Source organism: Lycium ferocissimum, chromosome 5, assembly GCF_029784015.1.
Source record: "Lycium ferocissimum isolate CSIRO_LF1 chromosome 5, AGI_CSIRO_Lferr_CH_V1, whole genome shotgun sequence".
Lineage (NCBI taxonomy): Eukaryota > Viridiplantae > Streptophyta > Magnoliopsida > Solanales > Solanaceae > Lycium > Lycium ferocissimum.
Window position 1 is genome coordinate 73,886,558 of NC_081346.1, and position 144,179 is coordinate 74,030,736.

The window sequence follows — 144,179 nt, forward strand, 5'->3', positions numbered from 1 at the left end:
TTAGAATCAAGAACCCACAAAATTTAAATCCTAAATCGCCTCTAGATTGACCCTGTACAACCTAAGCCCGCGACATGTATGACATATCATCCGTTTTGGTCAAACAAGTCTCCTGGATCTGTCACTCGGGCTACACAATTATCGACCCCAAGAGCGTGTGTATAGTACCACGCATGTGAACTTGTATTATGCTTTATAAAGTTCTTCACTTTCCTTTTTATTCCAATGTGATATCCGCCTAAAAAATCATGTGTGCCTCTTTTTCATCATTAGCTTGTCAGTGAAAAAGTTTGCAAATCCTTTTTCTTACTCGCCCTTTAGCACAGGCGTCACAAACTCACTAAGGGGTCATTTGGTTTGAAGAGAAGTTACGATGGAATAAGTTATGTTGGGATTAATTATACTGAGATTAGTGATGTTAGGATAAGTTAATCTGGTATTATTTCTTATTGATTGTTTGATTTATTGTATAAAAAGTAACAGGCATTGCATAATTTTTGAGAAAAAGTTATTTGTTTACAAAAATATCCTCCACCTTATGTAGTAGAAAAAAGGTTTAAAAGACCTCAGGGGTATTTTTGTCATTTTTGTTATTTTATTCTGGGATAAGCAATCCTGGGATTGTTATTCCACCCTCTACCAGGGATAACTTATCCCAAAATTAGTAACCAAACAAGGGATATAGTAATACAAATTCTTTCCTATCCATCATATCAAACGATCCCTAAGAGTTAAAGAATTTTTCATTAAAAATATTTAACTACAATATTTTAAATTCGAGACTTTTGATTACGGAAAAAAGTATTTCAAACTATTCCACGTGGTGAGATATATGAAAGAAAGGAAAGAAAAGAAAAGAACTTAAAACCACTCATGTTACTCATTAGTTATTAGTTGCCATCTGTATTACTTCAACTTGGATACAGGATACGTATTCACCCTGAATTTATACGTGCCAATATCTGCCACGTGTATATACACCTTTTGGTATCTTGTAGAGTTTTTATGAAATAATCCCATTCCATAATAAGTAATTTTATAACCTTTTAAATTCGATTTAAAATAAGAGACTTTGTTAAAAACGTAGGAAGTTTTAATTTCTTATTTCAGAATTGTCCTTGTCTAACAATTGATTTACTATGAACAAATTTCCAAAAGTCTTTTTATATATACTATATTCCTGTGAGTAAATTAGGATAATGTAATTAAATAAGTCTTTTAATTAATATTATTAAGTAATTTTTATTGAGTCTACCAAAATCTTAAAAATCACTTACTGTGGACCAGAAGTAATATAATATTTCAGACTTGTTTAGGACACTTTTACACTCTGGTTGGATGGTTGTTATATATTGTTTCATATAATCTCGTATTATATTGTATTGTGTTGTATTGTATCATGTTGTAATGTTTTAATAAATATAATATTTGGTTATATTGTATCGTTTCCCATCGTTACATAATGTCATACATTAGCAAATTGAAGGATAAATCTACAAGAAAAGTAGATTATGCTACGCGGCGGAGCTATTTTAAAAAGATAGGGTAAATGATAAAATAGAAACATTAGATAATAAGTAAAGATAAAATGAGAAAAAAAATAAGATAACAACACGATCACACCAAATTAGTCGTTACATAAAATGAGACTTTTCGTCGTTACATAATGATGGATTTAACGATACGATAATAAATTTACTAACAACAATACAATATGTAATCAACAACCATCCAACAAGCTGTTAAGGTAAATATTCCTCAACCAATATTATACTACGCGCACTCTAATATTAAAAAGTTTTCTTCTATTCCAAAATTCCATTTAAAAGAAGTGTTCCAACCAAACTCTTTTTGTTTTTGGTTCCACCCAAACACATGAAGAAGATTTGCAAATTTTTTATAAGGCCAAACAAACAGCACCGTCATTCTTGTTTGATAGTAATAAGAGAATCTTTAGGATTTTGACGACATGGGGTCTTTTTTTACAAGAAAAATATGATTTTGACCTCATATTTTTTTTTTTTTGTACAAATAATAAAGAAAAAAAAATCATTTTGCACAAAAGTAAATTATATAAATATAAAATAATTAATTAAAAAGTGGTCCAAAAAAATAAAAATCCGCATTTAATTTTAATTCAAACAAACAAAATATATTGGGTCAATAAATAATACACCTTGCCAAAAATATTTCAACACCACTCTCTAGTAAAAAAAAATTTACCTTACAAAATATGGTCAAAATTTTCACTGTGGTGATTAAAGAAAGTGTTTTGCAACTTTTCATTATTATTAGTTGCATTACTTTGGACTTGTAGTTTAATTAGAAGATTTTTTAACATTATTGATTGTTCAATGTTTGTTTCGGTATTAGATGATTTAGATAATATTTCTTGTTTTTTTGGTAAAAAAACCAATCCCATTTTTGTTTGGAAATGAAATGGGTTCAAATAGAGATACAAATTCAAATCATTTTAAGTTTATGTGCATTTTGTTTTTTTGAACTTTTATCAACAAGGAACTTATTAAGTTTGTCTCAAGTTATCGCTACATAATATTGTAGGTCCATCCTATTGCATCTTGCAAACTGGACAGATGCAACGTGTAGGCATCGGATTTGTTCGAACTTAGGATTATCGACATCATAAATTTAGTGTAAAAATCAATTAAAATTTAATCACTGTTAAATAAATAGCCATTTGTAACTCAAAATTTATAAAAATAAGTTTTTATTTAAAAGTGTAAAAAATATTAAAGATTAAAATCTCTATATAGATTTGATGATTTTGAATGGGAGAATAATTTTGAATTGTAGCGGGAGATCCGTGCGCACTATGAGATCCGATAAGGTGTTTTCCGTTTTAGCACTTTTTGTAAGTTTTCAATCGCAATATATTCTCTTTGAATATGACTATATTCAGCTCCCTTATCATATATCTTTTTCTTTATGCATTGATTTTTTTTAATTTTCCACATTCAGATTGAGTCTTGCTGGTTCCAAGGTCATCGTAATGGTCGAAAAAAAATATATATATATATATATATATAAAACACACAGTGTCACGTGTCTTCAATTTTCCCAGTCCTTGTTTTCATATTAATATATATATTTTTTTTTAACACAAGAATATAATATATATTGTATAACTCTACACTCCTTTCTCTTAGTTAAAAACCATCATATTTTTATATGTATTGATTTACTGAGTTTGTTTAACTCCAACCCCCCATTTGTTTCTTTGTTTTGGTTTTTATTACTTAACTCATCTTGAGAAGTATAGACTATATCCAAACCATATAAAAATATTTTTGTTCCCATCGGAGGTATTCACTACCCCTCATTTGATTTTCTAACCACTAGCATGCCAGAATGTTAAATATCTAAAACCAGGAGTATAGATTCTATGCAAATGAGAATGCTTTGGGCATACTAAATAAGTTTACATTGAAAAGTAAAAAAAAATATATATATATATATATATATATAGGAGTTTAGATTCTATGCATTAAAAGTATAAAATATTTATACAATTAAATCTCTTTATTATTATAAAATACTTACAAGTAATTTTTTATGATAGTGTCACCTAGTGACATGATAAAATAGTAGCAAACATGTTAAAAAATTCAGCGAAAATTATCGACACATAAAGAGAAAGGAAAAACAGTAGGTGATCTTTTTTTCCTTTGATACTTTCTATAAAGAAAATTAATGATAAGTGATACATGATATTAATATTTACCAATTGGCGCTTTTTTATAATCTATTCTATGTAAGTGTTTTAGTATCTATTTTAGGTTCTGAGGTATCGAAAGGTCAATTTTTCTTTGAAGTAGACAAGTGCTGTAATGTTAGAGTGGATCAAAATATCAAGATGCAATCCACCAGCTTCAAGTATTTGTTCCCATCATGTTTGTGCATTTATAAAAGAAATTTCTTATGAATATAAGTGATATTTCTTTTAGCATCAAACTTTGTTTAATAAAAAGGCTTCTTTTAATGTTTAGGAGTAATATTTATGGTTGTTTAATCTGTTACACTAATGTATTTACCACTTTAAATTGAAATCAAATGAGGAATTGTGAGTTTGAGAGTACACAAGTGTCAGTACCTCTATACTAGTATAATGGAACATTTAAGTGGCTAAAATTTTTGCTATCTTTTAAATAATATTTGCGTAAAATAATATTTTCGAATATCATTTTTATCTGTATAAAACTACACCAGTAATAGTTCCAAATCGGCAAAACACCATGTAATAAGAGAATCATGTGAACACTTGCAGGGGCCATAGTAACAGTGGTCCATATTATGGGTTTAATTTTAATAAACAAACAAAATATATTGGGTCTTTCTGCAACAAAAATGAAACACCACAAGTAGTAAAAGTAATTACAAAATAATGGTCAAATTTTCACTGTGGTAATTACAGAAAGTGAGTCAACTATTCAAACCTTTGGACTAAAGGCCATGGCCGGCCAACGTTGTTTTCAACAAAACCAACTCAATCTTGTTCAGGCAAATTCAAGATTTTAAGTTTATGATATTTGAACTTATAACAGAATTTAAAGTTTGTCTCAAGTCGTACATAATATATATATAGATTTACTCAATGTTTAATGCAACGTGTAGGCATTTGTGTGTTCGAACTTATGGTTATGTCATCTTTGTTTGTAAAAATCATTAAAATTTCTTAAATAATAGACTATATTTATAAAAATATATAAAAATATTAAAGATTAAAATTATAAAATTTAAATTGCTTGCTGACTTTCTTTGAATATGACCATATTCAGCATCCCATCATTATTTTTCTTTATGCATTGATTTTTTTTAATTTTCCACATTCAGATTGAGTCTTGCTGGTTCCAAGGTCATCGTAATGGTCGAATGATCATAGTTCAAAACACACAGTGTCACGTGTCTTCGAATTTTCCCAGTCCTTGTTTTCATATTAACTACACAAGAATATAATATATATTGTATAACTTACACTCCTTTCTCTTAGTTAAAAACCATCATATTTTATATATAGTGATTTATTAACTCCAATACCATCTTTGTTTTGGTTTTTATTACTTAACTCATCTTGAGAAGTATAGACTATATCCAAACCATATAAAAATATTTGGGAGGTATGCTTGCTGACTTTCTAACCACTAGCATGCCAGAATGTTAAAATATTCTATTTTTCATGAACAAGTAATTTTGCATTAAAAGTATAAAGTATTTATACAATATCTCTTTATTATTATAAAATAATTACAAGTAATTTTTTATGATTAGTGTCATTTAGTAACCTGATAAAAAAGTAACAAACATGTTAAAAAATTCAGCGGCGGGAAAAACAGTAGGTGATCTTTTTATTTGTCAAGCCATAAAACAATAGTTACCTATAGCGGATTAGTCGGTTCGTAGCCGTAATACTAGTGTCGAATTAGTCAAAGTGCACAAAAACTGATGCTGACACCACATTTATAAAAGAAACGGTAACAAGCATATTATGAAAAATAAATTACATTAATAGGAGTAATATAAGAATCTTTACACTAATGTATTTACCACTTAAATCAAATGAGGAATTGTGAGTTTGAGAGTACACAAGTGTCAGTACCTCTATACTAGTATAATGGAACATTTAAGTGGCTAAAATTGGTGCTATCTGCGTCATTTCCACTCTCTGTATAAAACTACACTAGTAATAGTTCCATCTGCAAAACACTATGTTAAGTTAAAACTTGAACACGTTAGCCTGCAGCTAATGGCATATACAATGTCATCCATTTTCATCAAAATTGTAAAGACCTTTAGAAGGATATAATGATAAATTACCCCAAGATATTTGTGTGTAATGAGTGTGTGCATGTCTAAATATAAAATCCTAGTAGAAAAAAAAATAAAAAAATTTTGGATATCCAAAAAAAAAAAAAATAAAAAATTATTTGATCTTCGATAATGCAGAACCATGCTCACCTCAAAAGTGGTTCAGTAGCTTTAGGGTGTCATGTGTCACATGTAAGAGCCTTGAATGGCAATTTGCCAAACTTAAAAGTTGCAAGATGTAATAAAGTTCATTTTTTGTTTGTTAGGTCAACGTACATAAAAATAGTAATGGGAGAAGAAACAGTTCTAATCCCAAGTTGGTATTACTAGTACTTGTCCATTGTTGAAGCTAGTGCCTAAATTTGTGTAAACTTCATTACACTGTAGGTGAACTTCAAGCTTTGACTTTCTTGAGAAGAGCTACCCCATTTTTAAAAACGTAATTGTAATATCGAGAAACACATAATTAAACAGAAGAAGTACTAGTATATAAAACAAACAAGTCCTTGGTATTGTCATAAATCAATAAGACCAAAGGTATATACATATATATCCTTCAGACAAATTAAAAGAACACGAACCTTTTTAAAAGTACTTGCCCAAAGTCCAACGTAGGACCATGCATGAATAATTTAGAAGAGCCGTACGAACTCTATCTTCTAACTTAAGATAAGAAACACCACTAATTTTCGGCATCTAGCCGGTTAAAATTAAAATATCGGATACAAATAAATTTTTATCACTGGAGATAATTCGTGTACAAAAAATAATAGAATCACGCATCAATTCAAAATAAGTCAGATTGTTTAAAAGACATAATTGTAATATCGAGAAACACATAGTTAAAAAGTAGTATTGCAGTATATGAATAAAGTATAACTTGTGTCTTATATAAATCGTGTCATTTTGACAATGTTATATACAATGATATATATCCTTCAGATCAAATTAAAAGAACACGAACCGTTTTTCAATTATATTACACTATATATATATATCAAACATTTCAGCATTAAAAAAAATATCTAGACAAACGGTTGACTGTATAATCCTTGTGTAATTTAAATATTTAATTCGTTTGATTCGTTTTCATTATGGAAATTGAATTGGCCGGCCTTCATCTCCATCAATGGAGAAAACATGATCTTCCCTGCTTTCACTTTCATGCAGTACATTCAACCGTGTTTATGACTCAGCAAATTTAATTAAACTTTTATAGGACAATGTGAAAGGACCTCTTGAAGCTCCCATATATTCCAAATAAATTTGTATTTGAATTATAATGCTTCATTGTGCACGTGATAATGAGTGATCTAACTCACAGCAGAAGCTAAGGCAAGCACATAATAGCAAGGTTTTCCTCTTTTATTAGTACAACTTTTAAATTCTCCTTAATTTTGATTAATTATGCTTAAACTTTAATGGCAATTTAATTAACTTACTACCATATTAGCTATCTTATTGTGTAATAAAAATAGAGTTTATGTTTTATATATGTACTAACTATACTAATAGTGTAAAACAGTGACGAACAAGGATTTTCACTAAGGGTCAAAGTTAAAAGATAAAGATGTAAACACATAAAGAAATCAAGGGAATTCAACATATAGTGCTATATATATACATAATTTGTTTTATATTTATCTAAATAATGTAATTTTTAAGAGAGGCACCCCTTAGCTTGGATAAAAGTGGTTCAGCCACTAGTGTAAAGAATTTTACGCTATATATAAGGTTAAGTTGACTTACAAAAACATGTAATTTTTCATATCAAGCCTGACACGATAACCTAAAAAATGTATATATGAACGTGATTATATATTTCTATCAGAGTTTTATCTTATAGGAAATAGGGAAGTCTCAAATTGGTAAATTAATTTTTACTCCACGAGATTTGACTGCAAACATTTTGCTTGTGGGTTTGGTTGTTAGATTGTAACTATTTGCTTGGAAGTGTTTCATTTGTCAAGGAAAGGAAAGGAATTTGCAAAAAAAGTATCAACATGACTAGGCGCGGAAATTAGGAATTACTAGTACCTATATAACAATAGCATGATGGATTCTTTTTGTTTGTTGAATTTAAGTCATATACACATGGAAATTGTAATCTCTGCCTGTGGGTTTGTTTAACAATAGCGGTTTTAAAGGATGGATTTTTTTTTTTTATTGTTGAATTTAAGTTATATATGCAAAAATTAGGATGTGGCCACTAGTGTGAGTTTGTTGAACTTAAATGGAATAGCGAAAATTTATATATCCGACTCCAATTTATTCGGAACTGAGACTTAATTGTTATTGACTAAAAATATATAAATAATTTTTTGTATCATCACTACAATTTAAACACTATTTTTCTAGTTACTATAGCAAGTTTGCAATGAAAATTTACATATTATTGCAAATAAGTGTCGTATAATAAGTTCAAAGTTAAAAAAAATTGTCCATGTGTTTGTTATTACTGAAAAAATATATATATATAAAAACCAAATAGTGATTTGGTATTTTTCGTATCACTACGATTTAACCACTATTTTTTTTATTATATAGGAATTTAGCAAAAAAATTTTGAGTTTTTTAATATTTTTTTTGCAAATAGTATTATGGGACATATTATAAAAAAGTCTAAGCACTATCAGTGCAAATAATTTAAATTCTATGTTTTATTTAATTTAATACTACTAATTACTAGATTATATGAATTGAGTTTAGTGTCATCAAATCAACGGTTACCTCATCAACTTTAGAAATATTTTCCAAAGTCAAAAAGTAAGACCCCTTTATTCATGCGAAAATTACAAAACAATACAATACTGATAGGTCTTCCTGTTAATTTTTTATGTGGACAGTGTGACTGGTCTTTTCTAAAACCTTATTTATCATATGGAGTCGACATATATAACGCTAATGTGCTAAGGACAAGAAAATAACTGTTCTAAAGTTTGAAAATAAGAAATGCTTTTGAAGATTAAGAGACAAGACAAAGGGTGTCCCATTCTTTTCACACCACAAATGCCTTATCAAACGATACGTACATTAATTTAGTTCCCTTTTATATTAAGAAGAAAACATAGAAAATACATTCTGTTCCTAATGGAAAAGAAGATAAAATTCAAGTGGCGTAGTCAAAGTGTACTACTATTTCAAAGGATATATTCTCATTGACCATAGCCTTTAAAACCAATGGTTTTTGAGTACTGTTCTAAAATTATCTCAACTTTGTGCCTGAAAGTTTGTGTCCAGAAATATTTAGGAATGTGACGACCCAATTCAACGACACGTATTATTTGCCTAACAAGACTTTATAAATTTTACTGTTCCTTGGTCTATAAGATTATATATCGGCTCAAAAGCATGTACACCATACGAATTTGTGTTCGCTGTCTTACGTAACATTTCAATTTAATTTTTTGATGTATATTTGCTGAAGTTATCATATATGTCCCTTCTTCAGAAGTTTGCTACGTTAGAAGCATGTAAGTCCTAATTCTCTTTGACCCATCTTAAACAATCCGTCCTCTGTCATGGGCGTCATAAACACCAATCCTTAGGAATTCAGCGTGACCATTAAGGTTTGCCCACCATCGTACTACGAGAGTCTGGCTATGATATCATTATTTGTGACTGCCCATTAATGTTACGGCACGTATTGTCCGCTTTGGCCCAACAAACCTTATAGAATTGTCCCTAGGGCCACCAACATCGAGTTCAAAATTATGTTTATTGTGTGAACTTGTGTCTTATATAATACTTTATTCTAGCCTTCATTAATATATATGTTGGATTGTGCACCCTAATATTTCGGAAGGCATGTCATTTTCTGCCCTAGAAACATCCGATACGCCATGACCATCATCAGCCCACCCTTCTTCATGGGCATCTCAGAGAACTCATGACATATTTAGATAATACAAATATCATATATATTCCTAGATTTTGGAATATATATAGCAACTCATAGTTGAAGTAGATTTTTCATATCTCCCTTATATTTACATACTATATAGATTGATCTATATGTAAATCCTTTTTTATTGTCATTTTACTTTGCATAATGCTAGCCTAAGATGAATCTTAATTGAAGAAATATGGTCAGCGAGAAAGTCACAATCTTTTATGTTGGATCACAATTTGAACATCTTAACACGTTAATTTTTTTCCCTGAATCGCAATTTGAACATCTTAACACGTCATAATCTTTTATCCTGAATTGCAATTTGAACATCTTAACGAGTCGTAATCTCTTGTCCTGAATCACAATTTGGACATCTTAAATCTTTCAACTTCTAAATAATTACTCAATTCTACACCATGGAAAATTAGAGTTTAATCAATATTCTATTTACTTCAAAATGCCTATATAGAGACAATACAAGAATGATCCTTAAAATTAGAGCCACAACAAGGAAAGACTATAGAAGAGGGCAAGGGTAACCAAGGTTGCCTCCATTATCGAAAAGGATGTTACATATACAAAATCTTTTATAAATAGAAATCTTTAATTAAATAGATCTTTTCAAAGAGTTATTGTCTGAATTATTTGACCATATACAGAAGTATGTGAAACACATTAGTGACATGTGTTGTAACGTCCACATGCATGAAAATGAAAGGCAATATAGGAACTTTGGAGCTTCATTTATAATTCAAGGAAATCACTTTCATGCCATGGGAAGAAATATTTTATGAATTAATGAGTATTTACAAATACCAGGATTGATGAAATTTGAGAATTTATTAAGATTCTGGTCGGGTAATTGCTGCCAGAAAGGTTTCCCCTGTCCCATACAATCTCTCTTTGTAGGATTCATAGAGTCGAGTTTATCCTTAAGGTTCGATATATGAATTAATTAAGGGGGTGTTATATGTGACATAGAGTATTCTAAATAATATAAAAATGAGGAAAATATTTTGAAATGGTGATTAAAAATTCGATATACTTAATATTCATGTAAATATATATCGTCACCAAAAATTCGACCACCTTTGGATCTGTAATTGTAGCAATACAAGTCAAGAATGGAAATACATAAACAAAGAAAATACTTACTCATATAATGTTTTTGCTTAACCAGTGAATACATGACACTTTAATTTTACAAATTACACAGACCTAGCTTTATTGCCTAACCTTATTCGATTAATATACAATTTCATATCAATTTATCTTATTGTAATAAATTTATATAATTTGATATAAACTCAAAACATGAGTAAGTTATTCTCTTTATATAATGCGTGAAACTTATAAACAACAAAAATGTTGGTTCTGTATTATCCTTGAAAATTTCAAATGAAAGACCAATATTATTGATGCAATCTTATCTAACAATGAGGTCATATATATGTCACACGAGCCCAAGAATTTGTTAACTATTTCAAGAAATTTGTAAGTTCAACATGTTCTCTATGAATTTCATTTTCATTTCTAGTTTCATCTAGTTTTATACAACTACTTCTGATGTTGACTACATCATTACGTATAGGACTTTGATCAGAGTTCAACTAGTAGCACTAAAATCATATATTATGGTCCATATGGTAAACATTTTAGAATATCTTGAATTATTTATACATACAATAAATACAATTATTTTTCTTTATGGTTTGAGAGAAATTCAGTGGTAATTAGCCTAACTCCTGTGAATTTAGCTTTATAGATAAGAGAAAATGATGATGACTCCAAAATGGAGATTTGGCTTTCTCATGATTAACTTCCATATGCAGTGGAGTGGTCAATGCTGGCACAATTAGGAGGTATTCCAAGTTTTTTATGTATCATCATTACACAAATTGGAGAAATCCCCCCCACCACACACACACACACAAAAAAAAAAAAAAAGAAGAAGAAGAAGAAGAAGAAGAAACTCCTTGTATACCAACTTTGATGAAGTGTCATTGTTCTTATCAATCTTTGGTGCTTCTGGATAAGCTTTAAATAGTCGTTGATTCTGTTAGTGTCTCTCATGGTTGATGCTGAAATTGAATAATTTAATTACCAAAAAGTTACATAAAAATAATAGGGATTATCAACTAATTTCATTGTTCATCTGTCACTACATAGCTTGTAATCAATATTTTTTTTTTAGAATTCGCCGCTAATTCATTATTAATAGGATTAACAACAATTTTTTACTATTTAGCGATAATATTGTCAGTCACTATTTTTTTTGTAGTGCTTGTACTAAGAATTTAATGATTATAACCTACGCTTCTAGATTTAATTTTTCTATATCTTCATACTATGCTTATTTATGTTATGAAAGAAAGATATGCATACGTGACATTAAATATTGACTAGTACTGCTTGATAGTTGATTTATATAAAAATAACTAAAGATATGTATTATGTGCCTCGCTATGTGATTACATTTAAATGAGAATTCTAATCGGCTTAAAGTCCTTTTGAGTCATTATGATTGTGATTGGAATGGATAGATGAAATAGTAATAATTCAAGCCCCTCTCAACTAAATTTTACCAATAAGAATTCTGTCGGAATCGTTAGTACTCTTTCATCCTTAATCGTAAGTAAGTCTTTCATCCTTAATCGGAAGTTTACCTTCAATGTGGTTCACCCCTGAACTCTCGTATGGATTTCCTTTTGTTAAGGAACGCTTTACCTTCAACGTGGTACTTTACGGCGTGAATCCAAACTTAATCAGGGCCCGAAAAGGATATCGTACATCGGGTGGAAAATTATTTCACTTTAGTATGTATAAGGAAACCTTATTCAGGAGAGCAACCAACAGGTTGAGATGGCCGAGTTGGTCTAAGGCGCCAGATTAAGGTTCTGGTCCGAAAGGGCGTGGGTTCAAATCCCACTCTCAACATACTTTTTATGTTTCTTTTGCAATTTCCAATTTTCTAAGTCCAAGTTTGGACCCATTCTGCAAAGTGATTGGCTTACCCTTTAGGCCCATAAATTCTGCCACGTAACCCAGTTCTACTTGAGTGGAGGCCCATTCACCAACTTGCTCTCAATTTCATTTTTTTTGGGCCGATTGTTCTTCATTTGGGGTGGTCTTTAATTTTTGTCCCTCAAATTGGTGGTCTTTAACTTTTGTCCTTCACTTAATATCCAAAATTTAAAGATCTCTCATTTTGAGGGGTAAAAATTAAAAAATTTCACAAGGCAGAAGGACAATTTGGAAATTGCCTAGTTCAAAATTCTGCCTTAAGGTCCATTCACCAACTTGCTCTCAATTTCATTTTTTTCTTTTGAGGTAGAGTTTGAAACTCTACCTGAAGCATGCAAAATTCTGCCTTGCCTTCAAAACTCTGCCTTAAGGCAGGATTTTGCCTTAAAATTTTACCTTAAGGTAGAGTTTGAAACTCTGCTTGAAGCATGCAAAACTATGCCTTGCGATTTTTGTTTAATTTTTGACTGAGTGGGGGTTCGAACCTGAAATTAAGGGGTTCTAACGAAGGGCAAATATTAAAGACCACCCAAAAATAAGGGCATTCCTGCGAATTGCCCTCTCAATTTCAGCTATTAAGCCATTCTCGATTTCCAAACTACAAATTTCTTTCGTTTAAATATTTAGGGCCTGTTTGGCCATGAAAATTTTTCACTTTTTTTCCGGAAAACGTTTTCACTTTATGAAAATCAACATTTGGCCATGGAAATTCCAAATGGAATTTGAAAAATACCAAAAAAACTTGTTTTCACTTTTTTCACTTTCAATATATTCAAACCACCAAATATTATTTGCAAAAGCTATAACCAAACACAACTCTATCTTCAACTCCAACTTCAACTCTAACTCCAAAATACCAAATAAAGTGAAAAATATTTGATTTTCATGGCCAAACGCTTACTTAGAGAATGTTTGAACTTTTTTTTTATTTTAAAAGATGTTTATTTTTCAAGAAGTAATAATATCACATAAAATGGATAGGGAGTATTCTTCAGACACGCCTACTCTCTCTATCTCTCTCTTGCATTTTAAATTAACCGCCTAATGTAAAGGATATTGCTTTAAAGCCTCAAATTAACAATTGAGAAGAAATCACCTAGTGTTTTCTATTTGCTGGGAAATGAACCTGAGATCTCATGATACTCAATCATTTCATTGACCACTAGACCACATCCTTGGTACATGGATGGAACCACATACAACCTAGAACTTATATATTTAATTGTTTCATTAAAAGTCTTCCTTCTCTGAAAGAAATGATTCATAGACTTATTTAGGTTTAGTTTGCTGCAAGTTCAGATATATAGTACGAAGTACAAACATATTCTTGTACCAGAACGAATCATCCATTCTTTCTGTTAGAAGTTGACAGATATTGCTTATATGTTTACATAAAAGAGATAAAACTAAAAAAATGTCCATTTCAACAAAAGCCATGGCAAATGAAGCAGCACACATCTTCTAATCACTAACACAGTACAAGCAATTGAAAAACGAAAAGCTGATTGGTTGGTCAATTTTTACCAATTGACGAACAAACACTATATTACAGATATACAAGCTTCAGGCCGCTTACTAATAGCAGCGAAAAAGAGCAAAAATAAATAAACAAATTGAACCCCCAAACAGACCTACAATGTCGCATGATGTTTAGTAACATCAATATACCCGTCTCCTCAATCAAGAATGCACCAACCAACACCCGTGTTGGAAAAGTGACGTAAACGGACAATGGAGAGAATTTGATGTGGAAAAACTATCGGGAAAATCCAAATGATGCGAGGAGATATAATGCCTAAAGCCAAACAATGACATCCAAACTCCTAAGGCCTGGGTTAGAGTGGCCAACAAGCGGTCTTCATCGTGTGCAAGGTGATGAAACATCTGTGATAGATGCTGGGTCGCAACTTCCTCCCTATAACTGTATGCAGGTGATGAAAGAGCAACTGCGAATTTGACTGCAAGTCAGAAAGTGTAACAGACCTGACGCTAGAAAAGCTTCCCTCTTGTAATTGGCTGTAACTGACTATAGAACTCAGTGAAGTTGAGCCTAAACATGAGAAACTTCAAATCAATGTGCTGCTGCACGGGCAACTGTGAAATGAACCCCTCAAAGATGGTTGCATAATCCTTTCCAATCGCGTCTATATCATTTCCCATATTTCTGAGAAATTCTCCAGCCCGTTGAGTTAAAGCCTTTCTGCCTTCACCAAGCCATGACCCTGGTTCTGAAGATTTATCATTTGATTTTCCCCGTGATTTGACTTTATCACGAGAGTTAATTGATGTTTCTGCAGTTGTCCTGTAATTTATGAGGAGATACAAGCTGTCACAAACATTAAACAAGAAAAAAAATCCAAATTTATAATACTCCCTCTGTTTCAATTTGTTTGTTTTAGTTTGACTCGACAAGGAGTTTAAAAAAATAAAGACAGACTTTTGAACCTTGTGGTCCTAAGCTAAAGATGTGCAATGTACCAAGACGCCCTTTGAATCTTCTGGTCTTAAATATGCCATGTAGGAAGTTGGGTGTAAAGAGTTACTAAATATAGAAAGTGGCATTCTTTTTAAACAGACTAGAAAGGTAACTAGGACATACAAATTGCAACAGGAGTATTAGAGATGGAGGGAAAAGATCAATACCTTGATTGCAGCTCATTAATGCCTTCATAGAGTCGATCTGCAAGACTTCGGTAGCGCAGTATTAGGTCAAATAAAACAAAGAGTGTCTTGTTAAGATCCTGAGAACGTTCTCCAAGCAAAGACTTCTCTAAAATTGAAAACAAATACTTTTCATGCGCTGCAAGAAGATCATCAAGGTCTTTAGATAATTCCATTTCTTTCACAAGATTAGACCATGAGACCTCCAAAACTTCAAACATGATGTAGTACTGCAAATTAGAAACAAAGTGATTCATCTCATCCCAAAGAACTTGACACTTTCTTGATGTCAAAATCAACTGCAACTTAACAGCTTGTGGCAACTTGGAGAAGAAATGGGAAGTGATACAATTTGGTTTCATTGTCTTCCAAGTACCAGTTAGCGCGTGTTCTACTCTTCTGAGCTTCCACAAAAAATTGAAAACTCTTATATATCTTGTCATTACGGACTCCGTAAAAACTGTATTCAAAGGAACACCTGCATCATATTCCAAAGAAAATACATCCCACCCTCTATCTCCAGTGTTATGTGGCATCATCTTAACCCTTAATCTAGCTCGTATATCACAACCATCATACTGAGCATTAGACGATGTGATAGCACTCTCCAATAAAGTTGCAAGCTTAAATGAGCTGATAGTATTAGCTGGCTCGGAAAGCTCGGGACCCACAATATCCATTAGATATTGTACAAAATCACCTTGACCAAGAAGTAAATAACGCTTAATGGCAAGACAATGTTCCTTGAGTTTGTACCTTTTGTGCATGAGTTCAAGTAAATGCTTATCAATTCTTTTTGCTGCTTCCGTTACCAAAGATCCAAGTGCATCAGTTTCGCCATAACCAAGACTTCCTCTTGTGGTCGTAGTTCCAACAGCTGTTGCTGCTTCTGTTGCAGCATCAGCCCAACCGCGATCATCACAACAAACTCTGAGAAAGTTGATTGACTTACCGGTTCTCAAAATCTGTTTGGCAAGAGATTGGGAAATAAAAGCAGGGAGCATGGCAGCATGAAGGCGGTAACCTTCTCTCCAAAGCGACTCGTCTTTTACAGGTTGACTCACAACGAAAAACTCAGAAAATATATCTTCGAGCTCTCCTTCAAGAACCCATCTCCTCACCATTTCAAAAAGAGGAGAACACACCCGACGCAATAACCTTTTCATGAAATCATTAACAAGTGGATCGCCATGCTGAGCATGCATGTGAATTGCACCAGCCATTGCTCCACCTTTTAAGCTCTTACAGTTATCAACTAAAACAGCCATCAATCTCATCTTCACAATTGGCTCAGCAAACCAAACCGACAATCTCCTTAAAGACATATAATTTCCTGAACATGAATCCGAACCCAACGGTATCGGATTCATCGCCTGCCCTTCGAGCACAGCCAACAGTTTATAGTATTCCGAAAGCTCATCTTGCAATGCAGCACAAAACGCTTGACCAACTGTGCCTACATCTTGAGCAGGGAACTGATTCATACTCTCTGAAATATACCCTTTAACTTTCCTAAACAACCATCCAAGCTCACAAAGCTTACTCACAACACTCCTCGTAGCCCTTGGAACTTTCATCCAATCAGGCAACACATATCCATCCGCTTTCTCATCATACTTTACATACTTCCCATCGATCCCTTGACAAGCATACAACACATCCCTCACTAAAACATCCTCCGATACCTCATTTTCTTCCTTCGACAAGTTCACAAACTCCTTATATGCCATATCACGCAAGTTCTCGGGATCCTTCGAAACCATCAAAACCCCTCCACTCCATCCCTTTCCTACTTCACTTTTACCCTTCAAAACCCTTGAATTATCGCTCACACTATTCAAATTCCGAAATTCATCACTCAAACTACCATCACTATAACCCTTATCCATTTTACCCAATTTACCCATTAAGCCCCTAGAATCCTTACTATTATCATTTTCGAGCCCCAAATTACGATTTTTCTGAAATTCATCACTAGACCCCTTCTCCATTTTACCAAATTTACCCATTAAGCCCCTAGAAACCTCACTATTATCATTTCTAACCCCCAAATCATCACTCAAATTACCCAATTTACCCACCAAACCCCTAAAATCCCTACTATTATCATTTCTGAACCCCAAATTACCCAATTCGGGCAAACCACCAGACAATGCAGACCCTAAAAACCCATTAGACTGATTTTTTTGTACTATTTTCCTATCTTCAGATACAGTTTTAAGCAAATAAAGCACAGCCCATTTGTTCCTAACACAACCCGGCCCGGTTTTCGATGAGAATTTCGTGTACACGTCAGCAAAAGTTAGGGCATCAGATGATTTACCTTGTGTAGCCAATTTGCGCTTAATTGACTCAACCATTGCGGATTCATCGACTGTAATTGAAGGTGTCATGTGACTTGAGAGTATTCGAATTGCGTAACGTAAGGATTGGTGAAATTGTTGATCTGAAATAGGGTTAGAGTTAGGGTTTAAGGAAGGGTTTAAGGAAAGTAAACGGTGGACTAATTCTTTGACTAGATCTAAGGCTCGTTGATCGCCGCCGTCCATGGTGGTTCTACGGCGGAGATGGAAGGGAAGTGAAGTGAGGATTTGGTGGAATATGCTGCCTAAACTAAAAGGAACTATTTTGGGGGAGGCTTTTTTTAGTTTTGATTTAATATGGGCGCGGGAAAATGAGGTTTCTTTTGTGTTTTTTGGGAAATTTTAATAATCAATTAGCATATAAAATTATATTTACGTAGTTATATTTTTAAACTACACCGCTGTATTATCAAAATGACTCATCTTTATTTCATTAAAAATGATTTTACAATACCATATATGACTTATGGCCTCCATTAGATTATGGTTGTGGGTGGGTAAGGTGTATGGATCGGGTTTTTTATTAATTTGGTATTTAAAATTGGGGTTTTTAATTGAACGACGTAGACCTCTAATTGGAGCCACGTGTCATAGTATTATAAAATTGACGTTAATGAAAAATGGCGTGAATGAGCCATTTTGTGATAAAATAAGTGATTGATGAGTGATATTTTTTACTATAGTTCGATGGCATAAATGAGCATTTCTTATAAGTCGATTGTTTTCAAATATAGAAAGTTAAATGGAGCATTTTCGATAGTTAGATGGCATATTTGAGCCTTTTCCGAAATTTCAATAATATACAATCTAGCATATACAATTATGTTTACGTAGTTATATTTTTAAATTATATCCCGTATAGTCACTTTTTTATAATACGGAGTATATAACTTTATAAATCTGGAGTAGTTAATGTATCAACCTTGTATAGAGTGTATATTAATGTATAAAAGGTGTTTATATCCAAGAAATTTCAATTGTATACAACACAATATACAAAAAAAATTCAATTATAGTGAGGGTACAAATATATAACAGGATTTTGAAGTGAGGGGTACAAACATGGGCTATTTCGGGTAATTTTACAAAAATAGGCTATTTCGGGTAATTTTACAAACATGGGCTAGTTCGGGTAATTATTTTTCCTAAATAGTCATAGAGGGTTATTTTCCCTAATATAAATCTTTTTGAAATCATGTAGCTCAATATACAATATTATATCTGGGAAAAAGCATTATGCACAATATATCAACCTTGTATATAGTGTATAAGAGGTGCTTATAGACAAATATGGGTTCAATCGGGTGTTTATACACAAAGTATGAGCTACGTGGCGTAAATAGTTTCAAAAAATAGACATAGAGAATAATTTTCCCTTTTTCTTCTAAAGGCATTGTTATTTTATTTGAAAAAATTATGCTCTATGTCTACTGGGAGAAAATTTACGCCACGTAGCCTATATTTTGAGTTTGTTACATGATTTAGCGCATATTTGTGTATAAACACCTTTTATACTGGGTTGATACATTATGTATAATGCTTTCCTCCAAATATAATGTTATATAATATCGTATAATGTTGTATAATATTGTATATGGAGCATGGTGTAATATTTTATGTTGGGATGTATATTTTTTAAAATTCCCCTTGTTATTTTGGAAATAAAGGAAATTTTTGGAAAACATGTATTTGGATTAGGGTGAAAATCATTTTCAACCCCAACTCTACTTTAAAAACTACCCACCCACCCACCCCCCTCCCCTTAAACTTTGAACAATAATCATTCTCCCCCTATATCCTAATTGACTTTTTAAAATTCTTATTTTACCCTTACATTATCAACTTGTCTTTTTTACTTTTACTTCTTTAAAATCATGATTTTTTTTTTTAATCTCTTTAATCTATGTAACAAATTTTATATAAAAAAAATAAATATTACTTTCGAGTTGGTGGACTAGATGTAGGGCTCATCGACGCCGTAGTCCCTGGTGGTTGTACGGTGGCCGGCGGCGGAGATGGTGAAGTGAAGTGAAGTCAGAAGTTGGTGAATATGCCTAAAAGAAATGCTTTTGGGAGTTCTTTTTGGTTTTTTTAATTTTGATTTAATATGGGCGCGGAATTGAGATTTTTTTTCTCGTTTTCTGTTGTTGCACTTTTTTGTGAAAAATATTGATTTTTCTAAAGACGTTGATTTTCAAAGGGGGTATATCGAAAACAGTCTCTCTACCCCCACACAAAAATAGGATTAAGGTCAGCCTACATCACTCTCCGCAAACCCTATTTGTAAAATATATTGAGTATGTTGTTGTTGTTGTTGTTGTTGTTGCGGCTAAAGGCATTTTTATTTGGGATAAAATAATTTTTTTGGGATATTTTTCTTTTGATTTATTGAATGAAAATCCTATTTTGATCTTAATGTTAAAAAAATAATTGAAATAGTTGTGGAACTTTTGCATAGATTAAGCTAACATTATTTCGAACTTCAAGATTTTATTTTTGTACAATAAGAAGTTACATTTATGATTCCATTCATTTCAATTTATATATCGATGTCTGTATGGAAAGAAACAAGCATTCGATACAAAAAGGATTATGTTAAGTCTATCCGTTCGAAACTCAATCCTAAAATTCGAGTTAAGATTCGATTTGAAGCAACATAACATGATTCAATATTGCACCATCTTCTATTCTTATCGGATAACATGTTCTTACTTTGTCTTTCCCTTAATAAGTTATGAAAATTGGTACCTTTTTATCTACAACTGCTGTGGGGAAAAAACAAAATATAATGTACAAAGTTTAAGATAAAAAAAAAATGGAAATTAATGATCTAAACCAAGTCATAGATATTTGTGTCGCTTTAAATTATCCCATAAAGAATACAATTGAAAAATTAAAATTAAATATTTTTAAAGATGAAAGTATGAATTTTATTTTTTGGACAACCTAAAAATAAAAATGTATTACATAAATAGGAATGAAGAAAGTAGCATAAATTCAAATTCTAAGTTTTTTCCTCTTAGCCGTCCATTGAATTGCAATTCTCTTTTGCTAAGACTTTTTTTCATGCTCAAGACTTAAAATTGTTAATGTAATTTGATCTTTCATTAATAGGTTGTTGCTTGTTAAGTTCAATTATAGAACTTTTGTACTTTGATCTAGCAATTATATATGAATCTAATCAAAGATAAATTTCCATAATAAGGATAAAATCTTAAATTTAATTGAACTTGCTCCATAATGGTGGTAGAAGTGCAACACTATGTAGAACGGCGTTGCACTTGCTAAGTAAATTCTTAAAGTATGTATATATATATATATATATAGAGTCTGCAGAAGCTCGTGTTGAGTCCAGGCCCAAGATCAAGGTAAAAAAACTCCATAATAGTTTAAATTAGAAAATAAATAATTTGATATTTTGTAAACCAACATAGCTTGAAGTATTTAAAATAATTTCAAACTGACTATAACAGTAGTCGACTTCTATTTTGCTTCTTCTCTGAGGTGATTCAAGAATTTTTCTATTATTTTTTTAACTAAGATTTCGATATAAAAGAATTCCTTTATTTCTTCACCATGAATTGTTGCATCGTTTTCTGAAAATATATCATATCAGCCTTTAGCTAAACTAAAAAAGTTCGAGAGTAGAAAAGATAAATAACAAAATTAACTTTAAAAGTTACAAAAATATTTAAAAAGTTAAATGTTATTAAAAACAAATGTAAAGGTGAGATTGAGAAGCTGATTACTTAGTAAGCACAGTATTGTCCGTTTCTCTTTGCTCCCCCCCCCCCCCCCCCCCCCCCCCCCCAAAAAAAAAAAAAAAAAAAAACCCAACACACACACACAGAGTCTTAATTAAACAGATTGAATAAAATTTAAAAGTTCTTTTTCTTTTATTTCCAAAGATCTTAATATATTAATTCTTAAAAAGTGTTAATACCATAATGTACTAAAAGTTAGTGCACCCAAAAAACTTAAGATTCAACGTAAAATCTAAAAAAAAAAAAGTTTTTAGAAATACTTGTGGTTTCATATGCTCGATTAATAAAAACCATGTTTTATGAATTATAAATTACTGTTTTCAAAATAATTATATAATTTGGTTCAAGTAAAAAACATCAAACTACATTTTACATTTATTCTTGTTGAGAAATTAGTGAATTTACTTATAAATAAAATAAAATAAAATAAAATAAAAAATTTGACACTTTAAACTAATATTAATATATGCTAATTCTAGTTAATCATACAAAATATAAAAAATAAATATAAAAAATAACTACTTTTCTTATTTTCGACTTTCTTTTTCCTTTCAAAAAATGCATGTAATATATTTTTTCCTTTTGTTTAGTCTAAGTGGAATATTATTTTGTAAAATTTACATCATAATAATATTATAACTATGCTATAAGTCCCAAGTAGTTAGAGTCTACTAAATTAAAAAATTAAATCATGTCTCAATGCAACGACATACCTAATAATTTTGTTCCTTCCCGCTTTTTTAAGGATCGATTTTGGAATTTGTTTTCTATTAGACAAAATTATGTTAAAATATTGTACTTAAATTTATATTTTTAATAAAATGATTATCAAGATATAAGATCAGGAGAATTTTAACTATAATCTTAGAATGTACAAAATGAAAGTACTTCTAATACCAAATGAGTTCTTCAAAGTTATTATTTTCTTACCTTTGTGCATAATTATTTTTATTAGATGACATTATCACCATTCACTACTTTTTAAGCATTTTAAAGGGTCTCAAACTTTGCTAAATTTGCCAAATTGAATGTGACAAACTAAGTAATAAAGGAATAAAGTAGGGCTAAATATATGACATAGAAAAAAGTTATGGTACATTCAAAAAGTTGAACTAAGGGCCATGTATTACCAAAAAATGGTTTGGAAATTTTTTTATTCATTGGAAAAATACTTGGTACTTGTTGCAATAAATATCAAATATAAGGGTAGTTTTGCAAAAACAAATCCTTTTGGTTAACAAACTCCACAACCAAATAGTTCAAATGAAACCAAGGACGACAAAATCTTTTCATTGCTACTTATTACTTATAGTAACATTCACCACTTTTTAAGTATTTTAAAGGGTCTCAAACTTTGCTAAATTTACCAAATTGAATGTGACAAACTAAGTAATAAAGGAATAAAGTAGGGCTAAATATATGACGTAGAAAAAAGTTATGGTACATTCAAAAAGTTGAACTAAGTGGCCATGTATTACCAAAAAAGGTTTGAAATTTTTGTTGATTCATTGGAAACATACTTGGTACATGTTGCAATAAATATCAAATATAAGGGTAGTTTTGTAAAAGCAAACCTTTTGGCTAACAAACTCCATAACCAAATAGTTCAAATGAAACCAAGGACGACAAAATCTTTTCATTGCCGCTTATTACATATATATATATATATACCCACACACACTCAAATTTTATATAGATTGGGTTGTCCACTTAAGATTGATTGCCCATTGGTCGAGGGAAGTAAATATCTCATAATCAATTTTAGACATGCACTTTGGAAATTGAAATCGCAGATCTGAACTTAACTTCTGAGCTGGCTTTATGTCTGAAGTTGAATTAAGTTTAGTTGCAGTTTAACTTCAGACATGAGGTCTGAAGCTCAAAGTGTCCTAGCTTTGATGTTAGGCTCTTCTATTTATAAAGAAGATAATTGAAATCAAACTTTCTTTTAGCTTTATCATATACATTCTAACTGAAATTCAAAGCATGGAAATCAAAGTTCCTTTTAGATTGTGCACCGATAATTAAAGAATCTATACGTGTAAACTCTACAAGAGTTTGTGTGAAGTGCAAAGCAGAAGAAGAAGCGAAGAAGCAGGCAACAATAATGTATATTCGATGTGTTTGTCAACACTGATTAAATTCTAAACAATTATTAAAATCAAACAATGTTTTAATGGTGTCATCACAAGCGACTACACGGTGTTATTTCTACGTTTTAGTCTCATCTGTTCTAGTCTTGGTGGGACGAGTTACTTCCGATACATTCTTTGGTAGAAGGTGACAAGTATCCTAGAATTAATCGAGGTACGCGCAAGTTGTCTTGGACACCACGGTTATTAAAAAAAAATAAAAGAATGTAGTTACATCCTTGTTTAAAAGCAAGCAAAGAGGGGGACTAGGGTTGGGTTTGTCAAACAAATTTTCATCAAAGAAGATATAAATTGTGGATGCAAAATAATTATAAATTGTTTGTGCTTTCTAAAACAAACAAGTTGAGATGGCCGAGTTGGTCTAAGGCGCCAGATTAAGGTTCTGGTCCGAAAGGGCGTGGGTTCAAATCCCACTCTCAACATTCTCTTTTTCTTTCCTTTTGCAATTTCCAATTTTAGTTCTACTTGATTGGACGACTCATTTTTGAGATATAAGGCCCAAATGTAAGCCCATTGACCACTTGCTGTCGGTTTAAACAGATTTTTGCACGGATTGTCTTTCATACGGACTGTTCTTTAATTTGCCCCGCATGTATGTGATCTTTAATTTTTGAAATGCCTTTTCTTGAGCTGGGGTTTTATCAGAAACAACCGCTCTACCTCTCAAGTTAGGGGTAAGGCCTGCATACACTCTACCCTGCCCAGACCTTATTTATGAGATTATTGGGTATGTTGTTGTTGTTATATGTATGTGGTCTTTGATTTTTCCCTTTGCTGCTTATTTAATAAAAATATTCAGATATGCTTCACTCGGCATAAGTTATGTAACATTTTCATCAAACAAGATATAAATTGTGGATGCAAAATAATTATAAATTTTTTGTGCTTTCTAAAACAACAAGTTGAGATGGCCGAGTTGGTCTAAGGCGCCAGATTAAGGTTCGGTCCGAAAGGCGGTTCAAATCCCACTCTCAACATTCTCTTTTCCTTTCCTTTTGCAATTTCCAATTTTAGTTCTACTTGATTGGACGACTCATTTTTGAGATATAAGGCCCAAATGTAAGCCCATTGACCACTTGCTGTCGGTTTAAACAGATTTTTGCGCGGATTGTATTTCATACGGACTGTTCTTTAATTTGCCCAGCATATATGTGATCTTTAATTTTGAAATGCCTTTTCTTGAGCCGGAGGTCTATCAAAAACAACCGCTCTACCTCTCAAGGTAGGGATAAGGTCTGCATACACTCTACCCTGCCCAGATCTCATTTATGGGATTATTGGGTATGTTGTTGTTGTTGTTATATGTATGTGGTCTTTGATTTTTCCTCCTGCTGCTTATTTAATAAAAATATTCAGATATGCTTCGTTCGGCATAAGTTTTGTAACATTTTTATCTTTGGAAATTGATTTTTTGCCTCGTTCGTAAGACAAGTTCTGTAGGAATTAAGTTATGCAGCATAAGTTGTGTGGTATTTTTCAGATTGTGTTGAGTGTTAAAAGTTTCGCCTTTTCCAAAGATAACTTGTGTGGATGTGCTGATACATATGCCAAAGCTAAACACTAACTATGTCGAACGAAATCTAAACTTATGTTTTTTTTCAAATTATGCTGAATGTTGAAAGTTTTGTATTGTCCGGCATAACTCGTGAGATGTTATGATACAACGCTAACTATACTGGACGAAATTTAGTTTATGCCGCGCCAAAAGTGCTGAAAGGCAAAAATTAAAGATCACAAATTTGAGAGACAAAAATTACAGACCACTCGAAACAGGAGCATTTGTTGGAATAACCCGGTTTAAACTTTTAAGCTACTTTTTGTTCAGAAAACTTAACCGAGTATTCCGTTGAACCGAGTATTCCGTTGAATGATTGGTGTTTAATTTTGTCCCTATTCTTAAAAATTATGCATAAAAAAATTCTTTTGATTTTATATACGTTGCAATTGACATTTTTACTCTTCCGGTTATAGACACTGGACAAGAAGTGAAGAAACTAACAATCCACAACACAATTCATTGGGCATTATAAACAAGGTTTACATATCCAAAAAAAAAAAAACTATTTAAATAGACAATAACTAACTGTTAATTGTTAAATACTCCCTCCGTTCACTTTTACTTACTATGGACTTTGCACTTTCTTTAAGAAACTAAAACTGCATTGTGCATTTTATCATGATATTCATATTAATTGGTGATTAAGTCTTGAAAGATGATTTGGAGAATAAATAATTAATGTTAGAGTAAACATAATTTTTTTTTCTTGATATGTTAAAATAGACAAGTAAAAATTAAAAATTATTTTATTATAGTAAAAAGTAAAAGTTAACAGAGGAGTAGTTCCAAGAAACAAATAGTTCGAAACTACAAGTAATTAGACATTGGGAAGCGGAGTTTATCGAAGAGATTGATGGATTTTGGAAACCCTTTCTGTTACTCCCCCGTTTCATTTTACTTGGCTCATGTTGATTTGACACGCCCGTTAAGAATGTATTTATTACTGTTTACTTTACTAAATTAACATTATTAATTATGCTGTGAAAGTCTAAATTTGACTACTAGTACCTTATGTTGTTGTTTAATGATAAGGGCAGTATTGAAAGAAAAAAATAAATTATTCTTAATTTTCTAAAATGGACAAGTAAAAAAATTTATTTTGTCAAGGGAGTACTTCTTATGTGACAAACTTTTAATTTAATATAGTTTGTTAAAAAAAGAACAATATTTTGTTTATTTAATATTTTATCCTTAATAGAGGTGGAGCTAGGATTTGAACTTTATGAGTTTAAATTCAAGGACAGCGACATCAGGTATTAGTCATTGAGTTTTGAATTTAATTTTTGTACATATTTAGTGAGTTTAATTTCTTAATAAAAATACATAATTTGAACTAATTAAAAACTACCAAATTTGGCTGAACCCTATGTTACATTTTAGCTCAGCCCTAATCCTTTGTGATGGCTTCCTTGGACCTGCTGGATATGAAAGTTCATTATTTTACTAGACGAGATAAAATGAAAAGATATATGCAACTCTCACTTACACTCGATAATTAGTAGTGGTAAGGATAATCTTAATGCTTTGCAAAACCAAAATTCCTTAATTTTTGAAATCATGTGTCTAATCAAATTATTGCAAAAAATAATATTCCTGTTGTGAAATATGTCAATTATTGTGGATGTCCACTACTCTAGTAATTAACTCCCACACCTTCCTTAATTTCCCACACCTCCACAACCTCATCCACAATGTTTTTGAATAACTTCAATGATTAATGTCTTGTTTAAGATATCCCTTTTGTAATCCTACCTCTATGTAACAGTATGAATAGAGACATGGAATGTGAACACACTTGCTTACTTGGAAGAGAATAAGAAAAGCTCTCATCGCTTGTCTTCTATACATTTCTTGTCTACAATGTATTTCAATATTGTTACTCTTTTAACTTCATTTTATAACAATCTTATATATATATATATAAAAGCAGGCCAAAGGCCCGCTGACGTGGCGCAACACAAATGCAGAGTTTTCATTTATCTTTTTTCTCATAATTTTGGCCTTTTAATCCATTTTAACTCCTATTAGTTAATTAGTCAAAAAAAAAAAAAAACAAACGGGGGGGGGGGGGGGTGGGGGGGGGACGTGTCCTTTCGGCAGATTTTTTTGATGTTTCCAAACGCTACCTTTTTAAAAGTCAAAAGTTGTCCCGAGTCTCTCACTTCATTACTACCAACAAAACCCACAAAATATTTATACATCTCTTCCTTATCGCCTTTCTCCGATTAATATCATTGGTATTACTTACTTCAATAATGATCTGTTTCAATATATGTACAGTTCCTTTCCTTTATGGTTTTATACTGTCATTTCTTTTTGCATTATTGAGATATTAATATAGAGTTTCTTCCCTTTTAAAATTTTCTCTGTTGTGCATATATGATTTCACTCAATGTTTTTGCTTTTTAGTCCTTTTATTTGAACCCACTAATTCCCTATAATCAGCATTAACTTCCCCATAATTAGCATTGTTGAAGATGATACATACCTTCACATAATTCCCCAAAAAATCACCCAAACTCTTTAATTAAAGAGATAATGTATTCATTCAAAATTCTCTTTAAATCCATCTAATTTCCTTATTCTATTTTACTTTATCATTAATTATTTATATTTTATCTCACTTTCTTTTAATTTCATGAATAAATGATATATAATTGTCGGCAATGAAAAGTGATGTGGCAACCTTAAGACATTTAAAGCAAGCTTATGTGTGACAACCTTGACTTATAATTCAAAAGAAATGTTGGAATCTCCTCACATATATGTATTCCTTAGAAGGTTTTTTTTCCCATTCAATTGATTTGAAAATTGGTGCTTAGGTTTCATTATTTTCTCTGAATTTTATTTTTGTTATGCTTATGGGCACGGAGGCTTAGAAGATGAAAGTGAATGAGAAATGGTTGAATGTATTTTGAAGGAGGGTGGAGATAAGAAAATAAATGGAAGATTTAAGGAGAATTTAAGGAAAGATATATATTGAATGTTGTTGTAGTATTACAACTTATTTAAAGATAGATTTAATTTTCATTGTTATATGTTCGTCTCAATTGAAAGTGTTTATCAAACAAAGGTGTAGACAAATTTTTTTGTGCTTATTTCTCTTTTATTGCTCGCTTTTAATGTAGTTCTTTTTTGGCCTTCTGTTAATCTAAGGCTTATGCTTTTACCACATTAGTTCAATTTTTCATGCATATTATAATTGTATTATGCATTTTTTTTTATTGAGAAAAATTATTTGAGCTAAATGTAGGGATCAATTTCAAAAATTTAATAAGATTTTAATTACCGCGCGAAGCGCGGGTCAATTTACTAGTTCCTTTATAGTTTCAAGTATTGTCTATTAATTGTATACGACGGATCGTGAAATGCATTAGTTAATGCTTTTATTTCAGAAATAAAGAAGTGAATATAACAAACATTAGAATGAGAGAATTAGATAGCTCTCCATTAATGCTAGTTGAATAATTTAAATACGTTCTCACAATTTAATGAAGTGTTAATAAACTAACGCAATAGCAAATGCGTCGCTACCATCTGGAAAGAAAAAACTATTTACAAAAATTATTAATTCACGTGAATCCATAATCAACCCTCCAATCCCACGAAATATTTGTAGTTAATATATGTAACTCAGATAAAATCTTAATAATTAAATGTGTATTCAGTTTAATCGTCTTAATATTAATAATAATATAAGCCTAAAACTAGTTAGTGTCAACCTCATTATAAATTAGCTTATCACAAAGAAGAATTTAATATGTGAGGCAAATTCAAGATATAAAATTTATGAATTTTTATAGCGACCTTAACTTTTTTTTGATAGAAATGATAGAAAATATTATTAAAATAATATTATGCATCATACAAAGGATCATGATCACTACAGACTAGTGAGTTTGTTGAGAGGGCCATTAGTTACAATGTACTATTAGAAATTTTCCTAACAAAAGTAGCTCCTAATATGTCTATCATATAGGCTTATAAGCAAACGCACGAGGAACTGCTAGATATATTATGATATCATATAAAGCTACCTCACAATTAAATATTTATGAATTTCTTAATACATATACAGAAATCTTGACAAAAACTGTATACGTTCATGTTAACTATAAATGACAAGTTAGATTCGTCCTTGCCTAACATATTGTATGACATTTCTAGTAAAGCTCTGGTTTGAAGGAAGTTTACGCGCCACAAAAATATGTGATTGTTTTGCAATGCGGAATACCATCATGCAGAGGCGGAGCCACATGCAAAGAAGACGTAATTATACTTCGTATATAGAGTAAAATAAATTTTTACATATGTATAAAATTTGAAATCTCCTATACTAGAGAAATACAAGTTAAAATTTAAGATGTGACATTTTTGGATCTCCTTAAAATAAAAACAAAATGTGTGACTTTGAAAATAAGCAATTGCCGATTGTAACAAGTAAAAGTGGCTTGTTGTGTAAAAAATATTTACACCAGCAAATTTTGGTGGATATTTAAGTTCTATACACTTAGTGTAAAATATTAATTAAATTATCAAATCACCCAAAGGATATTTAAATTTGTGATTTAAAAAATAAGACAAGTTACCTACTGCAACAGGTAAAGAAGACCGGGTGGTATAAAAATTTATTAAACTGATGATGTATATAATTTAAAATCATTAGTTAGCCTCTAAATAAAAAGCTTGGTTTCGAAAATTGGCCTTCTACTTTGAAAATTTCATAGAGGCGAAGGCGTTAGTAAAATCTTCCTAATAAAAGAAGGTGCAAGAGATTTTAATAAACTTACCTATATAGGTTGATTAGGTTAGATTTGCAAGAATACATTCCAAAAAAATATATCAAAAGAATCTCTGATAAAAGGAAAGAAAAGAGATTAGATCATAGGCAAGTCATTAAATTTTGTCACAATAATTGTCATTATTTTTGCTATAAAAACCCCTCTCCATTAACACTTTTCTTCATCAACCATTGAATATTTTGCCTTCATAGACAGAAGAAGAGTTGATAGAAGTAATCAAGTAAGATATCATTATGCTGATTATCTTTTTTTACGTTTCTTAACGTTGATTTATGGGCTTAAATCTTAACATTGATTTATGAAATTTGTAGTGCAGCGAGGAAGTCAATGACAAGAAACCATAAATCCATTGTATCATCATTTTATCTTCATTGAATCAATGAAGCACCAAGTTATCATGGAGCCTTTGTGCTTAAACAAGGGCTTCAGGAAAATTATTTGTTTGGTGTGCAGCAGAATGGATCGGGAAAATCACCCATAGTGCTAGGAGAGAAGTAAGCATTATGTTCAGGAATATGATGATTTCATTCCAGACCATGGTGTTATAGAGTACTTCTGGATACAAGAAGTTTTTTGTGGGAAAGTCCACTGGACTGCATACAAGAGAACCAGGGAGAGAAGGGTGGAGATAATGGTGTTTGATGAATGAAGAGATTTGTCATATGCTTTCTCTAGTCTCATCCCAATTATATGCTTTCTCTAGTCTCATCCCAATTTCATTTATCATAGCTATATGTTGTTTGATATCTTCTTATTTATTGTTATCAATGTAAAATTTAGCCTTGGTATATTGTAATGATACTGATCAATATATACCTTAACTTTGTTCACCATAGTCAGAATACTTGAATGTTTTTGAAGGTATTATCTGCTAAAATGCTTTACGAACTGCAAAAATTTGATTATTGATGAGCGCAAAAACATAAAACATTATTCATATTGACGTCAAAGTTAGTATAAAAAAATATTGATCTCACGAGATACTATTCCAATCTTCTAGTTCTTGCTTAATATTTGAGAATTCAAAATAATATTAAGAAATTTATTTAAAAAGCACACATATATAAACTATATATGGATTGACTTTTAAGAAATAAAAAAAAAGTTTGACTCTAGATTTTTCATATACAATGATATGATTTCTAGATGATGAGGAACATACTTAGGGCCCGTTTGGCCTAGCTTAAAAAAAGCAACTTATAAAGTTATGAAACACATAAGCCAATTGTTAAAAATAAATTGGGCTACTTAATAACTTTTTTTTTATTGGCTTATTTTAAGCACAAAATGAGCCATATATCTCTCGTTGGCCACAAACACTGTTAAAAGTAAAACAGCTTATAAGTTGTTTTCAGCAACTTATAAGCTAAGAAAAGCGGGCTCTTAATTAACTCATTGGCTTAATTTTAATATGAAAGATTTGTCTCAAGTCGTACATACAATTTAATGATTGGACGAGCTTCAGAAAAAATGTTTGACAACTGAGAACTCGCTTGACAACTGAGAACTCTCCTTCTTAGTAAAATTACTTCTAATAACATTATCCTCGATAGGGTTCCATGTACACTTTTTCTGCAAACAAATATATATGTAACAAACATCAGAGGAACAGACGTTCCGAAGTGCCTACACTAAGAAGACATCTTCCATGGAATTTGAACTGCCAAAATCAATATACATGCTCTCTTTGAGTAAAGTTAGAGGCGGATCCAGGATTTAAATTTTATGGGTTCAATCTTAAGATTTTTAGCATTGAACCCATTATGTTTTTAAAATTAGGCGTTCATATCTACTATTTATTGCAATTTTAATAATTTTTTACACATAAATTTAGGCTCTACGTCGAAAGTTTTGGGTTCAGTTGAACCCCTACCTTGTAGGCTAGATACGCCCTGAGTAAAGTGAGTTCATCACAAAGTTTAAGCTAGGTAACGTTTTAGAGCAACCAGTTGGATGAATAAAATGGAGTCAGGTTCATGCTTTCCTTTTAACTATAAATAATTTTATCACTTTTCAGTTTTATCTTGACAAGCAATAAAATTTCCTTAAAACTATCCGGAGTATGAAAAATAAAAAATGCAGTAGTACTTCACATGGTTACAAGCATTTGGCTAACCTGTTTAGTCACAGGGATATTTTTTAATTAGAAGGATAGTCACAGGGATATTTTTCGACGAGACTATTTCCTTGCCAACCAAACACCGGAAAAAAAGATCTTAGAGGGACAAAAAGAGTCAACATGCCAAGAATAACAGCAGAAATTAGCAGGAAAACAGCTTTTGACAGTATTGTATGATGTTTCACTATATTGTATTATCCATAAGGCAATTATATTAATAATTACAGAATTCTTTACCAAAAAATCAAACACTGTGTAAGCAATAATGCCAAATTTGACTCATGAACTGTTCATTTTTCTCGTGGCACTTGCTTGAATTTTTATTATTTTTGTCAATCACCTGATTGGGATTCTTTCGTTCTTAATTGGAGGTTTGAATTCAAGCCGGAACTCAAAAGCTTTGAACCTCTAATTAAGACGGAACTTAAACATCATTCCTATAAACCAATCCCCCCTCCCCCCACGAGTCATTCTCAAAGCTGTATTCTTTCTGTAATCTCTATTCTCTAATGCCAAAAAATATTGCTCCTTTCTGCAAAATCCCTACAACCCCATAAACCAAAACACATGCAACTTTGCTTATATTTACCAACCCCACTTCCTCATTTCGACTAAACTTTCTTCTATTTTCTCAACTTCGTTAACCTTCCTTGTATGTTTACTTGATTTAGGTATTTCAAGAACTTAGTAAAGATGATAACTATAGCTGATTTTTATCATGTTATGACTGATGTTGTACCACTTTATGTGGCTATGATATTAGCTTATGGTTCTGTTAAATGGTGGCAAATTTTCTCACCAGACCAGTGTTCTGGAAATAACAGATTTGTTGCACTTTTTGCTGTACCACTTTTGTCCTTCCATTTTATTGCTGCTAATAATCCATACAAAATGAACTTAAGGTTCATTGTTGCTGACACTTTGCAGAAACTTATTGTTCTTGGTGCTCTTGCTGTTTGGGCTAATTTAAGCAAAAGGGGTAGTTTGGAATGGAGTATAACACATTTTTCTTTATCAACTCTATAAATACATACCATAAACTCATTAAGAATCGCCTGCTGCGTATGACATGGCACTTCACCCCACGTTGTGAAGGCACCACTATAAAGTTTCTGGATTGCTGCTGAGATTGCATTTGCAGCTGGCCTAGAAGGATAAAACCTGCAAGAAGCAACAAGAACAATCTAATTTTGCTCTAACATCTCAAAAATAATTTACTAATTACCACCACTTGGTGGCATCTTAAAAAAGAAAAAGAACAATATATATCTCATACCAAAACAAATAACTGGCATTGAAAAAGAAGTTGAAGCTGCTGCTACTGGAAAAAACATCCATTTTATCACAAGCACAAACAAAAACAAGAACCCGAACCCGCAAACGAATCCACATCAATACTTTAAGATGCATAGAATAATTCTACATCTAATACACAGCTTTAGTTATCTAGTAAATAAACCAAATTCGATATACAATTTCATGCATAGTTAATATTTAAAAGATTACACAATGAACAGTTGACATACTGTTTTTAAAATAGATGATCCTTCGTTTCTAAATAAATGGTGTTTTATGCTTTTCATTTTGTTTAAAGACAAGTGGTGCTTTAGGATTTCAAAGATGAAATTGATCTTATTCTTCCAAAATTATCCTTATTTACATAATAAAAAATGATTAAGTAGCTTTTCTAGGAAATAAGTAACTTAGAAAGACGTAAAATTTTATTGGGGATAAATTAATAAAAAGCACTTCTAATTTTCTAGGACCATGAGCAATTTCCCTGTATGTATTATGATATTTTTACAAAAACACCACTTATTATGAAACAAAAAGAGTAAAATGCAAGTCCCTATAACTAAGTAAAGGTTCCCTTGAACAACCAATATAATTCGAAATTTCAGACCCCAAAATTAAAGGCCTAATCACTAAATAGTTACGTAAACACCACCAATCAATTTAGGTATCCAGTTCCTCATAGTCTACAAATAAAAGGCTTAATCACATAAAAAGAAGGGAACACCCGGAAAAGGAATCGTTCAATCAACAACAAAACAAAAAACACAAAGATTTCAGGAATTAGAAAACAAACGCCTAAACAGAGAAACGAGGGTGAATAGAATCTCAAAAAACAAAACCAGTTCATTATGAAGAAACCAGACCAGTTCAATGATAGATTTCAAGAGAGAGAAGGGAACCACGTATTAGCTTCCCTCTGTTCGTAGCCTTATCTTAGCTTCTAAAGCTGCAACTTCAATCTTAGCTTCCCTCTGTTAGTAGCCTTGTCTTTTTTTTCAGTTGTTTTCGGGACCCGAAACCTTTTTAACCCAAAAAATAACTTTTGGAATCAAACTAACCCTTTAAAAAAAAAAAAATCAAACTAGGCTTCACGCACAGAATCTATGCGTGAAAGAGGGTACCTTTTTTTTTTCTTTTTTCTTTTTTTAGGCTATCAAAATCACATTTTTTTCATACAGCAAAATTAGTCATGTTTCAAAATCAGCTTTTATCAATATTTTATATAGAACTTAATATATTTTTTTCCATACAATAACGTTAATAATTACATCAACTATACCTAAAATCAATTCTCCAAGTGCCCCGAATGCCAAGTTTTGTTTGCTTGGAAACTTGTCATCTTTTTCTTTGGAAATCAAACTCAAAATTGTTTTTTTCGTATTTTTGACCGAAGATTAGTTACTTTTTGGAAACACCGGAATATAAATATTTTATATAGAACTTCATATTTTTTTTAGACGGAAAATAATGTCATCATTATATCAAGTATACATATATGTTTGGATCATCGAGTTATTCTCAAAAGTTTGAAAACTTCTTATCTTTAAGTTTTTTTTTCATACTAATGACCAAATATATGTGTCACTTTCTGCAAAACGTCGAAATATAAATATTTTATATAGCAACTTTTTTTTTTTTTTAGCGTACAACCCCATTCCTCATTACGTCAAGTATCTTCATATTTTCTCACTCACGTAAATAAAAAAATAAGGACTTGAGTATAGGTAGAAAACTAAGTAAATTGATGATAACTTTAAATGATTTTTATCATGTTATGTCCGATTTACCATTTTTTTTTGAACTAGGGTATTTTTTTGAAATCTACGGTGGCAAATTTTCTCAAAAACCAGTGTTCTCCCATTCAATTTGAATTTTGCCCTTTTTGTGCAAAACTTTTTCTTCTTTTTAAAAATTGATAAAAATCTATTTCGAGATGAATCTTAATGATGTTTTGAATGTCAATTTCGAGATTTGAAATTCAATTTATGAAAATGAGTTAGATAGCATTGTGAACATTATAAAAAAAAAAAGTGTCTACTTTGTTGCTTTCACCAATTTGGTTTGGTGGTTTAACACTTTTTTCTTACTTCTTTTTATGCCAACAACATGGGATCAAACTCATTAAGGGAGCATTGAATGCGATATATTATACCTGGCACTTCACCCCACGTCGTATTGATGAATTATTTTTTGCTATAATATTTTTATTTCAAAACACTTAAATCAAAACCCTATAAAATATGACACTTAGATCTAAAGATGACAAGTTTCCAAACTTACTTCAAGGCACTTTATAACCCCTAAAATGACGATCCAAACGTTTAGGTATACTTGATGTAATGAGCCGACGTTATTGTACGCAAAAAAATATATTAAGTTCTATATAAAATATTGATATTTCGGGATTTTGAAACATGACTAATTTTTACCCAAAGTATGAAAAAAATGTGATTTTGATCGCTTAAAAAAAGAAAGAAAAAAAAAGTATCCTCTTTCAATACTTTAAGATGCGTAAAGCCTAGTTCTGATCTTTTTTTTTTAAAGGGTTAGTTATCTAATAAAAAACCAAAACCTATACAATTTCATGAAAAGAAGACTTGATTTGGTGGAAATGGAATTACACAACAAATTTTGAGCATAACCTAGGTTGAAAATTTTATCTTTCTTTTATAAATTTTTGGCTCCCGTTTTTGTTTTATTTTGTTTAAAGACAAGTGGTGCTTATTTTCCTCCCAAAAGTACTTATTTTTTCAATAATTATCCTTATTTGAAAAAAAAAAAAATGATGTAAGTAGCTTTTCTAAAATAAGTAACTTAGAAAGAGGTAAAATTTTTTGGAAGATAAAAAAAATAGGCTTAACAAAAAACACTTCTAATTTTCTAGTACATTTTGAGAAAAATTCACATAGAAGTGTGCATTTAAAAAGTTTCAAACACTTATTATGAAACAAAAGTAGTTTTAAAATTAATTGGCCAAACACAAACCACTTGAACAACCAAAAGTATAATTTTGAAAAGTATTTTTTAAAAATTAAAGGCCTATTTTAGATAGTTAGCCAAACACCAATCAACTTTTTTTTTTTTTTTTTTTTGGCTTCTAATGTACTCCGTATATATTAAACCATTTATAATCTTGGAGATAATAAGTAAATTAAAAAAATTAAATTTAGATAATATCCATAAAATTCTGTAGAAAACTTGCAAAAAATTCACTTTAAAAAATTGATAATTTAAATTAGCCTATTTTAGATTGAACACTAGTTGAATAAAATTTTAACTTAACAAAAGATATTTTATATATTGTTAACGTCAGAATTTGAATGCACGTCTAAATATTAAGATATGCATTAAGAATTATATGTCTGAATCTAAACACACATATGAATATTAAGATGTTCATTAAGCCTTAATATTACATTATTAAAGTTAACTTCAATCTTAGCTTCCCATCTGTTAGTAAAATATGTCTTTATTTTTAAAAAATTAGTATGAAATTTAATACAAACAAAATTAATCTAATATGTTATCAATAAAATATTTTTAAAAAATATATGAAAAATCACCAAAGGTGGTGCGGAATCATGAGTGAAAGACGTCAAGATGGTTTTTTTTTTGTTGGTATAGCTAAATGGTTTTTTTTTCATAGTGGAAGTTGAGCAAAAATTGGTGGTGGCGATCCCGATAATGATCAATATTTTATATAGAACTATATATATTTTTTTTGCATACAATATAGTGGCTCATTACATCAACTATAGTCAAACGTGATTGAATGTTGTTTTAGGGGTTGGTGGTAAGTTTTTGTTGTAAATAGTGAAACTAGTCATCTTTATTCTTTTGTAGTAATTGAACTCAAAATTAAGCTTTTTTCCGGGTACTTTGATTAAGTTACTTTTTAAAACAATAATATAAATATTTTATATAGAACTTCATATTTTTTAACGTAAAATAATGAGCTGCCATTTTATAGAATTTTTTAATCAACATGTTAATATATGTTTGGATCATCATTTTAGGGGTTGTAATCATTCAGAATTAAGTTTGAAAAATAGAATATCTTTAAGTTTTTTTCGTACTTTGACGAAGATAATTGACGTTAGGCTAATCAATCAAATATAAATATTTTATATAGATACTTAATTTTTTTTAGCGTAATTATAATTTATAAGCTAATCAATCAAGTACACATATGCCTAAGAAACACTCACGTAATATAAAAAATAAGGAATTATTATGTAAAAACTAATTGTAACATTACTTTAAATGGTCATAACCATTGTCAATTTATAAAGCTCGGAAACAATCATTAACTTTTATTAGGATGCCATTTTTATTTATACTATCATTTTTTTGAATTATCACGGATAACATTCTTTTCCAAAAACGTGCTATCAATAATTTTGCCCCAATAAACAAAAATTTCATTCTTCTTTAGGATAAAAAGGTAATGATAAAAAATCTATTTCGAGATGCTAAAAAGGTAATGATGTTTTGAATGTCAATTTCGAGGATTTGAAATTCAATTTATGAAAACATCACTAGATAGTTTAAAATATATAAAAAATAATTAATGTCTACTTTGTTGTTTCACATATTTAATTTGGTGAGTTTAGACTCTCTTTTTTAAAAAAGAAAACTCAAAATAATTATTCTTTTATCGAGAGACTCCCTCGGGATTTTAAATTTTCATTTATTTTATATTATACCTTGTTGAACCTCTCGTATTAGATGAATTATTTTTGAATATAATATTTTTATTTCAAAACACTTAAATCAAAACCTTTTAAAATATGACACTTAGATCTAAAGATGACAAGTTTCCAAACTTAATTAAATTTGACTTAAAAAAGTAGCATAATTTAGAATGGGATGTCCCTTGTATCTTTAAAAAATAATTAAAAATTAAAACATTTGAAATTTCGGGGATCATGACTAATCTTTCCCAATAGCGAAAAAATTTGTTTTGATAGCTTAAAGAAAGAAAAAAAGTATTTTTTTCAGTGATTTTAATATTAAAGCTAGTTTGATTCTCCACCAAATTTTTTAAAGGGACTACAAATGGTTCCAAAATCGATTTTTTAATTAAAAAGTTCGACTCTAAAGCTTCCATTGGCCAACAAGACTTGATTTGGTAATGGAATGGGTCAAATTTTCCTACAAATTAAATTCGACGAACATCCGGAACAGGTTGAGAGGGTTTTTTAGTCTTTCTTTTTTGAAATTTTTGGTTCTTTTTCAACTATTCCTTTTTAACCAGTTTTGGATGAAAGCTTATTTTCCTGATAAAAGTTTGATTTTTTTGTGTTTTTGAAAAAAAAGAGTGCTAATCCAAAATAATTTTCCTCTCGAGAAAATAAGGTCAGTGTACAACAGAGGTTATAATTTGTCTCAGCCTTGAAAAAAAATTTTTCAGAAAAATATTTAGAAAAGTCTTTTGAGAAAAATTGCATGGATTATGAAAAGAAACAAAAATTGCTGGAGATACAATTCTAGCTAAAAGTCATGACCTTAAATCGAGCTAAGCAGGTATAAACACAAACCACTTTTCAAAAGTATTTTTTTGAAAAGTACAAAATAAGAATGTTTAATTTCTTGCAAGATTCATTCAACATACTACACAACAACATTTTTTTTTTTTTTTTTTTTGGTGGAGCTTCTAATTACTCAATATATTAAACCATTTATAATCTTGGAGATAATAAGTAAATTAAAAAACTAAATTTAGATAATATCCAAGAAATTGGGGCAGAAAACTTGCAAAAAATTTTTTTAAAAAATCTGATCCATTTGTTCATTTGCTTTCTATGATTTTAGATTGAACATTAGTTTAATAAAATTTTAACTTAACAAAGTCTATTTTATATATTGTCCACTCTTAAACGTCAAATATTAAAATATTAGCTTTAATTTATATGTTGCATTTCAATACAAGTCAATGAATATTAAGATGTTGTGTTAAGGTCTGAATATTACATTATTAAGAGTTAAGACTGTTTGCTTTACGACATCTGAATGTGTAAAATATGTCTTTATTTTTAAAAAATTAGTATGAAATTTAATACAACACAAAATTAATCTAATATGTTATCAATAAAATATTTTTAAAAATATTATATTAAGGTTGGTTTATTATATAATGGTTGATCGGTGTCAATTGAAGATGGCGTCGGCTAATGGTGGTATTGTTGGTAGTAGCTAGTGGTAATAAATGTTGGTAGTGGAAGTTGATGGTAGTAGTTGGTGGTGGCGATTGATAGTGATAGTTAATAATGTTGGTAAATGGTGATGCTAATTGACGATATATAGTGGTGAATGATGACGGTGGTTGACGATATATAGTGGTGACTGATTGTGGTGATTGCAGGTAGTCATGAACGATGATTGTTATAAAAATGGTGGTTGGTGGTGATGATTATAAATAGTGACTAGTGGCATTGTACGTTGATTGTAGTAATTGACAATGACGGTGGTTGTGGGTATTGATAGTTAATAATGGTGGGCGGTGACAATAATTGATAATGATACCGGGATGGTGGAGGAAGCGATGAGCTGCCATCTTTATAGAATTTTTTAATCAACATGTTAATAATATTAAGACTTTGTTACAGATCTCTGATAATCATTCAGATTCATTAAGTAGTTGTAACATAATAGAATATCACAAATACAATTTCACTTACTGTAATAATTGACGTATAGGCTAATCAATCTCCACTAATGCAATCTACCATTAATTATTAATTTATAAGCTAATCAATTTAATATACTTCTACTTACTGGAATTATTATGTAATAGACTTATCCATCACTAACATTACTTAACAATACCTCTAATACAACACACTTTAACCATTGTCAATTTATTAAGGATGCCACTAAAAACACTTCTATTTATACTATCACTTTTTAAACTTATCACGTATAACATTCTTTAGAGTGCTATCAATATACACTTTTACTCAGTATAATAAACAGGTGGTACAACTTAATTTTCTTAGGATAAGTCTAGATAGGTAATATAACTGAAAAAAGGATAAAAAAAAAAAACCTTTAAACAATTACCAGGGGACTTACCAATTGACACCATCACTATTATTTGTTTAAAATATATAAAATAATTATTTATTAAATACTCAATTTTACATATTTAATTTATTGAGAGACGTCCCTCGGTACTTTAAAAAAGAAAACTCAAAATAATTATATCTACTTTATCGAGAGACTCCCTCGGTGCATTTTATTTAATTTTCATTTATTTTATATTAATATACTGATGGTGTCCCTCGGTACAGGAAAACATAAATTCAGAATATTTATATTTATATTACTGAGGATCTCTCTCAGAAATTTTAATTTGTTTTTTATTATGTATCGAGAGAGTCCCTCTGTATAGTCAATTAAATGTTGACTTTAAAAAAATAGCATAATTTACCAAGGGATGTCCCTCGGTATCTTTAAAAAATAATTAAAAATTAAAATATTTGAATTTTCGGAGGGACGCCATGGCAAAGTCCCTCGGAATAGCGACATGAAATTTTTCCCTCGGTAAGCCCATGTAGGTAAATAGCTTGTTTTTAGTAGTGATCTGTGCCATAACTCTGATGAAGTATTATTCTCCACCAAATTTATTGAGTCACTACAAATGGATCCCTGAAATAAGTACAAGTCAGACATCTTGTAACCTCAAGCGACAACCATCGAACCTCTAAGAAGCTTCCATTGGCCATCACCAACGGTTTGATCATAACCCTCGTCATCGAACTAACATCTGGAGCATGACAGAGAGGGTTTAGGGTTTTGGCTTTCATGAAAGGTTCTTTTTCCGCTACTATTTTTACGAGGGCCAGTTTTGGATGAAAGCTGTCAAGTTTCTGATAGTTTGAGGATGTACTTGTGTTTCTGAAATTGAGTCTAAAACTCCAGAATAATTCATTTCTCTGGAGGCTAGAAGGTCAGTGTACAACAGAGGTCATAATTTGTCTCAGCCGTGAGTGCACAAACTGGTAGCCCATTTTCAGAAAAATATATGTAGATTTACACATTCGTCTTTTAGGAGGAAACTGGCATTGCATGGATTATGAAAAGAAACAAATAATTGCTGGAGATACAACTCTAGCCTAAAGGGTCATGACCTTAAATCGAGCTAAGCAGGTATAAAGACACCATCTATCTTCAATATTTGAGGAATACAAAAAGAGAATGTTTAATTTCTTGCAAGATTCATTCAACATACAACACAACAATCATTTTGGGTTGGCAAACTTTTTCTGTTGAAGTTTGGTGAAGCGTTCCTTTTACTTTTCTTAGTACGAGGAGCTATCCAGTTTGGACTGGAGTCCTATGCCTTAAGCAGAAAACACTGAAAATAAGAAAAGAAGAAAGTGGGGCAGTATTGGAGACTGTGCATGCCTACTTTTTTTCTTTGGTCTGAATCCATTTGTTCATTTGCTTTCTATGATGTAGTTAAATAATTCAGATTAGTTTAATCCTTTATTGTAGACTTCAAGTCTATCTGCTAGACTTCCACTCTTATTCTGTTGGACTCCTTGGGACCCCTTGTCAATTTTTTTATTTATATTTTTAACTTTTAGCTTTTAATTTATGTTGCATTTCAATATGTTGAGTAAGTCAAGTGGACTATTTGGACTAGTGCTCAATAAAATTAAGTAAAAAAAACTTTCAGATGGAAAAGAGTAGGTGAACATTGAAGCTCAACTTTCTAAGAAGAGAATCTTTTTCAGCAAGAGTGATCTCAAATCATACTCTTCCTGCAATGGAGGCTTTGAGAGTTGAGGAAGCCTCGAATTTCAGGTCCCGTTGTGTATATGATGTGTTCCTGAGTTTTAGAGGCGAGGATACTCGTAAGACTTTCACTGATCAGCTTTACAAAGCTTTGGTGGATGAGGGTCATCGAACATTCAGAGATGACAATGAAATTGAAAGAGGGGAAAATATCAAATCTGAATTGGATAAAGCAATTCATAGCTCAAAGAGTTCAATAATCATCTTGTCCAAAAATTATGCAACATCTAGTTGGTGCCTTGATGAGCTTGTCATGATTCTTGAAAACAAGAGGAGAAGAGGACATGCTATATTACCAGTCTTCTATTATGTGGATCCACTCGATGTTGGAAAGCAAATGGGGAGCTTTGCTGCTGCATTTGCTGCGCATGAGCAACGATTAATGGATGAAGGTAAAGAGGAGTGGATCGAGAAGATCAAAGGGTGGAGGGCAGCACTCAGGGAAGTGGCCGATCAACGTGGAAGTGGGATGGTTTTACAGAATTCTACACAAGAGTAATTTTTTCCATGTCCTCTTTCCTGTATATATGTTGACTCTCTCTTTTCTATTTTTCTGAGCTAGGTACCATATTCCTGAAATTCCATCAATATTTCCACTTGATCCATGTTGCAGTTAGGGAAACAAGACAGATATTTTCATTATGCATATTTATGAATAATAGCCTTACTACCTTATCCATGTTGGTGCCCTTATATGACCAAAAGATGAAAAAGGTATAAAATCCTTACAGGAAATTCTGTCCACCATCATCTACCAATTGGCATTTACGATGATAATAAAGGTAGGAAGCTTACAAGGGAGAGAGTCCTTGACTTTTGCTTTGGATAGAAGCTCAAATATTGGATTCTGTGTGGTCAATGAAAAAAATTATGATCTCTTGTTAAACTGTAGCTGTGATTCCAAAGAGGATTCTGAATTTCTTTGCGCATGGTTGCCAATTAAACTTTCAACTTTTAGGCCTTACTACTTTTTTTTTTTTGATAATCGTGGTGTCCGGGCTAGCTTGCGCGCACCTCAACTAATCCATGAGATACTTGTCATCCAAAGAACACGTACCAGGTAACTTTGTCCACCAAGGCTAGAACAGATAGGAATTAATCACCTAGTGTTTTATCTCTGCTGAGAATTGAACTTGAGACCTCATGGTGCTCAACCCACTTCATTGACCACTAGGCTACACCCCTGGGTACACTTTTAGGCCTTACTATGCCTAACATCAAATGATAATCTGTATAATCCATAATGCTGCTTGAACAACAACGCAAGGGAAAGGTCGTCTTACAGTGTGTATGATGATCAACTTCCCACATAGCCTTCCAGAAAACATTACTAACTTCATTGAAAACGGTTATAGTAAATTAAGCTTGAGCAAATACTCACTGTTAGAGTAGTCAAATCAATAGACGTCCTTGTTTATGTTTCAGAAGGAAGTATAGAATATCAGGCATAGCTTCTCTGTTTATCAAGCGTAATACGAATACCTACGACTTTTAACTTGATATTATCCAGCTAACCAACATTTCTCTTTTTGTTTGTTCCACTTTTATCTTTATTGTAGGACTGAGTTGAGATTTATAGAGAAACTTGTGAAGGTTACCGAAAATAAAGTAAGCCGTTCAATCCTAAGTGTTGCTCCTTACCTAATTGGTATACATTTTCGGGTTGAAGATCTTTGCTTGTGGTTGCAACAAAAAGCAGATGATGTTGGTATTTGGGGCATTTGTGGTATGGGTGGTATAGGGAAGACAACAATCGCCAAATACGCATTTAATTTGAACTTTGAAAATTTTGATGGAAGCAGCTTCCTCCTCAATGTTAGAGATTTTTCCGATTCTGCCGATGGACTAATCTATCTGCAGAAACAATTTCTTTCTGATATTCTTGATGGAAGGAAGATTGACATTCAGAGTGTTGAAGAAGGAATCGATGAGATCAAAAGTGCTGTTTATGGTAAAAGAATTCTGGTTGTGCTGGATGATGTTGATGAAGTGCACCAATTAGCTTGTATTGGGGGAATGCGAGATTGCTTTTACCCAGGTAGTAAAATTATTGTGACAACTAGGCACATGGAGTTACTGAGGGCTTGTGAAATTGAATTGATTGATCCAGTTCAGAAACTGAACAAAGATGAATCACTTGAACTATTTAGTTGGCATGCATTCGGACAAGCCAATCCAGTTGAGGATTACACCAAGTTCTTGAGAAGGATTATAGAACACTGTATTGGATCTCCCCTAGCTTTACAAGTTTTGGGTTCTTCTCTCTCTGGTAAAAAACTGGATGTATGGGAAAGTATCCTGAAGAAACTAGAGGCAATTCCTAATAGTCAAGTATCCAAGAAACTGCAAATAAGTTTTGACTTTATACAAGATGATCATGACAAAAGCCTATTCCTTGAGATTGCCTGCTTCTTTCTTGGAAAGAATGTAGACCACGTTGTCACTATCCTTGATGCATGTGGATATTATTCAATGGTTGGTATTCAGAATCTCCAAGATAGATTCTTGTTAAACATTGATGAAGGAAAACTGATGATGCATCCATTAGTTAGAGATATGGGACGAGAAATTATACGCCAAGAATCACCCAAGCATCCTGAAAGACGGAGCAGATTGTGGCATTACAAGGACTCATTTAAAGTTCTGAAAGAAAAAACTGTACGATCCATTATTTTTGCTGTTACATTTACTTTTCCAAATCTAGTCTTATGTTCTTTCTTTCACAAATCAGTAACTTTTTGTCAGGGTTCGGATATGATTCAAGGCCTGAACCTTAGGCCTTGTGCAGACAAAGATAAGCCACCCAGAATATTCCATCATCCGACAACAAAAGAGTATTTGCAGGAATGTGCCGACATAATGGGGAAAATAAGGCTGTCACGCCAAAATGATCCATCAAGGCAACCACAGCCACGTAAAGTTCTCTTTTATGGTTCTAATAAAAACTCTTCCTCAATAGAATCACGTGGAAAATCAAAAAAGGTGGACAGCATCAATACTGATGCATTTTCCGGGATGCGCAAATTAAGACTGCTGCAACTTGATAATATAGCAGTTGAAGGAAATTACAAGGAGTTCCCAAGGTCGTTGAGGTGGTTGTGTTGGCACAAATTTCCATATAAATGTTTACCTGACGGCTTACCTATGGAGAAAGTGGTGGCCCTAGAAATGCGCTACAGTAGGTTGCATCATATTTTTGAAGGAAACAAGGTAGCCTTCGCTATTAAGCTTTTATTTTCTAGAAGAAAAATATATTTAGCGAATAATAAAATATAAAAACACAAACTCCGTAGCGCACCTTATTTAGCAGGCATATATATATTCAACAAGTAAAAGTTATATTGTATTCATAATCCCGCCTACTAGTTATGCAGAACATATCTGACTGAAGTCTGAACATCTGGTTTCCGAAGTGACGTCCAAGTCTGCGGAATATTAGCTATCAGTTTAAATTTATGGACATTTCTGATTTTAGGAGATAATAATGGAAACGAGTCATCACTTTGATCAGAATATTACAGACTACATCTATGTATATTCCCTCTGCCTTGAAAGCTTATTCCTTGCACAAGTCCTTTATATAATATCTCCTTGTTTTTATGATATTAAATTTTGAAGAGTTTGTAGTTCCTTCGAGTAACAAGCTATTATAATTATTTAGGCACTATCACCTCAAAGATACAACACAAATCTGAACCTTTTTTCCTTTTTCTCTAACTTCTTTCTCTGGTTGATTATTCAAAGATTGATAGATCAGTCAGATGATGATTTTTATTTGTTTTCCTCTTACAGCTTCTGAGTGCGTTAAAGATTCTGAATCTCAGTCATTCAAAAGGTCTCTCCTGCACCCCTGACTTTTCAAAGCTTCCAAATCTTGAGAGGATAATTCTCAAGTACTGCACAAGGTTGACTGAGATTGATAAATCGATTGGGGAACTACAAAGACTCCTCATTTTGAACCTAAGAGGCTGCGAAAGTCTAAGGAAGCTTCCCGGATGTATTAGTAATCTTCATTCCCTCGAGAAGATGATTCTGTATGGTTGCTCAAAACTTGTATGGTCTTCATTAGAGCTGGGTAAGATGCATTCATTGATAGAGCTTGATGCAGGTGGAACTGCTGCTAATCAAACCTCCACTTCCATAATTAAGAAGCATTCACTGAGTTTAGGTCTGTGCTCTTCAGTCCCAAGCCCAAGAAAAGCTCCTGGTATTGTTAACCTGTTAACTACAGTATCTCAGACATTAGTAACTTTAAGTCTCACTGGATGTGGTCTATCTAGTGATTTAATTCCAGTGGAGCTTGGTGATTTCTCCACACTGCGGAACTTGTTTTTAAGTGACAATCCAATTCACAGCCTACCAGAAAGCATCAAGGGGCTTACCAATCTCCGGATACTTGAGCTAGAAAATTGCGAAGAACTTAATTATCTTCCAGAGATCCCAAACAGTGTGACAACCTTGAGTATCTGGAAATGCAGGTCACTCGAGCGGTTACCATATTTACCAAACTTATTGACAACATTAGATTTTCTTGCATTCTATTGCAACAAACTCATTGAGATTCAGGATATGTTCCAGCTTAAATGCATTTCTTCATGTGATGCTGACTTAATCAGTGTTCTGGGGTTTCCCAACTTGAGGTTCTTGAGTGACACTAAGGTGGATCTCTACAACAACCTGACTCTTACAAGATGGGAAAGTCCTATACAGGTTTGCTCCCTAACGCCCGTCTCCTTCAAGTCCCTGTTTATATGTAGCAACTAGGAAAAGTTTTGGCTAAGAAATATGAGTTTCTTGCTCCCATAACATTAATAGGGGAAGCAAGATATAAATGGTACCAAGATTTGGTTGGATAAAACATAATCTCCTTTTGTCTCCAAATGATGTTAATTTGTGATTAATTTGTAGGGGCTCTATGAATTTGGTATATTCAGCACTTCTGTCCATGGAAGTGAGCTCCCAGACTGGTTAAGCTACAAATCTATAGGGTCCTCGATCAGCTTTGATGTGCCTTCACGGACTAATCATGACATTCAGGGTTTGAACTTATATGTTATCTATGAAAACGCCAGCAAATGTTATTGTACAAGGAGAAATAAATTTTGGAATGAGTTTCATGTTAGAGTGGCAAATAAGACCAAGGATCTGAGATGGACATACAGTCCAACAATTCAAGGTCTTCCGCATAATGGTAAAGATATCACATGGCTATCCCATTGGGAAATAGGTGATAACTTGGATACAGGAGACTCTATGAGCATTTCGGTGTCTCTATATTCTGGTGCTCGGTTGAAGGGATTTGGCGTCCACATTGTGTATAAGCAAAATGAGAACAATTCGAGATGTAAAGCATCTCCTCCTGCACACCATCTCATTAATGGGGTGGATATCTCTGCATATCAGGTTCTAGGCTCCTACTTCCTCTGCCATCATGACTTTGATATTCAACAAGATTGTTCCATTTATGGGTGGAATTCAACGGGCTGGTATGACTTCTTGTTCGGTGATAACCCTGAAGATTTTCCTGAGGAAATGGCCCCCCGTCACAATGCAGCTACGACTAGCCAGAATGTCTATGGACTTCTTCTATCTGGAGTAGAGGATGATAAAACTTGGCCATTGCCATGATGCTGATGTGGAGCTAGGTTTTCTAAACTTGTATGATTCACCATTCACTATATTGTCAAAATGAGAGAGTGTAAGGTTTCCAAAAGTTCCATGTCTTCATCCATACGCTTCATTATACCATCTCTGTAGAGTATCCATTTTAAGTACTTGCTCCTCCTCAAACTTGAAGCAGTTTTCTGTAGCTTCTATTCATCAACACTGTAAAAACACTACTTACACGAGATGCATATTGATATCTCACTCACTTATTTGGGTGTCATTTCCCATTAGGTATAGTGTTACAGTTCTCCGACTTATATGAATGTTATGTTTGTTGTGAGTTAGACCATCAACCAGCATAGAATAAAGTCAGAGTACAGACTCAACCTACCTGAAAATTCTGTTTTATGCATCTAATCTTGGAACAAGGCAGAAAAGAAGTCTAAGCAAGAAAAGACAATGATCATTCATTCAAGCTACCTAACGCACGTACAATTTGGTTATACTGTTGTGAGTCCAAATCCTTATACACAGAATAGTTGATTTTTTGTTAAATGGCATTCTAGATCTGATCGGGGTTTTCATGCATGGGGAATCAACAAGTTCAACGAGCCTCCAGGTTCAGGTCTAGATGTACTCTTTTAATTTAAAAGATATTGTATATTATTACTAGTAGTAATGTGCTTCTTACATAGTTAAAGGGACTAATCTAGTATAGTTTGTCCCTTGCAAGTCTTGTACAAAAGTTTTTAAGGCGGAAGAGAGTGGGGAATCATAAAAGAAAGTGTCTTCACATGCATCCATCATTGTGCTCCTTCCCTCCGTGAATGTACCCTATAGAGGGCCGTCCAAGCTGTTCAAATAAGAACCTGCATTCAGAGATTAAGTATGAGTATTTGTTATTTCCGGATGTGATCATTGCTATCACTTCTTTGGAGTCTATTTTGACTCTGATGATATTATCTCTAGCCATTAATAAATCATCAACACCTCAAGAAACACTTAACCAAACTTGACAGAAAGAAAACATTAATCTCAATCATATGTCATCTAGATGAACTACTCCATAGAGGATATTAATCCATCATGAATTGGTAGACCTCCGGTGTTAGCTCGAGAAGCATTGAAGCAGCTTAGGATCGAATTCGCAAAAACGACGAATTTAATTTTAAGGGGATTAACAAGTATTAAGATTAGTTATATTATGGAAGAAGACTTGTCATGTAATTGATAAACTTTTACGAGTAACATCTTCTAATTCATCCCTCTCAATGACTTGTCTCTATGTGTAAATGTTGTAATCTTGTTTAGTAACTAATGTAATTAGTTGTTAACCTCTTATAAGTTGCATAAGCTGTTTTCGACTTTTTTATGTGTTTGGGTACTACTAACTTAAAATCGTTTTGTCTTAAATGTTGTAATCTTGTTTAGTAACTAATGTAATTAGTTGTTAACCTATTATATGTTCTAGGAAGGTTAGTAAATAGTCTTAGTCTGAAATGTATCATAAAAGAGAAATAGGAGTAGCTGATTTTGTCAAATATTATATTTTCATGTTATCTCACAATGTATGTTTAGACCTTGATAAAAAAAAATTAAAGGATCTTGTAACACGTTGAAATGAACTTGTGAATTTATGAGCTTACGTATCAGCTATTTCGTCACCGAAAAATTGAAAAATTGAGAGGGAAAACGACGAATTTCTAATCTAATCAAGTGACTGATGGCTCTTTCAATTATATCTTCAGTTTACGAAGTCACCTAGTTGCATACTATACGAAAGAAAAATGTTAGTACGGAGTCACATCAATTGTGAATATCGACTAAGTTATAAGAAATGAAGTAGTAAACTATGAACTGAGACTACATTGAGGAATAATGAAGCTTGACTTTCAATGATTGTGATATATGTTTGTGGAATTACTATTTGGGTGTGCCTGCTTCTAGGCAAATCTCCTGGCTGTCTTTGCACCCTTACCTCCTTCATCATTGAGCGGTCATTTAGGGGCCTTAGCTGGTCTCAAATTCAGGATCTTCCGCTGCGTAAATTTCCTGGTAGCCTGCTCCAGTCCCCTTACGAAACTTTCGTTATTGGGTTAGCCACACACTTCACATGTTTCTAGCAATTCACATGGCATCATAAAATGATACAAATCTTGGATAAGAATCTACAACGCACTAGAATGCCCTTGTTGATGATCCTTTACTCCGACAACATCTAGTTCGGTATGGATGAAATATTTGTTGAAAATATTTTTCAATTTTCCCATGTTCGCTTGGTCAAAATTTTTGAAAAACATTTTCTCGAAAACAAGTTCCCTAAAAATGAAGAAAATGATTTACCTAGTGGAAGTAGAGAAAATAAGTTCCACAATGGCATTCCACATTGATTATGTTCTCCTCACCCTCCAACACACCTCACTACATCCCCATCCCCATAACCCCACACCCCTACCCCCACGCCCAATCCCAACCCCAACCCCAATAGTATTTATCTAGATTATATACAAATGCTTTTAGGATAATATTTTTCTCTTACGTACCGAACACAATAAAATAAGTAACAAACCCACTTATTTTCAAAAAAAACATTTTCCTTGGTACCGAACACACCTTTATTACCAGCTCACTTTCCTTTTAAATTCGAACCAAAGTGACTTTGATAAATTTAATTAATTCTAGTTAGGAGGTGATAAGCTAGTGATTTCTTTTGTTCATGCAGCAATGTTTACTTTCTCAGTTCTGTAATCAATTAATGTAGAATGAAGGTTTGTTTAAAGGAATAAAAGAAGTTGATGAATTCTTGGTCTCCTCTGTCACTTATCTCTCCGTTTTTAAGTTAATTAAATTTCTAGTGGTTGTCAAAATGGTAAACTCAAAGCATTTGGAAGTCCAACGGTGTTTTTTGGTCTGTAATTTATTGATGATACACACTCACTCACATACGGTGTTAGCAATATTAACCTAAACAATTAAAAATTAAGAGTTGCTAAATTGCCACACCAATTTGACCAAAATCTAGCCACACTTATGTAAAAATCACCATAACCTCTATTGTACAATTTTAAATTAAGATAAACTTTGAGAAGAAAAGATAGAAATGACATTAAATAAGCATAAATTATTAAATTTGACCTAAATAGTCATATGAATTTACCCCATTATGGCCAAAATAGTGTGGCAAAAAGACCTTATTGAAAAATTAAAATGAGATATCTAATATATTTCATTTAATTTAACTATGATTAAGTGATAAACGTATGTTTGAAAGACGCATGTCTTACATTCAAATAGTCTAGAGTACATACCTAATGTGAATAAATGTTTACCTTTAATAAACATGCACTTTAAACTCCTTAACTTAAAAATTCTTTAGAAACTAATATAATTGATTTTTTTCTCGTTTGCCATTAATGATGAAAGTATGGACGTGCTTATATTTAATTGAGATAGATGTACAATTGGTGCAATCTATTAAATATTGCATGGTATGCTACCAATAAAACAGATTGTATGGTGAAACTCGTTTTCCAAGAAAAAATACTTACTCTCACGTGCTGTTTTAACTAAATCAACAAATGATGATATAAATAAATCTCAATAAGATATTTATTAGGTAAAATTAACAAAATGACTACCTTTTGGTAGTTTCCTATCATTTATAGCTACCTTTTAAAAATTACCTTTTGTAGCTATGTTTTCCTAAATTAAGGTATTTTTCGGATGTATTTGATGCTTATAAATACATAGTAACACAGTAAAAAATAAAACATATCCCTTGATTTAGGGCTATAACGGTGGGATCAATTAATTAGCTATTAATTGGTATTTTTTTACCATACCCTTCCACAAAATCAGATTTTAGATTACCTTTCCATAACCATGTTCTATTCCTCCATCTAATCTTCAACATTCAAATATAAAAAATCAAAAAATCAAAATTTGAAAACATTCAACAACCAATATATTTGAAGCTTTCAATATTGATTTCGTTCTTGATTTACCCATGTATTTGATAGCATAACCAATGTATTTGAAGTTTCCAATCAAACCCCATGTATTTTATATTCAATCTCATGTATTTGTGTGAGTAACAATTTGCATCACCTATGTATTTTAGCGGTAATGTATTTGAAGTTTTCAATATTGATTTCATTTTGATTTACACATGTATTTGATAGCATAACAAATGTATTTGAAGTTACCCATCAAACCCCGTGTATTTTTATATTAAATCTCATGTATTTGTGTAACAATTTGCATCACACATGTATTTGATGGATTAATTTGAACAAAATACACAAATATATAGAAAACTTACAATTTATTTTCATCACTCATGTATTTGAAACTAGATGAGCTGATGGAATTAATTTGAACAAAATACACAAAAATATAGAAAAACTTACATAAATACACCACCAACCACAACAATTGGTAGCTATATCATTGAACATACACAAATACATATATTTTTCATCTTCTCAAAACCCTCAAAAACCCTAGACCACCAAAAAAATTCTAGCCACAGATCAAATGCAACTCGGTCCAAATTTATGGGCACTGATCCACAGCACAAAAGTCTTGGCATTTACTGCTACAACTTGCCCACAATGGGAGATAAGCCCACAACCATAATGAATGATCATTCTAGTTGGAACATCATTCACATAAAAAAGAAAATCAAAAGGTTAATTGCCTTCTTATGTTTAATTTGTCCATAAAGCTTGAAATCATGGAAACAAAAAAAAAATTGAGAGAGGGCGGCCGCCACCCGTGGTGGTGGTGGTTGATAGAAGGAGAGAGAGAATTTTTTAGGGATTTGAGAAATGAAAAATCTGAAATGGTTAGTGAGTGAGAATAGAGAAAATCAAAAATTTATGAAAAAGGAGAGAGAATGGTAATGTATATTAAATGGAAAAGGGTCAAATATACCCCTGAACTATTAGAAAAGGGTTTAATATACCCTTCGTTATACTTTGGGTCCATATATACCCTTATCGTTATACTTTGAGTTCAAATATACCCCTCTGTTATACTTTGGGTCCACATATACCCCCCCCCCCCCCCGGTTAAAATTGTCCATGGAGGACATAAAATATGACATGGCATTGACAACTCGATGAGGTGGACACCACATGACACCCCGTACCATTAACGCGGACTTCTTGAGCATGATCCTAGACCAAAAGAAAAACCAAAAGAAAAAACTATGTACTTCAAATTCTATATCTAAGGCATCTTTTCAAACCTAGAATGAATGCATCTTACCGCGAATAACATATCATTGTTATTTAGCATTTTAACTTAGGCGAGTCGCGATTTGAAATATTTTGAAAAACACATTCAATTTTATTAATAAATACAAATTGGCTATTTGGTGAGACTTTCCTCTTTCATACATAATCAAAGAAGACTTTATCGGGCATCATATGATGCACCACCTGCGACACCATGACGCGATTCGCACGTGACACATGCGAGTCGCATATGTCATATTTTATGTCCTCCATGCATCGCGGAGGTATATGTAACACCCCGTATCTTTTGTAACACCCCGACCATTAACGCGGACCGAATGATCGACATCCAAAACATGAGCCTACAAAGGTTATGCATATGCGGCTTCACCACTGCGCGATGCGATTCGCATGTTTTCGGTGCAACATGCGATTCCATGTTTCACATGCGACACCATGTGCGAATCGCATATGGTGGTGCAACGTGGTATTCTCGTCTCGAAAGTTTTTCCTCGTTTTTGGACATCCTATAAATAGGTTTTCTAGGGTGCCGGGACTCATTATTCGAATAGGATAAACCATTGGTATTCCTTGTGGAGCTCATACAAGTGTGGATTAAACATCTCCTAGGGATTCCTTGCTTTTGGTATCTCCTCCACCCAACACTTTTGGTAAACCCTAACTAAACTGTTCAAGATTCAAGAATCAAGAATTTGGGGGGAAACACTTTCAAAAAAACTCGGTCTCTAACTTCAAGTGTTGAAACAATTAAGGTATGTAGAACTTCCATCCACATGTGGGAATCTCTACGTTCTTCCCCATGCTCCGTTTCTTGATATCCATGAAGTTCAAACCCTAGGGCATTAAAACCAACATATTGGTAGCCCGTATTTATGTATTTATACACATGAACTTTGTATCTATATTCGTTATTGTATTCCTAATCTTCCATTACGGTTATTAGGAACCCTAGCTTAATCCATGAATCATGAATTCTTCCTCATGTGTTCGCATTATGTTATATGAAATTTTATGATTTTATGTAGCAAGTTACAAGCATGTTTTCAAGTCAAATTATATATTTATATATTTATGAACTATTGTTTCTACTCACGAATCAAGAACATGTTTGCAAGATTATGACAAGTTATCTCATGAAACCATATTACAAGTTATTTCGTGAAATCATGATTACAAGTTATTTACAAGTTATTTCACGAAAATCATGGGCTTCTTAGCCAACTATATCATGTTCATGTTTTGGGATTGCTTAGTTAACCGGAAGGCTCAGATAGCCTGAAACTACGTTGCCACCGTAGGATAAGGGTTGTCAGCAAGTAGGCAACACCTTCATTATGCAGTTTGGATCCTTACATGCTTATTTTCACGTAAATCTCATATCCCCTGGCAAGGTGTGAGTGTTCTCCTGGTAGGGCGCAAGTACCAGATCATGTTGTCGGTTACACTATAGCATTCCCCACGTTACAAGAAGTTTTATATACATGTATTTTCATTGAATTATCGTTTTCGGACTTTACTCACGTTTCATGCTCATGTTCAAGTTACATGCGGTTTCGGTTCATGTCCTATACCTACGTTGTGCCATGTTCTTCGTTTCGAGCGGGTTTTACATACTAGTACTATTCACCATGTACTAACGTCCCTTTTGCTCGGGGCACACTTCGCGGTGCGGATATATCGATTTTCGGAGCATACGCCTGCGCAGTAGGATCACCTCAGTATCAGCTTATTGGTGAGCCCCACTCCTCTCGGGGTTCCACATCGGTTTATGGTAGTCCGGGGCCATGTCCTGGTAGTTAGTATTCGGACATGCTTTAGAGGTTTCATAGACGGCATTAGTTCACGAGTCGGTTATGCTTTCATGTTTTGCGGACTATTACGTTTTCATGAATTTTCATGCTATGAGATAATTTCAAGACTTATTCCGCAAATTATATTTTCATGATTCATTTAAATTGCATCATATAGATATATTGTTTTGATGCCCGTATGTTGACAAGCAAGCCATGAGGTTCGCTCGGACACATGCAAGCAAGGCCCGAGTGCCGTGTTTCGCCCAGGCCATGGTTCGGGGCGTGACAAAGCTTGGTATCAGAGCCTAGGTTCAAGTGTCTTTAGGGAGTCTATGAAACCGTGTCCAGTGGGGTCACTTTTATATGTGTGTGCGCGCCACACATATAAACAGTTGACCACCAAGACATTTAAGATTGTCTCACTTCTTTCAACTTTAGATCGTGCAATAGAGCTGTGTTCTCAGAAATCACTCGAACTCATGTGTTGTTTCCCATTCTACCGAGTACGCCTAGTCTCAATGGATGAGGAAGATGTAAAGCTAGTCGTTATCAATGTGTTGCTTTCCGATGGAGGCATCAGGAATTATTCTAACTCGTGCCATGAAGCTTAGAGCGAGTAAGTAACATTCTCTTTCCATCGAATTCTAAACGTATCGAATGCGTAAGCGGCGAGAAAAAAAAAATTCGAGACCCAAGACTTAACAAATAGTGTATGGTGTGTTTATCGGGTGATAGTGCCATTTGAAAGGCAAGTTTCGATATGGTAGTACACATAGGTTATATACCTTACAGAATAATTTTATTTGGATTATCTGACCACGGAGCTACAGTATAAGGATGACAGTTCGGATTTAAGACCCTACATAGTAGCATGTTATGAAATTAGCTGCAGCAATCATAAACTGTCCATAGTAGTTTTGAGCAGGAAGTAGCCTAAGAGTCAACCACCTGTAATACTAGAAAGTCTCGACCTTTTTAGGAGATATATATATATATATTTGCCATATGATCTATGTACATGACTAGGAAGGGACTAATGCGATAAGAAAACCATGAGCAGCAAGAAGTAGATATTACTATGAGATAAAAGATATGACAATTCCCTCTTAGGTTATGTGATTAAGTATTTATCCCCGATATGTATAGTGTAATATAATTTTGAACTTGTATAGGGAGTTTGGGATTTGTTGTTTCAATTTCTCATTTGATAATTTGAGACAGATGAAATTTCCTTAAGTGTGATCCATGTCTATAGTTCAGAAGGATAGTATACAACCTCATAATAGAGTCAGATAAGGAGGAAAAGTTAGAAATAACATTATGCTTCACTTTAGTACTCAGAGAAGAATTAGAGAATATGATGCTAGCAAGTGGTTAACAGAAGCATAGTGAGTAAGTTTGAATAGATACAGTGAATTAGAAATTTTCAACGAGTTAGTAGAAGTACGATTTGAGTTACTTAGTCAAGTTAGCACTACTAAATGGGTAATCGTCCGAATACACCAAAGGCGTATTAGAACCCAAAGGGTTTAAGTTAAATTCGAGGTGTAGACATGGGGAAAGAAGAAAACCATCTAAGCGATGAAGAGATCAAGCTACAGAAGAAGAGACTTTAAGAATTATCAGAAAAGAGTTTTCCCTAAGACTGACAAAGCCAAGTTATACCAGTTATGTACATTAGAAACCCGTTCATTTAAGTAATCCAGTTTTCCCAGTAAGTAAGACTTGCTTGAAGTAAACCGAAAAAAAAAAAACATATAAAAAAAAAAAAAAAAAAATGAGTCATCAGTATGTTAGAGGAACTTAGCAGAATCACTAGATGACCACTTATCACTAACTCACGAGATCCACAGGCTTTAAACGTCAGCTTTTGAACTAAGGGGGAGATCGTGCGATAAGGTGCCGATATAGATTATGTGTTTTGTAAGTTGATAGATTAAGGAGATTATGTCAGAGGATCACAATTTCATGTAGCCAAGATAAGGTGCGTAGAATGCGATTTTTTTTTTTTCATGCCCGTTGAGATCAAGTACTAGGTAATTATGTTATGAGATAAAGTTCTAGATCGAATAGCGGGTTTTAAAGGTATAGCGGTTCCAATTTCTGAATAATTCATGCACTATGTAGTACCAATGCCCAAACGTACTCTACACATGCATAGCATACCTATCTTATGCCGTTGTTAAAGCTTTACACTCCATGTTTAAAATACAAGAATTAAGTCTCCATACGATAGTAAGCTATGCGAGGGAATGTTCTTTCATGTTTCTCACATCAGGTTGTACTCATGTCCAAGGTTAAAGACCGCATTCATGTCTCACGCATCTATCGTGCTTTTATACCCATGACCACGTTCTAGCTTCTAAGTGCTTCCCAAATACGATGTTGATTTTGATAATGATTGAGGAGAAGGTAACACAATAGTTTAAAGACTAAGAATCCTATGGAATGCCCACCTGGTCCTTGAACAAGGGAAAAATGCCTTAGGTAAATGATTTATTTCAACTCCAAAGATATGCTACCTACGTTCTCACGTACTCGTGCCCACGGCCGACTTATTTGAGCATCCACATATAGAAATAGCCTAACAATGGGGTTGGTAGTTAATGATAATAGTAAGTCAAGATGGATGTCCTACCCGCGATTCTACGTAACTCATGCTTATGTTCCTCTGGTTACTGTTTTAAAGCAGCTCGTAGCTCGGCACAAAGGATGCCATTTTCTTTTCTGAAGTACTTATGCCCTGTTTAAGTTCAAGATGACTTTCTACTTATGCCTTAGGTGCTTGACGAACGAAGCAGTTATGCCTATGATCCTTGCCTTCATGAGTCTTATTTTATAATGAGGGTGTCGACTTACAGTAATAAGAGTAAACGATGTTGAACCATGTCCCATTCTGTAAGTATAGCTAAGTTCCAAAAGTGATATCTTATCCATCCCCATGTACGTCTATGAGTACCCAAGAGTGAGCCTACAATTGTACTCCACGCAAATCACGCTTATGTCTTATTAATAGCTCAATACTCATGAAATTAGGTCCAAACGCCACGATATGCATCCATGATGTACTCATGTAAATGTCAGGTTGCTCATGGTCCCATGCCCCATGTCATGCTATTCACGTTTCATGCCATATGAATCACGTCCCCATGTATGCATGTTCCACTTTACGTCCTCCATGTACAATGCACCATGTCATGTCTGTTCTCTAAAGTAAAGTATCTTATATGAATAGTGCCAATAATTCCTTTTCTCTCAGTCCTCTATAATTCGCTCATGAGAATGAGCAAGATGAGCTAAGGTATTCATAATCATAATTAACAGCTAACAAGATAATCAGAAGTAAGGTGCATTCCTATATTCAAATAGATATCTTTTAATGTACCCTGTAATGCTTATCTCAGGAGTATTCTACTCAGATTCGACGTATTCATGTCATGTTTATGCTAGAGCTTTATGAACACCTATGTTAGGATCATATTCTTGTTATACGACTCAAGTCTGTCGCATTCACATCGAGTTACGCTTACATTCAAAGCCTAAGTCATACTCCTATCTCATATTACCATGGTGACAAACGAGCATCTATGATCAAGTCTCTAAGTATTCAAATCCTACCCGCGCTTAGTATTCAACCCTCATGTTGTAACAATCATGTTTTCGACATTCAGATCCCATGTTACGATATCCATGTTTACACGTATTCGTATCTCATGCGACGCTTTAGCACTCATGTATTCATGTCATCCGGTCTTCGTGTATTTATGTCCCACGTCATGCATCTCACGCCCGAGTAATCATGTCATGTTCGTGCCTATTTCCGATACTCATGTCATTCGTGCCTACGCATTTCTTTCAAACCATGTATAGTAATCATATAATCATTCGACCAATATCCGTGTGTTCAAGCCCACCGATTTATGTTAGATACATTCAAGATTCGGTAATCACGTTATGTCACATCATGCGTATTAAGATGCTATGTGAGTTGTGTGTTGGTACTTTAGTTAGTTGGCAGACGTTTGAGAAATGTCGTGAGGTTCCGAATTATGAAGGAAGTCCTGCCATAAATTTTGTAGATTCCAGAGTCAGTAGCGATTCTTAACCACTATTCATAAATCGAGGACAAATGTTTCATGATTCTCATTCATGTAGGTGCTACTCAGTTTCATGTTCCCCATGTACATGTTTCTATGTAATCACGTATTCGAGAATCTCATGATTCATGACCATGTTCCCACGTGACCATGTCAAGCTCTTACGTTTCACGTCATGTTTCTTTCATGTTCATGTATTCAAGCCATGTCCACCATGTTCTTAACCATGACCCATCATTCGAGGACGAATGATCCCAAGGGGAGATATTGTAACACCCCATGCGTATCTTTTGTAACACCCCGTACCATTAACGCGACCTTGAGCATGATCCTAGACCAAAAGAAACCAAAAGAAAACATGAGCCTAGACTAAGGCATCACTGCCCTAGATGCATCACTGCCGCGAATCGCATGTTATGCATGCGAGTCGCAGTGGTGTCGCATCTGTTCAACGTCGGAGAAGTTGCCAAAGAAGACCATTAGGCGGTGCACCACCTGCGACACCACATGCGATTTGCATGTGATACATGCGAGTCGCATATTGTGTCGCAGATGCTGCACCGAACGACGATCCAAAATACGGCACCTGCGACAATTTGGTGCAACATGCGATTCGCATGTTGCACATGCGACACCATGTGCGAATCGCATATGGTGTCAGGTATTTTCGTCTGGAAGTTTTTCTCGTTTTTTTTTGGACATCCTATAAATAGGTTTTCTAGGGTCTGGGACTCATTATTCAGCAGCTAAACCATTGGTATTCCTTGTGGAGCTCATACAAGTGTGGATTAAACATCTCCTAGGGATTCCTTGCTTTTGGTATCTCCTCCACCCAACACTTTTGGTAAACCCTAACTAAACCCGTTCAAGATTCAAGAATCAAGAATTTGGGGGAAACACTTTCAAAAAAACTCAGGTCTCTAACTCAAGTGTTGAAACAATTAAGGTATGTAGAACTTCCATCCACATGTGGGAATCTCTACGTTCTTCCCCATGCTCCGTTTCTTGATATCCATGAAGTTCAAACCCTAGGGCATTAAACCCAACATATTGGTAGCCCGTATTTATGTATTTATACACATGAACTTTGTATCTATATTCGTTATTGTATTCCTAATCTTCCATTACGGTTATTAGGAACCCTAGCTTAATCCATGAATCATGAATTCTTCCTCATGTGTTCTTATTATGTTATATGAAATTTTATGATTTTATGTAGCAAGTTACAAGCATGTTTTCAAGTCAAATTATATATTTATATATTTATGAACTATTGTTTCTACTCACGAATCAAGAACATGTTTGCAAGATTATGACAAGTTATCTCATGAAACCATATTACAAGTTATTTCGTGAAATCATGATTACAAGTTATTTACAAGTTATTTCACGAAAATCATGGGCTTCTTAGCCAACTATATCATGTTCATGTTTTGGGATTGCTTAGTTAACCGAGAAGGCTCAGATAGCTCCGAAACTACGTTGCCACCGTAGGATAAGGGTTGTCGACAAGTAGGCAACACCTTCATTATGCGGTTTGGATCCTTACATGCTATTATTCACTTAAATCTCATATCCCCCGGCAAGGTGTGAGTGTTCTCCTGGTAGGCGCAAGTACCGGATCATGTTGTCGGTTACACTATAGCATTCCCCACGTTACAAGAAGTTTTATATACATGTATTTTCATTGAATTATCCTGTTTTCAGACTTTACTCACGTTTCATGCTCATGTTCAAGTTACATGCAGTTTCAGTTCATGTCCTATACCTACGTTGTGCCATGTTCTTCGTTTCAGCAGGTTTTACATACTAGTACTATTCACCATGTACTAACGTCCCTTTTGCTCGGGGCACACTTCACGGTGCGGATATCGATTTTCGAAGCATACGCACAATAGGATCACGCATGCGCGTTGGTGATCACCTTCGGGAGTATATATTTAGTATGCTTATGGTAGTCCGTGAGCCCTTTAGAGGTTTCATAGACTTAGTTCCTCTTTCGGGGTTCGTTTTCATGAATTTTCATGGAGATAATTTCAAGACGTATTCGCATATTTATATATGCATCATATAGATATATTGTTTTGATGCCCATGTTGACAAGCAAGCCATGTCGCTCGGACACGTAGTTACGCCCGAGCCATGGTTCGGGGCGTGACATGTTTTACCCAAAGATAACGGTTTATTTGAACCCAAAGTATAATGATAAGGTTATATTTGGACCCAAAGTATAACGAGGGGTATATTTAACCCTTTCTAATAGTTTGGGGTATATTACGTTTTAAATGATTAATATTTCATTAAAAAGCTATGAGATAAATTTTAATTTGTGCACTTATTCCTATATTAGTTAAATTCAAAAAGTATTTAGTTATTATTAGTAATTAAAACAAAAGGTAGTTAATATCACTAATTATTTACTAAAAGTAGCTATAACACGTAATTTTTTCTATTTATTAAGATCTATAAATAAATATTTCAAAAAAATTATATCTATGGAGATTATCAGGCTTTATGCCGGAACCACATTTCTCTTGTCCTTGTAATTTTTAGGATCAATTATAGCATATGCATGTTTAAGATCACAAAATTTGAAATTTTAATTTATTTCTAAATTTTCGTGTCGATATAAATTATGTCGAATAAATTGGAAGAGGAGGAGTATTAATATTTATCATATTTTGATAGCGATCCTTAGGGGTCGCTTGGTTTGAACACAAGTTATGATGGGATTAGTTATTCTGATATTGTTTTTTATTGATTGTTTGGTTTGTTGTATTAGTAACATGTGCATTGCATAACTTTTAAGGAAAACTTATTTGTTTACAAAAATACTCTCCACCTTATGTAGTAGAAAAAGGGTTTTGAGAACTTCAGGATTATTTTAGTCAATTTTATTGTTTTATCCTATGATAAGTTATCCCAGGATTACTATTCCACCCTCTGATGGGTATAAGTTATCCCAGCACAATTTTTAATCCTGGGATAACTTATCCCACGATTAGCAACTAAACAAAGGATAAGATGATACTAAATTTTTACCCCATCACTATTTCTGCTTATCCATCATACCAAACCATCCCTTAATGCAGTACGACGAAGGGACATCGCAAGTGAAAATTTTATTTTGCATATTCGTTAGCCATAGAAGTGACAAATTACTCTTTTCATACACTACATAATACGAATAAATAGCAAAATAACAAATTTTGATATATCTTTTCTTGGTTTGATCATGTTGTGGATAACGAAATTTTATTAACTTTCAATTCACAAGAAATTCGAATTATATTAAATCGCAGATATGTTAGTCCGAATAAATATTGTTGGCTAGTATATTTGGATCAATTATTTAAGTCCAATAAATACGGATTTAATTAAAGGTCCAATTTCGTTGGGCTAGTCCATTGATTTGGGCTACAGATGATGAGCCCACTTTGCTAAGCCCAAGATGTCATCTAATCCTAGAGGCCCAAATCGATGCCACATGTCAAATGACGTGGCACGCCAAGTCAAATAAAGGTGCCTATAGGTCATGCCACGTGTCAAATGATGCGGATGCCTAGTCAAATCAAAGGCCATGAAGATGCGCCACATGTACAAGTGACATGTTCCGCCAATCAAATATCGACATGTCGGCTTAAATCGATTGGTCGAAAAGAAGTCCGTCCTTATCACAACTCCTCCATCCTACAACTATAAATGGGGTCTCATAATTCGAAAGGGGACGAAGTTCTAACAAGAAGCCGGGAGAGCTCGTGGATCAAACGCCGCGATTTCTCTACAAGGCTGAAAGCATTCAAGCACTCAAGTATTTCTCTAGAAGTTCTAGAGATCCGTACGAAGATTCAAGACCAAGCTCAAAAGCCCTTGAATTCAAGTCCAAGTCAAAAATCAAATCCATCAAGTTCAAGATCAAGCTCAAAAGCCCTTGAATTTATTGTTGAAAAGACGAATCAGAGGAATCATAGAGATTGTAACACTCATATTCTGAAATCAAATATAACGATTGTTGCGATATTTTCCTGTCTTGATTATTATTTTCTCGACGCGAATTTTATTGTCCACACATGTTCACTAATTTTGAAACGATTTTGAAATAAGATAAAATTTTGCACCCTCAAATGTCAACAAAAAATGAACAGTCTTAATTATTTAGTGCTCAGATCTAGAGATAACTTTTTAATATTCATATGTGGATTCAGATTCAGTCGTCATAATTTTGATTAAAACAAGTGAGGCCTTAAACTAGTTGGTGCCGACCTTATTATAAATTAGCTTATCACAAAAAAAAATTAAAAAAAAATTGATATTATAGGTGAAATCAAGATTTGAAATTTGCGAGTTTTTATGGTGACATCTAGTTATTATACAATAATAATTATAATCACAATCAAATATTTATGAATTTCTTAATACTTACATAAAAGCTAGACAAATATTATGTAAGTTCATGTTTACCTATAAATTATAAGTTAGATTCGTTCCTGCCTGACATGTCGTGTGAGATTTCTAGTAAAGCTGATGCTTGAAAGTAGTTTATGCCATAGAAATATGTGATTGTTTTACAATGTGGAATACCATCATACAGAAAATAAAATTTTACATGCGTATACAACTTTATATCCCCTTAACAAGAGAAATGCAAGTTAAAATTTAAGGTGTGATATTTTAAGAATTCCCATAAAATAAAAAATAAAATTTGTAACTTTAAAGATTAGGCAGTTACCTGCTATAACAAGTAAAAGTGTACACCAAATGATATTTACATGTAAGCTTCTTTAAAATGTGATATTTGTGATCTTAAAACTAAGTCAATTTACCTACAGCAATAGATAAAGATGACTGGATAGTATAAAAGTTCATTACACTAACAATGTATATAATTTAAAAGCATTAGTTAAACTCTGAATTCTTTTCCTAATACAAAAAGGTGTACAAGAGTTTAGTAAACTTACCTACATAGGTTTTAGATTTGCAAGAATCAATTCCAAGAAAATAATATTACAAGAATCATTGATAAAAGGAAAGAAAAAGATTACATCATCTGCAGACAAGTAAACTTGGTCACAATAATTGACATTATTTTTGCTATAAAAATTCCTAAATCATGAACACTTTTATTCATCAATTATTGAATATACTTTGCTTTCATAGAGAGAAGGGATAAAAAGAAGTAATCAAGTAAGATAGCAAATGAGAATTGCATTTGATCTGAAGAACATACTAAAGATGCTTTCAATTTTTGGTTTTCTTTTCTTAACTTTGATTTATGAACTTGAATTTGAGTGATTTTTTCTGATCCTTTTCTTATTTTCAATACTTCCATATTTGGTTAGTAAGCAAAATATTTTGAAAGTATGTTTTTAAAAAAAAATCCTTAAAAATTAGAAAAATGACTTGTGGTGAGAATAGGGAAAACAAATTCTATAAAGAGAAAGATTCTTACCAATTTTTTTGGGTGACTCATTTAGTGACAGAAGTTATCCGCCACTAATTTTTATGTTCTTGTAACGTCGGGAGAAAGTCAATGACGCCGAGCCATAAATCCATATTGTATTATTAGTTCATTAATATTGAATCAATGAATTACCAAGTTATGTTCCTTTCTTGGCTTTTAGAATCTTTTAACCCTAGATCTATTTAGAATGTGGCAGAAAAGAACTGAAAATGTTGATGAATTATCCGTCGATAAGAGAGCTTGTAGCTCAACTAAATTCAGGCCAAATACTTCCAACTCAGCAGTTCATGCTACAATGGGATCCATACACCAAAGTTGCAATGGTGATGTAGACAAATCATCATCAACTTCAGGTTTTGAAAAGGATTCTGCTTATGGATCTTGTGAATATGATAATAGTTGTAGGGACTATTACAGATGACAATCACTGGGCAATCAGGGAAATTCAAAAGAATTTCGTCAAGTTTGAGCAAGGAATCTGACGAATCAGTATGGTTGATTACTCTTACGGAGACATATGAATTGTTATCTTGTTCTCCTAATAGTTCAATGTCAAAATAATGGCAGATTCATTTTCTCCTCTTCTTGTAAAATTGGCTGGACTTGAGAGTAATCCTAATATAATGATATTAGCTATCAGGGCATGGACTTGAGAGTAATCCTAATAATAATATTAGCTATCAGGGCAATGACTTATTTATGTGAAGTTCATTTTCATTCTTCAGCCTATCTTTTCTGTCATGATGCAGTTTCTGCCCTTTTGTCAAAGACTAAGAGCCATTGAGTACTTGGATGTGGCTGAACAAGTATGCTGAAACTAAGGGAGTATTGATTAACCATTTCAGCATACCTGTGCAGCTACATCCAAGCACTCAATGACCATTAATCTTTGACAAAGGCAGGAACTACATTATGACTGACAAAGTAGATCAAAGAACGAGGATGAACTTCACATGAATAAGTCATTATCCTGATAGCTAATAGCATTATATCAGGATTAATCTCATGTTTGGCCAATCTTACAAGAATGAGAGAAAATGAATCTGCCATTATGTTTACCATTAAACTATTAGGAGAAAAAGATAACAATTCATATAGCTCTGCAAGAGCAATCAACAGTGTTGATTCGTCAGATTCCTTGCTCAAACTTGACAAAAATCCTTTAAATTTTACCTAATTGCCTAGCGATTGCCGCCCTTAATAGTCCCTACAACTATTATCATATTCACAAGATCTATAAGCAAAGTCCGGTTTACCTTTCCTTGAACTTGAAGTTGATGACGATGTGTCGACATCACCATCGTGGCTAGCGTGTATGGAGCTCATTATTGTAGTAAGAACTGCTGAGTTGGAAGTACTTGGCCTGAATTCAGTTAAGCTATAGACTCGCTTATCGACATACAATTATTTATCAATAGTTTCAGTTCTTTTCTGACATATTCTAAATAGATCTAGGGTAACACGATTCTAAAAGCAAGGAAAAGAACATAACTTGGTAATTCATTGATTCAATATAATATTGATGAACTGATGATACAATATGGATTTATGGTTCGGCATCATCGACTTTCTCCCTATGCTACAAAATAATAAAAATTAGCGAAGAATAAATTTTATGAATAAATTTTATCACTCAATGAGTCACCCAGAAAATCTGAAAGGATCTCTTTTCTTTATATAATTTGTTTTCGCTATTCTCACTGGAAACTCATTTTCTGATTTTTAAGGAATTTTATTTTTAGGCAAAATGCTTTTTAAAATATTTTGACTAACCAAATATAGAAAAATTGAAAATCAGAAGAAAAAAAAATCACTCAAATGTAAGTTCATAAATCAAAGTTAAGAAAGAAAACCAAAAAATTAAAGAAAACCAAAAAATTAAAGCACCTTTGATATTTTTCTCAGATAAAAGGCAATTCTCATTTGCTATCTTACTTGATTACTTCTATCCTTTCTTCTACTCTCTATGAAAATAAAGTATATTCAATGATTGATGAATAAAAGTGTTCATGGTTTAGGGGTTTTTATAGCAAAAATAATGAAAAACATTGTGACAAAATTTAATGACTGTATATGATGTAATCTATTTTCTTTCCTTTTATTAATGATTCTTGTAATACTGTATTAACTTTTGGAATGTATTCTTGCAAATCTAAAACCTATATAGGTAAGTTTATTAAAATTTCATACATCTGTTTTTATTAGGAAAATGATTGTTACACCTTGCCTTTATGTAGTTTCAAAATAGAAAGCAGCTTTTCCGGAACCAAGCTTTTTATTTAAAGTTTAACTAATGATAAATTATATACATTGTTATTGTAACGAACTTTTATACTATCCGGTCATTTACCTATTATAGTAGGTAAACTGACTTATTTTCAAGATCATAAATATCGCATTTTAAAGAGGCTTACATATAAATATCATTTGGGTGACCTAACAGTATAAGCATAAATAGTAAATGCTTAACTAATATTCACCAATATTAGATAGTGTAAATAATTTTGTACAACAAGACACTTTTACTTGTTACGGTAGGTAACCGCCTAATCTTTAAAATTACAATTTTTTTTTTATTCTGTCACTTGATTTTTTTAATACATAAACAAAAGGAAATTAGATTGACCAAGATGGTGGTTTCAGAATAAGATATCACAACAATTAATAAACCTTTTGGCAACTGCCACAATTTGCTAACAGCATTAAATAAAAAATAGATAGTCAACAACCACTTATGAGATAGCCAAGTTGAGATTGTTTACTAGAACTAGAATACGAAAAAGACGATTGGTGAGAGAGGATATTAATTATTCGACAGTAGGTGAGTTAAATAACCCAAGCCTAAGCAGAAACTTTAGAGTTTATATATTTATAATCTTTTAACATAAAAGTTATTATCTTAAAATAGGTCATAATAGGAAAATTACAGGACATATATTAAAATTGTATAAATTTCAAAGAAAAGGTAGGAAAACTTATTAAATATCCAGACATAATGATATTCTTAATCACAAAATTCTTACTTATAGAAAAAAATATTGTAGAAGTTAAAATCAAATACTCAAAAATAAATTAAAGAAACTAGTCTGGAGATTCAAGTTCAACGGCTAATTACTTAAATTGAAATTGTGTAAGAAGTCAATTGCCACAAAAAGTTTAGGTTAGAAGCTTCGTGCACTTTTAATCTTTTTTTTTTTCTAGGGTAAAACTAGTCTCTTTTCAGGTTAACCAAACCCAACAATATGTGTTACGAAATTTACATCCATAGACCATAGGTAGAAATAAGCTAGAAAATTAAATTGTCAAGGCTGACTTTTTGTGGCATCGTCATTAATTTATAGAAAGGAACTCTGACGTTCATACATAGAAATTAAATATATATAGTATAGTTCACACTTAGATCGAACTACTACCTTTATACCTGACATATTTAATGTTCAACTATACCAAAAAACGGAGGAGGTGATTTTATGAGGGACATGATACATAAATGATGGAGAGAACAAATAATAACGTGATTGTTTGACTTTGTAATATTTTGACTTTTGGAATTCATAATATCATGCTATTACTAGCATTTAGTAATATATAGTTGTCTTTAAGATTTTATGATCTTTATTATACGTAGAATTTAATGCAACGAAAAAAGAAATTGTGGCTAAGCCTAACCCACAAATAATTTTGATATTCCAACTGCATTCAGTAAGTGTTTTGCCTCTTAACTACAAAGACAAATAGTGGCCATGTTGCTGAGCCTCTGAACATTCATGGCTTTAGATTTATATTGCTTTTATTATTTTTAAAATAAAATATTTAGTGTTAGAAATTCATTGACTCAAGTAATTCAGACTCATAAAAAATTCATTGTGGGTTTTTTTTTACTGTTCCTATCTTAAAGGGCTTCATTTCCAAAATTTGAACCCGATTAAGGCTGAAGGAATTTTATTTCATCACACCGTTTAATGGTGTTGACTTTTTTTTTTTTTTTTTTTTAACTTCCAAATCTTTTTCAAAATGCAAGGTTTTTTCTGTGTTTAAAATATCCTCTAACTCGATATATATAAATATGGATTTACATCATACAAAGCTCACAGCGAAAAGTTTTGGCGCTCCCTACTAGATAATACTTCATTCTCAGGGTTCGAACTCAAGACCTTTATTTAAGGCCGAAAGAATCAATATCATTCCACATACAATGTTCTTTGATGAACTTTGTTTCTTACGGCACTATGTTTCCTTCAATTTCAGTTTTTCTGCTTTAAACTTTTTTCTAGGTTGACCTATAAGTGATTTAGCGCAGCTAAGACGAGTTGAACTTCTGGAAGAATTAAATGGACTATAGCAAACTTTATGACAAACGCTTTTTTTTTTTTTTGTGGCGTTTATACGTTGATAATTTGGTTGTATTCTGCTTCAATTTCTAAACGTATCACAGTTTGTAGGTGTGAACTATAATAAATAAAGGTATAAAAGAGCATGAGATAAACTTAAAATAACAAAGATAAAAGTTATCTAGAAAGATCCATATAATTTTTTGAAATTCATTCAGATTTATCGAAAAAAGGGACGCAATGAAAGAAAGAAAATTATATATGCAATATCAATTAGTTGGGATTAGATTTTAGTCATGTTAGTACAGTACTTACTTTAGATTATATGGTTTCCACGAAGACTTTTCATCATGTTAGAGACGTTGGGTGTGCGAACAAAGTACCACATTGGTAGCTGGAAAAAAAAAGGAGCTACTTATAAGGAGTTGAATACTCTTAATGATGTGAGGCCTTTTAAAAACCATGCTTGGCCCAAAGCGGACAATATCACATCATATTAAGAGTATCTTTGGGCCGTTTTAGCCCAACAAAGTGGTATCAGAGCCAATGGTTTGGCCGGACGGGTATGAAGATGGTGGAGTGTGGCGTGACGCCCGGCTTAGTGCCTTTGCCCGTCTATCGGCCGGTTTACGACCTTTATCCATAGCTTTGAAGACACATTCACAGCCTTTGGGCTTCGGTGACCGTAAATACTCTGACGATGTGGGTGACACACAGACATGTTGAATCTCTGACCCATGGTATGATAATGAGCCATGTGGAACTTAGTTCGAGGGGGAGATTGTTGGGTGTGCGAACAAAGTACCACATTGGTAACTGGAAAAAAAAAAAAGGAGCTACTTATAAGGAGTTGAATACTCTTAATGATGTGAGGCCTTTGGGGAAAACCGTGCGGGCTTGGCCCAAAACGGACAATATCACATCATGTTAAGAAAAGATCTTTGAGTGAATTGCTTTTAGCCCAACAAGAGATTTATATACTAGTAGACTATATAGAAATTGCTAGTGCTTTTTATGTTACTTTTTTGATATAATATTAGTTTGAGATAAGGTTAAATAAAAAGATATGATCAGCCGGGATTGATCATATATAATAATACAATCAACGAAAATCATATATACAATACAATCAAACACTATCATATAAAATCGAAACTAATAGCGCAATAAACATGACTAGGGACAAGCCACTATTAGTTCACATTCCATTCACTTTATGATCCACCAAAGTAAAAGTTAAAAATTATTTTGACATTGAAATCCTACAAGCCCCTCTTCGCCCACGGGCTGTTGTCACTCGCTATTTTTCAAATCTTTTACACTTTCTGGTAGATCTACCTTAATTTTTATTTCTTATTATGGTCTGTCCAGATTAAAAAATATATCTCACGTACAAATTAATATACTACAGTATATCTGTCTTTCAAAACAAGCACTATAATCTATGATAAATACTTAGTTATTTGTAATTAATATTTGTATTAATCATATAAATTTATTAAAGTTATGTGATTTAATATGATAAAGATGCGTGTTAATTGATCATGATCACATACTACGAGATTATGTGCAAATATATATATCATGCATTTATTGATTTAATGTAAGTACCAAATGCAAAGAAATTCTTATCATAATATATACAATTAAAATTGAATCTACATTCACTATATAATATTAGATCATTATCTAGACACGTAAAGTAGCAGTTGAGACCAATGTTATTTTCAAGATTATAAATTTTAGTACTTTTTACCAAAGGTTATTTGTAAATATCTTTCGGTGATTTGATAGAATAATTTTTTTTTACTATCAGTATACATAAGTTAGAAGGGTAGTCTTCCAACAACGATTTGTGTGATAGATTACGAGTTTGAGTCATACCTAGTTTCAACAATTAATGCTTGCATCAGAATTAGAGGCGGATCCAGGATTTAACCTATGTGGGTTTAACCTCTTGAGATTCTTATTATTGAACCCATTATGTTTTAAAGTTATGAATTCATGTCTATTTTTTATTTTTTTTTTACAATTTTGATAAGTTTTTACAACATAAACTTATGCTCTGCGTCAAAAGTTATAAATTCAATTTAACCCGCACCGACAATGATACAATTCACCCCAGGTCAAAATAATCTATCTACATTACACCTTTGAATGCAATGCTTCTTCAGTCAGATGGATATTTTCATACTTGCGATATCCCTGCGTAATGACCGATATCTTTTTATCACTTGATATACGTTAAATTTATAAATATTAATATAATAACTATTATATATTCATTTGTTTCTTCGAGATCTTCATGATCTTTCACAATATATAATACAGTATTAATCTTTTATCTTTTTGTCTATACCGACCATTCACGATTCCATAAGCTTTTTGCTTCTTATTTAAACCCCCTATCTTTTATAGCAAACAAAAACTCAGCCTTTCTAAAATTTCTCCATGCATAGTTTTTCTTCCATTTATAGTAAAATAAAGTTCTCATTTTCATGGAACTAGTTAACTGTGTAACTCGTTTGAAGTTAACTCAGTTCTTCATTATCTCCATCTTTTTTTCATATTTTTGTTTGTTTAAAGTTGAATCTGTCACACCCAAAGAGCTTTTTAAAGGATTTAAAGCAACCCCAAATCCTCAAATTACGAAATATCAACCTATACTTAGTGATATTACTGGTAATTATTCACTGAGTTTTCTCAGAGTTGAAAAAGATCAACTCAGTCTTGCTATTATTCATGTTCAATCTTTTGAGTCAATATGGGTTGCTAACATGACCCGTTTTGCTAAATGGGCTGACCCGACTGAGCTGTTCTTTAATGGTAGTCTTGTTTTGTCTGATACACGTTCAGGGGTATTTTGGTCAACTCACACTAATGGAGACCGTGTTTGGCTTTCAAATACTTCAAATTTGCAAGTTCTTGATAGTGGAGTGACGTCATCACCTTCTGTTTTATGGCAAAGTTTTGATTTTCCATCAGATACCCTTGTGGAAAGTCAAAATTTCACAAGTGAAATGACTTTAGTTTCGTCCAATGGGCTTTATTCTATGAGTTTGGGCTCTGATTTCTTTGGGTTGTATGTCAAGGATGGGCCGGGTTTGGGTTTGGGTTTGATCCGGATCCGGGTCGGATATATTGGAAGCACAAGGCATTAGAAGCAAAAGCTCATGTTATTGAACGTCAAGGACCTATTTATGTTGTACTAAAGTCAGATGGGTTTTTAGGCATGTACCAAAATGAGTCAGTACCAGTTGATGTAGAATCTTTTAATAGTTTTCAACAACCCGTATTAGGCGTCCGTCGAATCCGAATTGAACCGGATGGAAATTTAAAAGGATATTTTTGGGTCGGGTCAAGTTGGGTATTGGACTACCAAGCGATAAAGGAGACATGTGAATTGCCTAGCTCTTGTGGGGCGTACGGGCTCTGTCATCCAGGCAAGGGTTGCTCTTGCCTGGACAATAGCACGGATTATAGCTCCAGAGGGTGTGGCCCGCCAGATAATCAGGGCCCCCGCGACTTTTGCGGGGCCTATGATCATCATAAAAAATACAAGGGGTTGTCAAGAAATGGTGTTGAGTTGCCTAATAAAGAGTTAGTGGACTATCAAAAGATGGTTACTTTTCAAGAATGTCAAAGTGCATGTGAAGGGAATTGCACATGTTGGGGTGTGGTGTACACTAACACATCTGGATTTTGCTACATACTAGACTACCCCATACAAAGTTTAGTAGGGGTAGGGGATGAATCCAAGATGGGATTTTTCAAAGTGAGGGAGGGTGTAGGGAAAGATAAGAGGGAGGTGGGGTTAGGGGTAGGGGTAGGGTTATTATGTGTGGCACTCTTGATATTAGGTGGGGTCATAGGGTTAGTGTATTATAGATATAGAAAAAGAAAAAGAGGAGTTAATGGATATGCAGAAGAAGATGGAATGGTAGTTGGACCATATAAAGATTTGGGAAATGCAAGTTTTAGGTCAATTGAACTAAGTGAGAGATGATTAGAAAAGGAGGGAAAAAAAAAAACTAAGTGAAAGATGAGGTAAGGGATGACATCTTTTGAGATAGAGACTTCATCATACAATATAAATTCTTACTATATGGTTGAAGTGGGGCCCTTTATAGGGGTTTTGGCAAGTGGGGCCTAGTGCGACACACGTTTGGAGGTGCTTTTTGAAATGGACATTATCCAATCAAAGGGGTGGAAGATTGATGGTCAAAGGACAAAAAGATAGTCTAGATTTGGTAAAAGATATTGTATTATATTCCTTGCAATTGGAAAATGGCTAGTTTTTAGATGGTTTTTAGTAGTTAAATGATAAGGGCAGACTTTGTAAATTGTACTTTCTTATCTACATGACCAAAGTCACTAAACTTTATTGGAGCTTTGTGAGTTTTGTAAGGAAATTAGAGACTGATTTTTTTAATACGAATTTTCTCCTCATAGAAAATTATATTCCATCGTTTCATAGTTCTTTCTTCTCTGTCACATTTGTCAATGTATTTTCTTAAGGTGTCACAATTTGGAGTGAAAACCAAGAACTTATTGTAATTATCCGTTTTAGCATTCTTAGCTATTTTTTTAAAACAGAAAACACATGTTAACATATCGAGATATAAAATTTGGAAAAAGAAAATGTAAAAGAGGAAAATACTACGTGTACTACATATACGCCTTGGTCAACCCATATTAGAATTGGGTTGGGCTTCATTGCCTCAATGCAATTAGAACTGGCCTGGGCTTCATCTCCTCGAGACAAGGAAAACAGTCACAAATAGACATTTTTATGTAAGAGTAGTCTCTACGAACGTGCCTCGTATTGTATTTCCTATCAGTTATAAAAATAAAAAAATATATGTGGGGTAATATGACTTGTAGTTACATTGTATTTATATGATGAGATACAAAACTGTTATTAGACACCAATTTTATGAGGTACAAAATTGTTATTAGACGCCAATTTTTAATAGTGAGGTAAAAGATGTTATGAGAAAATTTAACATTCCAATTTTTTTATATGAAAAAATTACGCTCTATGTCTACCTAAAGAAAATATTTGCGTCACATAGCCCATATTTTGAGTTTGTTACTCGGTTTACTCCATATTTCTGTATAAAATATCCTTTTATACAAGGTTGAAAAATTATATATAATGCTGTCCTCCAAGTATACAATACATAATATTATATATTGGGCTATGTGACTGTATATTTTTGAAAAGTCCCCTTTTTATACACACTCGACAACCTATCAAACTATCACAAACTGAAGTACCTATCAAACTATCACAAACTGAAGTACTAATAACATGTCACTTCTTGGCATATTTTGAAAGGAAAGATTATCTGGATTTTCAAGAAAGCAAAAGAAGTAAAGATTCTATAATGAATATCAAGATATACAAAATTTGTGAATTTACTATCTTTAATGGGCAAACCTGAAGTACTAAACTTAGTGAATTCACTGTCTTTGCTATGCCAAGTTTGGCAAAAATTAAAATCATAGCATTGCATTAGAACACTACATATGACTCACCTCTAATTCCCTTCTATTATATTAGAATTTAGTTTTTATCAGCTGTCCTTTGTTAAAAAATTTTTGACCAAAATAACCTGTCAAAACACACAAAAATTAAAATCAATCACATTGAATTAATTTGAACACTTGTATAAGGTGAAGAAATTAGATTTTTAATCTCACCTCTAATTTATATTAATGAAAATAAGTATATATATACTTTAATTATATTAGTTTTTTAGTTTTTATCAGCTCCAAAACATCTTTTCTATATTTTTCGTTTTTTTAGAAAATATATATATTTTTTTTAAAAAAAATAAATATATATTTTTTTAAATATTAATTTTTTTTTGCTCAACTATAAATAACCAAAATTTTTATCAATACAACACAAAACTTTAAGCAAAAGAATTATTCTGATGTTGTTGTAGCTTAATGGCCCTAAGTCCAAATCACAGTCCGAGAATGTTTTCATACACACAATTTGTAGTAGTTGTACTTTAGTTTTTCATACCTTGTATAAGTACTTTTTAATTTCGTACATATTAATTTTTTTAAAAAATAAAAATAAATTAAAAATATATATATTTTTTAAAAATAAAAAAATATTTTTTTAAAAAAATGATTTTTAAAAAATAAAAAATAATTTAAAAATAATTTTTTTTTTTTTAAATATAACATGTTTATATAGGATTTGTAATGTTATGTTTTGTAAATATAAAACTATAGATAGATATTTCTCTTTAAGAGTATATATATGATAGATAGATAGAAAATAATATAGATAGATAAGTACGCCCAATGACCTTGAAAATGTGTAGTCTTAAACTTTGAGCCTCTTTTTGTTTCATGGACAAACCTTCAAGATTAAAGTCAAAACATGTTGAACTTGAGATTTTTCCATGTAACAAGTGAGATCAAAAGTTCGAAATTAGCTGCTTTCAAAGATATTCTTGTAACTCACCCATTTTTATGATTGTTATATGAAAATAAGTCATGCTTTCAAAAGTAAACAAATTTAGCCATTTTCTTATGGAAAAAATGTCTGAACAAAAATTACTGTAACTTTGAAAAAGTGGCGAAGACTGGCTTCTCCATCTATATTCCTATGTTTTCGAACTCTATGATATTATTATGGAATTTTAACTTCTGCAAGTGAAACTCTAGCACATGGTGTTGAAATTCCAGTAAAATCCTGAAGTTCAAACATGTCTTGCTATGAAGAAAAAAAAAAAAAAAGGAATATAAAAGTGAAGACTCCAAAATTGTGTCATGCAGTTCGAACATCTACAATTAAAAACATTTACAGTTAAAATTCGAGCAATGTCCTAAAGTTTGAACTTATATTTATATCATGAGGAGGTACCATTAGTGAAATAACTCTTTACTCATGATACCTATTTCACTCCAGAAGCTTATATATTTAATAGTGAAGTACCATGAGTAATAATCCTTTTAACATTATATTACTCACGGTACCTATTTCATTGTTGCCTTCTTCATGTCTAACAAAATAATTCATTAACATAATTACTAGGAAGACATTGCATCAATCCAATATTACAAACTCAAGAAAAGAACATGACTACAGCTTAAAACTTAAAATTCTTTGTGTGAACTTCAAGATACTATCTTTGAATTTTGAGTTGTAAAATTGAACTTCTACAAATAGAATTAACTCTATAATTAAAATCTCGATAATACGATGTTTGATTGGCTGCATGAAAAAAAATCAACCGATTACATAGCGTTTGGTTGCCAATATTAAATAATGCATGCATTAAATTATGCGATAATCTATATTGTTTTATGCAAGATAAAATATAAAATAAAATTACATATATTAATAATGCAGCTATTAAATTATTTAAAGATAAAAATTTGTATCAAACTAAGTAATTCATGTATAACAATCTTCTTATAATTGATCAGTTCAATAATAACCCTTTACCTCTCCAAAAGTAATGATAGAATAATACTCAAAACATCCTCAATCAGAGGTCTTGAATTCGAGTCCTGATTATACCTTTAATAGGAAGCGTTTTAACTTTGATATAGAATTTTACTATAAGAATCCAATTTAATTGGGTGTCAACATAAATACCGGACGCCCAATAAAAATGAAAGAAACATTTTCATATCAATCCTCGTACAAAAAATAGCTCCATTATAGTCCTAACTCCTAACGTTGCTAGTTTATGAATCAAAATAAACCCAATACAAGCCCACAGTACTAATTATATTATATAATAATAGAAAATAAGAGTTCCTCAGTGCAATAACTTGAGCTCATTTAGTGACACGTGTACTCCAGCAGTCATCTTCCTATGCATTAATCCTAGTTACTTGTGACTACTTTTTGATCACTTTTGGAATGTACAGTGAAAAGAGCTCTCATTTTCAAGAACCACAAATTTCAATTATGAAAATCTACTAACACATCAACTTGGGTAAGTTGTTTTTTCTTCAATTCTTATTCTAGTATTTGTTTTACATTATGTATGTTGTATTTAAGTTGAAGTTAAATATGTTAATTCAAGGTTTAACTCTTTTTTTTTAAAATTTTTTATTTTTTATTTTTTATTTTTATATGGACTTCCCATTGAATCTATGGTTTTCTTGATCATGCATGAAAATTGTTGTTTACTTTGTAATGTTATTAGCCTTTATAGTTCTATGGCATTTGAGGGAGGAAATGCATTGAATTGTGTGATTATCTCATCTAAAAAGTTTAATCAGGTAGAGATAATACATTTTTATTTATTTAATTATATCTTCAACCATATGTTGCTCAGACACTCAAAAATGTTTTCGGATCCTCCGAAAGTAGTGCATTTTTGGATTATCCAATACGGGTGCTGACATTTTTGGAGAGTTCAAGTAACATAGCTTCAAACACATTCCACTCACACGTGGGTTTGATTCTTTATCATGAGCCAAACACGTGAAAATTCTGAGTGACTGTGGTGAGAACTAAAATTCAGGACCTCTGTCTGTTCCGATACTATGTTAAGAAATGAAATTTAGGCTTAACTCGATCCTAAAAGCTCGCTCTTGAAATGAGGATTTCCCACAACCATAAAAGATGACAATTACTCATTCCCTCACCAATGTGGGATAATCTAATAACTTGGGGCAGTGGAATAATATTTTAACAAAGAAACTAAATGAATGAAGATTCTTAAATAATGAGGTAACAGGGCTGAAATCCATTTATTCGCTACTGAGTTTCAGAATTTTGAAGATTATAGAAATGGTTTTACCAAGAGCCGATTTGGCATATGGATAATAAGGAAATTTCTTTAAAAACAGTAGTACTGCCACTCACATTTTCTATGTCAATTTAATCTTAGATTGTATAGTAATTTATTACCACAATGCTACTTGAGTAAGTAACTGCTGCAATTTTTATTTTTTTTTTTAAATTTTTTTTCAGGCAAGCATATAGTAGCAGGTTGTTTAATGTGAGAACAAATAATGCGGTATTCAAGTTATGTGAACAGATGATTGAATTAAGTGTTCGCTTTTTTTTCCCATCTTAAAAATGGCAGAAGATAAAGTTGCAAGCTTAAGTACGGAAGTGTCCGAGTCAGAGAAAAAGTTGGCTGTAAAAATGCAAGAGTTGAACAGAAAGTTGATCATTGACGAGATATTTGTTCGTATTCCTCGATCGCCCTCTAATTTTAAATTAGGCCCGTGTTTTAAGAACGTGTTCCCTCGGGAGCTTTCTCTTCATTACCCCTTAGCTGAAGGAGAAAAGCTACTTCTACACTCCGCGGAACCGGATAGGTCCAGAGGTAAGACTCTGAGATCATGGCCTAATGTAAGTCGAACGTGGATTGATTGGGTAGATCGAGTCGAAAAGGCGAAATGGGAAGTATGGAGATCTGCTGATATATACGATGCAATTCAGTTGTCGAAACACGATTTCCCCATGGACAAAAATCTTCTTAATGCTGCCTTGTGCTATTGGTCGATCTCCACAAACTCGTTCCACTTCAGGTTTGGTATGATGGGGCCCACGGTACTAGATATTGTTGCTTTGACAGGACTTAGGCCACATGGTGAGGAGGTTAGCGTCCCTCTCAGGATGGCTCGTGATTTTCCGGGGTATGGGAAAATTAAAGAATGCTTGACTTACTGCAAATTTCTCGACGTGTCGATGGGAGCAATGGCTGTGACAGAGGAAGAACATATATCGTTTCTCGTTATGTGGCTTTGCAAATATCTCTTTTGTAATTCTTCGGTAACCATGATCGAGCAATGTACAGAACTTGCTTTTGCTCTTGCTACGGGTAGAAAGCTCGCTTTGGCACCTTTTCTCTTGTCGAATTTATATCATGGCTGCACCGACATCATTACTGGCGAGTTTGACGATGCGCGGGGTCCGTTCTGGATCTTGCAGCTCTGGCTACAAGCTTACTTTCCGGAACATCAACCTTTAACCTCGGGTGACGGTAATCCTCCCACCTATGGGTACACCTTGGCTGATGGTGTTTTGATACCTAAAACGTTCAACCAATACTTTCTGTTCTTCAATAAATGCTCGTCTAGAACAGCAGCCCAATTCACGCCATTTTCTTCGAGGAAATCTGGACCTGAATGGTTTAAGAGGTCACTTGATCCTTACTTCCAAAAACTTAATAGGACCGAGTTAAAAGCCATTTGGGCTAGTTACCTTATTGCTCGAGACATTCCTTACAGTATCCGTCTGGACGAGTCTTTGAAGTGCAAATGCGCTGTAGAACATTATTCTCCGAATCAGTTCGCTCGACAGTTTGGCATGACACAGGCTATTCCCCTTTTCCAGTATGCAGCTAACATTGAAGAAATTGAATCAAGGTTTTCCGAATTAAAAAGGAAGTTCTCATTTGTTCCATTTAATGTTAATCCGAGCTCTACTGAGTGGTTTGATTCCTGGTGGTCAACTTATATCAACAATCGGGACAAAACTGTTACTGCTACTGATGTCCTCAGGAAGATCTCACTGTATGTTACGCCTCTCGGTCAATCTGAAAGGCAAGAAGTTTCTGCTCGCAGGTCCAATGGTATTAAAGGAAATTCTCAGTCTGCAGGACAATTTGGCTGGAATATGAAGAGGAAATATAAAGGTATGATAACCTTCTTGATTGAACAGATAATAAAATCCCTACTTGACTGGTATAATCATAGGTTAGAGGATTTAATAGAGGTATTTGGTCCTTGCTAAATGGGGAACGATATATTGGTCAAGGAGGCCAAAAAGACTCTATATTACTCGGAACCTTCAAAATTGTCATCAGGTGTGCGTCGGATCCCCAAAAGTAATGCATTTTTTCTTTTTGGAGGATCCGACACAGGTGCGGAGGCATTTTTGGATAGCTTTTAGTGTTCTCTCTGCTTCTTGTCTTTCCCTTTGTTTTTTTCCCCCTGCATCTTGATATCTATTATTGCCTCCTTATTCATGCCCTAATTTCTTTCAGGGTATAATATTCCACCACGATCTTGTATACAGCAAGATAAGTCCAGACAACAATGGAGCTCATATGAGGCGGCTGAAACGATATCTACAAGAAGAACAACATGCAAGGTAAAACTTCCTCTACACCTCGCAAACGGCAGAGGCGGCTCCGGGATTGAACTTTATGGGTTCAGGATGCCGCTGAACCCACAAACCATTTGAGTTACTGGGTTTGAAACTTCATATTTGTACATATTTTTTGGATTGGCCTGATTCCTTCACTTCACTGTTGCTTGACCATTTCAGAAGATGAAGACTTCCGCAATGAAAATGCTGCTACCAAGGACAACTTCTACCGTACCTTTTGCATTGGCCTTCCCTACAAGTTGTGCTCCCACTGATGAAGACAGCAGAAAGGACGATGAACAAGTTTCTGCTGATGAAGACGGGATCAAGGCCGACAAGCAAGTTTCTGCTGATGAAGACGGGAGCAAGGCCGACGAGCAAGTTTCTGCTGATGATACATTAATCTCCGCCTCTTCTTCTGCCTCATCCTCCACTTCCGAAAAAGTAAGTTCTCGTCTTGCTCGTGGCATTACTTTGATTATCGTGGCATTAATTTGATTACTCTATCTAAGTTTGCGACCTTTTTCTTTTCAGGAAGGCGAAAAATGTACAGTTTCCCCATCATTAGCTAAGACCGGAGGCAAGGCATCTGATGTTAGTGAAACACCTGACTGTCCTGTGAAATTTGATAATCTAGAAGACTTCTTTGCTCGAGTTAGTGGAAAAATTAAACGAGCACAATCCGTCAGCTTTCCTACTGATCAATCTTCTCCTATATATGACAGTACATCTGCCACGCAAAAGTCTACACCATCCTCAGAAACACTTGCCAAAGCGAAAGGTGATATTGAGAGATTACTAATCATGCCTTCTCAAGACTTGCTTCTACCCGAAAACTGTTCAAAGTTGAATGAAGCACTATCAATATATGCTGCATCACCGGATTTATCTGTTGAGAAAACGCTTGCATTTGAGAAACTCAAAGTGAACCTTCCACACCTTTCCTCAACATACCATAGTGCTAAGAAGGACAAAGAGGATTATTACAAAAAGGCTGCCAAGAAAGTGCTCCTTGTCGACGAGCTCATGGAAGGTCAGGAACGATATGCCAACCTCAAAGACTACAGTGACAAACTTGAAAGAAGAACATATTCCATCAGAAAACAAATCAGCAAGTTGAAGGCAAGCTTGAAGGACGCAAAGACAAAACGAAAAGCAATCCAGGAGCAAAAATTGAATTTGGCTAAGAAGTGTTTTGAAAAGTCTAATGCTCTTGATGAAATGGACGCTGAGTTTCCTGTCATAGACGAGATGAAGGAGCTAGCAGATTTGAACATTGTACGAGTGGAAGAAAGCTTGACAGACTTGAAGAGTAAGATAATTGAATCGCGTGTGTAAATCGGCTTTCGTGTGAATTTTGTTGGCTAGTAATCCAGATCATGTAAATATCTTTTTTGGTATGTGTGATCTCTCTCTTTTGAATTGTATCCATAAGTATAGCCTTGTTGGTTCAAACCTGAAAAGTGAATGTAGACATTTCCCAAAACGTGGTTTCTGATCTCTGGTGGCATAAGTTGATGGACATGGATGCTTCAAAATAACACTAATTTTGACATGATAACAAGGTAAAATGTAGAGTTTTTGTTGAACTCGTTGCTTTCAGCATGAACTATGTATGTCTATTAAAAAAATGTATATACATATTTGCTCATACTTGTTCTAAATTAAGCCACTTTAAAGCCTGAATACGCCTCTTATTATGAAATGTATGTAGATGGTGAAATAGTTTTAGACATATGTAGGCACGAGGTATTTTTCATTTTATATGAAATACAAATTAATTTCATTCATCTACTAAAGGGTTAAAGATACAATTTCTCAACTTTCTATTAGGGATGGTAATTGTAATTAATCTACTAAAGAGGTAAAGATCTCAATTTTCATGGTAATTAGGCAGGTTGGATTGAATTTGAATGGGTTGAAACAAATTGAACAAAAACATGTTACAATTCAACCTGCTCATATTTAAGCGGATAAATATAAAGTTGGAACTTCATTATGTTGGGGAAGCGGATAAATATAAAGTTGGAACTTAATTATTTTGGGTAAAAAAATATTATTTGACTAAAAATAATGAAGTTCTAATAAAGTATTTTTTTGCATATTTTCCCAGAGAAAAGCAAAATTAAGCAATTGAAATAAATAGTTATATATTGCATCTAAAGAAGAAATAAAAACTACACAGTTTTAACTCTATTATTTTGGTTATACCTTTTAATTTGATTAAATAATGGAGATTTGGCCAAATACTTTTTTACTGATAATGTTTTTTTATTTTGCTAAAATGATGGAGTTTTCATCAAAAAAGAAGAAATACAAAATTTTGGCTAAAAAAGGAAGAATATACAATTGGAGCAAATACTCATTGCATAAAAGAAGGAAACAAAAATGCAAAATTGATACAAATTTGCACTGTATATTAAGATGAAGCAAGCAAAAATACACAACCGGAGCAAATAAATTATTGAATATATATAGCTATTCGCTAATTAATGGTTGGAAAATATTCACTTGAAAGCTCATTTGTTTTCACTCCTGCGCGGCTAAAAGTGAATTTATCCATATTATTTGTGATGTCCAAAGGATTAAAGACTATCAAATAAATATTTTCAGGGAAATAATTAGAATTACACTAATTCAAGCGTACAACTCATAATACGTGTCAAGTTTAATATGCTTTTAGATATTGTGCCTAAAAAAAGTATCCTTCTGCAGCCATAAAATCAAATATGAAACGTGCAATGCATGGATAATCCCTAAACTTGCCACTTCCTTGGTCCTAATAAATGTGATACTTCTTTTTTTTCTTTTTTTTTCTTTTATCAGTACAAAAAAATGATATCTTTTGATATTTAGTAGTAACAATTTAACTTTAAATTTCACATTTTACCTTTAATGAAATGCATTTTAGCCACACAAATATTTATAACTCATTTTGAACCACAAATTTCAAAAGACTTGCTTTCATTTCTAAACTTCGTACCAAGTCAAACACCCTTACATTGAGACGGATGGAGTAGTAAATTTCATTTAAAGATTCTACCTTTTTTTTTTTTTTTTTGTGTGTTCATATTATACATTTCCGAGTCAAATTTTGGACAAGTTTTGTACGATTCTCAAGCGCTTATTCATTAGAGTTACCTTTATTACAACTCTGTCGAGGTGGCAAAATGGGTTAAAAATATGGTTATCCGCCTGATCCAACCCATTTATAATGGGTTGGATAACCTATCCATTTAATATGGGTCCAATATGAGTCAACCCATATTATCCATTAAAATATGGGTAAATTAATGGGTAAAATGGATAAAACCACACTTTTAGAGTGTGTTTGGTATGAACGAAATGTTTCCAATTTTAAGTTTGGTTGGTCGAAATGTTTTGAAAACTATTTTCTTAGGAAACAAGTTCCTTAATCACCCCCTCCTACCCCGCCCCCCGCTCCCTCCTCCCCCCCTTTATAACCCGTCTACCCGAAATTAGTTATCTTTTTTATCTCTCGACTTTGCAAAACTAGACATTTTGTGAAAGTAGTAACTTTTGAAATAGCAACTTTGCAAAAGTAATCACATTACAAAGTATTTTTCAAAATATTACTCAAAAGTAGCTACTTTTCAAAAATAACGTTTTGCAAAAGTATTCACCTAAGAAAATAGTCACTTTGTAAAATTAGTCACTTTTAGAAAATAGCCACTTTGTGAAAGTAGATACTTTTTAAAAATAGTCACTTTTTGCAATCAATTTTCATGAATAGTCATTTTGTGAAAGTAGTTACTTTAAAAACTAGCTCTTTGCAAAAGTAGCCATTTTTAAAATAGCTTCTTTGTGAAAGTATTAAAATAACCATTTTTAAATGTAAATTTTTCAAGAGGTTGGTCAATTTTGTAAAGTAGCCATTTTTTTAAAGTGACACAAAAATGGCTACTTTTGTAAAGTGGCCATTTTTTGAAAAATGACGAAAAAGTTGCTTATTTTTGCAAATTTGCATTTTCGGTCGTTTTCCAAGAAATAATTTTTTGCAAAAATAATCATTTTTATGTCACTTTATAAAAATGGTCAATTTACAAACAAGCCATTTTTTGTCACTTTTTTTTAAAATGGCTAGTTTACAAACATAGTCACTTTTTTGGGGTTGTCTACAAAGTACAAAGTAGTCATATGTGATATTTGGGAGGGGGTGGGTGAATTATGAAAAAGTGTGGGATGGATGGAGTTGGGGTGGGTAGGTGAAGATGAAGTGCGTTCGAGATATCGTTAGGTGGTCACGGGATTTGGTTGGGGAGTGGGTGGTGGGGGGTGGGGTTGGGTGGATATTTTCCAAAAAAGATTTTCTTTGAGGTCGTGTCATTGAAAAGGTTCGAAGTTACATTCTTCCCACAAATGTTGAGATATGTGTAATTGGATTTGTGGACAAAATGGTAAATTAATCTTTATCGTATTGTGCTACGTAAAAATGGAACATCTTTAAGTAGCTTTGGATAACATGGATAATATGGATATCTGTATTATCAAAAACAAACCTTTTTTTAACAACAATTAAATATGGGTCGAATGATTATGATTTTTGTCAACCCATTTTTGGTAACCCATATCCGGCTCGACTTGATTTTCTATGACAATATTTATTTATTTACAAGTATTAAAAAAAACGGTATCTCTTTATATATTAACACGTAATACAGTATATTTTAAGTTATTAACTTATATCTACACAATGCATTTGAGACACACAAACTTTTTCAAAATTTGACTTATCTAATATGAATACTTTATTATATGTTCAGATGCTATAATAAGTGACACTCTATTTGTCTTACTTTTCTTTTTGATTTATTCTAAAAATAATTTCTTTTTATATTTAGTAAGTTTTTTAATTCCAATATTCTACTTGCAAGTTTAAGATTACAAGATTTATAAGACTACATGTATCTTTTGTTTAATACAAAAAAGAAAAGAAAAAAAAAGCGGTATCGATTATCCCGCCATATGACAAAACATGAAGCTTCTATGAGAAGCCATTCCGTATTATTAGCCATAAATACATATTTTCTCTGTATAACTTTTGAATATACAGTGAAAAAGAGCTCTTCTTGTCAAGAACAAGCAATTTCAGATATGATGGTAACCCTTTAAACCTACTATTAACTCTATCAACAACTGGGGTAAGTTGTTTTTTTTTATTCTAATAGTATATTTGTTTACATTATTGTTTGTTGTACTTGAGTTGAAGTCATGTACGTTGATTCAAAAGTTCAATTTTTAGGTGAACTTTACATCGAAGTTATGGTTTTCTTGAGCTTGCATGATTCTGTTTTTTTAAAGTTTTTATAGTTCAATGGCTCTCTCAATGTAGCATAGATTTCCAAATGCTTTAGTTTTATAATAGTGTTCTTGCTATTTTCCAAGCGTGTGGTCTAGCAGTAAAAAAGAAAACCTGTATATGTGCTTCTGTATGTTGCTAGTTGAAGGTGTTTGAGAAGGGGGGGCAAGATTTGAAATTTATGGGTTGGGGTTCTAGATTTTTTTTAAGTTAGTAGGTTAAAATTAATAGTTTGTACGTATTCGATGAATATTATAAGAAAGATACGGGATTTGACCAAAATTAATTATGGGTTCGATAGACATTTACTTTTATCCAGAAACAGAAAAAAGGTGAGCAAAGGGAAGGAATTAAGGCTGAATTGTAAATTTATTTATTTGTTTGGTTTGACTAAACAAATAAATGATAAGATTCAAAAGAGAAAAAATGTTTTTCGCCTTCCTTTTCTTTTGAATGAGAAGAGAATCTTGTTTTATTGTTTAAGTATGGTAACCTTGTGTAGTTAACACTGCAAATTTCCTTGTTTTGTTTTTGAGGTTTGAACAAGAAGTAGGAATTATTTTCCAAAATTTTCCCTTTGTTCCTTTCTTGCTAACCCTGTTTTGAGATGGAAAAATATCGTGATAAAAATATTTTCTCTAAAAAAAAATATAGTGATGAAAACATCGACTGTATTTTGTAATGGTGATGGATTCTGGCAAGTTAGATCTCCTTTCATTTTTTGGGTGCATTTGATCTAGTATATAAAGTTTTCTTTTTTTGAGTAATAATTAGGTTAATGGTGGTTTGCAGATGATGAGTATTCTACATTAATATTAAACCACGTTAGTCTTTGTCTTCATTATTCAGTAACGACGGTGTCCGGACTAGACTATTCTTTTTTGTTTCGTACTTCCACTCCCACTTGCTTATATGATATGTCAGTTGCATGTCGCTGGGAGGTTTTGTTACATTTGTTAACTCATAATGGAACCTCCGAGCTAGCTCAAGCAACAGAATATCTACCTCTAATCTATAACATAGTCTTTTGAGTGATTATTATTTCTTATTGGGTGAAAATTGAAATTTTCATTTCTAAGCAAGCCTATTCATGTTTGCTCTTATATCTTCATCATTTCCCCTTTTCAACTTTTGTATTTTCTTTCGTCTTTGCATATTTGACATCTGAACTGAATTTTATGGCTTGATTTTGGTGGATAGTTAACACGACAGCTCTTTTGTTCCAATAATCAATTTCATGGGTAGCACTACAGGCCATCTTCATGGATGCGTTTGGGACAGTGGAGTTACCATTTTACAAAAACTAAATGGAATAAGATTTCTAAAGCAATGAGGTAACAAGGCTGAATCATTAATCTACTGCTGAGTTTCACAATGTGAAGATGGTACAAATGGTTTATAGCAAAGGAAACTTTGTTGAAAGCATATGATGTTACCAACAACAACAAAAACATACCCAGTGTAATCTAACAAAGTGGGGTCTGGGGAGGGTAGAGTTTACACAGACCTTACCCCTACCTAGAAGGTAGAGAGGCTGTCCCCGATAGACCCTCGGCTAGAAAAAAAAAAAAACAGTTCAAAGCAGTTTGAAAAAGAAAGTCGCAGAAATGAAGAAGTCATGGCATGAAGAAGCGATGGCATATAGCGGGATGTTACCATTCTTAAAAAAAGCATACAATATAGCAGGTTGTTTAATGTGAGAACTGATGAAGAGGTATTCAAGTTTGTGAGTTGATGATTGAATCCAATCTCTGTTAAACAGCTTTTAGCATATGTTTTCCCTGTTTCCTTTCTTTCACCTAGAAGTTAATAATTCTAATAGTTTAAAGAACTCAAGTTACATGTTCGCGTCTGCAGGTTTTTCTCTGAGGCATTACAAGCTTTTTCTCTTAACTTACTCCAGCGGAAAAACTAGAAATGGCAAAAGATAAAGTTGCAAGCCTAGGTACTGAAGTTTCGCAGTCTAAAGAAAAATCGGCCAAGAAAATGCAAGAGGTGAAAGAAGAGCTAATTGTTGACAAGATATTTGTTCCTATTCCTGGATCAACCTCTAATTTGATATTAGGCCCATGTTTTAAGACTACGTTTCCTCCCCTCTTTACCCCTTCGCTGAAGGAGAGAAGCTACTTCTACACTCCGTGCAACCTGATTGGTTCGAAGGTAAGTATCTGGATTCATGGCCTTCTGTAGATAGAAGCTGGATTGATTGGGTAGATAGAGTTGAGAAGGCCAAAGGGGAGGTCTGGAAATCTGCTGGAATATATGATGCCATTCAGTTGTCGAAAAATAGTATCCCCAAAGATGAAATCTTCTTTATGCTGCCTTGTGCTATTGGTCAATCCCAACAAACTCGTTCCACTTCAGATTTGGTATGATGGGGCCAACAGTACTAGATATTGTTGCCTTGACAGGACTTAGGCCACATGGAGAGGAAGTCAGTGCCGTTCTTGGGATGGCTGGATCAACTTGTGATTTTCCCAAGTATTTCTTTGTGTCAGACAGAAAAGTGGTTGTGACAGAGGAAGAATATATATCTTTTCTGTTTACGTGGCTCAGCAATTATCTATTTTGTGACTCTTCTGAAAACATACTTAAGCAATGCACAAAACTAGCATTTGCTCTTGCTGCAGGTAGAGAGCTTGCTTTGGCACCCTTTCTCTTGTCTAATTTATATCATGAGTGCGCTGACATCATTATATGCAGGTTTCATTATGGTAGAGGTCCATTCTGGATCTTGCAGTTCTGGCTACAGTCTTATCTTGCAGTTCTGGCTACAGTCTTACTTTCCAAATTTTCGACCTGCGACTTTGGATAACTGTAATTTTCCCACCTATGGGTTCCCCTTGGCTGAAGGTGTGTTGAGATATAAATCTTTCAATAAATGCTTTCTCTTCTTTCATCAATGCTCATCTAGAACTGCCAGCCAATTCACCCCATTTTCTTCGAGGAAGTTTGGACCTGAGTGGTTTAAGAAGTCACTTGATCCTAACTTCCAAAAACTTAATAGGGCAGAGTTACAAGACATTTGGGCCAGTTATCTCATTGCTCGAGACCTCCCTTACAGTATCCTTCTGGATGAATCTTCAAAATGCAAATGTTGGGTAGAACATTATGCTCCGAATCAGTTTGCTCGACAGTTTGGTATGATACAGGCTGTCCCCCTCCACCAATCAGCTGATGGTCTTTCAATCAGAAGAAAAAATTCTGCACATTACATTGATGAAACTGGATCAAGGTTTTGCCAATTAAGAAGAAGTTTTCATTTGTTCCATTTGATGCTAATCCAAGCTCTACTGAGTTCTTTGATTCCTGGTGGTCCACTTATATCAACAGTCGAGACAAGAGTGCTATTGGTGTCCTCAGGAAAATTTACCCGCGTATTATGTCTGTCAGTCCATCTGACAGGCAAGAAGTTGCTGCTGCCAGGTCCAATGGTATTAAAGGAAATTCTCAGTCTGCAGAAAAAAATGATCAGAATCTGAAGAGAAAATATAAAGGTATAATAACCACCTTCTTGTGGAACAAATTTTAAGATTTCTATTTGGAAGGTATATCCCTAGGTAGAGCCATCAAATTGGGTATGATAACCACCTTCTTGATAGACTGTAGGGCATTTGTGCATATACCATTGTAATAGATTTTGTGATAGCTTTCAATGTTCTCTCTGATTCTTGTCAGTTTCTCTGTTTGGTTTCTGTTTCTGCATTTTGATTTCTTGTATTGCCTCCTTATTCATGCCTTGATTGCTTTCAGGGGATAGTATTCCATCACAATCTTTAGCACAGCAAGACGAGCCCATACAACAAAAGAACTCGCATGAGGCGGGTGAAAAGATACCTCCGAGAACATTATGCAAGGTAAAAATTCCCATCCTCAAACGAGCCTCTGGGTTATAATATGATCGATTGCCTGATTCCTTCACTTCACTGTTGCTTGATTCTTTCAGAAGATGAAGACTTACTCAAGGGAAACGCCTCCACCAGGCATAACATCTACCATACCTTCTACATCGACCTTTCTTACAAGTTCTACTCCTGCTAATGAAGACAGGACTAAGGCAGGCATCCAAGTTCCTACTGATGATACACCAATCTGCACCTTGCCCTCCACTTCTGACAAAGTATGTTCTCCTTATTACTTGTATCGTTATGTCTGATTACTCCGTCTAATTTTTAGAGCTTTTTCTTTCCAGGAAGGTGAAAAATGCAATTTTTTCCCCTCATTAGCCAATACAAGAAGCAAGACATCTGATGTTATTGAACCACCTGACTGCCCTGTGAAATTTGATAATCTAGAAGACTTATTTGCGCGAGTTAGTGGACAAATTAAACGAGCACAATCTCTCCGTTCTTCTGCTGACCAATCTTCTCCCATAGATGACAAGGTATCTGCCACGCAGAAGTCTACACCGTCAGCAGAAATGCTTGCCACAGCTAAAGGTGATATCGAGAGATTACTAACCATGCCTTCTCAGGACTTGCTTCTACCCGAAAACTGTTCAACATTAAGTGCAGCACTATCAATATATGCTGCAGCACCAGATTTATCGGCTGAGAGAGCGCTTGCCTTGAAGAAACTCAAAGAGAACCTTCCGCACCTTTCCTCGACCTTGCGTAGAGCTAAGAATGACAAAGAGGATTATTACAAGAAGGCTGCCAAGAAAGTGCTCCTCATCGACGAGCTCACAAAGGATCAGGAACTCTATACTAACCTCAACGACGGCAACAACAAACTTGAATACCAAATCAGCAGGTTGAAGGCAAGCTTGAAGGATGCAGAGACAAAAAGAGAATCCATCCAGGAGCAAAAATTGAATTTGGCTAAGAGGTGCTTGGAAAAGTCTAATGCTCTTGATGAAATGGAAGCTGAGTTTCCTGTCTTGGAGGAGATGAAGGGCCTAGCCAATTCGGATGTTGCCCGAGTGGAAGAAAGCTTAGGAGACTTCAAGAGTAAGATAATCGAATCGCCCGTGTAAATCCCTCTGTGTGAATGTGCTGGCTAGTGATCCAGGGTATAAGAGCATGTAAATATCTTTTTTGGTATGTATGATCTATCGCTTGAATGGCATCCAAACTTGTTAAGTGAAACAAGAAATGTAGACATACTTTCCAAAAACATGCTTTCTGGTGGCAAAGGTTGATGTACATGGATGCTTCAAAATAGCACTAATTTTGACATGATGACCGTAAAATGCAGAGGCGAATCTAGGAGGATCCGTTTGCTTTCAGCTCGAACTATGTATATATATATGGAAAAAAGAGTGTATATACGGCCACACTCATTCTAACTTAGTGACTTTAGAGCTGGAATTCGCCTCTTGTTATAAAATGTATGTAGATGGTGAAATAGTTTAGACAATGTGGGCACGAAAGTATTCTCATATATTGTACATGTTTAGCAATAACCAAATATCAATGAAGATTGCCCAAGACTAGTAGTGACAATTGGGTGGGTTGAGTTGGATTGGAATGGGTAAAAAACGGACTAAATAAAGAGAGGTTATAATCTATAATCTAACCCCCTCATATTTAAGCGGGGTATATACAGTTGGAACTTCATTATTTTGGCTAAAAATAATAGAGCTCTAACCAAGAATACTAACTTTTTGTAGATTTGGCCCCAAAAAAAAATAAAAAAAATATACACATTGAAATAAATACGTAGTTATACATTGCACCTAAAGAAGAAATAAAAAAGTACACAGATCCAACTCCATTATTTTGGCTGTGCCTTTTTGTTTGGCTAAAAACAACGGGCTCTAGCTAAGTCTGTTTATTTTATTTTTATGATTTGACCCGAAAAGAAAACTACATAGTTGAAATAAATAGTCATCGCATCTAGAAAAGAAATAACAGGAAATATAAAGTTGGCATTCCCTTGGAGCTAAAACGTTTTTTATTTTACCAAACTAATGGAGTTAACAAGGGGAAATTTCAATAATGTATAATCCAGCATAAGAAATTATATTCACGTGGCCATATTTTTAATTTACATTCGCATAGCCACTTTTGCACGGTATACATTTTCCCAACAATATACAAAAATTTATTGTAATATTATCCGTTGTATAAAAGTGTATAATAATGTATAATACTAATATACAATATTAAACAAACTTAACAAGAGGTGTTTATACACTAGAGGAGGTTTATACATAATGTATAAGAGGTGTTTATACGCACTTCTACTGTATAAAAATGTATAAGAGGTATTTAAAAACACTTCACCAAAATCCTAGATTTTGTGGCGTAGCCATCGGTGTAAACATTAAGGGAAAATAACCTAACTGATGCATCACTTCTCCTCTCACATGTAAAAACAGCGGCTAAAGCGGGTAAAAAAAAAATAAACATGAGCTAATCCGAGTAAATATTTTTTATTGTCATACAATGTTATTTTCCCGTTATAAATTTGGCTCAAAAAAAATGAAATACATTGTTGGAGAAAATATTCATTACACAAAAAGAAAAAAGTTTAAAATGCAAAATTGAGATAAAATATGCATTTATATATTAAAATCAAGCAAGGATAAATGCATAATTGAAAAATATAAATTATTATATATATGACTATTTGACAATTAATGATTGAAAAATATCCACTTGAAAGCTGATTTTTCAAATTTTTACTCTTGTGCACCTAAAAGAGCGTGTATCCATATTAATTTGTCATGTCAATGTCTAGACATTAGAGGATTAAAGACTATCAAATAATTATTTTCAGGGAAATCATTAATATTATAAATAATTTAAGTGTGCAACTAATAACTAGTTAAGATGTTTTGAGATATTGTTCCAAAAAAGAAATTATCTTTCTTGCAGCCATGTAATCAAATATAAAAGGCAGAATACATCATCACCTTTAAATTTGTCAATAGTTTTCTGTTAAACATTCAAACTGATTGTTACAAACTACAATCCAGCAACACATGCTGAAGTGTCTATATTAGACATTTTCGAATTAAATTTTCGATTTTTTTTTGCGCGTGTGCTCAAGCCTACTAAATAGATAAGTTTTTAAAGGATTATACACATGTTCAATTTAATACTATAAAATTTAAAAATCTCCTATTATTTTTTAATTTGATGTTCAGTCAAATTAAAATACTTAAATTAGGACGGAAAGAGTATATATTTTCAGATTATTATGATTTGATGTAAATATGAAGTGTGGGTAAAGGTTACTAAGCAAAAACCTGAGAGAAATTCAGAGTTCCTAGGTCCAATAAACATCCCTTCTCTGTAATTATTATTCTGACTAGTAACTGAGTTTCTTTTATCACTTTTGAATATACAGTGAAAAATAGCTCAAATTGTCAAGAACCAGTAATTTTCAGCTGTGGGGTAACCCTAAAAAGCTACTACTAACTCATCAACTGGGGGTAAGTTTTTTTTTTTTCCTCTTTTGTTATTCTAATAGTATTCCCTCCTTATCAATTTATGTGTCGCGTTTTGACTAGGCATGAAGTTTAAAAAAGAAAGGAATATATTTGAAATTTGTGAATCTAAATATAGAAAAGTGATATTTTTTTTTAGATAGACTAAAAAAAAAAATTATGCCAGATAAATTGAGACAAAGGAGTACTCCTTCCGTCTCAAATTTTTTTGTCATCTTTGTTAAAAATACTTATCTCAAATATTTTATTTACCCAAGATAAAATTAGGCAATTTATTCCCATTTTACTCTTATATTGATTACATCAATGGGCAAGAAGTAGCTGCTCCCAGGTCCAATGGTATTAAGGACAATTCTCGGTCTATGGGAAAAATTGGCCAGAATATGAAGAGAAAATATAAAGGTACGATAACCTTCTCGATGGATCAAATTACAAGATTTCTATTTGGCTGGTATATCCCTAGGGATAGAAGAATTACCCGAGGTATTTGATCTGCCGTAAATGTAGAAGGATAATGTTGGTCAAGGAGGCCAAATAGGTAAGTAACCATTATGTGATCGCTTGCCGATGCTTTGGCTCATTTGCTCATTGAATCCTTCATATGATAACCCAAGGGTCTCGATAAGCTTAGCATAATGGAATAGTAGATGACCTTTAGGGTTGACGGCGATTTGTGCATATACCATTATATTAGATTTTCGGATAGATTTCACTGTTCTCTGCTTCTTGTCCTTTTCGCTATTTGGTTTCTTTTTCTGCATTTTGATATCTGTATTGCCTCCTTATTCATGCCTTAATTGCTTTCAGGGGATAGCATTCCATCACAATCTTTGGGACAGCAAGGCGAGCCCATACAACAAAAGAACTCATGGGAGGTGGGTGAAGCGATACCTACGAGAACATTATGCAAGGTAACGATTCCAACCCCCCAAACGACCCTCTGGGATTATTATGGGATCTTTTAGCCGGATTCCTTCACTTCATCATTTCTTGACTTTTTCAGAAGATGAAGACTTACTCAAGGAAAAGTCTGCCACCAGGCACAACTTCTACCGTACCTTCTACGTCAGCCTTCCCTACAAGTTCTACTCCTGCTAATAAAGATAGGACAAAGACTAAAGCACACATCCAAGTTTCCACTGATGATACACCAATCTCCACATCGCCCTCCACTTTTGACAAAGTATGTTTATTGTTGAGAGCTTTTTGTTTCCAGGATGGTGTGGAAGGCACAGTTAACCCATCATTACCTAATACCAAAAGCAAGACATCTGATATAATTGAACCACTTGACTGCCCTGTGAAATTTGACAATCTAGAAGACCTCTTTGCTCGAGTTAGCGGAAAAATTAAACGTGCTCAATCTGTCTGTTCGTCTTCTGATCACTCTTCTTCCATAGATGACAAGATTTCCACGCAAGAGTCTACACCGTCAGCAGAAATGATTGCCACAGCGAAAGGTAAAATTGAGAGATTACTAATCATGCCTTCTCAAGACTTGCTTCTACCCAGAAACTGTTCAGCATTAAGGGCAGCACTATCAGTATATGCTGCAGCATCAGATTTATCAGCTGAGAGAGCGCTTGCATTGGATAAACTCAAAGAGAACCTTCCGCACTTTTCCTTGAGCTTGCGTAGTGTGAAGCAGGTCCAAGAGGAGTACTATCAGAAGGCTGCCAGGAAAGTGCTCCTCATCGATGAGCTCACAAAAGATCAGGAACTCTATACTAACCTCAAAGACAAGCAGGACAAGCTTGAATGTACAATGGATTCCATCCAGAACCAAATCAGCAAGTTGGAGGCAAGCTTGAAGGATGCAAAAACAAATAGAGAAGCAATCCAGGAGCAAAAGTTGAATTTGGCGAAGAGATGCTTTCAGAAGTCTAATGCTCTTGATGAAATGGAAGCTGAATTTCCTGTCCTGAAGGAGATGAAGGCACTAACCGATTCTGATGCTGCTCGAGTGGAAGAAAGCTTAGGAGACTTCAAGAGTAAGATAATCGAGTGACCCTTGCATAGACCGCTCTTCATGTAAATTTGCTGGCTAGTAAGAAAGAGCATGTAAATATGTTTTGCCATAGTAATAACTCTCTCTCTCTCTCTCTCTTTTGAATGGCATACCTAAGTATAGCCAAGTTAAGTCCAAAAATGTAAAGTGAAACCAGAAGTGTACTTCTAGAAAGGGTTTCTGGTGGCACAGGTTGATGGAACATGGATGCTTCAAAGTAGCACTAATTTTTGATATGATGACAGGGTGAAAACTGTACATAGCTACCCCTTGATCTCTAGTCTCTCCAAGTGTAGATTTCTTTTCAATTGTTTTTTGTGCTGAAGCATTTTCTTCTTTTTTGATAACAGTGTTGTGTTATCACTATCTTATTAGGTACCTATTATCTCCTACTAACACAGATATTGATAATTTTGCTTATCAAAGCTTAGACAAATGAGAATACATACGAAATTGTAAACTTTGGTTACCAAGGTTTCGTTATCCTCGAAGAAGATTAATGAACCGCTCGCATGGAAATACATTGTTAGTTTATATAAGTTCCATCCGTTCAATTTAATTTAATTTAATCTGTGTGATCCTATCTGTTTAGGTATATTCTTTAAGAAATATAGAAATACTTTTAAAGTTAACGGTCTTAAATAATTTATTATGTGTTACCATAAAATTTACTAGTCTTTGGGTATGCGCATTGCGGGTGTATCCAGCATCAGTCAATACAAATTTTAAAATACCATATAAATATTACTATTAAACAAATATATGCTTAACGTGCAATTGTTCGGTGTTATTTCAATAGTATTTCTAGAATTTTGTGTTGAGTTAAAGAGTATAACGATGGTCGGCATTGGGTTATTTCTAATAAGTGCTATTTATTTGAATGAGTATTTATATTTTTGTTCATAAATTTTAAAGGAATGTTCAATTAAAAGGGTAGTGGACATACTATTGTACACCATAAATCAAACATATAAATTTTTTCCAAAACGAAACCACAACAATATTTCAAAGCTGACCACTTCGATTTAGCCAACTAAGACCATACAACAACAAAGCAATAAGAAATTCACTGGGGCATTGTGGTCACCCTAACATTAGGAGTATTTTCCTTCATACCAAACACATCATAAGTGAAAAAAATCAAGGAAAAACTAAGAAAGACACCAAGTCAAACTATTTACAATATTCCCATTTGAGTGACATTGTGGTTACCCTAATATGATAAAGGAGGTATCTTAGACTCTAGAAAATAATGCATGAAAGTTTCTCCTCCTAGCAACAAATTAATAAGAGAAAATACCTTAACATTTAAAATATTCCATTATCATGTACCGAAAACTTACAAACTCATGTTCAGACCATCCATAAAAGCAAGTTTGACTACATAACAAAACATATTTACATGAATCACTTAAAGCACTTTTGGTCTAATTCACATTGAAGGTGTCTTGACAACTTCATATTCCCAAGCCAATTAACTTCTGTTTGTAGTCTACCCAAATAACCTCTGCTTTGGTAGTCAGAGAATCAGCCAGCTCTTTCTCTGAAAAAAGAACAGCTCCTAGTTCTTCTAATGCAGCTACTTGGGAGAATTTTCATTTTTCAAAATTAATTCTTGTTCCTCAATTGCTCTCTTTTTCATCTTTGCTTCTCTTAGGCTCGCCTTCAACTCTGAAATTCGAGTATCAATTTCACTGTGGCGCTGTTTGACATCGTTGTAGAGCTCCAGCCCCTTAGTAAGCTCGCTGGTCAGGATAGCCTTGTTGTCAACCTTACTATGATATTCTTCTTGCTGCTTCTTCGCCTGACAAAAATCAGAGAATAGGGATGGAAGATTCTTCTCGAGTTCCTCCAGAACAGGAACTTTCTCAACCGAGAGATTGGGTTATGCAGCATATATGGGAAGGGCATCCACTAAAACTGAATAGTTTTCAGGGAGAAGCACTTTATGCAAAGGCATCATAAGTAGCTTCCGAACTTCAGCTTTGGTTTTGTTAAGTACTTGTGCTGAGTATTGAGGCATTTTTAGCGCAGGTGACTTTGACATCAATTCCCGGGGATTGAGCATCTTTAAGTTGTGTGGTGACCCGAGCAAAAAAGTATTCTACCTCACCTATTTTGGAATGATCACTACTTAAGCCTCCTTGAACAGATGCCTGCTCCTTGTCATCCACAACGAAAATAAAGGTGCAACATCCTAGCAAAAAAAGAAAGATTTAAAAAGAAGTTTTTTACTTGAAGCAAATCTAACGAAACCTACTATTGGTGAGGTTGATAATCAAATGATAGAATTACAAATTGAGCACAATCATAAAAGAGTAGTTACCCACATTAGGAGAAAAGTAAATACAAATAGAGGTAATCATAGTAAAACTGCTCTTATAATTATAGCAAGAAACATATATTAAAAATCACATTACAATCAGATTGAACAACCCAAGAAAAGTAGATAGATTACCGAAGAAATTTATAATCCAACTGCAGCAACTCTGTGTGAACCAATTGTTGTTTTCTTATGTCAGAAACTATAAAAGAAAAAGGGTGGAAAATAATAGAGCTGACCTGCTACTGTTAACTGAACAACTAACCTCAAAACATGAAGATTTAACAAAATTATCACGTAAGCGTAAATCACTAGATGTTACTTGTTATGTAACACCATTTTACTAGGTGCATCTTTAAGCAGCCTTAATGTGCTCAGACCAACTTGCTCCTTTTCCCTTTCTCCAAACTTGACTTCTTAGCTTCCCTTTTCTACTTTACCCTATATGGATCGTGAAGTACTCATTTCAGCCACAGTTATTCTAGTACTATCTCCAAGATACTACTCAAAAAAATTTAATCACCTAAGGGGATGTTATGAAGAGGTCATTTAACAGACCTTCAACTTTAATTGCTATCCATACTTATACTCACCATTTACTAATAAGCTTTCATTTCCAGTTTTGACTAAAATTAGATCCCATTACTGCTAATGCCGAGATCCTGTATTTCTCCACCTCTTTTCACATATCAAAGCTTTCGTAACAATCTGAACGCCATATGACTAATTCTGATTTTGAGATATCCCAAAAGATTTGACATACTACAAAAACAAAAGTCATTATAAACCTATTTACAAGTTTAAAAAATTCAATTTAACAAACAAATCAAATTTACTCTATCACTAGATGTTTTTGCCCATAAAATGTAACAATTGTTCTACTTTTATAACTATGATATGCAACTCAAATTAGCCCTCTGTTTCAATGACGAATCAATCAGCCACACTAAGGGATGATCTCAATCATTCCACTTCCAACCGGTATCAAAAAATTAGAACATGAAATGCAACATCTTGGGTAACTTCTAGTGATCACAGCATTTCTCTGCCATTTCTGTTACAATATTCAAGTAAAATTCAAGCATATCCTCAATAATTTATGTCAGTTCCAGTTCTAAGAACCTCCTTATATCAAGCCTAGAAGCTAATCTTAGGAACTCTATCCACTTTTTTCATAAGCATGCATACATACATAAATATTTTTGTGCAATACAAACACTGCTTGCATATTCCATGAGATAAGACTGAACTTACTTCATCCGATGAAAGTGGTGATGTGGAAGAGGATGTATCATCTAACACAACAACGTCAGGGTCAGGGACAGACTTCTGACAATTAACAGTGTCTGCAGTCGAGTAACTTAAGCCATGGACTCCAGGAGAATGTTTGGTGATGTTGATAGCAGACTTTGGCATGTTATTTGCGATGATATCTGTGAAGCCCTGAAACAAGAAAGAGAGGATATATTAGCGCGCAAGAAGTTGCATTTGTAATGGGTTAAATTAAACCAAAAACTTGGCTTAACGGGTTTAACTTACCGCCAGGGACAGTTCCCTCTCTGCCTTTTAGAAGGCCTCACATCTTTTTTCTTGCCCTTCAAACTTCTGTTGCTGTGGAATAGAGTCTATGAAAAAGAGAAAAAATTTATAGACAATTAAAGAAAGGCTAACAAGTTTCTTTTAGAGAGGAAAGTAGTCACATTTATCCACATTATAGAGCTTGACAATCTCTCACAGCCATGTCGAAGTATATTGACCGATGAGTAGTGCATTGCTTTTTCTGGTTTATTCAATACCCAATAAGTGTCAAGGGAGAACATTAAACAGAAACCACCATCTTTTCCCGAGAGAGTGTACAAGCATACGACAAGAGAGGTACATATCTATACTGTAACAATTATGACACTGGAAGTTACCCATTTTAGTTTCCGACATCTTCCACTACAGAGCTATTTGTTCTGTGTTTTATTTTCAGTCCCAGATACCACCGGAAAAATTGTGGTGTGTGGTGAAGAGGACGATTCTGCTTGCTAAAAGACACCTATCAGGTATCGAATAATGGAAGCAAACACTACGTCAAGAAGCACCGATGTGAGCCCCGTGTGACTAATGTTGCTATATAACGGATATTAGATCAACTCATTCTCAGAAAATGGCCCTTCATTTCTATGGATCTAAAACGGAAAGAACCCTTTTTTATAGCACTAAAATGGGAGGAAACTAAGTTTAACTTTTAGGCAACTGGAATTAAATAAAGGCAAAAGCTTCATGAAAGGGTTTTAACAAACCTTTCTGTTTTTTACCATACCTTCATTCCTCCTTTTCTTGGTTGCTTCTTCTCCAGCAATCTGTGCATGGCTTTCTGAATGCTCAGGCTGGAAGTTCTTTTGTTCTTGCACCAGAGTTGTAGTTAATTGAAACTGTGGTAAAATCCTATTAAGGATCTCCTCAGCTGATTCAGTCCGAGTTCTACCTATACAAGTCGACCACCAGGACTCAAAGGATGGAGTACATTTTGGCTTGGCATTAAAGTGGACAGCTGAAATCTTTTTCTTCAATTGGAGAACCCTTGAAGTATTGACAAACTTAGTCGGGAGAGGCACAGCCTGAATTATATCAAACTGCCGTGCAAACTGATTTGGAGAGTAATACTCTACTCCAGCTTTTGAAAGGCCATAATGGAGGTCTCGAGCAACACTTATTTTGGAAAGCTGGATGGCATCATATATCCCAGCAGTTCTCCATATTTCCCCTTTTACCTTCTCCAGTCGATCAACCCAATCAATCCAAAAGCTACCTAATGGCCCTCCGTTAATTGGCCATGTACTCAAAGTTGTACACTTTATCTAACTATTTTTATATCCTGCATAGACATATGTCATAGTACTTAATATTTATTTCCTTTTCATGTATAGACATATGCACTTAAATTTTAATTCTCCAACATTTTTTTTTTGTTTTTTTTTATTATATAGGGGGAAGGAGATTACAATGTGGGGATTCGAACCCTCACCAACAAGGTGAGAGTTCAGGTAGCCAATCAACTGAGCTATTAGATCCCTACTTTTTTTTTAAAATTATTTTTATTTTCTTCGTGCACTTTTACTTAATCGTATGTAGTTCAATTTTAATTCCCGTACGTAAATTTATTTTCTCCGTGCACTTTTACTTATTCACTTTTGACTTTTTATGTTCTTGCTGAATATTTATTCTCTTTTCATGTATACATGTATGGACTCCAATTTTAATTTTCCGACACATATTTATTTCTTCCGTGTACTTTTACTTGTGCACTTTTGACTTTTCATGTTATTTAAGAATTAACAAATGAGGGAATACCATGGGGGGTACGAACACAGCTTCCAATAGCTGTACCATGAGCTTCACAATTTGTACACGCAATGAATGTTCGTATCCTAAGCTATATAACTTGTACACTTTATCTAACTATTTTTATATCCCGCGTAGATATATGTCATAGTACTTAATATTTTTTCTCTTCTCATGTATAGACGTATGCACTTAAATTTTAATTCTCCAACATTATTTTATTTTTATTTTTTTATTATATAGGGGGAAGGGGATTACAATGTGGGGATTCAAACCCTCACCAACAAAGTGAGAGTTCAGGTAGCCAACTAACTGAGCTACTAGATCCCAACTTTTTTTTAATTGTTTTTATTTTCTTCGTGTACTTTTACTTAAACGTATGTAGTTCAATTTTAATTCTTGCAAATTTATTTTAGTGCACTTTTACTTATTCACTTTTTGACTTTCACGTTCTTCCGAATATTTATTCTCTTTTCATGTATACATGTATGCACTCCAATTTTAATTTTCCGACACATATTTATTTTCCGCGTGTACTTTTACTTGTGCACTTTTGACTTTTCATGTTATTTAAGAATTAATAAATGAGGGAGTACCATTGGAGGGGGGGGGGGGGTACGAACACAGCTTCCAATAGTTATACCATGAGCTTCACAATTTGTACACGCAATGAATGCTTATATCCTAAGCTATATAATTTGTACACTTTATCCATTTATATCTAGCGTAGACATACGTCATAGTACTTAATATTTATTTCCTTCTCATGTATAGACGTATGAACTTAAATTTTAATTATCCGACACATTTATTTTCTTCGTGCACTTTTACTTAGACATATGCTGTTCAATTTTAATTCTCCTACATAAATTTATTTTCTCTGTGCACTTTTACTTATTCATTTTTAACTTTTCACGTTCTTCCTGAATATTTATTCTCTTCTCATGTATACATGTATGCACTCCAATTTTAATTTTCTAACACATGTTTATTCCCCCCGTGTACTATTACTTGTGCACTTTTGACTTTTCATGTTATTTAAGAATTAATAAATGAAGTACTCCCTCCATCCCATATTAGTTGGCCACATTACTTAGCTTTTCACGTTCTTTAAGAATTAATAAATGAAGTACTCCCTTCGTCCCATATTACTTGACCACATTACTATACTTGACTTTTCATATTCTTTAAGAATTAATAAAAATGAAGTACTCCCTTCGTCCCAAATTATTTGGCCATATTACTAAAAATATATATTTTTCTATTATATATAAGGGTGGAGGAGGGACGAACACCGCTCCTCCAGCTTGTACCATGAGCTTCACAAATTGCACACGCAATGAATGCTTGTACCATAAGCTACATAACTTGTACACTTTATCCAACTATATTTATATCCTACGTAGACATATATCATAGTGCTTAATATTTATTCCCTTCTCATGTATAGACGTATGCACTTCAAATTTAATACTCCGACATATTTATTTCCTCCGTACACTTTTACTTGTTCGTTTTTTACTTTTCGTGTTCTAGCTGAATATTTATTCTCTTTTCATGTATAGACATATGCAGTTCAATTTTAATTCTCCTACATAAATTTATTTCCTTTGTGCATTTTAATTTGTTCACTTTTGACTTTTCACATTATTTAAGAATTAATAAATCCCACGTGGATATATGCCATAGTACTGAATATTTATTCTCCTTTCTATTGACGAACATCGCTCCTCCAACTTGTACTATGAGCTTGACAAATTGTACACGCAATGAACGCTTGTACCATAAGATATATAACTTGTACATTTTATTCAATTATTTTTATATCTCACGTAGACATATGTCATATTACTTAATATTTATTCTCTTCTCACGTATAGACGTATGCACTTCAATTTTAATTCTCCGACACATTTATTTCCTCTGTGCACTTTTACTTGTTCACTTTTGACTTTTCATGTTCTTGCTGAATATTTATTCTCTTCTCATGTATAGACATATGCAGTTCAATTTTAATTCTCCTACACAAATTTATTTCCTCCGTGCACTTTAATTTGTTCACTTTTGATAATACTGAATGTATACACGTATGCACTTCACTTTTAATTCTCCGACACATAATTATTTTCTCCGTGCACTTTTACTTATTCACTTTTGACTTTTCATGTTTTTGCTGAATATTTATTCTCTTCTCATGCATATATCCATAACTTTTGGTACAAATTTGCATTGCTATTCTTCGTTCTCTTTTCACGTTTAAAGTATTGAGAAAAAAGGAAAACGGGGATAAAAGTCACTCCCTCTTATCACATTCTTTAAGAATTAATAAATGAAGTATATATTTTATCATAATATCCATATTTATTGGTGTATAGTCTCAATAGCCTTAGAAAAATGATTTGAAAATAAGTAATTAATGTAAAGAGTAAAATAAGATGAAAATTCCTTTCTCTTGATATGTTAACTTAGACAATTACTTTTATCTCTGTTTTCCTTCTTTGTCAATACTTTACTTATCTTACTTTCCTTTGCATTCTCTGATTATTGTTCCTTTACATTTATAAAATGAATTACTTTATATTTTCATTTCGGAATTAAAAATTGGTGATTGACGATGTAACATATATCTTTCTAATTTTGATTTCTTTGTAACAGTTCTTTTTATCTATAATTGTTAATATAAAAAATTATAATATAACTAATTTACCCCTTATTAACATATTTTTTAATTAATTTAATAAAAATATTTTATGAGTTTTGCTTTTAAGAAATTCAATATATACAACAATGGTTCTTATGTTTGGATCTGAACAGTTAATTGATTGAGATGGATATCAACTTGTCGGTATACATATAAGATATTAAACAATTTAAAAAAAAAAAAATCTAGAATCAAAATATTAATTTTCCCTCACCTTCTTACTAATTTTCTTTGTCACATTGATAAACAACTTTCATTGTCATAACTATGACAAATTTTTAAAAGTTATTTACAAAATACAAATCTTAAAGACCGGCTAATTAAAATGAATAAATATGTTCGTCCCGTGCGATGGCTAGTATGCATATACATATTATGTACTTGTTGATATGGTAAAAATTTCATGGGGTGCCCTATTTCGGTCAGTCCATTTAACTAGTACAAGCCTTGTATTTTATTTTGGAGGAATACAGATTATTTAGGCAACTTCAGGCAAAAGTCCTTTTTTTTTTTTTTTTTTTTTGCTTTTGCTACTGAAATTTTAGTCAATTTGAACATGTGTGTTCCAGTCATACAGCGCAAGCATACATGAAAAAACTAAAAGGATGTTAAATGAGTTTGTTAGATATGTTATTTTGACAAATTGATGATTTAAGTTTGTTCTTTATGATACATGGAAGGTATGTCTCAAATTTGAGCTTATTTAGAGTAGATTTTGGGTGTTGAAATTCGAAGAACAAAACTATTATTTTTTGGCAAAAAAATTCAGACCCACACAATTGAAATTATAGCCAATTTAACATGTATGTTTCATTTATGTATAAAAAGATGGTAAACGAGTTTGCTAGATTTGTTATTGTTTTGACAAATAACAAATTGATGATTGAAGTTTGTTATTTGTGATATATTGAACTTGTGTTTCAAATTGAACTTATTTACAGTAGATTTGGTTGTATGTACAACTCTTCCTATACTAAGGATATTTTGTCTAAATGGGCTTCTGAGGATGAAATCGTGTAGGCCCAAATATTTTGAGCTCTTGATCCATTTCATTGTGGCCCAAACCCGGTCATGAGTTCCTTAAGAAAAGAACTTAAGATAAAAAACAAACATCATTTTTTTGCGCGGATTTCCCTTCTTTTGAGGTGGTCTTTAAATTTTGTCCCTCATATTTATGATCTTTAAATTTTGCCCTTCATATTTGTGGTCTTTTGCCATTTCCATCGACTGGAAGGTATGCGAATACCTGAGGTTCTGGGTTCGAACCCCCGCTCAGGCATAAAATAAAAAATAATTTGACAAGACAAGGCTGGGGGCGTGCATGCCGGATCCGGCATACACTCTTTAAGGAAAAACTAAAGTTATGCCGGATTCGGCATAATTAAAAGTCTACCATAAGACAGAACTTTTTCTTAAGGCATAGTTTAGTTATGCCTTTTGGGACAGACTTTTAGTTAAGGTATAACCAAAAGTATGCCTCATAAGGCACTTTTCCTTAAGCCATCTTGCCTTATAAGACAAATTTTTAGTTATGCCTTAAGGAAAAGTTCCGCCTTATGAGACATATTTTTAGTTATGTCTTATGAGTCACACTTTTAGTTAATGCATAACTAAAAGTATGCCCCATAAGGTGAAACCTTTCCTTAAGGAATAACTAAAAGTTTGTCTTGAAAAGTAAAAATAAAATAAAATATATATGTCTCAAGGCAAAGTCTGCCCCTCCGGCACACTTTAGTTAAACATAACTAAAAGTCTGCCGGAGGGACAGAACGAAATTCAAACTCTACCTTATAATTTTTTTAAAATTTTGATTGAGTAGAAATTTAAACTCGTTAAAATTAAAATTCAAAATCCATACATTTTAGGCGTAGGGCAAAATTCAAAGACCAGCAATTTGAGGCACAAAATTTAACCACCGCCCCACAAACCCCCGCCCCCCCACCCCAACAAAAAAGGGCAATAATTGCCCAACAAGCACAAAGTTTAAAGACCACCCCAAAAGAAGGGCAATAATTGCCCAGCAAACATTACTTCCATCCGAAGCCTTGTCCAAATTGCTTCTTCTTTTAACTCATTTTTCTCACTATCTTTTTCTTGTTCTTGATCATCCATGATTTTCCGATCATCAGAGAAAACCTTCTCACCAACATAAATTTACTTCATCTTTCTTTTGTTTGACAAAACAAATAAATGATGGCGCACTTGAAGTCCAAAGGTTAGGATTAAAAAAATAAAAAAATGATGGATATCAAAAGAGATAAAAATAATTTGCCTTGCATTTGTTTTGAGTGAGAAGAGAATTTAATGAGTATGTTTTAAGTATGGTAATCTTGTGTAATCATCAGTCATCACTGCAAATTTCCTTGTAATTTTCTTTTTAGGAGTAAAAATATGGTTAATGATGGTGCGCCGTTGATGAGTTTTCTACATTATTTTTCAACCCCTGTTGGTTTTTTAAGTAAATAATGGTGTCCGGATCATTTTAAAAAAGTAAAATATATTAGTGGTTAGAGGTGTCCAAATATGACTCAAACGATGATGTCGCTCAAACTACTTTAAAATTTTGGGCTTACAAAAATTAACCACCCGCCCCACCCCCCGCTACTTTTTCTATATTTACAAATCAAAAAAGTTTTGTTGTATTTAGTTGTATTGCGTTTTTGAAATAGCACAAAAGTTAAAGACCACCCCAAAGAAGGGCAATAATTGCCAGCATAACATTACTACAAAATCCGAAGCCTTGTAAAAAATAGGGTTCTTCTTTTTGGAATAGATTTTCTCTTTCATTTTTCTTGTTCTTAAATCATCCATGGTTTTGACCGATCATCCAAGTTATAAAACCTTTCTCTCTCCAAATTACTCCATTCCAAACTTTTAGTACTTGACAAAAATATACAAATAAATGATGGTTGATTGTTTAAGAGTAAAATTGTAGTATGTGTATTAAAAAAATAAAAATATATATCGAAGCATTTAAATGATGGATATCATTGAAATACAACGAGATAAAAATAATTTGCCTTGCATTTTTTTTGATTTCTCAAGAGAATTTAACTGAGTCATCATAGTTTGACCAACATTATCCTTAGTAGAAACTTGTGTAATTCATCATTACCTTATTGCAAATTTCCTTGTAATTTTGATATTTAACGGAGGCAAAAATATCTTTGGTTAATGATGGTCATTATATCTTTGAGTGCCATCTACATTATTTTTCAACATATGCATATCTTAACGAGAAGGAAAAAAAGATATTAACAATTGAGATGTGAGGAATAGTTGTCATATGGTGCATTTGCGGGGAGTAGTTGAATGTTAGGGGTGTCACTAACGAATGGCGAAAAGAAGATAGAAGATATCAAGAATGTGATGCTCACTAACAAAGAATTTTATGAACATGTCAACAAAGACAAATCAAAGAATTTTAACTCAACTAACGAAATTACACAACCACCTAATCTAGCGGAAAGAAGATAGAAGATATCAAGAAAAAAATGAAATCAACTTCTACTTAGATCATTGAATCGGATATATACTAATCACAATTCTAGCCTTATTTGTGATGTTCATTATTCCAAATCCGATGGGTTTGCTCGATAACGAGATTTATGGATTTCACCGATGGCAATAGAGAGAGAGAATTTTTTGTATCACGGCAAGAGCGACCTTAGGCTTCTTGTAGATGTCGGAGCCAGGCGAGCGATGAGGGGAAAGGGAAAGGGAAAGAGGAGAGAGAATTTTTTTTAGTTGTGTTTGATAAATGAGGGAGAATAAAGAGGTTCATGTATTTCAAAATAGTTATGGAATGTAATTTTGGAAAAATAAAGCTTTTAAATAAAAAAAAAGGTAGTTATTATTCATAAATAAATATTTTTTATGAAAAAATTTGTAAAAATTCCTAAAATTTTTTGAGTTGGGCTTAAAATAATTTCATATTGGGCTGATTTTAGTCGATTTTAAAGTGATCTTTAACTTAGCCCAATACTAACTTAATTCTAACCTTTTTTTTAAGATTTACTTAAACTTGGGTTTATTGTTTGAGATTTACTTTTTATTTTTTGTATTCGTTTTTCTTGTATCACTTATCTTATAAGTTTTTGTTGTGTTTGATATGAAAGGGAAATATTTTTTAATGAAAAAATATTTATTTGAAAAAATATTTTTCACAAAAATGTTTTCTCAAAATGTTTTTCTTCAAAAATATTTTCCACTTAATATGTTTTCTAAAAATAGAACCTTCACAAACAGAGTACTGGGCAATATTTTTACTAACTTTGAGCCCAATGTTACTTCACCCATTTATTATCTTAACTTTGTTTGATGGGAAGAAATCAACGCAATTATTTGATACCCCTACTAGTGGTTACTGTTACCTTATCCTTGCTAGGATTTGAACCTTGGTGTCCAAGGTTTTCACTCATTTCATTGACTACTCGCAACATCCTTGGGTTCCAGCCCCTTAGTTTAAATTCTAGTTTGCACACTATTATTAAAAGTAAATGACAATATCCACATCCTGGAAAGTAGGACAAGTTTGTACAGCCTCTGCATATTATATACTAATAATGCAATGTATTTTCTTTTTGGTTTTGCACTTCCACTCCAACTTGCTTGTATGAGGTGTCAGTTGCATGTCACTGGGACGTTTCGTTACATTTATAAACTGATACTGGAACATCCGAGCTAGCTCAAGCAACACAATATCTAGTACAAATCTCTAATATAGTTTTTGAGTAGTTATCATTTTGTTATTTGGTGATTATTGAAATTATCTTTTTTATGCAAGCCTTCTCGTGTTTTCCCTATGTCTTCATCATTTTCCCTTTTTAACTATTTTCTTTTTTTGAATTTCCATCTCTGACATCTGAACTGAATTTTATGGCTTGATTTTAGTGGATAATTAACACAGGACTTTCCTTTTGTTCCAATAACAAATTTCATGGGTAGCACTACAGGCCATCTTCATGGATGCCCTTGGGACAGTTGAATAACCATTTAACAAAAACTAAATGGAATAAGATTCCTAAAGAAATGAGGGAACAGGGCTGAATTCATTTATCTGCTGATGAGTTTCTCAACTTTGAAGGTTAATAAATGATTTAGAGCAACAGCCAATAATAAGAAAACTTCTTTGAAAGCATATAATATAGCAGGTTGTTTAATGTGAGAACAGATTATGAGGTATTCAAATTTGTGAGTAGATGATTGAATTCAGTCTTGGTTAAACAGCTTTCAGCATATGTTTCCCATGTTTAAAGAAGTCAAATTACGCGCTCGCATCTGCAGGTTTTTCTCTGAGGTGCTTACAATCTTTTTCTTCTTAACTTGCTCCAGGGGAGAAAACTAGAAATGGCAAAAGATAAAGTTGCTAGCTTAGGTACTGAAGTTTCCCAGTCAAAAGAAAAATCGGCCAAGAAAATGGAAGAGGTGAACAACGAGCTGATTGTCGACAAGATATTTGTTCCTATTCCTGGGTCACCCTCTAATTTTATATTAGGTCCATGCTTTAAGACAGCGTTTCCTCCGGAGCTCTCTCCTCTTTACCCCTTAGCTGAAGGAGAGAACCTACTTCTAGACTCCGCGGAACCTCAATGGTTCAAAGGTAAGACACTGAGCTCATGGCCTTGTTCTGCTAGAAAGTGGCATGATTGGATGGATAGAGTTGGGAAGGCCAAAGGGGAGGTCTGGAAATCAGCTGGAATACATGATGCCATTCAGTTGTCAAAATATAATATCCCCAAGGACGAAAATCTTATTTATGCTGCCTTGTGCTATTGGTCAATCTCCACAAACTCGTTCCACTTCAGATTTGGTATGATGGGGCCAACAGTACTAGATATTGTTGCCTTGACAGGACTTAGGCCACATGGAGAGGAAGTCAGTGCCATTCTTGGAATGGCTGGATCGAATAGTGATTTTCCCAAGTATGAAAAAATTTATGATAATTCCGTTTGGTTTGAGAGGTATGTTGATGTGTCAATGGCAGAAACAGCTGTGTCAGAGGAAGAACATATATCTTTTCTGTTTGTGTGGCTCAGCAAGCATCTGTTTTGTGACTCTTGTGTAAACATGATTAAGCAGTGCACAAAGCTGGCATATGCTCTTGCTGCGGGTAGAAAGCTTGCTTTGGCATCCTTTCTCTTGTCTAATGTATATCATGGATGCACTGAAATCATTATGGGCAGGTTTCATAATGAAAGAGGTCCATTTTGGATCTTGCAGTTCTGGCTACAGTCCTATTTTCCAGAATTTCGACCAGCGACTTTGGATAACAGTAATTTTCCCACCTATGGGTACCCCTTGGCTGAAGGTGTGTTGAGATCTAAATCTTTCGATGAATACTTTCTCTTCTTTCATCAATGCTCATCTAGAACTGCCAGCCAATTCACCCCATTTTCTTCCAGGAAGTTTGGACCTGAGTGGTTTAAGAGGTCACTTGATCCTAACTTCCAAAAACTTAGTACGGCAGAGCTACAAGACATTTGGGCCAGTTATCTCATTGCTCGAGACCTCCCTTACAGTATCCTTCTGGATGAATCTTCGAAGTGCAAATGTTGGGTAGAACATTATTCTCCGAATCAGTTTGCTCGACTGTTTGGTATGACTCAGGCGGTCCCCCTCCACCAATCAGCCAATAAACTTTCGATGAGAAGAGAAGATTTCCAGTCTGCTGATTACCTTGAAGAAATTGAAGCAAGGTTTTCCCAATTAAGAAGGAAGTTTTCATTTGTTCCATTTGATATTAATCCCAGCTCTACTAAGTTCTTTGATTCCTGGTGGTCCACTTATATCAGCAATTGGGACAAGACTGCTTTCAATATCCTCTGGGAGATCTCACCGCATATTATGCCTCTCAGTCCATCTGACTGGCAAGAAATTGCTGCTTCCAGTTCCAATGATATTAATAGCAATTCTCAGTCTGCAGGAAATAATGACCAGAATATGAAGAGAAAATATAAAGGTATGATAACCTTCTTGATGGAACAAATTTTAAGATTTCTATTTGGCTGGTATATCCCTATGTAGAGCTGTCAAAATGGGATTGGCTCGTTGGGTATTTGTGCATACACCATCGCATCAGATTTTGTGATAGCTTTCAGTGTTCTTTCTGATTCTTGTCATTTTCTCTGTTTGGTTTCTGTTTCTGCATTTTGATATCTTGTATTGCCTCCTTATTCATGCCTTAATTGCTTTCAGGGGATGGTATTCCATCACAATCTTTGGCACAGCAAGACGAGCCCATACAACAAAAGAACTCCGTTGAGGCAGGTGAAAAGATACCTCCGAGAACATTATGCGAGGTGAAAATTCCCATCCCTCAAACGAGCCTCTGGGTTATAATATGATCGATTGCCTGATTCCTTCACTTCACCGTTGCTTGATTCTTTCAGAAGATGAAGACTTACTCAAGGGAAGTGCCGCCATCAGGCATAACATCTACCATACCCTCTACATCGGCCTTTCTTACAAGTTCTACTCCTGCTAATGTAGACAGGACTAAGGCAGGGATCCAAGTTCCCACCGATGATACACCAATCTCCTCCTTGCCCTCCACTTCTGACAAAGTAAGCTCTCCTTATTGCTTGTGTCGTTATGTTGGATTCATCTAATTTTGAGTGCTTTTTCTTTCCAGGAAGGTGAAAAATGCAAACTTTCCCCATCCTTAGCTAATACAAGAAGCAAGACATCTGATGTTATTGAACCACCTGACTGCCCTGTGAAATTTGATAATTTAGAAGACTTATTTGCGCGAGTTAGTGAACAAATTAAACGAGCTCAATCTCTCGGTTCTTCTGCTGATCAATCTTCTCCCATAGATGACAAGATATCTGCCGAGCAGAAGTCTACACCATCAGCAGTAATGCTTGCCGCAGCAGAAGGTGATATCGAGAGATTACTAACCATGCCTTCTCAGGACTTGTTTCTACCCGAAAACTGTTCAACATTAAGTGCAGCATTATCAATATATGCTGCAGCACCAGATTTATCGGCTGAGAGGGCGCTTTCCTCGAAGAAACTCAGAGAGAACCTTCCTCACCTTTCCTCAACCTTGCGTAGAGCTAAGAAGGACAAAGAGGATTATTGCAAGAAGGCTACCAAGAAAGTGCTCCTTATCGACGAGCTCACAGAGGATCAGGAACTCTATACTAACCTCAAAGACGGCAACTACAAACTTGAAGACCAAATCAGCAAGTTGAAGGCAAGCTTAAAGGATGCAGAGACAAAAAGAGAATCCATTCAGGAGCAAAAATTGAATTTGGCTAAGAGGTGCTTTGAAAAGTCTAATGCTCTTCATGAAATTGAAGCTGAGTTTCCTGTCTTGGAGGAGATGAAGGACCTAGCCGATTCGGATGTTGCCCGAGTGGAAGAAAGCTTAGGAGACTTCAAGAGTAAGATAATCGGATCGCCCGTGTAAATCCCTCTTCGTGTGAATTTACTGGCTAGTGATCCAGAGTATAATAGCTTGTAAATATCATTTTGGTATGTATGATCTATCTTTTGAATGGCATCCAAACTTGTTAAGTGAAACAAGAAATGTAGACATACTTCCAAAAACATGCTTTCTGGTGACATAGATTGATGTACATGGATGCTTCAAAATAGCACTAATTTTGACACGATGACAGGGTAAAATGCAGAGGCGAATCTAGGAGGTTCCATTTGTTTTCAGCTCTAATTATGTATATATATGGGGAAAAAAAAGTATGCATATAATGGTCACACTCATTCTAACCTAGTGATGTTAGAGCTGGAAATCGGCTCTTGTTGTAAAATGTATGTAGATGGAGAAATAGTTTAGACAACTGTAAAGTATTCTCATATATCGTACATGTTTAGCAATAACCAAATATCAATGAAGATTGCACAAGACCAGTAGTGACAATTGGGTGGGTTGAGTTGGATTTGGATGGGTTAAAAACGGACTGAGCAAAGAGAGGTTATAATCTAATCCTCTCATATTTAAGCGGGGTATGTACAGTTGGAACTTCATTATTTTGGCGAAAATTAATAGAGCTCTAACCAAGTAGTACTAACTTTTTGTAGATTTGGTCCCCCTCAAAAAAAAAAAAAAAAAAAATATATATATACACATAGAATAAATGCGTAGTTATATATTGCATCTAAGAAGAAGTAAAAAACTACACAGATTCAACTCCATTATTTTGGCTATACCTTTTTGTTTGGCTAAAAATAACGGAGCTCTAACTGAGTCTTCCTCTTTTTTTTTTTTTTTTTTGACCCAAAAAGCAAAATACACAATTGAAATAAATCGTCATCGCATCTTGAAAAGAAATAACAAGAAATATACAGTTGGCATTCCCTTGTTGGAGCTAAAACGTTTTTTATTTTACTAAGCTGATGGAGTTTGTATATTTGGCTCGAAAAAAGATGAAATACATAGTTGGAGCAAATATTCATTATATATAAAGAAAAAAAGTTTAAAATGCAAAAATTGATATAAAATATGCATTGTGTATTAAGACGAGGCAAGGATAAATACATACGCGAAACAAATAAATTATTGTATATATGTGACCATCTAGTAATTAATGGTTGAAAAATATCCACTTTAAAGCTGTTTTTTGCAAAAATTTTATTCCTAATAGAGCGTGTATCCATATTATTTTGTCATGTTAACGTCTAGACTGAGCCGATTAAAGACTATCAAATAATTATTTTCACGGGAATCGTTAAACTTATGAATAATTTAAGTGTGCAACTAATAACTCGTATAAAGTTTAAGATGTTTGTTCCAAAAAAAGAAAGTATACTTGTGGCAGCCATGTAATCGAATGTAAAAGGCAGAATACATGGATCACCCTTAAATTTGTCAATATGTTTCAGCTAAACACTTGAACAGATTGTTTCAATCGAGCAACCATGATAAAATGTTCTCAAGCCTACTAAGTAGATAAGTTAATTAGGATTTTAATTTAAAGGTATCTTTAATTTGATATTACAAAATTCAAAAATCTCCCTTTGTTTTTTAATACTCAAGTTAGTGGACAAATTAAACGAGCTCAATCTGTCAGTTTGTCTTCTGATCACTCTTCTCCCATAGATGACAAGATTGCCACGCAAAAGTCTACACCGTCAGCAGAAATGCTTGCCACAGTAAAAGGTGATATTGAGAGATTACTAATCATGCCTTCTCAAGACTTGCTTCTACCTGGAAACTGCTCAGCATTAAGTGCAGCGCTATCAGTGTATGCTGCCGCACCGGATTTATCAGCTGAGAGAGCGCTTGCCTTGGAGAAGCTCAAAGAGAACCTTACGCACCTTTCCTTGACCTTGCGCAGAGCTAAGAAGGACAAAGAAGATTACTACAAGAAGGCTGCCAAGCAAGTGCTCCTCATTGACGAGCTCTCAAAGTATAAGGAGCTCTATACTAACCTCAAAGACGGCAATGACAAACTTGAATAACAAATCAGCAAGTTGAAGGCAAGCTTGAAGGATGAAGAGGCAAAAAAAGAAGCAATCCAGGAGCAAACATTGAGTTTGGCCAAGAAGTGTTTTGAAAAGTCTAGTGCTCTTGATGAAATGGAAGCTGAGTTTCCTGTCCTGAATGAGATGAGGGCGCTAGCTGATTCGGATATTGCTTGAGTGGATGAAAGCTTGAGAGACTTCAAGAGTAAGATAATCGAGTGCTCGCTTGCATAAACCTTTCTTCATGTAAATTAGCTGGCTAGTAAGAAAGTGCATGTAAATATGTTTTGCTATGTGCCAACTCTATCTCTCTCTCTTTTGAATGGCGTACGTTAGTATAGCCAAGTTAAGTCCAAACATGTAGAGTGAAACCAGAAGTGTACTTCTAGTTATGGTTTCTGGTAGGAACAGGTTGACGGATCATGTATGCTTCAAAGTAGCACTAATTTTGATATGGTGACTAGGTAAGAAATGTACATAGCTACCCCTTTGATCTCTAGTCTCTCCAAGTGTAGATTTCTTTACATTTGTGTTTGTGCTGAGGCATTTTCTTCTTTTTTGATAACAGTGGTGTCTACTATCTAGGCACTGTTATGTGTTATCAACTACTCTGTCAGGTTCTATTACCTCCAACTAACACAGATATTTGATAACTTTGTTTTTCAAGGCTTAGGCAGATGCATTTGAATACATATGTGATTTACAAAACTTTGTTTACCAAGGTTCGCCATCCTCAAAGAAGATTAATGAATGACTCGCATGGAAGTACAATGTATGTACATATAAGTTACATTATTAGGCGTATTCTCTTAGAATATAGAACTTTTTATAAAATTAATAATTAACTTAAGCTCGGTGGCGTGGCAGCCTCACAATTTAGGATTCATATTTATATTTTTTGTCAGATTTTTGGTTCTCCCATTTTTACCAAGTTTGCGCTCACTTTCATTTAAAAAAAAAAAAAAAAAAAACTGACCAGTCACCTCTTAAATTTACACCTAAAAACGAAAAGGTACCTTTTTAACTTTTCCTAAAATCACTCTCCGTTTATTCCTCTGTTTTCTCCTAGCGTTAACTTTGCTCTTGCTTTTCCCACAATCATATCCATGGCTACCATCAAAGTGAAGAATAGCATGATGTCTCTGCCTCGAAAAGAAACGGTACCTGCATATACTCTCGTGCTTTCTTTGAAGTGATTAGTTTTGTCATAATTCCTTATATGTTGTTGTTCTTTTCGGAACTTGCAAAAGCTATGGTTGTGCTTTTACTCAGTAGAAGACTTAATTTGTGAATTTTCTTGTGCTTTTCTAGGAGATCTTTCTTTTACTCTGTAGAAGACTTAACTTTGTGAATTTTCTTGTGCTTTGCTGGGAGATATTAGGATAGCAACTGAAGAAAATGATGATCTTTTAAAAGGTATCTGGACAAGTAAGAGGAGGACGTGAAAATGCGGTTGTTGATATTAGATATATAGTAAGTATCTTAATAAGCTGGTCTCTGTTTTAAGTGCTTCTCTGATTCTGCAAAGCGGGTTGGTTGAGCAAAGGTTTGATTTTTAAGGCAAAAATGACCATAGAAAAGATTACGTTCAATTTCAGATTACAAATTAGCACAAACAAGCTGAAAAATCACAAAACTTTGAAGCAAAGGGTGATGTTTAGGACAAACATGACAATAAACAGAAGAGAGCTCATTATCCATATTCTCTTGAAATGGGTACTTGTAGTTTGTGAAGAAAAAATTTGATTTTAAAACCATAAAAGATTTTTACAGTTCATTCTAAAAATTATCGAAATAGCTTCTTGTGAGAAAAGTAAAGGTTTGCTTTTTAGGGCAAATATGATGATATAAAAAGATTAGAACAGTTTGCTTCCCAGATTCTCCAAAGAGTTACTTGTGTTACATAGGTTTGTTAATGAAAGCTTAATTTTTGGCAAACATGGCCATGGAAAAGACTAAAGCATTTTATTCTCAAAATTCTCGAATATGGTAGTCCGGTCACTGGTTTAGTTGAGCAAATTTTTTTTATTTTCAGGGCAAACATGGCCATAGAAAATATTACATCAGTTCATTCTCGAATTTTTTGAAACGGCATATACCTATGGTTGGATGTATATGTATGTTTCCGTGTATATTAGCATTAGAAACGGTTTGTTTTAGTATGATTTTTTAAGATGTAGAAGGACAATGTCGTAGCTGCTCCATAAGAGATTATAACGTCTCCAGTCAGGCACGTCTCAAAGAGAAAGAATACAAAGAGCTGAAGCTTCTTCACAAATTGTAGGCACAATAGAAAAGCACAAGTTTCTTGGAAAAATGATCAGAATGGAGACCTCCACTTTTCAAGTATCAAAATAAAAACAAAAGCCTATCACCAACCTAGACATGATGAAGGTAGTGGCATACCGCATGCAATGTGAGCATCGATCAAATAGAGAAAAAAAAAAATGAAACTGTTAGACCTTTGTTGATGCAGAATCTCTTTCCAGCCACCAAAGAAAAGATCCCCTAGACCGATTAAAAAAAATGCATGTTTTTGTATTGTGCAAAAAGAACTGAAGAAGAAGCTCCTGGGAAGAAAGTTTAATGATGTTGTTAATGCTGTAATAACAGATTTCCATATCTGGTAAAGCACTGGAATCAAGATACTTCGATAGAAGTTGTCAACCCTGTCTTTGATAACAGAAATGTTATTTCAATGATTTGTCTTTTATAGTCACTTCGACTCTTTGAAATTTCTAACTTGGTTTCTCCCGTTTGTGTTGGATATCTCTGTGATTTTCCTACTTCTGTAACTTCCTTCTCACCGTACATACAAGGAAGAAAAGAGACCAAAAACTAATGTAACCCCAAAAAGAAGTTTCTATGAAGATTCAAAGATTTAAGAGAAAAACAAACAGAATTCTGATTTAAGCGTTTCTTCTAATAGATGACTGAAAAAATTGTGGGCTATTAACTATGTGAAATCTTAAACCACCGACTTGGAGAAATTACTGGGCATCATTTTATAGTACGCAAAAATTGACTTTGCCAATTAGTGTCAGATTAAAATACCAAGTTTTTAACAAAAACTAAAATTTCTCCAAGGAACTCCCGGAGGGTAGAGTATACTCATTTTTTATTTTTATAGAAAGGTAGTTACCGTAGCTCTAAAAATATTTGCTTGATGTGCTTTCCAAAAAACTAATTTTTATAATATTTTCAATATTTCAGTTTTCAGTCTTAAGTTGCAATTCATGTTCCATATATAAACATTAGCAAAATAGCTGAATTATGTATAAGTATACTTTCATGTAGTTTATCTCAGAAATGTAATAATCTGAATAATGGACCCCATAAAAGCATTATTTGTGCATGCAAGACACTCAAAAGTATGTTGTTACAAATGAGTTTTGGCTTCTTGAATATGAATATTCGGAAGGAACAGTTTCAGATGATTGAATACATTATATTTCATCGTGGCATCATACTTATAAAGTGCACATTTTGGAGTTATGTTCTAGAACAAAACCTCTAAAATTGTTGAATAACAAAGTCAGGATGTACAAAAAAGCTCTTATTACAGACCTATTTATATATACTTGACATCTTAGTAGTGGCGTATAATTATTATCTCATCTGCAGTTCTTGTTTCTTTACTTTCTTTTTCTATTGTAGCCTGTTATAGTCATAGTTCCTCCTTTATGACCACCAATCTATGTCGTTTGTGGTCTTTTCATTCTCTAATTTAAAGTATCAAAATTTCATTTTTAATTAGTATCTTAGTCACCGCTTATACAGTTCTTGATTGGTGATTGAGACTAATGAGGAGCTAGCATATATGAAGGTAGCAATTGCAGTGATGAGGTCAAGTATGAAATGCTATAGGGGGGGAAAAAAAAAAAAAAAAGAGTATGCAATGCTATAAATATATTCAATGTGTCGAAAAAGGAGGAATGAAGTTACCATGTGAAATTGAAATGGTTGAAGAACATGCATGAAGAAGATCAATAATCATAAAGTCAAGCAACTTGAAACACTTTTTCCGTTTTCTGTAATTTATCATTTCCTCCTTCCCTCTCTTAGATTGTGATCTTCCTTTTAAGCTGTAATTTTGATAAATATATATGCTTTAATTTTTCTTTGATGACCGTGCGAAGCGCAGGCATCTTCACTAGTTTCATTATATTTGCATGATTATAAAAACAGTCTTTGTTTGATCCACGCTACACGAGCGTATCCGATAGCATTGAGTATAAAATTATATAAATATTATTAGCACAAATATACTTGACATGCAATTGTTAAGTGTAATTTCGAAAGTATTTTAAAAATTTGTAGAGTTAAAGAGTATAATGATGGCGTGTATTGGGGCAATTTATTCATTATAAGTAGTTAGTGTTTATTAGAATGTATATTTATATTGTTTATTTGTATATTTATATTTTTTATACAAATATTGGAAAATGTTTCATTAAAAGGTAATGGACATACTATTAATATCCAGTTCCAGAACGAAAACTACAACAATAAGACAATATAAATTCAAATACTGCATCGATTTAGCCAATTTTAAGACCAAACCACACCAACAAAGAATTAGAAACATTTATATAATCTTGTAATAGGCGGAAGAATTAAGTACTGAAAATAGCGTGAAAATCAATCATTTTCAATAGATTTGCTTCGATGTCAAAGATTAAATACTTTTATCACGACACATCATACATTACCTAAAAATTTAAAATTATTATGGTTGCAAAAAGACTTCTCACTTGGAAAAACGAGCTAAGATTATTCTTTAAATCTTAAAAAAATACATTTATAGAAATCAATTCAATATATAATCGAATAACAATTCCTTCTTTAAAAAAACTATGTCGGCTCCTCTTTCTACTTTTTTCTTTAATTATTTTTTAAACTCCTCTTTCTACTTTGGCCAAAAGTAAAAAATATATCCAGGTCAAATTATTAATGTCATCTAAAATTACTTTTTGTTTGGATGGTTGTTACGTAACGTTTCATAATGCATCGTATTGTGTTCTATTACATTATATTGTATTGCTTTGATGAATATAATATTTGTATAAATTGTATTATTTTCCGTTATGAGAAAATTGTCAAATGCCTCCTCAACGTTTTGTCGGATTAATTATGACGCATCCAACCTTTACGGGTGATCTATTACCCCCCTCAAACGCTATCACCAGATGTGTATTTGAGTGGTGAAATGCACGCTTTGACGTGTATTTTTTCACCTATACTAATTTCGAAATTTCTACACCAAATGAAGCCAATCCATCACCAAATGAAGCCATTTTTCACCAAATCAAGAATGCTATACTAAACAATACCAACAAACAATGCTAAATGAACAATTTTTTTTTTCTATTTCTGTCAAATGGGTACTGAAATTCTGGTTTTTCTTTGATTGTTTTTTTCTTTTCTTTTCTTTTCTTTTCATCTTTTATGTCTTTGCTCACTTTTTAGGTGTATATGCATTTGTAGATGTTAAAGTATAAGAAAGTATATTATATGTTAAATTATGTAACCGAGAATATCCCCAATAATGCAATGATTGAGCTATCTCTGATGATGGGGTACCATCAAATGGAGGATGATGAGGAAGATGATAGTGAAAAAGAAGAAGTTTTGGATAGTGTTTGGATTAAGCGGCTATCAGCAAGTTTTGGAGTTAGGTTTGGGTAAAAGAAGGTGAAGAATGGGTTAATTTTTTTGGAGAATATTAACGCGGCTTGGATGGTGGTGGACGGTGGTAGGCGGTGGCGGGCGGTGAAGAATAAGGGAATAAGGGGAAAAAAAGAAGAGGGGGAGAATGAAAAAAAATAAATAAATAATGCTTATAGTTTTTTTAAAAACATTTTTATTTGCTTCTCACTCTCTCAAAGAGAGTGAACTACAATCACTGTGCCACCTCACCATTCAGGGAGGTATTAATTTCACTTTAAAATTGTCCAGGGAGGTAATAGGTCACCCGTAAAGATTGAATACGTCATAATCAATCCGACTAAATATAATGCTAAATATTAATAATTTGAAGGATAAATCTATAAGAACAGTAGAGTATAATGTAGAGCTATATAAAAATGTACGATACGATAAAATATGATTTTTAAATAATAAGTAAATATAAAATGAGCAAAAATAAATAAAGTGATGACACAATAACACCAAATTGATCATTACATAAAATGATAATTTTCACCATTACGTATGAATTTAACTATACAATTTAATGAAATAAATATTATATTTAAACTAAGCAGGAAGCATCAGTTGTAAAATAAAGAGAGCATTTTGATATTTGGCGGCTATCAGTAGTCTCAATTGTGAAAAGACATGAAGCTTATCTCGCTTATTCATTTTCCTTAACTGTTGTCTCTGACAGGTGTAATCATGTTACACGTTTTAGCTTATATTTTAAGTTTGTTATCCGATTTAGCGAGCGTTCAGGCATGTGATATGAAATTATGATTTAATATTTTTATTTTAAATTAATATTTATTTATATAATTTGCACAAAATTTTAACTTTAATTTCATATTATAATTTTAAATTTTAAATTCTCCAAAAAAGTATGATTTAAAATTTTAAATTATAATTTCAAAAATAATTAAATGTAAAACTTAATTCATAAATTTATGTTTGTAAAAAAAAAACTCGTAAGTTGGTAGATATATTTATCAACTATTTATATCAAATATTAAAAAAGATTTGCAAGTTGGTAGTTATTTATAACAAATTTCCTCTTACCAACTATTTATCAATCATGTGGAAAAAATTATATTAAGAGTAGTTACACTATAAATCATATTCAATTTTTTTTTTAATTAAACTAAAGTTCGATCAATTGATGTTATATTTTTTTAAAAAGGTCTTCTAGAAGCGTATTAATTTTATTATAAACTATAATTTTCTCATTATGTAAGATTGTATACGAACTGGGAAAATTTTGATGGTTTCACAACTTGTAGGATATTTATGTCTTTATGAAAAAATACAATTTAAGAAATTCAAATTGTACGTCTAAATAAAACTTCAACTTCAAATCGGTGATTTCACATCATGATTTCAAGTCATGTCCAAACAGCTCCTATGTATAAACATCTCTTATACATTATTATACAAAGTTGATACATTATTTATAATGCTTTTCTCAATTATAATGTTGTATAATATTGTATAAGTTGAAAATATGTTTACGTGGCTTAATATTTGATGTTGGTCTGTGTATTTTTTACGTGGCGTAATATTTGATGTTGGGCTGTATATTTTTTAAATTTCGCAAGTGAAAACCCTAGATCGAGCTCGTCGCATGGAGCTTGCTTAGTGCAGGTTATTTCTCTTTTGTGTGGTTTGTTAACTATTACACAGAGTCCCACTAGCGGCGGCGGGTTCCATGTCATAAAAAAAAAAGAAGGGAAAAACCCTCTGCTTTTTTCGAAGTCTATATATGTGAATGGCAAGTACCCTGTATCTTCAAAGTCTCTCATTGAGCTCTTAGGTTAGTCAATCAATTTTCTCTCCTACTTCACAGTTGATTGTCAATGGAGTAATTTACTTTGTTCCATACTCTCTATTTCTTCTTTTAGTAAGCATTTGGACCAAAAAAATGTGAAATTTTGTGACAGAAAAAATATTTACTTTGGAAAACTGGTTTGTTTTCAGTTTTTCAAACTTGATGACCAACTTCGAGTCGGAGTTGGAAAATTGTACAATCTGTCAACCAAAAATTGATTCGAGAATATTTTTTGGAGAAAAGGAAAATTTTTGTCCAAACAGGATCATAATGTGCATGTGGAATTTTTTGCTGCACACTAAGTCACTTAGATCTTGAGAGAGTTTTTTTTTTTTTTTTTTTAAATAACTGTTAAGTTGGAACGTGAGACCTCATAGTCAAACCTTGCATGCAAAATCTTAAGAGAGTAATTTGTCTAAAAAACCCTTTTGGTAGTTGGATTTGCAAAAGGATATTTGTAAAGGTTAAGTCTTCTATCTATATACCATCATATACATATGCTACAAAATGATGTCTTGATGAAGACCCCTTCGACATAGTTATATGTACTAACGATAAGAATATGTTAATGAAAACACCCCCTTTGTGTTGTTGCTTTAAAAAGAACCTTTATTTTATCTCTGATTTTCATGAAAGATTGCTTTCTCTCATCAAATGTTATCTTAGTTTTTTTTTTTTTTAATAATGACATGGAAACCCAACCCGCTTACCCTTCGGTGCGCGCATTGGAACTTATCTAATTTCCTTAAACCATTTTAGCTCACAAATCACTTAAAGGTATCCGCACTAGGCAAGCCCCGTGCGACAGGCTCGACCCGAAGGCGCACCCCGTAACAATGCGAGTCCTCCATTATAAAAGTCCCATGCTCAACTAATCAATCTTAGTAGTTAATAATGGTTATAAGAAGTTATCTAGTTAGTTGTTTTGGTTACTTATATCAAAAAGGTAACAATGCATCCAGGATACATTTTATTGAAGAGTTTAAATTAATCGTGCACGGACACTGTATGAATCTTTTACACTGTTAGGTTAATTTGACCTACAAACAACAGGTCAACATCGTAGCAAGCTCGACAAACTTAGGAAATAGATTAATAACCTGCAATTTAACTATTGGCATAAATTCAATGTATATAACTTAAAATTATTTATTGAATTGGTGCAATAACCATATGAAATTTGTTAACAATCATTCACGAAATACCTGGCTGCTTGGGGTGTCGTTAAGCAGAGACGTGGTTTTAGAATCACTCACTGTAGTCTTTTTTCTTTTTATTACTTTTTCTTTAATTTTACTGTTCCTTGCGCTGATGATTGTGTATCTTTTCTTTTATTAATTTTTACTTGTGCTTCTGGATGCTGATGATTTAAATGCATATCTTATTTATAGATACTGAAACACTTGGATAAAGCAAGAGCAAAAAATCCAATCCATATAAAGTAGTATGCATAGAGTAAAAATGAGATTAAACACTTTTTAAAGATGGCTTTAGCACAGCCTAGGGCACTTTTTTAGCATCCGACATGGTGTTGGGTCCATCCCTTATTTTAGGGAAGAAAACACTTCCCTTGTTTTGAGGAAGAAAACACTTCCCTTGTTTTTTTAAGGAAGAAAAACATCTTCCTTGTATTTGGCAAAATTGTCAAGTGCTTGCTCGAGTCACCAATGACATCAATAGGTTCATCTCACACCTATAAATAGGGAAGCTTTCTCATTTGCTAAATACACCAAATTGAAGAAGACAACACATCCCAAAGAGAGAAAAATCTAAGAGAAATACTCTTAGTGAAAGGCCTAAGTAAGAGAAGGTCTTTGAGAGAATTTTGTGTGGTAAAATTCTCGAGTGTCATCGGGATTGGGGTTGTGAGGGTTGAGTTGTAAACACTTGTAATATTTCTTCTTTAATAAGATCTCACACGGAAACGTGGACGTAGCTCTCACATTGAGGTGAACCACTATATAAATCGTGTGTGTCTATTTATTCTTCGCTTACATCACGGCGTAAGTAGGTTCGTGTCTAAGGAGGTTGGTATTTAAGTGGTCCACCGCGACCCTCCAATCTTTCCCGGGAACCCGCGTTACAAAGGTCGGATTTGGGATTTTAAATCCTAACAACTCGGTATCGAGCAACAGTTGTGTTGTGATTTAGAAACGATGGGGGAGGCGAAGATGGCGCACGGCATCGGTAAATTCGATGTAGGCGATTTTGTATTCGAGAATGCAAATTGAAGATTATTTATATGGCGTAAAACTTCCATGAACTCTCGAGTCCAAAACCGCAGGAGACGGTTAAGAAGCGATTGGGATCTCCCGACGTACAAGTTCGGGAGTCATTCTGGCCGACGCTCGTCAAAGAACGTTGCTCACAACGTGGCAAAGGAAAAGACCACCACATTACATGACGAAAGGTATTGTCGATATGTATGAGAAACCTTCGGCAAATAATAAGGTATTTCTCATGAAGAAACTATTTCATCTAAAGATGATGAAAAATGCTCATGTTGCCGCACACGTAAATGAATTAATACCATTGTAAATCAATTGTCATCGGTAAAAATTGATTTCATGATGAAGTGCAAGCTCTAATTTTGTTGGCATCCCTACCAAATAGCCGGGAGCCATCGAGAGCAAATGTTAGTAATTCTCCGCTTACCAGTAACAACCAAAAGTTCAACGATGTTGTGATCGTATCCCCCGCTGAGGAGGTGCGCAGATGCATTCTCGGAGAGGCATCGACGAGAAGTTCGCTTTTTAATGTTGAAAATGTACAGTAAATTTTGACGTAAACTACAACCGAAATAAAAGGCATCGAAGTCGGGCGAATGGCAAGTGGGTCAATCTGCATCTGTGACGAACATACGAGTCGGAACCGTGGAAAACCAGGTCACTTCAAGAAAACTGCGAGGGAGCGCTGGGTAATAAGGGATGTTAAATGGGCCGGAATCAACGCTCGCTACGAAGACATTGGCGATGCGTTGTTGCTACATTCTGGCCGAAGGAACCTCGATAGACTTGGTGTTGACTCGTGAGCGTCCTTTCATACCACCCCACATCATGATATAATGACAAACTACGTGGTCGGGAATCTCGCAAAGTTTATTTAGCCGATGGAGAGCCGCTAGACGTTGTTGTACGGGGACATTAATTTGAAGATGTCAAATGGATCCGTGGAAGATTACAAAAGTTAGACATGTTCCAAAGCTGACGCGAAACCCGATCTCGTAGGTCGAATGGCGACGATAAGGATATGATCTCAATTTCGTAACGGGTCTTGGAAGGTGGCGAAAGGGTGCTATGGTAGTTGTCGAGGAAAGAAGATTGGCACTCTCTACATGACGACTAGCTGTCGTGATACCGCACCGTGGTTGACAACACAAAGAAGACAGATTTGTGGGCATTGTCGGCTGGGACATATCAACCGTAAGGATGAAGTCACAGACAAATGGCTTAATTCGGGAGTCGAAGACGGACCTTCGATACGTGCGAGAGCCGCATTTTCGAAACAAAAGCGAGTAAGCTTCAAATGCAGTGTGAGTCAAGGTCGGTAAAAGCTGAATTGGTGCACACGACGCTGGGGACCTACCACCTGCTTCTCCTCGAGGATCACACTACTACGTGACCTTCATCGATGATTCAACCGAAGCGTGGGTTTATTTATGAAAAAATAAATCCGATGTGTAAGCTAGTGTGTATTCAAAAGATGGAAAGCCATGGTCGAGAATGAAACAAAACCTCAAGTTGAAGTGTTTCGAGGTCCGACAACGGCGAGAACACATTGATGGTGATTTCAAACGGTATCGTGCCGATAATGGGAATCAAGATGACGAAGACTATTCTCGGAACGCCGCAACAAAATGGAGTAGCCGAAAGAATGAACCGAACGTTGAACGAGCGTGCTCTGAGTATGAGAATACACTCGGGGATCGCCTAAGACATTTCCGCGTATGCAACAATACCGCGGCCTTCTTAATTAACCGAGGACCGCGCCCCTTGATTTCTAATTCCAAAGAAGTCTGGAGGGGCAAAGGTAAATCTTTCATTTCTCGAAAGTGTTCGGTCGCTTATCATATGTTCATAATGATGATACTATTAGAAGCAAGCTTTGATCCAAAAATCAAAGAATGTTACTTTATTGGCTATGGTGACACCGAGCTTCGGTTATCGATTTTGGGATGAACAAAATCGGAAGATCATCCGAAGGAATGTTGTCTTCAATGAAGAGGTACGTACAAAGACAAGTTGCAAAAAAATTCGAATGTCGAACAAGGAATCGAAATAGTCGATTCGAGGGACTTTCCACACTCGAGCCGGCAGCCTGTGCACAGCCGAGGGCAGGGAACAAATAATCCGAGAAGGCATCGATGAAAGTGCCGATTCTCGAAACAAATCAATGTACGCCAATCACAGAATCATGAGATCATCCAAAGATCAGAAGCCGATTCACAGTGTACTCTCCATCCCTCAACTACATTCTACCTACCGATAAAGGCGAGCCGGAACGTTATGAAGAAGAATGCAAGTCGATGAATCGACCAAGTGGAGCCGGGCAATGAAAGATGAGACGGACTCCCTATCGGCAAATCACATGGGAATTAGCCGAATTGCCAAAGGATAAGAGGGCATTGCAAAACAAATGGGTTTATCGGATAAAGGAAGAACCCAATGGAAGAAGGCATTATAAAGCAAGGCTGTCACAGTGATTTCCAACAGAAAGAGAGGCATCAAACGCTCACAAGAAATAATATGCGAGAAAGTTATCAAAAAGTTCAACATGCATGATACCAAGCCACCAAGACTCTCTGGTGAGACTTTCGGTTGTCAAAGGATCACTGCCGACAACCGAGGACGAAGGAAGCAGATGGACAAGATACGTACATTGCACACGCAATGGGAGTTGTTGCACCATTTATGAGCAATCCGAAAGAACACTCGGGAGGTCAGAAGGGATATTCGATATCCGAAAGGTAGTCGAGTTCACCGTATTTCCGAAAATCGAAACAGTGATCAAAGGTTATGTTAATGCCAACGGTGGGCGATAAAGGATTGACAACCGAAGCCGGTGTTCCGCCCCCTATTCCTCGCACGAAGTATGAAACTAGAAAGAGGCCGCATCGATCAAAGTGTGAAGACAAATTAAAATTAGTCTTCAAGGGGAGATTTGTCGGGTCCATCCCTTATTTTAGGAAGAAAACACTTCCTTGTTTTCGAGAAGAAAACACTTCCCTTGTTTTAAGGAAGAAAACATCTTCCTTGTATTTGGCAAATTGTCAGTCTATTTTCGAGTCACCAATGACATCAATAAAGTTCATCTCACACCTATAACAATGGAAGCCATTTGCTAAATACACCAAATCAAGAAGACAACACATCCCAAAGAGAGAAAAATCTAAGAGAAATACTTTTAGTGAAAGGCCTAAGTAAGAGAAGGTCTGAGAGAATTTGTGTGGTAAAATTTTGAGTGTCATTGGGATCGGGGTTGTGAGGTGAGTGTTGTAAACACTTGTAATATTTCTTCTTTAATAAGATCCGCAGCAAAGAACGTGACGTAGCTCTCACATCGAGGGTGAACCACTATAACCGTGTGCTATTTATTCTTCGCTACATCACGGCGTAAGTAGGTTCGTATTTAAGGAGGTTGGTATTTAAGTGGTCCAGCCGCGACCCTCCAATCTTTCCGGGAACCTGCTTACAAAGGTCGGATTTGGGATTTTAAATCCTAACACATGGGTGCTGCAACATTTTGGAGTATCCAAGCAACACAGGGAGCAAGTACAATGAGATGGAAGAAATACCTTATTGCTCATAATATATGTGTTTGTTTAGCCTATGAAGCTAATACAGTAGAAACCGCTGCATTTGATCTTTTTTCCCTTGCTTTTTTTTTAATCTTGTTTTGCTTAAACCCTCTTAATGAGTTTGGTTTGTATTTTTGGTGGAACAACATTTAGCATTAGTGTCTCCTTTTGCCAGAGTTTTAGCAAATGCTGGCTTATTGACAGAACCATTGCCAACAGTTCAAATCTTTAGTCTGTTTTTTTCTTTTTTTCTTTTTTGGGATCTTCCATGTTTTAACTTTTAAAACCATATTCTGTATTGTTTAGGTGTTGTAAGATGTGAAAATTTGGTCACCATATGCAAGTTGTCAGCTTTGACCCTCTCCACTCTTGGTCTTGTTAGATTGAATTCTGCATGGACAAAGGATTATTTGGTAGTCCGGCTACTGAAGCTCCATCACTTGCAACTACTCTTGAGCAGAAAATAAAGGCATCGCATAGTGGTTTGATTGTTACTGAGCTTTTTGTTCCTAATCCTGCAAATTCCTCTGAATTTATATTAGGTCCGTGCTTCAGAGCTGGATTTCCTTCAGAGCTTGAGCCATTTTATCCCTTAGCAAAAGGGGAAAAGCTCCTTATGCACTCTCTGGAACCTGATTGGCAGAGACGCAAAACATGGAATTCATGGCCAAATATGAGTAACGGATGGACTGATTGGGTTGATCGACTGGAGAAGGTAAAAGGGGAGAAGTGGAGAACTGCTGGTATATATGATGCCATCCAGCTTTCTAAAATCGACATACCCCCTGACAAAAGTCTTCTGTATGCTGCTTTGTGCTTTTGGTCAATCTCAAGTAACGCCTTCCATTTTAACTTTGGCATGATGGGACCAACAATACTGGATATTGTTGCCTTGACAGGGCTTAGACCCCATGGTGAGGATATTAACGCGTTCAACTACCCCCCAAATTTAAACTTTACTTTACCGAAGGCCAAGAATGCTAAAAGATTATCTTATGGGGAATTTCTTGAGGTCTCCATGCAAAAAAATGATGTAACGGAGGATGAACATATCTTTTTCCTAATTATGTGGCTTTGCAAGTACGTCTTTTGCAATGGTTCATTAAGGGTAACAAAGGAATGCAGCCAATTAGCCGTTGCTCTTGCTTCGGGGAGGAAGCTTGCTTTGGCTCCTTTTGTATTATCTCATCTGTATCGAGGCTGTAGAGATTTAGTTACCAGAGAATTTGGTCGTTCAGGGGGGCCCTTCTGGATCCTACAGCTCTGGTTGCAGTCTTATTTCCCTGAATATGGACCTTGGACTTTTGATTCACAAAATTGTCCAACATATGGGGTTTCCCTGGCTCGAGGCATGTTAAAACACAAAAGCTTCCGGGAGTGCTTTAAATTCTTTTATTCATGCTCCTCCAGAACTCCCAGCCAGTTCACCCCATTTTCTTCTAGGACCCATGGTCCTGAGTGGCTGAGATTGTCACTGCATCATCACTGCCGAACATCTAGTAAGCAAGAGCTAAGCGACATATGGTCCAGTTACCTCGTTGCTCGAGACCTCCATTATGGCCTTCATTTGGACAAATCAATTCTCTCCAAAGCTGGAGTGGAGTATTACGCACCAAATCAGTTTGCTCGGCAGTTTGGCATGATTCAGGCTGTGCCTCTTGCTCATCAGTCTGCCAATACTTCATCACATAGTAGAATCGTTTTCAATTCAGTAAATTGTATCCAAGAAGTTGATTTAAGGTTTGTCCAATTGAAGAGAAAATTTTCACCTGTATACTTTGATGCCAATCCAAAATGTACTTCATCCTTTGAGTCCTGGTGGTCAACTTATATAGGTAGAACTCGGACTGAATCAGCTGAGGAGATCCTTGATAGGATTTTACCAGATTTTGGATTAAAAACAACTTTGGTGCAAGAAAAAAAGAATTTCCGGCCTGAGAATTCAGAAAGCCATGAACAGATTGCTGGAGAACAAGCAACCAAAAAAAGGTGGAAAGAAGGTACGGTAAAAAAAAAAAAAAAAAAGGGAAACAACTAAAAATTTTTTAGTACCTGAAAATAAAAGCGAAGTTGTTAAAACTATCATTTCGAACTTCTGTCTTTCTTTAGTTCTCGTTGTCTGTAAAAGTTGTAACTCAGTTTCCTTACATTTTAGACCCATAGAAATGAAGGGCCACTTTCTGAGAAGGATTTGATTTAATATACGGTACATAGCAAAATAATCACACGGGGCTTACATCTGTGCTTTTTAACATAGTTTCTTGCTTCATGTCCCAGCTTAATTTGTTTGCCATGTCAAACTAAGTCATCTAATGTGCAATGGATGGAATGCTATTGCCTTTTCAGCTTTTAGTTACATGGCAATATATTTAGTTTCAGGAATGAACTTTATCCAGATATCAACTCGCAAGTATGCACAAATATGTGCTTGACGCACTTGCATGCAGAAGAATCATGAATTCATAGTTGTCCGGTTTAATCTACATTCCATATTAAATAGACGCATCCCCTTCTTTTCTGACCTTAAAATCCGTCATCTGTTATTATGGTCGCGGAGTTTGTGGGTTCCAGAAGTTATAATGCTGCGTTATCCACTTGATTTGAAGCAAAAGACTTCTTCTTCGCTTTAGCATACTTAATTTTTCCAGTGGTATCTGGGATTAAAAAAAAAAAAAAAAAAAACATAACAAACATCTCCACAGAGGAAGTTGGTGGAAACTAAAATAGGCAACTCCGAGTTCGTAAGTGTTATTTAGTATTTACCTCTGCTTGTACACTCTCTCAAGTGAAAGACGATGGATGGCGTCTGTTTTAAGTTCTCCATTGACACTTATTGGGTATTGAATAAACCAGAAACGCAGTGCACTACTCATCAATCAATATACTTCAACATGGCTGTGAGAGATTGTCAAATTCTATATGACTTCTTTAGAAGGAACTTGTTACCCTTTCTCTAATTGTCTATAAATTTTTTCTCTTTTTCGTAGACTCTATTCCACAGCAACAGAAGTTTGAAGGTCAAGAAAAGGATGAGAGGCCTTCTAAAAAGGCAGAGAGGGAACCTTTCCAGGCTGTAAGTTAAACCCTTGAAGCCAAATTGTTGGTTTAATTTTAACCCATTACACTTGCAACTTTTGTGGGTGGAACATATCCCTCTCTTTCTTGTTTCAGGCTTCCTGGATATCATTGCAAATAACATGCCAAAATCTGCTATTAACATAACCAAACATTCTCCTGTTGTCCATGGCTCAAATCACTCGTCCGCAGATGCTGTTAATTGTCAGAAGTCTGATGATGACGTTGTTGTGTCAGATGAGACATCCTCTTCCACATCACCACTTTCGTCTGATGAAGTAAGTTCGTATTCTTAGTCTTATCTCATGCATACGTATTCTTAGTCTTATTTCATGCACTATGCAAGCACAGTTTGGATTGCACAAAAATGGCAGACAAATGCTGTGATAACAGTTATAGAAGTAGAAGAGATTGTTGCATTTAGTGGGGAAAAATATCTAGCAAGAGAAAAAGAACTTGATTTATTTGTTTGTACCTAAACTTTTTAATTCATAATGATTTTTGTTTGTAGAAGTACGTAAAATATTTTGAATATCTCAAAATTAAAAGTAGTCATATAGTATTCAGCTTGTTAATAAGAAGGTACTGAACCCGTCTTTTCGAAGTACAATGTTTAATACCAACCAAGAATCTTAAGGTTAAACCCATTAAATTTAAATCATGGATATGCCTCGGTGATAGTACTAGAATAACTGTGAATGAAAACTTCAAGATCCATATAAGGTAAAGTACATAAGATAAGCTCAGAAGTTAAATTTAGAGAAATAGGAAAAAGAGCAAGATGGTCCGAGCACATTCGCTGAAGGCTTAAAGAAATAGCATATTGAAGGGAACACTAGGAATCCTCATAACATAACAAGTAACATTGGTTGACTTGCGCTTACTTGGGTGATGTACTTTGTCAAACCTTCTCTTTTTCGAGGAATATTTTGTCAAACCTTCATGTTTTGTGGCTAGCAGTTCAATTAACAGTAGCAGGTGAGCTCTATTTCTTTCCCCCTTTGCTCCTTTATATTTTCCGATGTAAGAAATGGTTGACAAAGTTCACGGCAGTTGGATCATAAATTTCTTGGACACTGATTACTTAGGTTGTTACAATTTGATTGTTATATGACTTTTTAATATATATTATTTTGTTACGATTAGAGAAGCGGGATTTTTTCCAGTGATACATTGCTAAGGTGGATGGCTGAGATGCCATGATATTTTGAGTTCTTATCTAACTACCTTATTTATAGTTACTTCTCTTCTAATGTGGTAACTTTTAATTCTCTTTATAATTGTGTTCTATTGAAACTATATCATTTGATTATTAACCTCCGTTGTAGTAGGTTTCTTTATTTGTAGATTGGTTCGAGTAAAATGAATTTTCTTTTAAATCTGTTGCTAGGATGCTGCATCTTTGTCATCTTTGTGGAAGACTCAGAGCAAGGTATCTTTTGGAGGAGACTTAAGTGGTGATTTCAAAATAAGTGAGGTGCAAGACTTCTTTACTCGAGTTAAAGCACAACTCCAAGAAGTTCAATCCCCAGGAATTGATATCAAGTCACCTGCACTAAAAATGCCTCGATACTCAGCTCAAGAACTTAACAAAACCAAAGCTGAAGTTCAGAAGCTCCTGATGATGCCTTTACACGAAGTGGTTCTCCCTGAAAACTATTCAGTTTTAGTGGATGCCCTTCCTATATATGCGGCATCACCCAATCTCACGGTTGAGAAAGCACGTGCTTTGGAGAAACTCGAGAAGAATCTTCCATCCCTATTCTCTGATTTTCAGCAGGCAAAGACGTTGCAGGATGAGTATTATAGGAAGGCTGCCAAGAAGGTTGTCCTGATTGACGAGCTTATTAAAGGGCAGGAGCTTTACAATGATCTCAAACACCATAGCATTGAAATTGATACATCTATTTCAGAGTTGAAGGCGAGCCTAAAAAAAGCCAAGATGAAAAAGAGAGCAATCGAGGAACAAGAATTAAATTTGAAAAATAAAATTTCTCCTAAGTTAGCTGCATTGGAAGAACTGGGAGCTGAATTTTTGATTCAAAGAAGACTTGGCTGATTCTCTGACTACTCAAGCAGAGGCTAGTTGGGCAGACTACAAAAAAAAGATAATTGGCTTGGGAATGTGAAATTGTCAAGACACCTTCAATGTGAATTAGACCGGTAGTGCTTTGAGTAATTCATGTAAATATGTTTTGCTATGTACTCAACTTCTTTTGTGGATGGTCTAAACGCACGTTTGTAACTTTTTGGTATCATGACAATGGATATAATTAAATACAGTATAACTTTATCTTGGCTTATTCGCTTTCATTATTTCCTTTTTCATACTGTTTTGAATTGCTTGTCCTTATGTTGAGGGTCTATCAGAAATAACCTCTCTACCTTTCAAGGTAGGGTAAGGTCTGTGTACACTCTACTTTTTCTAATCTTTGTGGATTTCACTCGGTATTACGTTGTTGTTGCTGCGAAGGTATTTTACCTTATTAGTTTGTTGCTAGGAGGATCCCTTCTCCAACTTTACCAATCTACTGTAGCTGACCGGGACCTTCATGCATTATCTTCTAGAGGCCACCTTTATCATGTGTAACCACAATGCCACTCAAATGGAAATATTTTAAATAGTTTGTTCCTTTGATTTTTTCACTTAGGGTGTGTTGGTATGGAAAAAAGTGTTTGCACGGCACAAAATAGCGGATTTGCCCAAAATTTTTACTAAGTAACTTAAAATCTAAAAAAGTATATATGAAGAAGCCAAGCGATTCAAGTCTACTATACATGCATAATGCGTTTCATTCATTTTGGACCATCGGCTAAACTTGATTATGGGCGCTAGCCGAAATATACAAAATCTATACACTGATCATGTATACTATATGTATATTATATGTATTTTTATACTAACATATACAAAACCTATACATTTGCTGGATATTTTGTAAATTAGATCACTGAAATGTATTGGACTGTACTTATCTCAAAATAAATTGGGATGACCTTATGAACCCCTTTTGGTATACATGCAAACAAGGGCAGACTCTAAACTCTATAACCTTGGTTGAAACTAGGGGTGTACAGGGACCGGGTTGGTTCGGATTTTTTAAACACCAAACCAAACTAAACCAATTGCGTCGGGTTTTTAAATTTATATACCAAGCCAAACCAATAAAATTCAAATTTTTCAACCTCGGATTTTCTCGGGTTTTTTTTGGGAATAGCCTTGATACAAAACATATAACTTTTACTTCAAATATTTCTTTAGTCCTAATAAGATACAACTATAAAATTAAGGTGTTTCATAAGAAAATAACAAAAAATGTGAGAAGAGGGATGACATTGTATTAAAATATTCAATAAAAGATAATAAAATCGGTTAAAATAAATATTGCTAATTAATAAGCCATAAATAAAATGACCATAATCTAAAAATACTAAGTCATGCTAAAATAAGTACGGCTAATAAGTATTAATTACATGACAAAAAAAAAAAAAAAACTTAAGTTATGTATTTTCACATGCAAAACTAAAGAATAGATATTCAACATTATTGTCATTCCTAATGATAAATTGAATTTCTTTTATTAGTATTAGTGTTGAGTTGGTTTTGGTTTGGACTTTATATGAGTTACTAACATCTATAGGATATAAAACTTATTGACATTCAAAATTCTAAGTTCAAGCTTGAATAATATGATAATCTATATTAGTATAAAAGCGTGAATACAAATGTTGATTGACCAATATACCCTTAAAATATTGAACGACTTTTATACCCTTAACAACTTTTAATCCCATTTTGAAGATACTTCTTAAACCTAATATCTAAAAGAACGTTACAAATATTTCTTTCTAGATTTAATCCTATGACAACTAAAATTTTCTAATAACATCTTTAATATCACTATTAAAATTATTTTCTGATGGAGTAACAATTTTGTACCTCATAAAACAACTATAATGTAATTACAAGTAATATTACCTAACATTTTTTTTGGTGATAATTGAAAGGGAATAATGTGCAAAGCATTAAAAGCGTGAATATAAATATTAGTTGATCAAAATATCCTTTAAATATTGAACGGTTATTATACCCTTTTATGTTAAAAATATTTCTACAAAATAATATCATATTGGATAAAATTATAATATTAACTTTTCTCCGTACTATTTAGGACTTCAAACCCAACTGAAAAACTACAATCTTAAAACCCACGTAATTATATTAGGATTTGACTAAATATCTTGGACTTTAATTTTCAGTAAAGAATTGTTATTTCACTACAATTGTGAAACTATAATCCTAAATATCTACGCTATCAAGAACAAAGATAACATTATTATCATCTTGAAGTCTAAACTGTCACGCCCCGAACCCCGGCTCGGGACGTAACACGGCACCGTGCTCGATTGCATGGACCGAGCGAACCATCTCGTCGATCAATCAACATGTGATATCAACACATAACTGAATGTGGAAACAACTAAACACATGCCGATATACTAAAGGTCTGACTGAAATCATAATGCGGAAATACTTAGACAATCTGAAATACATCTGAAAGTAGCTAACATGGCTAAACCAAAACGACTGAACAACTGCCAACAAGGCTAACATAATACATATCCGACCGTCTCGAACTGTTGTGTCTATGAAGCCTCTAAGAGTACTTAATAATTAAGTGTCTATAACCGAAATAGCTAGATAGATGACAACGCCCGAAGGAATGTGGGGCTCACCGAGGGCCCATACGTGCACTCCTAAAGAACCGAGTCGTCAACCTGTATATCGTTAAACCGCATCGCGAGATGCGAACCCCAAGAAATAAAAAGGGACATGTGACACATTTGAATTGTCTTGGTATGTAAAGAAAGCTGAAGCAATAAAGTAATACATTGAGCGAACCCGAAACCGAAACTGATAACTCAGAATCGCACCGTAATAGCAAGGAAGTAGAGATATGAATACTCACTGCTCCGTATCGAATCATCGTATTATCGTGTTTGTATATGTGGGGCCTCGGCCCGATAATAAATGCACGCTATGGCCTCGGCCTAGTAGTGCGTCGATCCAATATTTCGGCCATGTATACGTATACACAAGGCTGTCTTGTGCCCTCGGGCAAAATCACATATGTATAATTATGATTAATTTATAGATGAGACCATAACAACCATGAGCAATCTTTGAAATGAAATATGACATCTTTGGACTAAATTGAAAACAACTGACTGTTTATGAGCATACTGAATTTCTAGACTGAGACTCATGTGGTAACAATACATAAGTCTATAAAGATTACGTGTTGAGTTCATGATATTCAAATTGATAGCCATGAGCAATTACAGAATCGCAACCTTAGAAGATAACGAGTTCTACAACATATCATAAAACTAGGGCTAAATTGTATTCGAGTCACATCACTTACAAGTATGAAGAATGAGGCGTAGGGAGAATCATGAACATTCCCTAACGTAGATAGTTAGCCTCACATACCTTAATTCCAGCCTTTGAGCGTAATACAATGTTCGTCGACCTTTTCAACTTTGATCTATATCAATACAAGTCAAAGGGATTCTATATTAGCAATAATATTCATGCTTTGGTCATCTAAGCATTTTATCAAACACTTAGTGGGCATGAAGCTCCATAATCTCCATTAATGGTGATTTCTTCACCCAATTCCCATTCTATTACTTCTAGGTGATTCTACAATCTCAATTAGGTGTAATCAACATCATTCTTCATCACCCACATGAATACAACAATCCCAAATCAACAAATCCAAAACTCTAGCATAATTCATATAATTTCCTTTATCAAACCCATTTGTTATTCTCCCAAGAATTCATCAATTCTCAACTATAAATGATTTGAGAGTAGGAATATTACCTTTTATGAGCATCCACCACGAAATCAACACCCCAAGTTTGATTTGTAGCTTAGAACGACGGCAAGAACTTGTACTACACTTTATCCTTCACGAGCCTTGGGATTCGGGGCCTTCAACTTGGTTGATTCTCTACTTTCTCTCTCTAATTCTCCTCTCTCTCCCTTTCTCTCTCTAAAATCTGAAAATATGGAGGAAATGGGGCTGCTAGGGTTAACATTTCCCTTAAATACCAAGGGGAAATGGGTTTGACCCAACTTGAAATCGGGTTGGGACCTTTACGTACTTAAAACGTCCATATCTCCCTATCCCGATGTCACCTATGATCCCACGACCTATGGTTGGAAAGATATTTCAATTATCTACAACTTTTGTTCTTTGAGTTTTCCCAAATTCCCAATTTATGATAGGGTTATGGCCTCCCGAAGTCGAGTGACCCGAAACGTATATACGGACCAAGATACGGTCAACTGTTACGGTCCCGTAACACAAGGTACGGACCGTAACTTTGTACCGTACCTTGGTGAAAATTTCCAGTGAGCTTCTGGAAATTTTTGGGACGTTACGGTCCACTATTACGGCCCGTAACACGAGTTACGGTCCGTAACGTCACCGTTACGCCAGGCAGAATTTCCAGCGAACATGCTTCAGTAAAATGGGCATAACTTTTTGCACAGATGTCCGTTTGACCCCGTAAGATACCATTGGAAAGCTATTTCAAAGATCTACAATTTTCATCAAGGAAGTTTTCTCAAATTCCCAACGGATTTTCACGAAAATTTACTGGAAGGCAGACGTATCGAAAACTTAGCCGATTCTATAGGATTTCAAGTGCCTTACTCTTAGCCATATTGAGACGATCATATCTCCTTGCTCCGATCTCTGATTGGCTTGGTCCTTATATCGTTAGAAAGGTATTTCTACATACTACAGTCTCATTAAGGTTACTTTTACCAAATTCCAAACCGATCAAGGAGTTATCGCTACCACGAAATAGGCTATCAACCATTTTTTACGCAAAACGTTCAAACCTTCGGTGTTTCCACTAGAACTCTAATGATATGAGCGTAAACTCGGTTCCAGGATGCGGGGTGTTACAATATCTCCCCTTGGGATCATTCGTCCTCGAATGATGGGTCGTAGTTAAGAATATGGGTGGACATGGCTTAACTACATGAACGTGAAGAAACATGACATGAAACATGGAGGCTGAACTAAGATTATTCATATCTCATAAATAACCCTCCGGATCTTCAATTACCTCATGTTGGACTTAATTGACGATCTATGCATCTCCCGCTTAGACCAAGCCTAGCATCTTATACTTATAAATTCTTCTCTTTTGATGGGATCTAATTAACGTTCCTTATCATAAAATTTTCTCGTCTTGTACAAAAGCCCCACTACTTTCATCCATGAGCAATTTCTCATGGTGAAAAAAAAAACTAAATTTATTTACATGAGCGTTTGCTATTGTATTCATAAAAATGGAATACTCCATCCTAATGGTTTGACTATGCTAACATTGTAAATCTTAGGACAACCACCCTATAGATACGCCTAGCTATAAGCCGGATTCCCCGGCCGGTGTGGGTACTTCGAAAAGGTTCATGCAACTTTTCAAATTCAATACCAATTTCTTAGCAACATAAGGTAAGGTGGATCCTGGGTCAATAACGGCATATACTTCAGTGAAAGCGTAAAGTGTACTGTGACAACATGCTTCTAATAACGTATCTACGGCTGTCAATGCGTACAAGCGGTTTAACCGCTTGTATTTCCGGACCTAGGCTGCATTATTCCCCTGCTGGGCACACGATTATTTCGAGGGAGGCTACGTGAATTCGTGGGCTGGACTACATTACCCCCGATGTACGTCTTCTAATGGGCAATCCTTTAGATAGTGGCCACCCGACACTTTTAGAAACAACCATCCATTTGAACGACATACCACTTAGTGTTTTTCTTCCCACTTCTTTGCGAACCTAGGATATGTAGGATACTTCAAAATTTTGACTCTTAGGGTAAACTTGAGACATGCGAAATGGGACACTAGCGTAAAAAACGATAACCCGTTCTTGAAGGATGGCGGTTTCCTCCTCGCAACCAATTTCTGTGACTTAGCCTTCTTGCTAAATTCCCTATCTTCGCGCACGAGGGTTTCTTCTTCCTTGACTAGTCTCGTTACCTTGGACGAATGCCGGTATCTTGGAAATAGTCATCTTGTCATTACGGCGACTATATTGGCATCCACTGTGCAACTCGGGTTTAAGCCCAGTACAAATCTTCTAACCCACGGCTCATCACGGGAACCGTGTGAGGAGCATGTTGGACAATGACACAAACTTGAGGTAATAATCACGAGCAGATCATGTCATGGACGCCTTAATTATTCTCGGAACTTGAGGGGGCTTCCACGTCGATCATGAAGTGCTCAATGAAAGCATCTGCAAATTCATCCCAAGTACGAAGGTGCATCCTTTGGGATTTACCATTCCCGTGACTCATACCAAATATGGGCCACAAGTTTAAAACTCGGGTTCTTTTTTTTTCTTTTTTCCGTAGCATGCGTCACGAAATATTTTATGAATCAATGAAATTGTGGGCGTCTTCCTCCTTCTTTGACCTGTGAACAACTTTGGCGGCTTCAATCCGCAAAAACTCCGGAGATCTTTAACTATTTGACCCGCTACTAACACAGTCTTTAATTCTTTCGCCCTTCGCACAGTTGGCAACGATTCACGAGTAAGAAGGTTACGGATGGCTCCCGCTCAAGTATCCATGTAAAAGTGTTAGGAGGTGTAGGTAGCGTGTAGGAGTCGTAAGAATTATCAAAGTTTGAGTCGGAACGGTCTCTTCGTGACCTTTGGGAAGACTTGGCTTTTATGGTGGTCGTGTTCCTCTTGTTGTACTTTCTCTTATAAGGCATTTTTACGAAAATACGTACTCGCGCGAATTAGAAGGAAATCTAAGAGTCTGCTCTAACACGATTTAAAGTATGAAAGAAGTGAGACAATCACGAATGTCTTGGTGGTCAAATTTTATATGTGTGGGGCCCTCACACATATAAAAGACCTTTGGACACGGCTTCATAGACTCCCTAAGACAACTTGAACCTAATGCTGCGATACCAAGCTTTGTCCACGCCCCGAACACAGGCACAACGTAACACGGCACCGGTGCCTGTTGCGTGTGACCAGAAGCGAACCAAGGTTTGTTGAATCAACATGTGATATCAAAACATAACTAATTTATAAAATAAAACTAAACACGTGCCGATTAACTAAAAACCTCGACGAAATATCATAATGCGGAAATACTTAGACAATACGAAATATATGCGAAAGTAGCCAACATGGCTAAACCAAACAAGCGGGAACAGCGCACGCAAGGCTAACATAATAAATATCGTATGCGGGCTTGTGTCTATGAAGCCTCTAAGAGTCTTGAATAATAAGGTGTCTATAAGCGAAATAGCTAGATAGACTGACAACGCCCGAAGGAATGTGGGGCTCGCAATCCGGCCCCGATACGTGCACTCCTAAATAGGCGGTCGTCAACTTTGTATATCGTTGCGCGTCGCGAGATGCGAGCCTTACAACAATAAAGGGACATCGGCACGTTTGAATTGTGCGGTATGTAAAACAGCGAAGCTTAATAAAGTAATACATTGAAGCGGCCCCGGCGATAAGCTATGCGCCGCGTAATAGCAAGGAAGTAGAGATATGAATACTCCCTGCTACGTATACGAATCATCGTATTATCTGTGTTTGTATATGTGGGGCCTCGGCCCGATAATAAATGCACGCTATGGCCTCGGCCTAGTAGTGCGTCGGTCGATGGCCTCGGCCATGTATACGTATACACGAGCATGCTTGTGCCCTCGGGCAAAATCACATATGTATAATTATGATTAATTTATAAGATGAGACCATAACAACCATGAGCAATCTTTATTGAAATAGAACATCTTGTGAATTGAAAACAGCATTTGTTTATGAGCATCTTTGAATTTCTGGTGAGACTCGTGTGGTAACAATACATAAGTCTATAAAGATTACGTGTTGAGTTCATGATATTCAAATTGATAGCCATGAGCGATTAATTACAACCTTAGAAGATAACGAGTTCTACAACATATCATAAAGGCGGGCTAAATTGTATTGAGTCACATCACTTACAAGTATGAAGAATGAGGCGTAGGGAGAATCATGAACATTCCCTAACGTAGATAGTTAGCCTCACATACCTTAATTCCCGTCCTTTGAGCGTAATACAATGTTCGTCAACCTTTTCAACTTTGATCTATATCAATACAAGTCAAAGGATTCTATATTAGCAATAATATTCATGCTTTGGTCATCTAAGCATTTTATCAAACACTTAGTGGGCATGAAGCTCCATAATCTCCATTAATGGTGATTTCTTCACCCAATTCCCATTCTATTACTTCTAGGTGATTCTACAATCTCAATTAGGTGTAATCAACATCATTCTTCATCACCCACATGAATACAACAATCCCAAATCAACAAATCCAAAACTACAGCATAATTCATATAATTTCCTTTATCAAACCCATTTGTTATTCTCCCAAGAATTCATCAATTCTCAACTATAAATGATTTGAGAGTAGGAATATTACCTTTTATGAGCATCCACCACGAAATCAACACCCCAAGTTTGATTTGTAGCTTAGAACGACGGCAAGAACTTGTACTACACTTTATCCTTCACGAGCCTTGGGATTCGGGGCCTTCAACTTGGTTGATTCTCTACTTTCTCTCTCTAATTCTCCTCTCTCTCCCTTTCTCTCTCTAAAATCTGAAAATATGGAGGAAATGGGGCTGCTAGGGTTAACATTTCCCTTAAATACCAAGGGGAAATGGGTTTGACCCAACTTGAAATCGGGTTGGGACCTTTCTGTCTTAAAACGTCCATATCTCCCTATCCCGATGTCACCTATGATCCCACGACCTATGGTTGGAAAGATATTTCAATTATCTACAACTTTTGTTCTTTGAGTTTTCCCAAATTCCCAATTTATGATAGGGTTATGGCCTCCGAAGTCAGGTGACCCGAAACGTATATACGGACCAAGATACGGTCACTGTTACGGTCCCGTAACACAAGGTACGGACCGTAACTGTGTACCAGCCTTGGTGAAAATTTCCAGTGAGCTTCTGGAAATTTTTGGGACGTTACGGTCCACTGTTACGGCCCGTAACACGAGTTACGGTCCGTAACGTCACCGTTACGCCAGGCAGAATTTCCAGCGAACATGCTTCAGTAAAATGGGCATAACTTTTTGCACAGATGTCCGTTTGACCCCGTGAATACCATTGGAAAGCTATTTCAAAGATCTACAATTTTCATCAAGGAAGTTTTCTCAAATTCCCAACGGATTTTCACGAAAATTTACTGGAAGGCAGACGTATCGAAAACTTAGCGGATTCTATAGGATTTCAAGTGCCTTACTCTTAGCCATATTGAGACGATCATATCTCCTTGCTCCGATCTCTGATTGGCTTGGTCCTTATATCGTTAGAAAGGTATTTCTACATACTACAGTCTCATTAAGGTTACTTTACCAAATTCCAAACCGATCAAGGAGTTATCGCTGCCCGAAATAGGCCTATCAACCATTTTCGCAAAACGTTCAAACCTTCAGTGTTTCCACTAGAACTCTAATGATATGAGCGTAAACTCAGTTCCAAGATGCGGGGTGTTACATAAACAAAAGATGCACAAATTAAATCAGAATCAATAGTAGATTGGTTTTATATAATAACGAATTGTAATGTAATTACAAGTAATATTACCTAATTACTTTTAGTGATAATGATAGGGAATAACGTGCAAGCGCACATTGGTAGAGACTAGTAGATAAAAAACTACGAAAAATTTAAGAAATATTTATAAATTACATTACAAATAAATATTTTTATGTATAAAATATTTTAAAAATTGAATACATGTAACGTCGGGTTGGTTTGGTTCGGTTTGAATTTTTTTAGCTAAAACCAAACCAAACCAATTATGATCGGTTTTTTTTTTCAACACCAAACCAAGTCAAATCAAACCATTAGTCGGGTTTTTTTCTCCGTTTGACTCGGTTTATCGGTTTTATGCGGTTTGTCGGTTTACTTTGTACACCCCTAGTTGAAACCCTACACGTGTTAGTTAATAAGTACAAATAATAGATTTTGAATCAAAATAATAAAACTGGTTAGGGTAAAATTTTAAACTCGAACCCATAAAATTTAATTTTTTTCACTATTATAACTGTCGATAAACATTCCGAATGCAGACCACCAATTCCTCAGAGTCGAAAGATGCAGATTAAGAAGAGATAGAGCGAGAGAGTATGGAACAAAAGTAAATTAATTGACAAATTTCACTGTAAAGTTTGCCAGAAATTAAGTTTGCATGTAAGAGCTTTCTGCTTTTACAAGAATAAACAGTTGAATATTGAAAAAGCAACTCCTCCTCCCGTTTGTCGAGCTTTTTCTTTAGAATAAACTTCTTAATTTTGATCGTATATTTGAACATACATTTTAAAAAAAAATTATAATAAATTTACATATTTAAAAACTACCTAAAAAGTATTATAAGTCGTCATAATTAATAATTTAAAAGATATATGAAAAATTACAGTAAAAAAATAATTTATTTGACTCTCAAAAAATAAAAAGTGTTAAATAATTTAGTACCGCGGGAGTACTACCTACTAATCTGTCAAGCAAATGCGTGTGGATGTTTTTTTATGCTCATTAATTACATGTCATTCAATTTCTCCCCAGACTTATTTTTCTCTCTCCAAAAATTTTATCTTTTCCAATGTTAAAAATTGTCAGCTGCTAAAAATAATCATTACATATCATTTAATTTCTCTCTAACTTCATTCCCTCTGCAAGTAAATTTTATTTTTCAATGCAAAAACGTGTCTAACTACTAAAAATGATCATTACATATCTATTAGTAGGGCTTACTATAAGCTTGCATCACGATCATAGATTTTGGAAAATTTATGCAAAATATTTTCCAAGTTAAAAAGAGAAATTTCACTTCTATTTACAAATTTCAAGTTTTCTTGCTAAAATGTATTCAAACGCAACTTCAAGCTTCCAAAAATTATAGCTTCAAAAACTCTAATTTTCAAATTTCAAATTTCCATCTATTGCCAAATGGAAGCTAAAACTGTTTATGTGGGCCATCATCATATATGTTTAAGTTCATACATTTGTCAGCATTTTCCACTACTCTCCTTTTTGTTTTCCCCCTTGAATGAAATGAGAACATTAGAATTAGGTTGGCGATTTAATTAAGGTAGTAATAATATGTAAGCTAATTCAGGAAAGTTAAGGTGAAACAAAAATGTATTGAAAGCAAAGTACTTAGAAAATGGGAGGTTAAGAATATTAACATTTGTTGTTATATAGTCTCTCCTCGAAGTATGCCAATTTATGTGATATCTTTGTTGGATACGAAGTCTAAGAAATAAAGGAAATTTTTTGAATCTTGTGATCTGAAATAAGCCAAAGATATTTGTGTGGTTATAAATCATCTCGTTAAGCGTAAAAAGTACTCCCTCGAATCGAAAAGAAGTGTTCAACTTAAATACTTTACACACCTGTTAAGGAAATATTAACTCTGAAAAAATATATGTAATTTGACTAAAGCTGTCCCTAATTAAATAGGTGTTGAGATTTGATCACATAGCACTTAATAGGGGTAAATCTGAAAAAATAAGGTTAATTCTTTCTTTATTTGATAAGTGGACACTCTTTTTGACCCAAGAAAAAAAAGCTAAGTGAACACTCTTTTTGATCCGGAGGGAGTAAATTTAAAATAAAATTATTACCAAATAGGAAAAAATATATCACATAAATTGAGACAGAAGGAGTATAATATAAGGTTTAGGTTAATTAAGGGTAATATTTATCTATTCTTAAAAAACTGTGAATAAAGAATGGATCAACCAACAGAAATAATATGAATGCGTACTTCAAATGGCCTTAGGTTGTTCCATCAACGGCTGAGAGTCAATAGATCAACTAAAGAATAACAGGAATAACCGAATAAGACTCTCAAATACTCTATTTTTTTTTTTTTAAAATAACAACTAACTAAAAAGAGAAAAAAAAAAAACTATTTTCTAAAATTTGTTTAAGACCATAAGTAATTAATTCTTCTTAAGTTATGTAATTTGAACTATGTCACATAAGTCACAATAGTAAATATTTACTCGTATTGATTTTTTTACACCAAATCAATTGAAGTTACTATGATTAAGTAATTCAGTAAAGGGAATACAACAACAAACTCAGTGAAATCTTATAAAGTGAAGTCTGAGGAGGGTAGAGTGTAGCAGATCTTATTCCTACCTTAAAAAAAGAGTAAGAAGGTTGTTTCGATGGACACGGCAGCTTAGGACAAGAATGACAATCCAAAAGGGCATAATTATTAATTAATTTATGATTAAATAATAAAAACAT

The 144,179-nt window shown here is 33.9% G+C and overlaps 4 protein-coding genes and 2 non-coding genes across 7 annotated transcripts; 5 read left to right on the forward strand and 1 right to left on the reverse strand.

The window, feature by feature from the left end:
• The first annotated feature begins 12,571 nt into the window (after positions 1-12,571).
• On the forward strand, positions 12,572-12,652 carry TRNAL-AAG (transfer RNA leucine (anticodon AAG)). Its single transcript has one exon. It is a non-coding gene; the product is annotated as a tRNA-Leu (tRNA).
• A 2,022-nt stretch (positions 12,653-14,674) lies between these two features.
• Positions 14,675-18,061, reverse strand: LOC132057419 (gamma-tubulin complex component 3-like). Of its 2 annotated transcripts, XM_059450017.1 has the most exons (3): positions 17,425-18,061; positions 15,383-17,322; positions 14,675-15,041 (listed from the first exon to the last, which is right to left on the reverse strand). In XM_059450017.1, the coding sequence occupies exons 1-3, from the start codon at positions 17,947-17,949 to the stop codon at positions 14,729-14,731; spliced, it is 2,778 nt and encodes a 925-aa protein (XP_059306000.1). In that variant the 5' UTR covers positions 17,950-18,061; the 3' UTR covers positions 14,675-14,728. The 2 variants fall into 2 exon arrangements, with proteins under 2 accessions (XP_059306000.1, XP_059305999.1); XM_059450016.1 differs by having other exon boundaries at positions 15,383-18,060.
• Positions 18,062-24,021: 5,960 nt separating this feature from the next.
• On the forward strand, positions 24,022-24,102 carry TRNAL-AAG (transfer RNA leucine (anticodon AAG)). Its single transcript has one exon. It is a non-coding gene; the product is annotated as a tRNA-Leu (tRNA).
• A 17,968-nt stretch (positions 24,103-42,070) lies between these two features.
• LOC132057420 (disease resistance protein RPV1-like) lies at positions 42,071-48,153 on the forward strand. Its single transcript, XM_059450018.1, has 5 exons — positions 42,071-42,752; positions 43,817-44,915; positions 45,003-45,467; positions 46,050-46,967; positions 47,166-48,153. Exons 1-5 carry the CDS (start codon positions 42,229-42,231, stop codon positions 47,883-47,885), a joined length of 3,726 nt encoding a protein of 1,241 aa, XP_059306001.1. The 5' UTR covers positions 42,071-42,228; the 3' UTR covers positions 47,886-48,153.
• A 22,991-nt stretch (positions 48,154-71,144) lies between these two features.
• On the forward strand, positions 71,145-73,040 carry LOC132057421 (PAN domain-containing protein At5g03700). Its single transcript, XM_059450019.1, is given in 2 exon segments — positions 71,145-71,923; positions 71,926-73,040. Coding segments are annotated over 2 exon segments (1,506 nt in total). The 5' UTR covers positions 71,145-71,305; the 3' UTR covers positions 72,814-73,040.
• Positions 73,041-77,376: 4,336 nt separating this feature from the next.
• Positions 77,377-81,234, forward strand: LOC132058030 (uncharacterized). Its single transcript, XM_059450598.1, has 4 exons — positions 77,377-79,441; positions 79,793-79,899; positions 80,077-80,340; positions 80,431-81,234. The coding sequence occupies exons 1-4, from the start codon at positions 77,875-77,877 to the stop codon at positions 81,232-81,234; spliced, it is 2,742 nt and encodes a 913-aa protein (XP_059306581.1). The 5' UTR covers positions 77,377-77,874.
• Positions 81,235-144,179: the final 62,945 nt, after the last annotated feature.

What these genes read in the sequence shown, in the direction of transcription:
- LOC132057419 (XM_059450016.1), bottom strand. Translation starts at nt 17,949, where the DNA reads ATGGACGGCGGCGATCAACGAGCCTTAGATCTAGTCAAAGAATTAGTC. An exon ending in ATTAATGAGCTGCAATCAAG is followed by an intron (nt 15,042 to 15,382) that starts GTATTGATCTTT and finishes CATAAATTACAG; the next exon opens with GACAACTGCAGAAACATCAA.
- LOC132057420 (XM_059450018.1), top strand. Translation starts at nt 42,229, where the DNA reads ATGGAGGCTTTGAGAGTTGAGGAAGCCTCGAATTTCAGGTCCCGTTGT. An exon ending in TTACAGAATTCTACACAAGA is followed by an intron (nt 42,753 to 43,816) that starts GTAATTTTTTCC and finishes TCTTTATTGTAG; the next exon opens with GACTGAGTTGAGATTTATAG. An exon ending in GATGGGAAAGTCCTATACAG is followed by an intron (nt 46,968 to 47,165) that starts GTTTGCTCCCTA and finishes ATTAATTTGTAG; the next exon opens with GGGCTCTATGAATTTGGTAT.
- LOC132058030 (XM_059450598.1), top strand. Translation starts at nt 77,875, where the DNA reads ATGGCAGAAGATAAAGTTGCAAGCTTAAGTACGGAAGTGTCCGAGTCA. An exon ending in CAAGAAGAACAACATGCAAG is followed by an intron (nt 79,900 to 80,076) that starts GTAAAACTTCCT and finishes TGACCATTTCAG; the next exon opens with AAGATGAAGACTTCCGCAAT. An exon ending in CATCCTCCACTTCCGAAAAA is followed by an intron (nt 80,341 to 80,430) that starts GTAAGTTCTCGT and finishes TTTTCTTTTCAG; the next exon opens with GAAGGCGAAAAATGTACAGT.